This window comes from Mercenaria mercenaria, chromosome 3 (assembly GCF_021730395.1).
Source record: "Mercenaria mercenaria strain notata chromosome 3, MADL_Memer_1, whole genome shotgun sequence".
NCBI classification, from domain to species: domain Eukaryota; kingdom Metazoa; phylum Mollusca; class Bivalvia; order Venerida; family Veneridae; genus Mercenaria; species Mercenaria mercenaria.
In genome coordinates this window covers 67,719,631-67,863,809 of record NC_069363.1, presented here as the reverse complement: position 1 = coordinate 67,863,809, position 144,179 = coordinate 67,719,631, and the positions used below count along the sequence as shown (strand labels likewise).

The 144,179-nt window shown below is 36.5% G+C and overlaps 2 protein-coding genes and 1 long non-coding RNA gene across 3 annotated transcripts in view; 1 reads left to right on the top strand and 2 right to left on the bottom strand.

Moving 5' to 3' along the window:
- Positions 1-62,798, bottom strand: part of LOC123524479 (40S ribosomal protein S7-like) — a 65,066-nt gene extending 2,268 nt beyond the window's left edge. The window contains exons 1-6 of the mRNA XM_045302696.2: positions 62,725-62,798; positions 60,789-60,863; positions 35,521-35,592; positions 35,201-35,341; positions 19,659-19,723; positions 18,094-18,244 (exon numbers count right to left, since the gene is read on the bottom strand). Coding sequence (XP_045158631.1) covers positions 18,094-18,244; positions 19,659-19,723; positions 35,201-35,341; positions 35,521-35,592; positions 60,789-60,863 — 504 coding nt within the window. The 5' untranslated portion in view covers positions 62,725-62,798. The remainder of the gene's footprint in view (positions 1-18,093; positions 18,245-19,658; positions 19,724-35,200; positions 35,342-35,520; positions 35,593-60,788; positions 60,864-62,724) is intronic.
- A 6,498-nt stretch (positions 62,799-69,296) lies between these two features.
- On the top strand, positions 69,297-143,858 carry LOC123524480 (ribonuclease H1-like). The gene is made up of 9 exons (XM_045302697.2): positions 69,297-69,440; positions 96,108-96,226; positions 98,650-98,868; positions 99,246-99,410; positions 121,975-122,089; positions 123,523-123,577; positions 124,006-124,090; positions 129,501-129,625; positions 135,511-143,858. Exons 1-9 carry the CDS (start codon positions 69,322-69,324, stop codon positions 135,598-135,600), a joined length of 1,092 nt encoding a protein of 363 aa, XP_045158632.1. The 5' UTR covers positions 69,297-69,321; the 3' UTR covers positions 135,601-143,858.
- On the bottom strand, positions 100,522-105,170 carry LOC128555699 (uncharacterized). The gene is made up of 5 exons (XR_008370275.1): positions 105,020-105,170; positions 104,262-104,331; positions 103,767-103,867; positions 103,224-103,291; positions 100,522-102,102 (listed from the first exon to the last, which is right to left on the bottom strand). It is a non-coding gene; the product is annotated as an uncharacterized LOC128555699 (long non-coding RNA).
- Positions 143,859-144,179: the final 321 nt, after the last annotated feature.

The following is a 144,179-nucleotide window of genomic DNA, read 5'->3' as shown; positions in this document are numbered from 1 at the left end:
GGTGTTCTATGCAGCCGCGGTCTGTTAACGGCCCATTTTTCATTAAAAGTCCTCATTGGCCTTTAGGTCTTTAAATAATCCTGATAATATTTCCTTTTGTCCCCACGACCGGCCGTTCTAAGCTCTTTCACAACCTTCAATAAACCTCTACTTTCTTGTGCTGTATTTCTATGGGCGCAGCCATTGTTAGTGTCGGAGTAAATGATCCGCCTATTCCGATTGGTCGTAGTATATATCGGTAATTTTGATTGGTCGATTTAAGTGATGTAGTGCATATTAATAAGACAGTCTCGGAAAAACCCAGAATATTGACATTAATAGGTGAATCCAAAGCCATTCGCCAGCTGGGCGACTATTTTGGAAAATTGACTCGACCAGCTTCAAATCTGGTCGCACTGGGCGACTGTTAATTTATATCCCTGAACTTGCATGTAAAACTTTAACCAGAATTTTCTAAGGCTAAAAGGGGGCATAATTTGCCAAAATGGGGTGGGATGGGAAGGTGAAAGACCCAAGGTCCACCTCCATATGCTATTTCACGGCCAGTTTAATGAACGTCGATTTGCCGATATCTTTTCCCCCAATTTCAAAATCACAAGAGAACAAACATGACCCTGTGATCTAATTTCATGTCTTGTGCTAACTACTGAGCTAACAAGAGTAAGCTTTATCAAATCAGCTGCACACATTTGGAGGCAGTCCAGAAAAAAAAAACTGTCCATAAGAAGTGTATGCAACAAAAATAACTCCAAGGAAGATCAGAACATTTTATCAGCACTTTTCATCAGCTATATGCTTGTCTTTTATTGTTCATCATCTCATCATTTTCACTCTATCAAAAATGCTTTGCTCTATACTGTCGGGGATTGTGATTGCCCATTGACCAAAAACAAGGAAATAAGAGGATAACTCCTACACCTTGCAACAGTATTACAATTTTTGCACTTATCTTGCCAAATCTGACAACTTTTCTTCAAACTTTTTTGTTAAAAAAAAAAAGAGGAAATCTGCTGAAAAGTGGAAGAATCACATCCCTGTAATACTTAACATTATTTACACAATATGGGTTGATGCATATATCTCCTCACATTTACAATGATCAGAACAAATCTTCAGCAATGTTCATCAGTCATATGCTTGTCTTTGTATGTTCATCATTTCCAAGTTAAATCATGACTCTATGTGAAAACATGACTAGGTGAAATCATGACTCTAGGTGAATTTTTCTATTTTTAGATATATGCAACACGAATTTTTAAGCATTTTATGAGCATTTTCCACTAAGTGAAGGACCATTACTCTGGCCTAGCTGAGTGAAATTGCAAAGAGAACTCCAGGTGAACAACTTTACATGCTATATAACAATCCTCTACTGTTTTTATGTCTATAGGTCAAGTTCATTTTAAAATACATGGGACACAAACTTTTATTCTTCTACTATGTCAAGGGCCATTACTCTGGTCTTGCAAAATGAAACTAGAACGTGTCTGTAGGACACAGGGTGTGCCCCCACTGGTACATTTTGTCACAAATAAGGGGCAATAATTCAAATGTTTGCAGTCTAAAGGGGGTATACCCTAAACAAACACTTTATATAAATTTATTTTATTTTATTTCATTTGGGTTTTATGCACCAACACAGTAAAGGTTATATGGCGCCAAACAGGACTACAAATTTTGGTTTCAAGGATTCATTATTCTAGGTCATATACTTTTTGAGCTATGAGCATCATAATACAAACTAGATACCCACAAGCAAAATGTCGAGCACGCCAGCTGTCTAAAATGACTTTTGACCCCCAAGTGTGACTTTGACCTTTGAGATATGGACCCAAGGTTTGCACATGACACTCCATCTCATAGAGGTGAACATTTTACGCCAAAGAAAATAAGAGCTGTCCATATGACAGCGCGCTCCACTCTTCGGCAATCTGACAGTAAAATGAATACTGTAAAATCATTTAATTTCATGGGCATGAAATTTCATGGTTGTGGTCAAAACAGCAATTTCGTGGGGATATAAATTCGTAGATTTCAACTTCTGAACATAAAATTAATGGGAATTTTACTTGTTCGTTGGGATTAAATTTCATGGATTGACTAAACCACGAAATCCACGAAAATTAGACCCCCACAAATATTAATGATTTCACAGTATATGTCTCAATAAGAGACCTCTACTTTAAAAGGAAGATACACCAAGGGGCATAATTCTGTCAAGAACACAAATTATAGTTATTGGGATTGTTACCACACATGCAGATGATGATGGTAAAGATATATTTTGAGTTTCAAGTCATTATCTTATACAATACTAAAGTTATGTCCAGAAAACAAAGTTTGTCATAAAATTTAAGTATGAAAGGGGCATAATTTGGTCAAAAATACAAATCTGATTTATGGGGATTGTTACCACACATGCAGATGATGATGATAAAGATACATTTTAAGTTTCAAGTCTCTATATTATATTGTACTAAAGTTATATCCAGAAAGCGAAGATTGCCAAAAAACTAAGTATGAAAGGGGCATAATTCTCAATTTCTGTCAAAAATACAATTAGAGTTATAGGGATTGTAACCACACATGCAGCTGATAATTATAAAGAAACAGTTTCAATTTCAAGTCATTATCTTTTTAAGTACCACCAAAGGTATGTCTATAAACAAAGCTTTCAAAACAAGAGCTTGTCGAACACGAAATGCCCCCCTTGATGCATTCTGTAATTGCACAAGGAACAGAAATTATATGCTCACTGTAAACAAAAGTTCTACCATTCTGGTTAAATCTGACCTTGACCTTTAACCTATTAACCTAACAAGAGATTACAGAGTGATCTTGGCGCCATCCACTGAGCCATTTTTGAATGTTTCAAATTTTAAGACTAGCTCAAGGTCAAAATCAATGTCAAATGTCATTTCAGTACAAAACAATGTGTATGTGGTCCATATTTGAAAGCTGTGGCTTGAGAAATGTGAAAGCAAGTCACTAGCTCAATTTCAAGGTCATTTCGGTAGACAGAACTATGCATGTGCTTCAAATTTGAAGGCTGTAGCTTGAGAAATGTGAAAGTAGGTAATAGGTAAAAATCAATGTCAAATTTCAATTCAGAACACAAAAATATGCATGCGGTCCAAATTTGAAGCCTGTAGCTTGAGAAATGTGAAAGTAGATCACTATGTCAATCTCAAGATCAAAGTTCATTTCGGTACACAAAACTTTGCATGTGGTTCAAATTTGAAGGCTGTAGCTTGAGAAATGTGAAAGTAGGTCACTAGGTCAAGATCAAGGTCAACTCATGTCAAGGTTCATCTTGCCACTCAAAACTATACATGCGGTCCAAATCTGAATGATGTAAGTTATGGACATGAAGGTTCTAAGTTTTTCCCTATATAAGTTTATATGAACCATATGACCCCTGGGGCAGGGCCATATTTGACCCTAGAGGGATAATTTGAAAAAACTTGGTAGAGAACCACTAAATGATGCTACATTACAAAATATCAAAGCCATAGTCTTTGGTGGTTTGGACAAGAAGATTTTCAAAGTTTTTCCCTATATAAGTCTATGTAAACCATGCGACCCCCAGGGCAGAGCCATATTTGACCCTAGGGGAATAATTTTAACAATCTTAGTAGAGGACCACTAGATGATGCCATATACAAAATATCAAAACCCTTGGCCCTGTGGTTTTGGACAAGAGGCTTTTCAAAGTTTTTTCCTATGTAAGTCTATATAAACCATGTGACCCCCAGGGTGGGACCATATTTGACCCCAGGGAAATAATCAGAATAATCTTGGTAGAGGACCACTAGATTTTGCTACATACCAAATATCAAAGCCCTAGGCCCTATGGTTTTGGACAAGAAGATCAGAAACCGTTTTAACTGTTCCTGGCCAATGTGACCTTGACCTTTGACCTAATGACCTCAAAATCAATAGGGGTCATCTGCTGGTCATGGCCAACCTAACTATAAATTTTCCTGACACTAGGCCCAAGCGTTCTAGAGTTATTGCCTGAAAACCATTTTACAGTTCCTGGTCACTGTGACCTTGACCTTTGACCTCAAAATCAATAGGGGTCATCTGCTGGTCATGACCAACCTTCCTATCAACTTTCGTGACTCAAGACCTAAGCGTTCTTGAGTTATCATCCGGAAACCATTTTACTGTTCAGGGACACTGTGACCTTGACCTTTAACATACTGACCTCAAAATCAATAGGGGTCATCTGCTGGTCATTACCAACCTCCCTATCAACTTTCATGATCCTAGGCCCAAGTGTTCTTGAGTTATCATCCGGAAACCGTTTTACTATTCAGGGTCACTGTGGCCTTGACCTTTGACATACAGAACTCAAAATCAATAGGGGTCATCTGCTGGTGATGACCAACCTCCCTATCAAGTTTCATGACCCTAGGCCCAAGCGTTCTTGAGTTATCATCCGGAAACAGATTGGTCTACATTCCGACCGACCGACAGACCTACCGACCGACATCTGCAAAACAATATACCCCTCCTTCTTCGAAGGGGGAGGGGGGACACATAAAAATTTAACATGAAAATAATTCAAAGTATAACAACTTTGTGACCTTGACCTTGGTTATAATGGGCCCAGCCCCTGCACATACTTTGTTTGTATGCTGGACAATGTTTATGTGAACTTTCAGTTAGATATAAGCAATAGTAACAAAGACATGACAGAAAAACAAAGGTTGCCGAAAAACTTTAACCTTAAAAATAACCTAAGTATAACACCTTGGTGACCTTGACCTTGGGTATAATGGGCCCAGCCCCTACACATACTTTGTTTGCATGCTGAACAATGTTAATGTGAAGTTACAGTAAGATATAAGCAATAGCAACAAGAGCCATGTTAGACATGGCCAATCCCCCCGCCGGGCATATTATAATTGAAGGCTAAAGTTCCTGGCAAGTTAGTGTCTGAAAGTATTAATTTTGGGGAAAGCTTTGAAGAACCGTTTAGTTGTGGTCCACATCAGGGGTTTTAACAAGAGGACCATGATGGTCCTGAATCGCTCACCTATCTCCACATGACCCAGTGTTCAACTGAGTATGACATCGTTATTTCTATTATATCACATAGTGACCTAGTTTTTGAGCACATGTGACCTAGATATCATCAAGATAAAAAATTCTGACCAATTTCCATGAAGATCCATTGAAAAACATGGCCTCTAGAGAGGTCACAAGGTTTTTCTATTATTTGACCTAATGACCTAGTTTTTGAAGGCACGTGACCCACTTTTAAACTTGACCTAGATATCATCAAGGTGAACATTCTCACCAATTTTCATGAAGATCTCGTGAAAAATATGGCCTCTAGAGAGGTCACAAGGTTTTTCTATTTTTCGACCTACTGACCTAGTTTTTGACCGCACATGACCCAGTTACGAACCTGACCTAGATATCATCAAGCTGAACATTCTCACCAATTTTCATGAAGATCCATTGAAAAATATGGCCTCTAGAGAGGTCACAAGGTTTTTTCTATTTTTAGACCTACTGACCTAGTTTTTGACCCCACGTGACCCAGTTTTGAATCTGACTTAGATATCATCAAGATGAACATTCTGACCAATATTCATGAAGATCTCATGAAAAATATGGCCTCTAGAGAGGTCACAAGGTTTTTCTATTTTTAGATCTACTGACCTAGTTTTTAACCCCACGTGACCCAGTTTCGAACCTGACCTAGATATCTTCAAGGTAAACATTCTGACCAATTTTCATGAAGATCCATTGAAAAATATCGCCTCTAGAGAGGTCACAAGGTTTTCCTATTTTTAGACGTACTGACCTAGTTTTTGACCGCACATGACCCAGTTTCGAACTTGACCTAGATATCATCAAGGTGAACATTCTGACCAATTTTCATGAAGATCCATTGAGAAATATGGCCACTAGAGAGGTCACAAGGTTTTTCTATTTTTAGATCTACTGACCTAGTTTTTGACCGCACATGACCCAGTTTCGAACTTGACCTAGATATCATCAAGATGAACATTCTGACCAATTTTCATGAAGATGCATTGAGAAATATGGCCTCTAGAGAGGTCACAAGGTTTTTCTATTTTTAGACCTAATGACCTAGTTTTTGACCCTACGTTACCCAGTTTCGAACTTGACCTAGATATCATCAAGATAAACATTTTGACCAATATTCATGAAGATCTCATGAAAAATATGGCCTCTAGAGAGGTCACAAGGTTTTTCTATTTTTAGACCTACTGACCTAGTTTTTGACTCCACGTGACCCAGTTTCGAACTTGACCTAGATATCATCAAGGTGAACATTCTGACCAATTTTCATGAAGATCTTATGAAATATATGGCCTCTAGAGAGGTCACAAGGTTTTTCTATTTTTAGACCTACTGACCTAGTTTTTGATGGCACGTGACCCAGTTTCGAACTTGACCTAGATATCATCAAGATGAACATTCTGACCAACTTTCATAAAGATCCCATGAAAAATGTGACCTCTAGAGTGGTCACAAGCAAAAGTTTACGGACGGACGACGGACACCGCGCCATCACAAAAGCTCACCTTGTCACTTTGTGACAGGTGAGCTAAAAATGTGGAAGAAAGAATAAGTCAGTGGTGAGGTGGTTTACTGCTAAATTTTATTAATTTTCATGAACAGTTTTTCTATATGGCTACTGTAAAAAGAAGGAATGGAAAGCTAACAGGGAACAAGAGTGTCAGAATGTCACAATATACGCCCGTCACTGCAAATTTCTTTACTCTAGCAGCTGTATTTGCAAATGGAATTTTAATTTTGTGGTTGTTTAGTAATCATTGTAAGTCTTTTGTTTTTTATAAGTCCACAAAAAAAAACTCCTTACCAGGTAGAGATATCTTAAAATACGCCTAAAATTGGAAAGTAACATCCATGTTGTACCACAGAAAAGTGGTCTTGTTTTTTCCCTATGGTCAATTATAAAAATGTTACAATATAAGTTATTTATAGTAACAACTAAGGGAAGTTAATTTAAACAAGAGGACCATGATGGTCCTGAATCGCTCACCTCTTCCCACATGACCCAGTTTTGAGTATGACATCGTTTTTTCTATTATTTGACATAGTGACCTAGTTTTTGCGCTCATGTGACCCTGTTTTGAGCTTGACCTAGATATTATCAAGATAATAATTCTGACCAATTTTCATGAAGATCCATTGAAAGATATGGTCTCTAGGTTTTCCTATTATTTCACCTATTGACCTAGTTTTCGAAGGTACGTGACCCTGTTTTGAACTTTACCTAGATATCATCAAGGTGAACATTCTCACTAATTTTCATGAAGATCTCATGAAAAATATGGCCTCCAGAGAGGTTACAAGGTTTTTCTATTTTTATACCTACTGGCCTAGTTTTTGACCGCACATGACCCAGTTTCGAAACTGACCTAGATATCATCAAGGTGAACATTCAGATCAATTTTCATGATGATCCATTGAAAAATATGGCCTCTAGAGAGGTCAAAAGATTTTAATAATTTTAGACCTACTGACCTAGTTTTTGACCGCAGTTGATTCAGTTTCAAACTTGACTTGCTAGATATCATCAAGATGAACATTCAGACCAACTTTCATACAGATCCCATGAAAAGTATGGCCTCTAGAGAGGTCACAAGGTTTTATTATTAATTGACCTACTGACCTAGTTTTTTATGGCACGTGACCCAGTTTCAAACTTGAACTAGATAACATCAAGGTGAACATTCTGACCAATTTTTATGGAGATCCATTCATAAGTATGGCCTCTAGAGAGGTCACAAGGTTTTTCTATTTTTAGACCTACTGACCTAGTTTTTGGCCGCACATGACCCTGTTTCGAACTTGACCTAGATATTATCAAGATGAACATTCAGACAAATTTTCATACAGATCCAATGAAAAATATGGCCTCTAGAGAGGTCACAAGGTTTTTCTATTATCTGACCTACTGACCTAGTTTTTGACAGCACGTGACCCACTTTCGAACTTGATCTAGATATCATCAAGATGAACATTCAGATTAACTTTCATACAGATCCCATGAAAAATATGGCCTCTAGAGTGGTCACATGGTTTTTCTATTATTTGACCTACTGACCTAGTTTTTGACGGCACGTGACCCAATTTCGATCTTGATCTAGATATCATCAAGGTGAACGTTCTGACCAATTTTCATAAAGATGTCATGAAATATATGGCCTCTAGAGAGGTCACAAGGTTTTTCTATTTTTAGACCTACTGACCTACTTTTTGACAGCACGTGACCCAGTTTCGAACTTGACCTAGATATCATCAAGATGAACATTCAGACCAACTTTCATACAGATCCCATGAAAAATATGGCCTTTAGAGAGGTCACAAGGTTTTTCTATTATTTGACCTACTGACCTAGTTTTTGATGGCACATGACCGAGTTTTGAACTTGGTCTAGATATCATCAAGGTGAACGTTCTGACCAATTTTCATGAAGATCTTTTGAAATATATGGCCTCTAGAAAGGTCACAAGGTTTTTCTATTTTTAGACCTACTGACCTAGTTTTTGAAGGCACGTGACCCAGTTTCGAACTTGACCTAGATATCATCAAGATAAACATTCTGATTAACTTTCATAAAGATCCCATGAAAAATGTGACCTCTAGAGTGGTCACAAGGTTTTTCTATTTTTAGACCTACTGACCTAGTTTTTGACCGCACGTGACCCAGTTTCAAACTTGACCTAGATATCATCAAGATGAACATTCTGACCAACTTTCATGAAGATCCCATGAAAAATGTGACCTCAAGAGTGGTCACAAGGTTTTTCTATTTTTAGACCTACTGACCTAGTTTTTGACTGCACGTGACCCAGTTTCGAACTTGACCTAGATATCATCAAGATGAACATTCTGGCCAATTTTCATAAAGATCCCATGAAAAATGTGACCTCTAGAGTGGTCACAAGCAAAAAGTTTACGGACGCACGCACGGACGCACGGACGACGGACACTGCGCGATCACAAAAGCTCACCTTGTCACTTTGTGACAGGTGAGCTAAAAAAAAACAAAAAAAAAACAAGAGCTGTCTCCGTAGGATGACACATGCCCCCGATGGCACTTTGAATGAATAGTTATGGCCAATGTTAGAGTTTAGGACCTTTGACCTACGGAGCTGGGTCTTGCGCGCGACACATCGTCTTACTGTGTCACACATTCATGCATAGTTATTTTAAAATCCATGCATGAATGACAAAGATAAGGACCGGACATGCCCATCAATGCACTATCATGAAAAACGATCTTTAACGTCTAAGTGTGACCTTGACCTTTGAGCTACGGACCTGGGTCTTGCGCACTGCATGTCGTCTGGCTGTGGTACACATTCATGCCAAGTTATTTGAAAATCCATCCATCGATGACAAAGATATGGACCGGACACGCCCATCAATGCACTATCCTTTAACGTCTAAGTGTGACCTTGACCTTTGAGCTACGGACCTGGGTCTTGCGCACTGCATGTCGTCTTACTGTGGTACACATTCATGCCAAGTTATTTGAAAATCCATCCATCGATGACAAAGATATGGACCGGACACGAAAATTGCGGACAGACCGACAGACAGTTCAAAAACTATATGCCTCCCTTCGGGGGCATAAAAAAATTGAAAGTCCACACAGAAATCTTTACCAGGTAGATTGGTCAAAATACACCTCAAAATTGGATGTAGCATGCATGTTGTACTACAGAAAAGTGGTCTTGATTTTTCCCTACGACTAGTAATGAAAAAGTTACAATAAAAGCTATTTAAAGTAACAACAAAGGGAAGTAATTCTAAAGAAGGGAACTGCGCATGACACTTCGTCTCATGATGGTGTATAATTGTGCCAAGTTACATCAAAATCCCTCCATGCATGAAGAAGAAATGCTTGGGACAAAGTCTTTCTTGTATCTGACCTTTGGCCTCTAAGTGTGACCTTGACCTTAGACCTAGGGACCTGGATCTTGCACATGACACTCTGTCTCGTGGTGGTGAACATTTGTGCCAAGTTGTATCAAAATCCCTCTATGCATGAAGAAGAAATGCTCCGGACAAGGTTTTCATTCTTGTATCCTTTGACCTCTAAGTGTGACCTTGACCTTGGATCTAGGGACCTGGTTCTTATGCATGACACTCCGCCTCGTGATGGTGAACACTTGTGCCAAGATATATCAAAATCCCTCCATGCATGAAAAAGATGTGCTCCGGACAAATTTTTTTAAGAAAATATGATAAAGGGGAATAACTCAAAAAATAGGCAAGGTAGGTTTATTGTTCTTGCACACTGCACTTTCTCCCAAAGTGTTCTATCAGTGTATGAAGTTTGAAGAAAATCCCTCCAGTACTTTTGGAGTTATGCTCCAGACAAATTTTTTTAAGAAAATAAGATAAAGGGGAATAACTCAAAAAAATGGCAAGGTAGAGTTCTTGTTCTTGCACACTGCACTTCCTCCCAATGTGTTCTATCAGTGTATGAAGTTTGAAGAAAATCCCTCCAGTACTTTTAAAGTTATGCTCAGGACAAATTTTTTTAAGAAAATAAGATAAAGGGGAATATCTCAAACAAGAGGACCATGATGGTCCTGAATCGCTCACCTCTTCCCACATGACCCAGTTTTGAGTATGACGTCGTTTTTTTCTATTATTTGACATAGTGACCTAGTTTTTGAGCTCGTGTGACCCAGTTTTGAACTTGACCTAGATATTATCAAGATAAAAATTCTGACCATTTTTCATGAAGATCCATTGAAAAATATGGTCTCTTGAGAGGTCACAATGTTTTTCTATTATTTGACCTATTGACCTAGTTTTCGAAGGTACGTGACCCTGTTTTGAACTTAACCTAGATATCATCAAGGTGAACATTCTGACCAATTTTCATGAAGATCTTGTGAAATATATGGCCTCTAGAGAGGTCACAAGGTTTTTCTATTTTTAGACCTACTGACCTAGTTTTTGAAGGCACGTGACCAAGTTTTGAACGTGACCTAGATATCATCAAGGTGAACGTTCTAACCAATTTTCATGAAGATCTCATGAAATATATGGCCTCTAGAGAGGTCACAAGGTTTTTCTATTTTTAGACCTACTGACCTAGTTTTTGACCGCACATAGCCCAGTTTCGAACTTGACCTAGATATCACCAAGAAGAACATTCAGACCAACTTTCATACAGATCCCATGAAAAGTATGGCCTTTAGAGAGGTCACAAGGTTTTTCTATTATTTGACCTACTGACCTAGTTTTTGATGGCACGTAACCCACTTTCTAACTTGACCTAGATATCATCAAGATGAACATTCAGACCAACTTTCATACAGATCCCGTGAAAAATATGGCCTCTAGAGAGGTCACAAGGTTTTTCTATTATTTGACATACTGATTTAGTTTTTGATGGCATGTGACCCACTTTCGAACCTGACCTAGATATCATCAAGGTGAACATTCTGACCAATTTTCATGAAGATCTCATGAAATATATGGCCTCTAGAGAGGTCACAAGGTTTTTCTATTTTTAGACCTACTGACCTAGTTTTTGACAGCACGTGACCCAGTTTCAAACTTGACCTAGATATCATCAAGATGAACATTCAGACCAATTTTCATACAGATCCCATGAAAAATATGGCCTTTAGAGAGGTCACAAGGTTTTTCTATTATTTGACCTACTGACCTAGTTTTTGAAGGCACGTGACCCAGTTTCGAACTTGACCTAGATATCATCAAGATGAATGTTCTGACCAATTTTCATGAAGATCTTGTGAAATATATGGCCTCTAGAGAGGTCACAAGGTTTTTCTATTTTTAGACCTACTGACCTAGTTTTTGAAGGCACTTGACCCAGTTTCAAACTTGACCTAGATATCATCAAGATAAACATTCTGACCAATTTTCATGAAGATCTCATGAAATATATGGCCTCTAGAGAGGTCACAAGGTTTTTCTATTTTTAGACCTACTGACCTAGTTTTTGAAGGCACGTGACCCAGTTTCGAACTTGACCTAGATATCATCAAGGTGAATATTCTGACCAACTTTCATAAAGATCCCATGAAAAATGTGACCTCTAGAGTGGTCACAAGCAAAAGTTTACGGACGCACGCACGCACGGACTGACGACGGACACCGCGCGATCACAAAAGCTCACCTTGTCACTTTGTGACAGGTCAGCTAAAAATAGGCAAGGAAGAGTTATTGTTCTTGCACACTGCACTTCCTCCCAATGTGTTCTATCAGTGTATGAAGTTTGAAGAAAATCCCTCCAGTACTTTTGAGTTATGCTCCGGACAAAGATCGTTGCGGACGGACGGACGCACACATGGACGGAGAGCATTTCTAATATCCCCTTCGCCTTTGGCGGGGGGATAAACAAAGAAAAACAAAGGTTTCCCCTATTCTCCGAATAGTGGAGCTAAAAATACTGCTTATTAAGGTTTCAAGTTTGAAGGTGAAGGTAAAGGTCATTTATATGTAGGTCAGTTTGTAGGTCTTGCCATAGCGATTGTTGCGTATGAATATGAACTAAATCTGGTCCTTAATACTGGCTATAGGCAATCTGGTTCGTACAAACAGAAGGTAAAGGTCATCAATATGTAAGTCAGCCAATGCTTGACTATTTGAGTCGTCCCTGAAGAAGGAATATTACCCTAAATGTTAAATATACAGTTTCTTCCCAGTATCTGCATTAGTTTTGGAGATAATAACTTGCATGCAAAACTTTAACCAGAAGATTTTAAGTTCAAAAGGTGACATTATTTTGCAAAATAGACACGTGGCATGATACCCCACCCAGTCGCATTATACTGACACCGGGCTGACCAGTCCTAGCACTATCCCCTTAATGCTGAGAGCCAAGCGAAGAAGCTGCTAGTACCATTATTTACGTCTTTGGTATGACGCGGCTGGGGATCGGACCCACGACTTCCTGCTCTTGAAGCAGACGCTCTACCACTAGGCTACCGAGGCGGTATCAGAGTTATTGGACTTGATGCTATGACCTAGATAACTTCAAGGAAGATCAGAACATTTTATCAGCAATTTTCATCAGTTATATGCTTGTCTTTTAATGTTCATCATCTCATCATTTTCACTCTTTAATATCAAACTCTCATTATGACTAAATACTTAACATTATTTACACAATATGGGTTGATGCATATATCTCCTCACATTTACAATGATCAGAACAAATCTTCAGCAATGTTCATCAGTCATATGCTTGTCTTTGTATGTTCATCATTTCCAAGTTAAATCATGACTCTATGTGAAAACGTGACTAGGTGAAATCATGACTCTAGGTAAAATTTTGACTTAAGGTGAAATCATGACTAGGTGAAGTTATGACTTTAGGTGAAATCATGACTAGGTGAAGTTATGACTTTAGGTGAAATCATGACTAGGTGAAATCATGACTAGGTGAAGTCATGACTTTAGGTGAAATCATGACTCTAGGTAAAATCTTGACTTTAGGTGAAATCATGACTAGGTGAAGTTATGACTTTAGGTGAAATCATGACTAGGTGAAGTTATGACTTTAGGTGAAATCATGACTCTAGGCAAAATCTTGACTTTAGGTGAAATCATGACTAGGTGAAGTTATGACTTTAGGTGAAATCATGACTAGGTGAAGTTATGACTTTAGGTGAAATCATGACTAGGTGAAATCATGACTAGGTGAAGTTATGACTTTAGGTGAAATCATGACTCTAGGTAAAATCTTGACTTTAGGTGAAATCATGACTAGGTGAAGTTATGACTTTAGGTGAAATCATGACTTTAGGTGAAATCATGACTCTAGGTAAAATCTTGACTTTAGGTGAAATCATGACTAGGTGAAGTTATGACTTTAGGTGAAATCGTGACTCTAGGAGACAATCCTCTATTAATTTATGTCTCTAGGTCAAGTTCACTTTCAAATACATGGGACACAAATCTGGTCTTGCAAAGTAAAATAACAAGAGCTGTCATAAGAGACACCGCTTGACTATTTCCATGCTGGATAGTGAAACTGGGCACATCTGAGGAAGCTGGAGCTGTCATTAGAGAGTTTAATGACTCCAATAAGAAGGAAAATATTGGACAATAGCTAGAGTCTATGTCAAAAGTATCAAGTAATAAGAGAGATAAAGAACATTAAATAAGAATAGTTCTAAGCAAAAAGTGGAATAATTCATGAAATATTGGTGCAAGAGTGATTTTTGCACCTGGTGTCATATGATGTGGGTGACATTGTGGTATAAAAACTTCAAGTTTCAATCAAATCCATTTAGTAATAACTGAAATAGTGAAAATGAATCAAAATTAACCTGAAAGTCTTAGTAAAAGGGGGCATAATTCATGAAATACTGGTACCAGAGCTATGGAACTTGTGCCATATGATGTGTGATAAAGTGGAACAATTATTTTAAGTTTGAATCAAATCCATTTAGTAATAACTGATAAAGAGTGAAAGTGCATCAAAACTTAAACCTGAAATTCTAAGTAACAAGAGGGTCATGAAGGCCCTGTATCGCTCACCTGACCTACTGACCTAAAGATCATCAAGATTAACATTCTGACTAAGTTTCATTAAGATATGGTCATAAATGTGGCCTCTATGGTGTTATAAACTAGCTTTTCCTTTGATTTGACCTGGTGACCTAGTTTTTAACCACACATGACCCAGATTCGAACTTGACCTAAAGATTATCAAGGTTAACATTCTGACCAAGTTTCATGAAGATATAGTCATAAATATGGCCTCTAGAGTGTTAACAAGCTTTTCCTTTGATTTGACCTGGTGACCTAGTTTTTGAACCCACCTGACCCAGATTTAAACTTGACCTTAAGATCATCAACATTAACATTCTGACCAAATTTCATTAAGATATTGTCAAATATGTGGCTTACACAGTGTTAACTAGCTTTTCCTTTGATTTTACCTGGTGACCTAGTTTTTGACCCCAGATGACCCAGATTTTAAGTAGGCCCACAGATCATCAGGATTAACATTCTGACCAAATTTCATTAAGGTCAGTCAAAAATATGGCCTCTAAAGTGCTAACTAACTTTTCCTTTGATTTGACTCGGTGACCTAGTTTTTGACCCCACAAGACACAGATTCAAACTTGACCTAAAGATCATCAAGATTAACAGTCTAAGTTTCATGAAAAAAAGTCATAAATATGGCCTCTAGAATGTTAACAACCTTTTCCTTTGATTTGACCAAGTGACCTAGTTTTTGACCCCACCTGACCCAGATTTGATCTTGACCTAAAGATCATCAAGATTAACATTCTGACCAAGTTTTATTAAGATATGGTCATAAATATGACCTCTGAGTGTTAACTAGCTCTTCCTTTGATTTTACCTGGTGACCTAGTTTTTGACCCTACATGACCCACATTCAAACTGGACCTAAAGATCATCAAGGTTAACATTCTGACCAAGTTTCAAGAAGATATTATCATAAATGTGGCCTCTACAGTGTTAACAAGCTTTTCCTTTGATTTGACCTGGTGACCTAGTTTTTGACCCCAGATGACCCAGTATCGAACTTGTCCAAGATTTTATTGAGGGTAACATTCTTACCAAGTTTCAATAAGATTGGGTCAAAATTGTGACCTCTAGAGTGTTAACAGTCAAATTGTTGACGCCGACGGACCCAGGGCGATCACAAAAGCTCACCTTGAGCACTTCGTGCTCAGGTGAGCTAAAAAGAGGGATAATTCATTCAATATAGGTGCAAGAGTTATGGTCCTTGTGTCATATGATGTGAGTGATGATGCTGAATAACTATTTTAAATTTGAATCAAATCCATTTAGTAATACCTGGGATAGAGTGAAAGTGGATCAAATTCTAAGTAAAAGAGGGGCATAATTCAGGAAATATTGGTACCAGAGTTAGGGACCTTGAATCATATAAGGTGGAACAACTATTTGAAGTCTGAATCAAATCCATTTAGCAATAACTGAGGTAGAGTGAAAGTGCATCAAAACTTCAACCTGAAATTCTACGTAAAAAGGGGGGATAATTCATGAAATATTGGTGCAAGAGTTATGGCCCTTGTGCCATATGATGTGAGTGATGATGTTGAATAACTATTTAAAGTCTGAATCAAATCCATTTAGCAATAACTGAGATAAGATCTTAGTGAAAGTGCATGAAAACTTTAATGTGAAATTCTAAGTAGAAGTGGGGCATAATTCATGAAATATTGGTACCAGAGTTACGGACCTTGTGTCATATGATATGGGTGGTAAGGTGGAACAATTATTTTAAGTTTGAATAAAATCCATTTAGTAATAACTGAGGTAGAGTGAAAGTGCATCAAAACTTTAACCTGAAATTCTAAGTAAAAAGGGAGGATAATTCATGAAATACTGGGTTATGGCCTTTGCAGGCTTTCAAGTGACCTTTGATGAAAAACTAGGAGAAAAGTAGCAGCCTCTGATAGAAAAAAGTAGGAGAAAAGTAGGAAAAAAATAGGAAAAAAGTAGGAATCTGGTGATAAATAGTAGGAACTTACGAGAACAAACTCGCCAGTTTTAGAACAATAGCATCAACGGCGCACCTCACCAGCAAAATGCATAGCGCCAAGAGGGGGTAGGTATGGGAGGGGGGCCTCTGTCCAAGTTGGGGAGGGATGAGTGGGGTCTCTCCCTGAATGTTTTTGATATAATGTCTAAGTTCTGAAGTACTGGAAGGGTACTCCCCTCCTTTTAGTGGTGAGGGTGGGGGTTCAGGGGGCTGTCCCCTGGAAAATATTGAAATACAGGTATGAAATGGTGGGGCTCTGGTGCATTTTTTTGTCTACATTTTGAGGTATGGTAGGATGTTTCTCAGTCATTTTAGGGAGGGGAGGGTCAGGGGGCTGTCCCCTGGAAAATTTCGAAGCACAGGTATGAAATGGTGGGCTCTGGTTGCATCTTTTGGTCTTAATTTTTAGGTATGGGAAGAGGTTTTCCAGTCATTTTAGTGGGGACAGCCATCTGATCATTTTTCCAGTCCAGAGGTTTTCCAGTCATTTTAGTGAGGATCAGATGGCTGTCCCCCTGGAAAATTTTGAAACACAGGTATGAAATGGTGGGCTCTGGTTGCATTTTTTGGTCGTAATTTTTAGGTATGGGAAGAGGTATCCCAGACATTTTAGTGGGGTTAGGGGGCTCTCCCCCTGGAAAATTTTGAAATACAGGTACAAAATGGTGGGCTCTGGTGCATTTTTTTGGTCTAAATTTTGAGGTATTGGAGGAGGTATCCCAGTCATTTAAGGGGGATCAGGGTGCTCTCCCCTTGGAAAATTTTGAAATACAAGTATGAAATGGTGGGCTCTGCTGAATTTTTTGGTCTTAATTTTGAGGTACTGGGAGATTTACTTTCCTCATTTTCGGGGGGGGGGGGGGGGGGGGAGGGGCAGTCTGTTATCCCCCAGGAAAATTTCGAAATATAAGTATGAAATGGAGGCCTCTGGTGCACTTTTGGGTCTAAATTTTGAAAATATTAATCTTTTGCCAAAATATTTGGGTGCAACTTTGATTATAGGTCACTTCTCAGCAAACTGAGGTGGGGGGGGGGGGGGCATGGGCACTCTCTTTCCAGCCCTGGATCTTGTATAACTACTCACAATTACACAGCAGCACAATATATAAGGTTTTTCTATGTTCATGATGCTTTGAGGTCCCCATTGTACATAGCTACCTGCAACCTCTTATGCTCCAATATCAAGGTCAGTATTCAACTCACATAATGAAGAGGTCACCAGCAGCATATCAAAGGTCTCTAGAGCCTCACCAGTACCCTATCAGTCCTTACATTATGTAACAAAATTCATTATACAAATAGACTAACATTTGTTAACATATTTTTTCTCCTTTAGATAAAAAATATAGGAACAGACCTAAAAAAGTAGGAAAAGTAGGAAAAAGTAGGACTACTTGAAAGCCTGAATTTCGGATGAACAGCACCAAAACAATACCCCTCCACCTTCTGTGGGGGGTAACAGTTCTTGCCTCATCTACTCTTTAAACATACACTTCTTTTTAGATTTGCCTGAGAAAACAAGACAATATATTAGTTACCTTGTGCTCAATGTTTGTTTGTTGTGTTTTCTCCAGATGTACCTTGATGAGTCTTGAACCGTCTAACTTTATTCTAATACGTTTACCAACTATCTCGGATGGAAAGCACAAATCATCCAGAATACATTCATGTACAGATGTCAATGTGCGACTAGAAAAGGCAAAAAAAAATGAAATAAATTATTCAGCAACTACAACTTGTGCTTTCATGCTTACAGGTACAACAAGCGCTAAAGCGCTCACCTGTATAAAACGCTTCATGTGTGTTTGTATAGCGTAATGGTAAAAGTACAGAGTTAGGTTTATATAAATATCAAGGCTTTAGGTACTATGGATTCAGAGAAGAAAATATTCCACGTTTCTTTTATATTGTATACATGTCGCATACCCGAGGCAATAATTTGAACAATTGCAGTAAACAGCCAAACCCTGATATCGCACTCTAAATATCAAAGAAAAATATGTACAATTGTTTTAAAAACTGGGCCTGCTGTTTATTACCTGAACCTTTTGAAGTTTTCAATACATACATATATGACACAAGAGGGTCATTGACCCTAACGTGCTCACCTGTGTAAAAGGCTTCAAGCTTTGTATAACGTAGTGGTACAAGTACAGAGTTAGGTTTGTAAAAATATCAAGGCTCTAGCTATTATGGATTCATAGTAGATATTAAAAGTTTCTTTTATAGTAGCCTATATCAAATATATGTCCACACACACATGGGCATGGCCATTTTTGAACCGGAATAATATGAACAACTACGGTAGACAGAAAAACCTTGATGTCACATGCTAAACATCCAAGAAACCTTTTGTGTAAAATTGTTTTAAAATCAGGCAAGCACTTTCATACAAGCAACTTTTTAAAGTTTAAATATATCTATATTTTATGACAAATCAAAATAGCAGTCCATTAAGCAGTTCATGAGAAGAGGTTTAAAGATTTTTCGATTTTTCGCTATGGTGGGCCTTCAACTCAATCAAGCCGAACCATTTGAACAAATCTGAGAGGACCTTAAAGATGCTACAGACCAAGTCTGGAGTAATTCTGACCAGTAGTTTCAGAGGGTAAGATGTTAAAGTAAAAGGTTGCAGTGACAGGCACAGGGTGATCACAATAACTAACCAGAGCACATCGTCTCCTCACCACCTGCCTATATTCCAAGTTTAAAGTTGATACCATTAATATCTTTTAAGTTATGCTCTGGACATAAAATATGATGGGAAGATTTGACCTTGCAGTGACCTTGACCTTTGACCTACCCTGGTTCATGCACTCTGCACAATCGTCTCATAACCACCTTAGCACCTACATCATAAGTGTGAAGTCAATACCTTGAATGGTTAACAAGTTATGCTCCTAAATATGACTGATTAGACCTTTGAGCTAAATTTGTGACCTTGACCTTAAACCTACAAACCCAGATCTTGTGTTCTGCACATATCACATCACTATCTACCTACATCTAAAGTCTCAAATCATACCTTGAATGGTTAAGGAGTTATGCTCCGGACATGAAATATGACAGACAGATTTAACCTTAATTTAATAAAGCATCTCACCTCCTTGGTCTCTTTTGCTTCTGCTTTTTCTTTGTTTTTCTTGTTGGCTTTGGCAAAATACGCCTCTGAAATCATTATTTGATACTGAACATACATGAAGCTTAACTGATCTGGCAAACTTTTCGGCTAACTTTGTTTCCCATCTGCAAAGTTTAATTCTAGAAAGGGTACCAAGACAGAAGAAACTTCCATCAAAGACAGTTTATTGACCCGAGATACTATAAAAAAAATTTTTTTTTGCATCCAAAAATTGTCTAGTTACTACATTTGCATCTTTTTAAGGATTCACAACAAGTCCTCACAAATGGAAGTAATGTTTAAACAATCACTTCCTGTCAAGATCAAAATCTTATGTTCCTTCAGTCTAATTTCATAACATAAAACTTTCTAAAAAAGGGCTGTCACAGGAGACAGCGCACTCAACTATTTCGATGCTGGATAGTAAAACTGGGCACATCTGAGGAAACTGGAGCTGTCACTGGAGTGTTTAATGACTCCAATGTTGGATGAAAATATTGCACAATAGCTTGAGTCTGTGTCAAAAATATTAAGTAATAAGAGAGGCAATGATAAAGTGTATCAAAACACTATATAAGTATAATTCTAAGCAAAAAGGGGGCATAATAATAAAATATTGCTGCATGTGTTATGCACCTTGTGTCATATGATGTGAGTGATGATGTGGAACAACTACTTCAAGTTTTAATCAAATGCATTTCGTAATAACTGAGATTTTGTGAAAATGCATCAAAATTAGCCTCAAATTCGAAGTAAAAGGGGGCATAATTCATGAAAAATTGGCACCAGAGTTATGCACCTTGTGTCATATGATGTGGGTGATAAGGTGGAATAACTATTACAGGGATCATCCTAGGTCAAAATTTTAGGGAGAAGTGACTTCTCCCTCCATAGAATTTAGGGAGAAATCAAGGAATTGAAGGAGAAGATTCCGCATAGTATTCAGTTTCCCTATATATCCACTTTCAATGGGTCTTGCTATAACTTATACCGTATTTTCCCGAATAAACGCCCCCGGGGGCGTTACATTTTCCAAAGAGGGGGCGTTCATTTGAGGTAAAAAAATAAAAAATAAAAACTTTTACAAAACTTAAAAACATCGTTCAAACCAACTGTAAAGTGTTTCTGTGTTGTTTAATCCCCCCAAAACATAATTATTTGGCATCCAATTTAATGCAGCGTGTCTTAAAATTATGCATTTAAATACGGTACCTCATGTATTCCGTGACACGCTCGCGACATTACACATTACGTCATCATACCCAAACAGCTGTGTACTCCGATAATATTTTCCTTAGCACATGCGGGTAGCAATACACAATGTCAGTGGTTTGACACGCTGCTTATGTGCCGGCTTTTAAATAAAAAGTTATTAAAACTGCCGAAGAAAAGGTTAACACTTTGCCGCAAATTTGTTTAAAGTCGACAGGAAGCTTGTGCGCGGGTGGTGTAAAAACAAATCAAAAATGGATTTACCGTTTAATTTTCTATTTGAAGATTGGATACGTACCGTACTTAGTATAAACGTTTTGGATTTACGGTACATGTACTGTTTAAAAGTGTGTTTAATTCTTTATACATTGGATACTTACTGTAAATTACTTATTATGTGGACTTATAAAAATGAAGTAGGTGATTTTTTTTTGTTCTTGTTGACTTTTTTTCCCTCCAAAACGGGTGGGGGGCGTTAATTAGAGGGGGGGCCTTAATTCGGGAAAATACGGTAACACAGTAATTGATTAAGGAAATTGAATATTGCATTATCATTGTCATGAATTTCTAAACAAAGTGCAAACTGAGCTATGAAAAAGTAGACTTTAAATTTTTATCCGAAATTTACAAGTCCGAAACTCGTAAATTTATCAGGTGCACGATCGAAACGCCGTGAAAATTTTCATTCATGTTTCGATTCTCGTGCTTTAATAATGCCCGATTCTTGCATCAACTTGTTCAGATTTATACATTTAACCGATTTATTTATTAATCTTTTCGAAAAGAATACCAAAATAGTAGATATTGGCGATCTTTTTACAATATTTTGTACGGCAGTTCAGATGTCCGCAGAAATCGTTTTTTTATCCACAGCAATTGACCTTATGCCAGATAGCCTGTAGCCACGCCTACCAGTTTTCAGGGGGAACAATTCATGCTAGGCCCGACAAACAAAGGAATCAAACGGCGACGGCAGAAATATTTTGCCGGACATTCTAGTTGATTTCGGCGTACGCTACCTCAATTCACACATATTTCTAAAGTGAAAAGACACAACACAAAACACGTTAATAAGTGGATGTTCTGTAGCGAAACATAAATTCTACAAAAAACAACAATACGTTGTTGTTAAAAGCCGGGAACTGCACCAGAGTATGAGGAAAACTAAACAAGGCAGGGGGCCGAGTGGAAAACAGTAAAAAAGACGGAAATCTCTGAAACCATTAAAGCTGATTTTGTGGATTTATTTTTAATTGTTCGTTTCATTTTCATTATAGAAACGTCAAATTTCGATCTCCCGGAAATCATGTAGGGTATGACTATAAAAGCAGACTAGAACATTGATTTTTATTAATTAAGGTTGAAGTCAGACTGTAGATTCTGAATCCTATTTTAAAATAATTAGATAAATTAAATAAGGTAATTTACATGTAAAAATTGTCACTTGTGTCATTTAAAAAACGTCGGATTTTGAAATACCGGAACTCATTTAAGATGCTCATATCATTGTTCAACATTATTCAGATACATAGCATTTAATGTCTAATACTTAGACATGATGTGTTTTAAGTATAAGTAAAGAAAGTTCTCTTATTAGAATTAAAACGTGTAAATGATAAATAAATAAGATATAGTCCAAGGTGATGATATAGTCCATACTCATATTTCAAGACATATACCGGCGTAGACTGGCTCCCGTCCCTATGTTTGTTCTTATTTACATATATCAGTTTTCTTCATTAAGAGGGAAGTAACTCCAGAAGGTTGTTTCTACATTGAGATTTTTTATTGCCCCTGGCTCTGAACATAGGGACTGGTGAAAGTTGGCTACCAGTGTCTCACAAATTTGTGAGACAAATTCCCATTAATTTCTTTCAGTGACAATCAGCTGCTATTACTGTGACTTGTCACCTAAGGGTTTCATGAGCTAACCATCATTTAATGAGCCGCACCTAATTTACCGATTTATGGCCTGCCTTCAGCTTGTATTGGCTTATCAGACAACAGGAATGTGCTTTTACATATTTATCAGAGGATTTATGATCTTTAGATAAAGAATTAAATATTTTTAAACTTCACTTTTAATGATGAAATGGATGAAGCTATAATTAAAAGTTTTAAAATATGAACAAATAAGACCAAACCAACAGCATGTTGTAAAAGAATATTTAAAAGGAAATTATGTTTTATTCTGTTGACCAACTGGCAACTTAACTTTTGAAATTGCCCCATTTGCATTTGATTTTTGTGCCCCCCGTCCCCACCCCCTATGAGTGGTGGGGGCATATAGATTTGCTCTTGTCCGTCCGTCTGTCCGTCCTTCCTTCCGAGAATGTTGTGTCGCACCTAGCTCCAAAAGTATTTGACGTAGAGTCACAAAACTTTACAGAAATGTTGGTCAGCATGTGTAGTTGTGCACTTGGGGTTTCGCGTCCGGATTCATTCAATCGTGTAGGAGTTATGGCCCCTGACATAGTAAAAAATTGGTCATTTTAATGTTGTGTTGCACGTAGCTCCAAAAGCATTTGACCTAGAGTCACCAAAGTTTACAGGAATGTTGGTCAGCATGTGCAGTTGTGCACTTGGGGTTTCGCGTCCGGATTCATTCAGTCGTGTAGGAGTTATGGCCCCTGACTTAGTAAACAAGAGGACCATGATGGTCCTGAATCGCTCACCTCTTCCCACATGACCCAGTTTTGAGTATGACGTCGTTTTTTCTATTATTTGATATAGTGACCTAGTTATTGAGCTCATGTGACCCAGTTCTGAACTTGACCTAGATATTATCAAGATAAAAATTCTGACCAATTTTCATGAAGATCAATTGAAAAATATGGTCTCTAGGTTTTTCTATTATTTGACCTATTGACCTAGTTTTCGAAGGTTCGTGACCCTGTTTTTAACTTTACCTAGATATCATCAAGGTGAACATTCTCACTTATTTTCATGAAAAATATGGCCTCTAGAGAGGTCACAAGGTTTTTCTATTTTTATACCTACTGGCCTAGTTTTTGACCGCACATGACCCAGTTTCGAGTTTTTTATGGCACGTGACCCAGTTTCAAACTTGACCTAGATATCATCAAGGTGAACATTCTGACCAATTTTTATGGAGATCTATTCACAAGTATGGCCTCTAGAGAGGTCACAAGGTTTTTCTATTTTCAGACCTACTGACCTAGTTTTTGACCGCACATGACCCTGTTTCGAACTTGAACTAGATATCATCAAGATGAACATTCAGACCAATTTTCATACAGATCCAATGAAAAATATGGCCTTTAGAGAGGTCACAAGGTTTTCCTATTATTTGACCTACTGACCTAGTTTTTGAAGGCACGTGACCCACTTTCGAACTTGACCTAGATATCATCAAGATGAACATTCAGATTAACTTTCATACAGATCCCATGAAAAATATGGCCTCTAGAGAGCTCACAAGGTTTTTCTATTATCTGACCTACTGACTTAGTTTTTGATGGCACGTGACCCACTTCCGAACTTGACCTAGATATCATCAAGGTGAACGTTCTGACCAATTTTCATGAAGATGTCATGAAATATATGGCCTCTAGAAAGGTCACAAGGCTTTTCTATTTTTAGACCTACTGACCTAGTTTTTGACAGCAGTTGACCCAGTTTCAAATTTGACCTAGATATCATCAAAATGAACATTCAGACCAACTTTCATACAGATCCCATGAAAAATATGGCCTTTAGAGAGGTCACAAGGTTTTTCTATTATTTGACCTACTGACCTAGTTTTTGATGGCACGTGACCGATTTTCGAACTTGACCTAGATATCATCAAGGTGAACGTTCTGACCAATTTTCATTAAGATCTTGTGAAATATATGGCCTCTAGAGAGGTCACAAGGTTTTTCTATTTTTAGACCTACTGACCTAGTTTTTGATGGCACGTGACCCAGTTTCAAACTTGACCTAGATATCATCAAGATGAACATTCTGACCAACTTTCATAAAGATCCCATGAAAAATGTGACCTCTAGAGTGGTCACAAGGTTTTTCTATTTATAGACCTACTGACCTAGTTTTTGACCGCACGTGACCCAGTTTCGAACTTGACCTAGATATCATCAAGATGAACATTCTGATTAACTTTCATGAAGATCCCATGAAAAATGTGACCTCTAGAGTGTTCACAAGGTTTTTCTATTTTTAGACCTACTGACCTAGTTTTTGACCGCACGTGACCCAGTTTCGAACTTGACCTAGATATCATCAAGATGAACATTCTGATTAACTTTCATGAAGATCCCATGAAAAATGTGACCTCTAGAGTGGTCACAAGGTTTTTCTATTTTTAGACCTACTGACCTAGTTTTTGACCGCACGTGACCCAGTTTCGAACTTGACCTAGATATCATCAAGATGAACATTCTGACCAATTTTCATAAAGATCCCATTAAAAATGTGACCTCTAGAGTGGTCACAAGGTTTTCCTATTTTTAGACCTACTGACCTAGTTTTTGACCGCACGTGACCCAGTTTCGAACTTGACCTAGATATCATCAAGATGAACATTCTGACCAATTTTCATAAAGATCCCATGAAAAATGTGACCTCTAGAGTGGTCACAAGCGAAAGTTTACGGACGCACAGACTGACGGACGGACGGACGACGGACACCACGCGATCACAAAAGCTCACCTTGTCACTTTGTGACAGGTGAGCTAAAAATTGGTCATTTTAATGTTGTGTTGTGCGTAACTCCAAAAGCATTTGACCTAGAGTCAACTTTACAGGAATGTTGGTCAGCATGTGCAGTTGTGCACCTGGGGTTTCACGTCCGGATTCATTCAGTCATGTAGGAGTTATGGCCCCTGATTTATTTTGTTTTTTAAGTTTTTTTCATTTCATAAGACCAGACTTCTTGTCCAGACTTACTCAAAAAAAAAGTTTGTGAAACATGTATGTTAAAATGTACTTGACCTAGAATCATAAAACATTAGAGGACTGTTTTATAGCCTGTGAACTGTCCTCTTTAGGATTTTACTCAGCTATGCCAGTTATGGCTAACTAAGTGAGAAATACACATAAGGTTCTTAAAAGTTCGTGTTGCAAACATCTTATTTATTTATTTATTTTGTTGGGTTTAACGTCGCACCGACACAATTTTAGGTCATATGGCGACTTTCCAGCTTTAATGGTGGAGGAAGACCCCAGGTGCCCCTCCGTGCACTATTTCATCACGAGCGGGCACCTGGGTAGAACCACCGACCTTCCGTAAGCCAGCTGGATGGCTTCCTCACGTGAAGAATTCTACGCCCCAAATGAGGTTTCGAACCCACATCGATGAGGGGCAAATGGTTTGAAGTCAACGACTCTAACCACTCGGCCACGGAGGCCCCTGCAAACATCTTAAAAATTATTTAACCTGAGTCATAAAACCATGTTACAGTGGCAGGAGATGTGTGTGTGTGTTTGGGGTGGGAGGGGGGGTCACCTGTGTGCTATGGACACACACCTACTAGTTTCCATTATGACAGCACACAATGTACCATTATTGTTGAGTCACTTCATGTACCTGAAGTGACGTCCAATCCCTTACCAAAATTGTGTACATTGTCAGTGTAAATCGAGTTTTTTGTCAGTTTTTTTACCATTTTATTCCCAGTTATTTTAAGTTTTTTTCCAGCTAATTTCCAGCTTGTTATTCTGCTATCACCAGTTATCACAGTGTGTATTGAGTTTATTATCAGTGTAGTACCAGACCTGGTAACAGCATAAAATAATCTGGCATTAAACTGACAAGTAACTAAAAACACACTATATGCAAAACACTATTAAATCATGCATGAATGAAATATTTTTAGTTTCAGTACACTTTATTGACGCAATTTAAGACACATATGACAATAGACAGACTGCAAAACTGGCATTTAACTGAAAAAAGTATGGTAATACACTGACAACACAGAACAGCTGATAATAAACGACCAATACACTAGCAATAGCCTATAGGAGGGATTTTCGACAAACCAATATAATGTCATTGTATTTCCAGAGTGATGCCAAGATAATTTGTCAGTTTGTTACCCTGTTTTTGTCAGTTTTATACAAACAAGAGCACCATGATGGCCCTGAATCGCTCACTTCTTCCCACATGACCCAGTTGATAAACATTCAGACCAACTTTCATACAGATCCCATGAAAAATATGGCCTCCAGAGAGGTCACAACGTTTTTTCATTATTTGACCTACTGACCTACTTTTTGAAGGCACGTGACCCACTTTCGAACTTGACCTAGATATCATCAAGATGAACATTCTGACCAATTTTCATGAAGATCCATTCATAAATATGGCCTCTAGAGATGTCACAAGGTTTTTCTATTTTTAGACCTACTGACCTAGTTTTTGACCGCACATGACCCTGTTTCGAACTTGACCTAGTTATCATCAAGATGAACATTCAGACCAACTTTCATACAGATCCCATGAAAAATATGGCCTTTAGAGAGGTCACAAGGTTTTTCTATTATTTGACCTACTGACCTAGTTTTTGATGGCATGTGACCCACTTTCGAACTTGATCTAGATATCATCAAGATGAGCATTCAGACCAACTTTCATACAGATCCCATGAAAAATATAGCCTCTAGAGAGGTCACAAGGTTTTTCTATTATTTGACCTACTGACCTAGTTTTTGAGGGCACGTGACCCACTTTCGAACTTGACCTAGATATCATCAAGGTGAACGTTCTGACCAATTTTTATGAAGATCTCATGAAATATATGGCCTCTAGAGAGGTCACAAGGTTTTTCTATTTTTAGACCTACTGACCTAGTTTTTGACCGCACGTGACCCAGTTTTGAACTTGACCTAGATATCATCAAGGTGAACATTCAGACCAACTTTCATACAGATCCCATGAAAAATATGGCCTTTAGAGAGGTCACAAGGTTTTTCTATTATTTGACCTACTGATCTAGTTTTTGATGGCACGTGACCCAGTTTCGAACTTGACCTATATATCATCAAGGTGAACGTTCTGACCAATTTTCATGAAGATCTTGTGAAATATATGGCCTCTAGAGAGGTCACAAGGTTTTTCTATTTTTAGACCTACTGACCTAGTTTTTGATGGCACGTGACCCAGTTTCGAACTTGACCTAGATATCATCAAGGTGAACATTCTGACCAATTTTCATGAAGATCTTGTGAAATATATGGCCTCTAGAGAGGTCACAAGGTTTTTCTATTTTTAGACCTACTGACCTAGTTTTAGACGGCACGTGACCCAGTTTCGAACTTGACCTAGATATCATCAAGATGAACATTCTGACCAACTTTCATAAAGATCCCACAAAAAATGTGACCTCTAGAGTGGTCACAAGCAAAAGTTTACGGACGGACGCATGGACGAACGCACGGACGACGGACGCTGCGTGATCACAAAAGCTCACCTTGTCACTATGTGACAGGTGAGCTAAAAACTAGATACCAGTTTTTGTCAGGAAAATCTGATATCAATCTTGAAATACACTGACTTGACACTGGTTTGTCTGAATTCCCTCCTATTGCTAGTGTGTTGGTCTTTTATTATCAGCTGTTGTATGTTGCCAGTGTATTGCCATTAGCTCATTAATAACCCAAAAATCGCTCAATTATGTACCAGTACAAGTCTGTTTTTTTCTTGACCATGAAACAAGGTCTTTCTTTTCTGTCTTCTTTCATTTCTCTACATAAAATACACTAAGTCCTGAACTTTTTTTATGTAAGGGTTAATTGTACCACAACAGTAAACACTTTCTATAGTTAGAGTTTTCATATTTAACATTTAATAAAACCTAAAAATTTATAATAAAAAAGATCCTGAGTTAATGTTACCTCCAAATAATTATCCACATACAATATTTCACACTTACATTTACTAGTAAACTGTTGAATGGGCTCAGTATCATACTCTTCTAGAAAATAACAACATCTGATGTTTTCTCAAATGACCCCTATCAAATTGGTAAGGAGAACTTGTCATTACATTTGATAGTTAACTGCCTCACAATTGATAGGGTTCTCAGTAGTTAACAGTTTACAGGGGCAATCTAGGGTTACACTGGCCAACTTTCACCAGGCTGTATGGTTCAGCCGTCAGAAAAAATTGTGCTATTTTAGAGGCGTAAAATTTTCTTACAAAATGTTTCCAGTATTTATATAAAAATAACCATGCAGCCAGGGAGCCAGGCTAATACCGGCGCATCACAGCTTAAAACAATGTTTGAGCCTACCAAATTTCTTTATAAAGTATACAGAATGAATGTATAATTTTTTGTTTAAGAACATATGTTCTTTATACGAAATATGCTATTTTTTCTGGAATTTTAGACGAAGTTTACCCTGTCTATTAAAATGAAATTTAGAACGAAAGCACACACAGAGTGCTAAGTCAAAACTTTGAGCGCCTGGAAAATTGTTGATTAGACTCATTAAAAATAATCTTATATTAATCATAGTTTTTTATCATGTTTATTATTTGTTGTATTATCACCCAGGTATGACTTAACATACACCAGTGGGAGATTGATGTAAACCTTTAACTAGAATGTGTCTGTAGGACACAGGGTGTGCCCCCCACTGGTACATTTGTCATAAATGAGGGCCAATAATTCAAATGTTTGCAGTCTTAATGGGGTATAGCCTCAACAATCATTTTATGAAAAGGATTCATTATTCTAGGCTCTTTACTTTTTGAGCTATGAGCATCACAAAGAAAAAATCCACTATTTTGGTTATTTCACGGGCCATAACTCTGTAAAAAGAGCTAAGATTCTCAAGAGGAATGCCAAGTGTGCAAGTTCACATCACGATAAAGACTCCAGCAAGGTTTCCTGAATTTACATCTGATACTTTTTGAGCTAGGCACATAATTAGGTGAAAAAGTACATTTTTTTTACTATTTCAGAGGCTATAACTTTAAAAATACGGGGTGGAGCCAGCCAAAAAATTAGGTGTGCAAGTTTATATCATGATAAAGACTTATGCAAGTTTTCAACCATATATATTAAATACTTTTTGAGCTAGGTGCATCACAAAGTGAAAATGTGTATTTTTGACTATTTCAGGGGCCATAACTCTAAAAAGAGGGGGCGGACCCAAATGAAAAATAGGAGGTGCGCAAGTTCATATCATGATTAAGACACATGCAAGTTTTTCATGAACTATATCAAATACTTTTTGAGCTAGGCATGTCACAAGGTGAAAATGTGCATTTTTGACTATTTCAGGGGCCATACTCTTAAAACAGGGGGCCGACCCAAATGAAAAATAGGAGGTGCGCAAGTTCATATCATGATTAAGACTCATGCACGGTTTCATGAATCTATATCAAACACTTTTTGAGCTAGGCGTGTCACAAGGTGAAAATGTGCATTTTTTACTATTTCAGGGGCCTAACTCTGAAAATAGGGGGCAAAGCCAGATGAAAAATAAGAGGTGCGCAAGTTCATATCATAATCAAGACTCATGCAAGGTTTCATGTATCTATATCAAATACTTTTTGAGCTAGGCATGTCACAAGGTGAAAATGTGCATTTTTGACTATTTCAGGGGCCATAACTCTGAAAATAGGGGCGGAGCCAGACGAAAAATAGGAGGTGCGCAAGTTCTTATCATGATTAACACTCATGCAAGGTTTCATCAATTTGTATCAAATACTTTTCAAGCTAGGCGTGTCACAAGGTGAAAATGTGCATTTTTGACTATTTCAGGGGCCATAACTCTGAAAATAGGGGGCGGAGCGAGACGAAAAATAAGAGGTGCGCAAGTTTATATCATGAGAAACGCTCGTGCAAGGTTTCATCAATTTGTATCAAATACTTTTTGAGCTAGCCGCGTCACGAACTTCGGACGGATGGACGGACAAGACCAAATCTATATGCCCCCACCATTCATGGGGGGGGGGGGGGGGGGTGGCGGCGGCACAAAAATGCATAAATCATGTTTCCGGTACATTAAGGCATAATATTTACATGTTACCATTCAAATAATGTAGAACATCAAATACTTGTGTCTTATCAGTACATACCAGTTACTCTGGCAACTGATGGAATATTTTTACTATTGAATAAAGAATACTAGGCACTTTTGTTAAATAAGAAAGTTAATTTTCATAGAATTTTACACTGATTTAAATGAAATAATTAAAACGTTATAACACAATGAGTGCTAAGTCGAATTGCTTTGCTTTTAAACATTCTTATAAGATTTTTAAGATCAACTATTCTTGAGGACATCCACAGAGCCTGATACATCGTTGACAATATTCGAGGTCTGAGAGAGGATTTGGAAAAGGGAAGCGCTCTCTTTTCCCTGTGTCTGATGTAAAGGTGTCGTAACGTCATCTTTTTACCATTTTGGACTATTTTTCGGTGGTATTTATATTCTTTGACTGGCGAGTCCAGCACTAAGTTTGACGGACAAAATGGCAGCTAACAACAAGGCTTATCAGTTCTGTTATCTGATTGGTCAGTTGGAACCTGTCAATCAACACTGGCGTAAGGTCAATTTTTATACCCGGGCAATTCATTTACAGAAATTGGCCGTATCTGAAATAAGTTTTGAAGTAATTTTTAATAAAATCAAGAAATAATATACAATTGATGCATAAGATCATGCACTCGTTATGTTTATCGGCTTTATACACGCCAACTGAAAATTTTCAAAATGGAGGCGGCTTACAATATTATTGACTACAGTGGGATATTAACACTACGACTGGCTAAAGTTTGACCGGTGAGAAGGCTGGGTTGACCATGGATTTATTGGTAATTTAATCTAGAATATGCATCAAGTTTTACAACTTTAAGTAAACAGATTACAACACTGAAAAAGTTGGCGATTCTGATTTTGACCAGAGGCGATAATTTGGCAAAGTGGCCGACCTTACAGTGATGATATCACTCAAATCACCTTGTAGGATGATCCCTGACTATTAAAATCCATTTAGTAATAACTGAGATTGAGTGAAAGTGTATCAAAACTTTAACCTGAAATTCTAAGTAAAAAGGGGGGATAATTCATGAAATATTGGTTCAAGAGTTATGGCCTTTGTGTCATATGATGTGAGTGATGATGTTGAACAACTGTTTTAAGTTTGAATGAAATCCATAACTGAAAGAGTGAAAGTGCATCAAATCTTTAACCTAAAATTAAGCCCGCCCGCTTAGCTCAGTAGGTAGAGCGTCGGTCTAAAGATCGCGGGGTCGTGAGTTCGATCCTCGGGCGGGGCGTATGTTCTCCGTGACTATTTGATAAACGACATTGTGTCTGAAATCATGAGTCCTCCACCTCTGATTCATGTGGGGAAGTTGGCAGTTACTTGCGGAGAACAGGTTTGTACTGGTACAGAATCCAGGAACACTGGTTAGGTTAACTGCCCGCCGTTACATGACTGAAATACTGTTGAAAAACGGCGTTAAACCCAAAACAAACAAACAAAATTAACCTAAAATTCTAAGTAAAAGGGGGGATAATTCATTAAATATTGGTACCAGAGTTATGGGCCTTGTGTCATATGATGTAGGAGATGATGTGGAACAACTCTTTCAGTTTGAATCAAATCATTTAGGAACTAGAAAATGCTTTTGTAAAAAAGAGCATGTCTCCCCCAATGCAAAGTCCTATAGGCAAGAAGTCAATAGGGGTCAGGAGCAAAAGTCAAAGAGACACTGATGGTTGGCTGCAATAGGGATCATCTACTTGGCATGTCCAGTCATCCCGCTAAATTTCAACACTCTTGGCCTAGTGGTTCTCAAGTCACTGTTCAGGCTCCTGTGACCTTGACCTTTGATCAAGTGACCTCAAAACAAGAGCTTGTCGAACACGAAATGCCCCCCTTGATGCATTTAGTAATTGCACAAGGAACAGAAATTATATGCTCACTGTAAACAAAAGTTCTACCATTCTGATTTAATCCGACACAAAACTATGCATGTGGTCCAAATTTGAAGCGTGTACCTTCAAAAACGTGAAAGTAGGTCACTAGGTCAATGTCTAGGTCAAAATTTTTTTCGGAGCACAAAACTATGCATGTGGTCCAAATTTGAAGGCTGTAGCTACAGAAATGTGAAAGTAGGTCACTAGATGAAGGTCAAGGTCAACTCATGTCAAGGTTCATCTTGCAACTCAAAACCATACATGTGGTCAAAATTTAAATGTTGTAGGTTATTGACAAGAAGACTTTAAAAACTTTTCCCTATATAAGTCTGTATGAACCATGTGACCCCCAGGGCGGGGCCATATTTGACCCTAGGGGGATAATTTGAACAAACTTGGTAGAGAATTACTAGATGATGCTATATTACAAATATCAAAGCCCTAGTCTTTGTGGTTTGAACAAGAAGATTTTCAAAGTTTATCCCTACATAAGTCTATGTAAACCATGTGACCCCCGGGGCGGGGCCATATTTGACCCTAGGGGGATAATTTGAACAATCTTAGTAGAAGCCCACTAGATGATGTCACAAACAAATATCAAAGCCCTAGGCCCTGTGGTTTTGGACAAGACGTTTTTCAAAGTTTTTCCCTATATAAGTCTATATAAACCATGTGACCCCCGGGGCAGGGCCATATTAGACCCTAGGGCAATAATTTGAATCATCTTGGTAGAGGACTACTAGATGATGCTTCACACTAAATATCAAAGCCCTAGGCTCTGTGGTTTTAGACAAGAAGATCAGAAACCGTTTTAACCTCCCTATCAACTTTCGTGACCCTAGGCCTATGTGTTCTTGAGTTATCATCCGGAAACCGTTTTACTATTCAGGGTCACTGTGACCTTGACCTTTGACATACAGACTTCAAAATCAATAGGGGTCATCTGCTGGTGATGACCAACCTCCCTATCAACTTTCATGATCCTAGGCCCAAGCATTCTTGAGTTATCATCCGGAAACGGATTGGTCTACATTCCGACCGACCGACCGACCGACATCGCAAAACAATATACCCCACTTCTTCGAAGGGGGGCATAATAAATAGGTCATTGTGACCTTGACCTTTAATAGACTGACCCCAAAATCAATAGGGGTCATCTACTCTGCATGTTCAATCATCCTATGAAGTTTCAAAATTCTGGGTCAAGTGGTTCTCAAGTTATTGATCGGAACTGGTTATCAATGTTCAGGTCTCTGTGACCTTGACCTTTAACGGAGTGACCCCAAAAACAATAGGGGTCATTTACTCTGCATGAACAATCATCCTATGAAGTTTCAACATTCTGGGTCGAGAGGTTCTCAAGTTATTGATTGGAAATGGATTTCCATGTTCAGGCCCCTGTGGCCTTGACCTTTAACAGAGTGACCCTAAAATCGTTAGGGGTCATCTACTCTGCATGACCAATCATCCTATTAAGTTTCAACATTCCGGGTCAAGTGGTTCTCAAGTTACTGACCGGAAATGGTTTTCAATGTTCAGGCCCCTGTGACCTTGACCTTTAATGGAGTGACCCCAAAGTCAATAGGGGTCATCTACTCTTCATGACCAATCATCCTATGAAGTTTCAACATTCTGGGTCAAGTGGTTCTCTATTTATTGATCGGAAATGGTTTTCAATGTTCAGGCCCCTGTGACCTTGACCTTTGACGGAGTGACCCTAAAATCAATAGGGGTCATCTACTCTTCATGACCAATCATCCTATGAAGTTTCAACATTCTGGGTCAAGTGGTTCTCTAGTTATTGATCGGAAATGGTTTTCAATGTTCAGGCCCCTGTGACCTTGACCTTTGACGGAGTGACCCCAAAAACAATAGGGGTCGTCTACTCCAGCAGCCCTACAACCCTATGAAGTTTGAAGGTTCTTGGTCAAATGGTTTTCCAGTTATTGCTCGGAAATGAAGTGTGACGTACGGACGGACAGGGCAAAAACAATATGTCTCCTGGGGTAGACATAATAACTGAGATAGAGCAAAAGTGCATCAATACTTTAAACTGAAATTCCAAGTAAAAAGGGGGGGGGAGATAAATCATGAATATTGGTGTGAGAGTTAAGACCCTTGTGCCAGATGATGTGGGTGATGCTGAGGAATAACTATTTTAAGTTTAAAGCAAATCCATCAAGTAATTACAGAGATAAGGAGAATAAAGTGAAAGTGTAAAAAAAATTTTTTAACCAAGGTGGGGATGCGGAAAGACACGGAAGCCAGGATGAGTAGGATAGCTTTCCATATACTTTGTATAGTCGAGTTAAAAAAGACTATTCCTTATTTCACATTACTTGGCTTTTTTCTTACAAGAGAATTTCTATTTCTTACATATATTATAGTTTCAACTTTGACAACATACAAACCTGTGCAATGAAGACTACATGTTTTCCACTGAACTTCTTTTCAAGTTCTCTCACCAGACGTGTCTGGATTTTCTGGTAACTCTTCAACTGAGGAACAGGTACAAAAATAATGATAGCCTTCTTACCAGCTACATCTATCTCCTGAAAAAAATACAAACATGTTTTACCTTATGTATTGGTGGTTCATGAACAAACAGTTCTTTTAATGATCATGTTCTTTTGCATTGGTCAGGCTTTTCAGAACATCATAAAATTTCATCTTGTAAAGGAAGCCAAGCTATCCTAACATTGACAAGTTAATAGTGTTGAAATGCTATCACCTTAGCTGCTGTGATGTAGAGTTCTCTCAACTGAGCCTTTAGGTCACTGTTCATCTCCAGCTCCAAGAGAGCCTGTAACAGAAAATACAAAACTTTTAGCATCATATTTCTAGTGACAACAAACTGGATTCCTTAATTGTGCTACAGTTTTACTTCAGATTGTTTCTTTCTTCAACAAATGTGAAAAGTACAACTGTTACTGACAGTAAATCTGAAAAGTACAACTGTAACTGACAGTAAATTTGAAGTGTTCATGTCAACAAGAGCTGTCCGTAAGACAGCCAGTGCTGGACTATTTGAATCTTTGTCACAGAAGCAGGAAAATTAATCTAATGTTAAAATATCAATAGAGTTTCAACCAAAACTTTAACCAGAAGTTTTCTAAGCCCAAAGGGGGCATAATTTGCCCAAAATACAAGTCACAGTTATGGGACCTGATGCAATCAATATCTTTATAACCCCGAAGACACATATGAAGTTTCAATTTAAAACCTGCATTTGTTTTGCAGCACAAACTTTAACCAGAATTTTCTTAGTCCAAAAGGGGGCATAATTTGCCCAAAACACATGTCAGCAGGGGTTCCATTTGACCCGGGAGATATTCAAAAGAGGCTCAAAGGACCCGGCATGATAATTGCCTTTGCGTCACTCGGGACCTGGAGGCATTTTCCTTTGATAATCCTTCCTCTTATCATTCATTTCCCAAAGTAAAACTATGTCCACAATAAACAGGTGTATTCAAAATAAACACTCGCGGTCATGCCCTCCTGCCTTTGATCTTCTGCTAAATCCCGCCCTTTATCCTGTGGACATGCCTGGCCGATTTTTCTTTATCAGCAAGTTACATCACGGCGAGTGCACATAGTTAATGAGAATCAATGAAGTGTTAAGATTAACTGATAAAGCATATCGATTGTGTACTGTCAACAAGGCGCCAATTATTAAATTATCTGTATTAAAGCGACCAGTTGATTACAGAGCATGTGAAAAGTGCCCTGCAAGATTTCAACATGCAAACTTTAAATTAGACCATTGTTTAGTGATCGTACCTTAATTTCAACAAGAAAATCAACAAATTTTATTAAATTTGGAAAGCAAAAATAAGTTTAGAATGTCCGTTCACGATTCTAAATACACCCGATGACATATGCAATTTTTCAAAAATTCACTAAAAACACTGACTTTCAATGCAATTTTTAATGAAAAGTAGCATCATTATTTGAGGAACTATCTCTGGTTTACCTTAGTGGACCAAGTTAACTGAGCAAAAACAACATTCAGAAGACATTACAAAAGTGTACCAGTATCCGGATAGTAAGTTTTGGATACATTTTTACAGTGTTGTAGCACTTTCCTGCTAAAAAATAAAAATATTGAAGAAAAACCTCATCAAATTCAGGGCTCCAGATCAGATGCGTATTAACGTAAATTACGCTTTGAAATAATGCATATATGCATGTCTGATAATTTTTAAGCGTATGAAAACGTATATGAAATAACAGAAACGCATGCAATGACTTTTTACTGGCGTAAACAAAATCTGAATCGTCTGGATGCTATATGTAACAGAGCACAGTCGGCATTAATTCTCCCACATTGAATGTACACACGCATTGAATGGTACTCTATAAACCTAGATTCAACTATTTTTTACACTCAATGTCTGTGTATATCAAATAGTTGGGAATTAATATTGATGGTACGGTAGTGTATTTTAAAGCGGTGTCGATTTAAAATATCAACTTCCGGTGCGGAATAAACAAAAATGTCTCTTTCTAAGAATGTTTAAGTGAACAAACACTCTACGCATTCTTTAAACCAATAAAACTGATCCCCAAAACATAGCTACAGGTATATTCAATATTCTATTTTATTCGGTAGCGAGTGTGAAGCCAAAGCAAGCCAAGGGAAAAAAAGAAGCAAAAACTTAAATGATGAATTAAAACTAAACTGCAAACAAATGCATGGGTGTTACACCCAATAAATATGTTATAAAACTGATTTCTGGTTTTTTCACATTTATAAATTTTCAGGAGTAAAATTACTTCTAGTCAATTTCAGATTTTACCATTTTACTCATTCACAAAAAATATGTTGAGTAAATACTCATTGGCCAAAAAAAATTATCTGGAGCCCTGCAAATTAACATGAATTTTGATAAATATTAATTTACAATATGAGGTTATATAACCTGAAACACACATTGTTATTATGCTGTAACATGTTCTTGGTTTTATTGTTTTATTAGCTATTTATTACGTAGTATTACTATATAAAAAATATAGTCAACTGTATTGACGTGTTGGGACAGGACTCCTGTATTTTGGAAAAGGACCCTTCAAAATTTGGACCCAAGAGTCCTGGGACTCTTGGGTTTTCAGGTCTAGTGAAACCCCTGGTCAGAGTTATGGGACTTGACCCAGTGAGGTTGGCAATTGATCTAGAAAAATAAAAAAAAAATTCCAATCTATATACCTTTAAGTAATAGCTATATGTACCTGCATGCAAAACTTTAACCAGGATTTTCTAAGTGCAAAAGGGGGCATACATGTAATCTGGCATTGGAATTGATGGGGCATAATTTGGCCAATATTCAAGTCAGAGTTATTGGAATTGATGCTATCAACTAGTTTTATAACCCCGAAGACACATGTGAAGTTTCATTTCAATATCTGCATAAGTTTTAGTGATAGTAACTTGCATGCAAAACTTTAACCAGAATTTTCTAAGTCCAAAAGGTGGCATAGTTTGCCCAAAATACATGTCAGAGTTATAGGACTTGATCCAGTGAGCTTGGTAATTGACATAGAAAAAAATAAAAAAAGTTTCAAAGCTATATGCTTTTAAATGATAGCCATATGTACTTGCACGCAAAACTTTAACCAGGATTTTCTAAGTCCAAAAGGGGACATAAATTGACCAAATTGCATGTCAGAGTTATGGGACTTGATGCTATCACCTAGATTCATAACCCGGAAGACATATGTGAAGTTTCAATTCAATATCTGCATTAGTTTTGGAGATAGGAACTTGCATGCAAAACTTTATTCAGAATTTTCTAAGTCCAAAAGGGGGCATAATTTGCCCAAAATACATGTCAGAGTTATGGGACTTGACCCAGTGAGGTTGATAATTGACATAGAAACCTTTTTACCACACAGAACAGAAGCCAAAGTAACCTCTTTTACATAACACTGATAAGTGATAATCAATAATCAATAATCGGTATATGGCTGATAAGCGTGACTGTCTTATCTGAACAGAGGTGTTGGCATTATTTTGTGATTACACACACTTATGTTAAAAATGTCATTATTTTAATATTTTCTGTAAGTTTGACATTATTTTTGTCAATATAAAGTTTATAGCAATTTAAATTCTCTTTCCGATGATACAAAATTTATTGTACTTTCTCTTTGAGTTTCGAAGATATAAAGTGTTAAAGTAAGGGAACTATATTTTTAGGCATAAAATTCTGTTTTGGATTACTTTCACACTGAAATTCATATACAATTTCATTTTGATGTTTGAAAGTTTGATTTATAGTTAATAGACTCATCTTCCGAATTGGAATCGGTAAGTATTTATATAAAAACAAGAGCTGTCTCCGTAGGATGACACATGCCCCCGATGGCACTTTGAATGAATAGTTATGGCCGATGTTAGAGTTTAGGACCTTTGACCTACGGAGCTGGGTCTTGCCCGCGACACATCGTCTTACTGTGTCACACATTCATGCATAGTTATTTTAAAATCCATGCATGAATGACAAAGATATGGACCGGACATGCCCATCAATGCACTATCATGAAAAATGATCTTTAACGTCTAAGTGTGACCTTGACCTTTGAGCTACAGACCTGGGTCTTGCGCAGTGCATGTCGTCTTACTGTGGTACACATTCATGCCAAGTTATTTGAAAATCCATCCATCGATGACAAAGATATGGTGGACCGGACACGCCCATCAATGCACTATCCTTTAATGTCTAAGTGTGACCTTGACCTTTGAGCTACGGACCTGGGTCTTGCGCACTGCACGTCGTCTTACTGTCGTATACATTCATGCCATGTTATTTGAAAATCCATCCATCGATGACAAAGATATGGACCGGACACGCCCATCAACGCACTATCCTTTAACGTCTAAGTGTGACCTTGACCTTTGAGCTACAGACCTGGGTCTTGCGCACTGCACGTCGTCTTACTGTGGTACACATTCATGCCAAGTTATTTGAAAATCCATCCATCGATGACAAAGATATGGACCGGACACGAAAATTGCGGACAGACCGACAGACAGACAGACGGTTCAAAAACTATATGCCTCCCTTCGAGGGCATAAAAACAACCATCAAACTGAATAACACTACAAAAATAACGGATCGTAAAATTTCTGAAAGTGCAAAAAGATCGTCGAGATCGAGACTCGTAACCGACTACAGTATTCTTGTGCTAAAAATTAAAATATTTTTAGATATTACGTAATATTTTGATGATCAAACTTCCGTACATCATGGGTGACTTCCACTGCAATTAACTCTTGAGGTGTCATAAAATATTTGGAAGCCGCAGTCCTTCTGTTTTGATTAACACTTCCCGTTATGTAAGGCCATAAATTCCAAGCCATCGTATACACAAATTGTTGTTTAGGGGAAATCTGCATGTATCACGCATGACCTTCATGACCTAACACATTTAAAAATACTTAGATGTTAAATGGTTGTTATTTTTAGACTGAGGAAAGTCCCGCGAACTGGCCAGTTGCAAGCAGTTTTCTCAGTAATTTTCCATGACGTAGCATCGTGCACATGTAGGAAAAAACCCCAGTGTCTTTCTTTGCAAAGTACTCGATAAATTTAAATAGTAACCACATGATCTTGTACGTAAATAATGATGATGAAATCCCATATTTTGAGTTAGTAAACATCCGGAATTTGATTCTTTAGGAAAAGAACGAAAATAAAGCGATTGATTATGAGACACGGGATAAAACGATTCTGTTCAAATGGCCGTTAATCGATATTATATGTTTCTATCGGGTAACCGATAGACAAGGGTCAATATGTTTCTGTTTGGTAATCGATAGATACGGTGATAAATGTATCGATGTGGGAAAGGGTTAAAGCTATGTTTAAACAAGAGCACCGCCTTGCGGGTGCTGACGCTCATCTGATTTTTTTTGTGTAATAGAAATATTGTCCTACCCATGATTTTCTAAGTCTAAAAAGGGCCATCATTCTTGCAAAAAGCAGGATAGAGTTATGTTTCTTGATGTTCAGTGTCCACTTATGATGGTGAAAAACTGCTGCAAGTTTTAAAGCAATAGCTTTGATAGTTTATGAGAAAAGTTGACTTAAACATAATACTCAACCAAGAAAATGATTTTCTAAGTCCAAAAGGGGCAATAATTATTGCAAAAAGCAGGATGGAGTTATGTTGCCTGCTGTACAGGGTCAGCTTATGATGGCCAACAAGTGTTGCAAATTTCAAAGCAATAGCTTTGATAGTTTAAAAGAAAAAGTTGACCTAAACATAAAACTTAACCAAGAAATCTGATATTTTCTAAGTCCAAAAGGGGCCATAAATCTTGCAAAAAGCAGGATGGAGTTATGTTTCTTGCTGTACAGGGTCAACTTATGATGGTGAACAAGTGTTGCAAGTTTTAAAGCAATAGCTTTGATAGTTTAGGATAAAAGCTGACCTAAACATAAAACTTAACCAAGAAAACTGATTTTCTAAGTCCAAAAGGGGCAATAAATCTTGCAAAAAGCAAGATGGAGTTATGTTTCTTGATGTACAGGGTCTGCTTATGATGGTGAACAAGTATTCCAAGTTTCAAAGCAATAGCTTTGTTAGTTTAGGAGAGAAGTTGACCTAAACATAAAACTTAACCAAGAAATCTGATATTTTCTAAGTACAAAAGGGGCCATAAATCTTGCAAAAAGCAAGATGGAGTTATGTTTCTTGTTATACGGGGTCAGCTTATGATGGTGAACAAGTATTCCAAGTTTCAAAGCAATAGCTTTGATAGTTTAGGAGAAAAGCTGACCTAAACATAAAACTTAACCAGGCAACGCCGACGCCGACAATCGCTCAAGTGATGACAATAACTCATCATTTTTTTTCAAAAAATCAGATGAGCTAAAAAAATTACATAAGCAGGTCGTATGTATATCCAACCTGCCGGCCGATGCAAAATGTAGGTCACATTTTACTTCTCGGCCGTATTGCCTTCAATTTTGAGCGAAATATATAATCAAAACACTGAGAGTACTGATGGTGTGGTGGATTTCAGCTGTTTTTTGTAACATTCTTAGATCAAAGTCAAATATTGAGATAGGAACCTGTGGTTTGCGCCAGAGACTTCGTCTGACTGAGGATGACATATAAAATAGATTGCATGATAAAATGTGAAACACCAACCCCCATCCCTAGCACCGGCATAAGCAGAACATTCATAGGCGACGTCGGTCAAATTGACTTGTTTATATAGCACAAGAAAGTCGAATTTTTGGTGTTTCGACAAGAAAGGCCAACATGTGATAACAAGAATTTATGTTACATTTGTGACTATCCACATTGAATTTATTACACTATAAATGACGTCGATGTCAAAGCTTTATTACACTAGTGTAGGATTGTTTTTATTTAATGGCTGCATTACACGTCAAATATGTAATAAATAGAGAATATTAGGTTACTGTCATAAATTTAAATTTATTAAGTGAGTCAGAGAAAATATAAACAAGAAGGCCATGAAGGCCCTGTATTGCTCACCTGACCTATTGGCCTAAAGATCATCAAGATTAACATTCTGACCAAGTTTCATTAAGATATGGTCATAAATGTGGCCTCTGAAGTGTTAAATAGCTTTTCCTTTGATCTGACCTGGTGACCCAGTTTTTGACCAGACATTACCCAGGTTCGAACTTGACCTAAAGATCATCAAGATTTACATTCTGGCCAAGTTTCGTGAAGATACAGTCATAAATGTGGCCTGTAGTGTTAACAAGCTCTTCCTTTGATTTGACCTTGTGACCTAGTTTTTCACCCCACCTGACCCAGATTTGAACTTGACCTATAGACCATCAAGATTAATATTCTGACCAAGTTCCATTAAGATATGGTCATAAATGTGGCCTCTACAGTGTAAACAAGCTTTTCCTTTGATTTGACCTGGTGACCTAGGTTTTTACCCTACCTGACCCAGATTCAAATTGGACCTTGAGATCATCAAGATTAACATTCCCACAAAGTTTCATGAAGATATAGTCTAAGATGTGGCCTCTACAGTGTTAACAAGCTTTTCCTTTAATTTGACCTACTGACCTAGTTTTTGACCCAAGATGACCCAATATCAAACTTATCCAAAACTTTATTGAGGGTAACATTCTGGCCAAGTTTCATTAAGATTGGGCCAAAAATTTGACCTCCAGAGAGTTAACAAGCTTTTCCTTTGATTTGACCTGGTGACCTTGTTTTTAACCCCATATGACCCGATATCGAACTTGTCCAAGATGTTATTGAGGTTAATATTCTGACCAAGTTTCATTAAGATTGGGCATAAATTATGATCTAGAGTGTTTACAAGCTTTTCCTTTGATTTGACCTGGTGACCTAGTTCTTGACCCAAGATGACCCAATCTCAAACTCGTCAAAATTTATTGAGGGTAACATTCTGACCAAGTTTTATTGAGATTGGCTCAAAATTGTGACCTCTATAGTGTTGACATGGAACATAACGGATTAGACTGGTAATGTGCAACACACAGTACTTTGCGCTTTTTTCCCGTATAAATCTACCTCCTGTAAAAGGAGGTAATCCCAAAGCAAAAAAGTATGTTTTTTTCCCAAAGTTGAATTCAAAATTCCCAAATGATTACACCTTTTAGGTTTTTTGCTGTTTTAAGATAGTTTTGCTAATTCTTATGTATATTTAGTTACATTATAATACTGTTGAACAATTACTGAAATGCAATTCATTAATATTTCACACAAAAATACATTTATGTAGATTTTGATAATTTGCAAATTGTCCCAATTAAGACAAATTCCAAGAGCATTTTCCCAATTCCACCAGTGTCGGTGGCATTCCCAAATTGATGAAAAAAAGGCCTGTAAGACAAACAAGAGGGCCATGAAGGCCCTGTGTCGCTCACCTGACCTACTGACTTAAAGATCATCAAAATTAACATTCTGACCAAGTTTCATTAAGATATGCTCATAAATATGGCCTCTAAAGTGTTAAATAGCTTTTCCTTTGATTTGACCCGGTGACCTTGTTTTTGACCCTACATGACCCAGATTCAAACTGGACCTAAAGATCATCAAGATTAAGTTCACTAAACATTCTGACTAAGTTTTATGAAGATACAGTCATAAATGTGGCATCTAGAGTGTTAACAAGCTCTTCCTTTGATTTGACCTAGTGACCTAGTTTTTGACCCCGCCTGACACAGATTTGAAACTGACCTATAGATAATCAAGATTAACATACAGACCAAGTTTCATTAAGATATGGTCATAAATGTGGCCTCTACAGTGTAAACTAGCTTTTCCTTTGATTTGACCTGGTGACCTGTTTTTGATCCTACATGACCCAGATTCAAATTGGAACTTGAGATCATTAAGATTAACATTCTGACCAAGTTTCATGAAGATAAAGTCGTAAATGTGGCCTCTAGAGTGTTAACAAGCTTTTCCTTTGATTTGACCTAGTGACCTAGTTTTTGACCCCCACCTGACAGAGATCTGAACCTGACCTATAGATCATCAAGATTAACATTCTGACCAAGTTTCATGAAGATACAGTCATAAATCTGGCCTCTACAGTGTTAACAAGCTTTTCCTTTGATTTGACCTGGTGACCTAGTTTTTGACCCCGGTTGTCAACAACTTGACTGTTAACACTCTAGAGGTCACAATTTTTGCCCAAACTTAATGATGCCATGTTCCATTGGCTGCCGGATATGAAAACCATTGAGAGAAAGGAGCTGTTAAGTGCTGCAAGGAAAGGTGGTCACGAACTGCGTAAAATTCATCGAGACAATGAAAAAGCTGTTCTCAATGATATTCATGAAGAACTTGTTAATATGAAATCAAAGAAAGTAAAAAACGCAGACGATCCAGTGGGATCCAGAGCAAAGAAAAGAGAAAGAACACAGAAAATGACAGTGACACAAATGAACTTGAACCTATACACAAATGCGAAATCGGTGAATATGTGGCTGTTGCCTATCAGGATGACTGGTATCCGGGGGTTGTTGAAAGTGTTGATACTGACTATGCAGTCGTGAAATTTATGAAACCTTGTTGAAAACCTGGATTCTACCAGTGGCCATTGCGTGCAGGGCTCGACACTAACGCTGGTCCGAGACCAGTGCTTTTCAGGGAGGACCACTAACTTCTCGAATCTGTGTGGTCCGACGGACCACTGAAAATTACAAGCAAGTCATTTTTAAAATAAATTAATAAACATTGAAATGTTCACGGTACTGCAGTTTAAAAATAGAATTTGGTTTTCCCCGTGTATTTTTTCTTGAAATTTGGAATGCCCGGATGTAACGCTGGTACTAAAACCCGGGAACGGAACACGGTAACTTATCTATCTGCTTGAACTATTCATTTACGAACTATTGAGGTATCAGTACAGTATCCAGCGTTCGGTAGACCCGAGGTTCCAGATTTTGACCCGCGAAAATCGAGAAAAACTCGTATCTGACTCGCACAGAAAATACCCCATGCGTCGGCGTGACCCGCGGAAATTTTCTTTGATGCGTCTCGAGTTCGAAAGTTCTGCCCCTGTGCCAATCAAAATCCCAGTAAATTTAAATATTGTTTGCCGCCATAAGCGGAAGTATGGCAGTAGGCGGAGCGTCGTATATTAATTAGCTACTGACATATGTCAATTGCGCCACGCGCCGACTAACATGTCATCTCGCGGTTTGTATTTAGTACAATTATAATGCCCGTCATTATCAAAAGTGTTTATTGATCAAAAAGTTCATTAAAATCATTTATTTTATGTGCTTGACACGTTTATATAAGCCGATCGGCCATTACGATCTATAGCATTTTATTTAATTTATTATCATTACCGAGGCTTTGTTTGGGCAAAAACAAATAAAAATGCTTTTAATAAGCAGAAATTATAAGTATTCAATAGGTATAATGAAAAAAAATAAGAAAATTATAACATGTATTTTATCAAGATTTTAATGTACTTTCGTTTTCCAAATTTGTCACCCGTTTTCACGGCCGTGATTTTCGGACATTTTTAACGAGATTTTCTAGTGCAATCTTAATTAAAAGTCAATAAAAGGTCTGCATTTAAGAAAAAATGACAACTGTTGCAAAAAAAGCTCTTATTTTGAAGCTAAACCCCACCCACTTAAAATATGAATTGCTGAAAAAATCTTCTTTATTGACATCTTTATTTTAAATTTGATTTTCAAAATTATTTAATAATTAAATGGCAGATGTTTATCAAAATAATAATATAACAAGGGTGCAGAATGTCACAATATACGCCCGTCACAGCAAATTTGTTTACACTAGCACCTGTATTTGCAAATGGAATTTTAATTTTCTAGTTGTTTACAATGTTGTTTTTTTTAGAAATTATTGTAATTCTTTTATTTTTCTAAGTCCACAAAAAAAATCCTTACCAGGTAGAGATACCTTAAAATACACCCAAAATTTGAAAGTAATATCAATGTTGTACCACAGAAAAGTGGTCTTGGTTTTTCCCTACGGTCAATTATAAAAAAGTTACAACGTAAGTTATTTATAGTAACAACTAAGGGAAGTTAATCTTTAAAGAGAAAAAAAAAAAAAAAAAAAAAAAATCGAAAAAAAAAAATTACAAGTCCACACAAAAATCCTTACCAGGTAGAGATAGCTCAAAATACACCTCAGAATTGGATGTAACATGCATGTTGTACTACAGAAAAGTGGTCTCGATTTTTCCCTACGACTTGTAATGAAAAAGTTACAATATAAGCTATTTATAGTAACAGCAAAGGGAAGTAATTTTAAAGAAGGGACCAGTGCATGACACTCCGTCTCATGATGGGTGTACAATTGTGCCAAGTTGCATCAAAATCCCTACATGCATGAAGAAGAAATGCTCCAGACAAAGTCATTCTTGTATCTGACCTTTGACCTTTAAGTGTGACCTTGACCTTAGACCGAGGGACCTGGTTCTTGCGCATGACACTCCGTCTCATGCTGTGAACATTTGTGCCAAGTTGTATCAAAATCCCTCAATGCATGAAGAAGAAATGCTCCGGACAAAGTTTTCATTCTTGTATCCTTTGACCTCTAAGTGTGACCTTGACCTTACCCCTAGGGACCTGGTTCTTGCGCATGACACTCCGTCTCATGATGGTGAACAATTTTGCCAAGCTACATCAAAGTCCTTTCATGCATGAAGAAGATATGCTCCGGACAAAGTTTTCATTCTTGTATCCTTTGACCTCTAAGTGTGACCTTGACCTTAGACCTAGGAACCTGGTTCTTGCGCATGACACTCCCTCTCATTATGGTGAACAACTGTGCCAAGCTACATCAAAATCATTCCATGCATGAAGAAGATATGCTCCGGACAAAGTCATTCTTGAATTTTTCATTCTTGTATCCTTTGACCTCTAAGTGTGACCTTGACCTTAGACCTAGGGACCTGGTTTTTGCGCATGACACTCCGTCTCATGATGATGAACAATTGTGCCAACTTTCATCAAAATCCCTCCATACATGAAGAAGATATGCTCCGGACAAAGTCATTCTTGAATTTGACCTTTGACCTCTAAGTGTGACCTTGACCTTAGACCTAGGGACCTGGTTCTTGCGCATGACACTCCGTCTCATGATGGTGAACAACTGTGCCAAGTTTCATCAAAATCCCTCCATGCATGTAGAAGATATGCTCCGGACAAGGTCTGTGGACGCCGCCCGCCCGCCCGCCAGGGGCGTTCCCATAATACGTCCCGTTTTTCAAACGGGCGTATAAAAATCACATGTTTTGCAGTGTTTGTAAAAAGTACTCCATGGAAGAAGAGGGGGTCTCATATGTTACTGGTTCCGTTAACTTAAAAAACAAAACAACATCCATCTTGGTAGGACCACCTGAAATTCTCTCGGACCATCAGTTTGCAAAAGCTGCTGGTCCTTCGGACCACCACTGTAAAAAAGTTAGTGTCTAGCCCTGGCGTGATGACATCCAGACAGTTAATAATAAGTTTGTAATTGAGGCTCATTTCGTTCCGGACTGTGTCAGCTCAGGGCGTCAGTGGTTTGTGACTGAACGGAAAAATATCAATGACAAATACAAGAAATTCAAGCATGATTACTTTTGAAGTGTACACTGTATGCTATGAATTCACATTTCTATTCATTAAGCTCAAAGGCAGTTTAAAAGCTAACTATCTATTGAACAATCAATGCGACATTCTAGGAAGCCACTGCATCAACATCGAGGATTTTTATTGAATTCAAATGAGTTAATACATACATTTTAACTTATACTATATTGTTGAATTAAACTGTTTATGTTTAAAACTTGTTTTATAAGCATAATAATATATTCTGTATGTCTTAGATGCTCAGTTTTCAGCCGGAAAGTACTGTTTTGTATTTGTTGATAACTGACATGTTGAAAAAATAAAATTTGAAACCAGCCTTCTTTTCCTCACATTTAAACCATTTTCTGGTAAAGATAGAACAAAATATTGGATTCAGCAAGAAAAATACCATAAGAATGCCAAGTTTTATTAAATTATCTCAACTACTTAAAAAGTTATGAATGTTTATTTGAATTTTCATGATTTTTCGGGTCTGCGAGCTCGCAACTTTTATCTATGAAAATATACTGCGGAAAATTCACGAATTTAAGTCGAAAGTTCAAATTTTGAATATTCATAACTTTTTTACTAATGGCGATATTTTAATAATTTAAACAGATTTGGAAAGCTTGAAATAAGAGCTATCAGATTAGCAACCCCAGCTTATCACTGATAAGCCTCCAGATTAACTGGAAAAATGCAAAAATCTGACACCAGTGTTAAACTTTTTCATGTAAAATCATCAAATGACATTCAATCAAAACAAGATATATATGTTTAACAAGCAAATTCGATGAATTGGAATCCCCCGCCGAAAGGGTCAGAGTTGAGGAACGGCAAAAAAATATATCCAGCAAAAAGTTAAGAATGTTACCAAGAAGCAAATAATTTCATTAGTCAAAATCAAATTAAAAGAAAATGAATGGTTTGTGGGGTGGGGCTGGGGGGGGGGGGGGGGGGGGGGGGGGGTTGGGGGACACAACAGTTTACATGTTGATTATAAACATTGATAGAAAATGAAAAATGAAAAAAAAAAAAAAAAAAAAAAAAAAAAAATGGTGGGGGGGGGGACCAAGGTAAGGTGGTGACCAGGTGTAGGTACACAACATCACATGTTTATAATAAATGTTCATGGAAAAGAATGAAAGAAGTTTAATGAAATTCTTCCAATTGGTTGGTTTGTTATGTACAGATCTGTGGATTTTTAAACAATTAAAGGGCAATAACTATACGGAAAATTGACCAATCGATAAAAAACTTGAAGGGCATCGTCGCAGTATCTTGGTTCATGTCTGTTTCAAGTTTGATGAAATTCTACCTGCTAGTTACTGAGAAATGGCTGCAGACGGACATTTTTCATTACATCAAGGGCAATAACTCTGACGGAAATTGACCTATCAAAAAAAAAACTTGACGGGCATCAGCACAGTATCTTGGTTCATGTCTACTTCAAATTTGATGAAATTCTACCTGTTAGTTACTGAGAAATAGCTGCAGACGGACATTTTTTATTAAATCAAGGGCAATAACTCTGAGGGAAATTGACCAATCAAAAAAAAAACTTGACGGGCATCATCGCAGTATGTTGGTTCATGTTTATTTCAAGTTTCATGAAATTCTACCAAGTAGTTACTGAGAAATGGCTGCGGACGGACGGACGGACGGACTGACGGACGGACAACGCCATTTCAATACCCCCCTCCCGATTTCATCGGCGGGGGATAAAAAGCTAATAAAATTATCTACAATTTGCATATTTTATTTGTTATTTTATTGCCATATTATCTGATTTATGATCTTGAAATCCAACAGATCATGGTAATTTACGCTCAATCTGATATAAACAGTAAACATGCAGCGTCCACGTGACACCATGTGTCTTTGTTTCAATATGCGACTGGTTTAATAGCTATGAATATTAATGACCTTAACTTATCCAATCAGAAAAAAGGTTTATGAATACAATATAACTTGATGCATATTCGTATGACACTTGTACGCAAAGATATAGTCCCCTAAAGATGACCGCTTTTTTTCTCTCACAAAATACGAATTTCTCAGACATGCACCATGTACCAATGCAAAATATACGTTCTGAAGTTTAATTTGGTACCAAAATCATTTTTCGGAAATGCCATTTACTGGGTCACATTTAATTCTGAAAATAGCAATTTTCGGAAAATCCAAAGGTCATGCACGTTTCAGGCCGACCGCCATTTTGAAATTTATGATAACACATTAGTGATATAAAAGATCGTCAAAAATCAATAAATCTGTTCATTTGAAAAACAAGGAAACGATTAAAAATGAAATGATTCATAACATCTGGTAAGTGTTTTAAGTTATTTATTATTTATTCAGAAGAACTTTAGCAAGAAGTTACAAATCTTTAACGGAGATCGAAATCACAGCGCCGGTTTCGCAAAGAAAACAAGTTATATATTATATGTAACAATAATTTCATTTCTCAGTTTGTAAGCGTCAGTTAATTTGCAAAACTGCCCAATTTTTGTCTGAAAGATTTGACTGTTTCGTCCCTCGCAGATTGGTACTTAGAGGATTGCTTTAATGATTTGAAGTTTCAAAAGCAAATGATGGTTTGACAGTAGTTTTTGTATGTAGTTTTGATTAAAAAATGTTTAATTATTCTTGGTATAATGTGTAAAAACTCGTATAAAAAACTGAGTAGTCAAAATTATTAACGTAACAATGTGAGACCAACATTTTGAAATTGTGTGTTTGAGCTATGCATCAAAAATGATTTGATAAACATCTGCTTTGTATGTATTATGCAGTCTTATTTTGTTAAAGCAGTTCTATTAATGGCACTTAATTCCTTTTCAGGTCAGCAATGGCAGATATATACCCAGGCCCATTTCGAGATAGTGAAGCACACAGTATCACAAAGTCACGACTTAGAATAATAAGGGCACATCAAACCATTATAAAACGGCATTATGATTGAAATCAACCATTATGTGAAGACACTGTGGTTCAATTAAAATGATTTGTTTAATGGCTTTGTGCATTGAAATCAGTGTTTGGTAAAACTGACAACTGGTACCCTGGCTATGGAGAAAATTATGTATGATTCTAAAGCGGTTGTCAAGTTCATGACTCACTGTCTTAAGTCGGCCACTGAAGGAAGATAAGCAAGTTGTAAACATTCAGTTCGTGATTGGCCAGAAATTGGTGCTAGACTGTATAAATTCGGAGTAGACGATGGTTTATCAGTGAACATTAGAAGCACTTTAAATACAGTATTCAGCCAGTTCAGCAGTGACTTTTTCCATTAACTGTTAACCACACTACCGGTAAATCATGTAAATGTTGAATTCAAAACTGACATTTTTCATTGCATTGTTAATTAGTTCAATGACACTGTTGTAAAGTTGTATCCTAGTTTTTATGATCAACATGAAGTGAAGAAATGCAGGTGGAAATAATTCTTAATCAAAAGTAAAACTATTTAAGTTTTAACTGGTTGACAATTTTACTTTTTAGCAAGTCATAGCAATCTAATTGTGAAAAAGTATTTCACAGAAAAATATGAAATCAGTATTACTTGAAAATATTATATTTTATTTATAAACTTGTTTTATGTATGATAAATGTATCTACACTTGTTCTGTAATAATATTTAAATGAATCTGTTACAATGATCAGCATGCCCACTCATTTTTAAAGTTAAGGGTACATGTACCCCCTGCTTATGCGAAATAGGGGTACACTTCAAAATCTGGGGGTACACTTCATGGTAGATCTGATTTTTTTCTATTTAACTACTGAAATTTGTATATACATGTTTTTTTTTCATGCAGAACTCACGTGGGTGGGGTATAACAGATGAGATAATTTTAGAAAATTTAAAATGTTTTTCCAAAGTTAAGATAGGAAATTTTGAATCATAGGACCCCTCCCAATATTATACTAAATATAAATAAGTTTTCAGCACGGTTCATGTATTCCGGATTTCGTGGACGGAACATGATTCGTCCGAAATAACATACAGTCAACTGAAGACTGATAAAAATCGCCAATCAATAATAAATGCCCAAACTATTACAGATATGCAATGTGTATCAAAATTGCAGTTAAATATCCAAAAATAAAATACTGTTAACCTTTTGTTGAGTTTATAAAAGCTAAAATGCCTTTTTGCATTTTGTATCAATACTTTTTTTGCACACGACCCATGTGACGTCTGACTAAAACACTTACGAAACCCCTCTATGCAGCTGACAATTACGCCGAGAATTCGGTGATGGAAACGAGATTATCACGTCCCTGGACCGGATCTGCGTTTAAGACTGTACCAAACAATTGGCAAGTGCATGATGAAATAAACAGCGATTTGCCAGCTGAACAGGAGTTCCAAGTCTCTGCGTGCATGTACCCCCAACAAGTGATTTTTATGCGTGCATTTGATATTTTGCGCGTGATTCACGTACTGCAGTGCGTGAATGGGCATGCTGAAAGATTATGAAAATGTATGTGTATGTGACAACTGTAATTATTTTAAAATAATATAAAAACTGGAAAAATAAATCGCATCAACCTGTCTAACTTATTCATGATTTAGTTCAACTTATAGTAGTGTTTTAAATAGTTCATTATCATGTCCATAAAGAGAATAGACTGATCTGACACTATTCCAGATTTCATGAAGATATCTCAAATAATAAATCAAAGGCCTGAATGGCCTGAGTCGGCTAATGATTGATGTACTGACAGTATAGTCTACCAGTTTCAGTTTGTTTTTAGTTTTTTTCTTAAAATTTCATAACACAGCTCGATATTTACCCAAAATATTATATCCGGATACGATTACACTTTTCTCCAGTTTGAACAATATATTTTACAAATTGTGATGATACGAAGACATTTAGCAGCAATTGGCAGTATCTGACATTGAAGTTTACGGTTAAGTTACCTCTTATTTAAATCTTTTCATAAAAAAGTTGTTTCGTTTCGCCAAACATAGACGATCTACTTTCGATTTCAAAAACTACAAGAAAATATAATTTAATGTTTCGCCGATTTGTTTATTTCTCGAAAAATAAGAATTAAAACCATTTTTAATATCAGTAGTAACTAAACAAACCAGTAAGAGCTTCTTCTTCCGATAATTTATCCGTTTACTGACTGCAAAATTCAACCCACGCAAAGTTTATAGAAGTTCATACGATGCGTGTTTACGTTCAATGTGGGAGAATTAAGGCTGATCGGCTATGTTACCTAACTCATCCAGACGATTCAGATTTGGTTTTTAAAAAAGCATTGTGTGCGTTTCTGTAATTTTATATACGTTTTTATACGCTTAGAAATTATTAGACATGCGTATTTGCATTATTTCTATACGTAATTTACGCTAATACGCATCTTATCTGGAGCCCTGCTGGAACTATTTTTTGTCTTTCGCTGGATGTTACCCAAGCTTTGTAAGCCTGCGCAATTCTTAAAATGCACATTTATGCTTAATGAGTTACATTCGAGAATTGCACAATTACAAGTCATAAATATGACAGATTACATCGTATATTGGTCATAGCAAAAGGAATTGACACAACTTAACTTCATTCATGCAGTGAACTGTTTGAAATTTGAGAAATCTAATGGAACTACATCCCTTCACATGTTATTCGGTCCATTTAGAGAATCGTTGGATAGCAAGGACTCGTCAAATGGCTTTCAGCCTTTAGCCGACTCAAAAAGTTATGGCAATCAGGGCCCTCTCTACATTTTGGGGGATTGGGGCCGGGGCCCTTGGAGGGGGAAATTTCGCGTCGTTTTCAAGGGAGGGGGGAATTCATTCTGGAGATATGACATCTGATCATAACCCCTTAAATTAAGGTCAATTGAGTATTACAGATATCAAACTAATGTGAATATATCTGAAGTATTGTACAGAACATAATCTACTGAAAACAGGCAACTTTTATTTTCTTTTATTAAATCAGTTATGTGACATCCAATTGAGGTTCACATGTCGTCATTATCTGTAGCACTAGCAGTATCCATGGACATTGTCTCAGCAGCAGCCGGAGCAGGGCTTCCCTTCATCGTATCTACCTGATGGTGCATGTCTGGCCCTGATGAAACAGCGGTGTCCGTGACAGTAGTTTTTTTTTTTTTGAGAGCATGCTGCTTAAAAAGCAAATCTATTTTTGTGCATTTCGCCCCTGTTGCATCCGTGATCTTTTTACGGTATAAAGTAATACTAGGTAATTAATAGCTACTACAACCAAGAACATGTTACAGCATAATAACAATTTCTGTTTCAGGTCATATAATCTCATATTGTAAATAAATTTTTATCAAAATTCATTTTAATTTGATGAGGTTTTTCTTCAATATTTTTGTTTGTTAGCAGAAAAGTGCTAAAACACTGTAAAAATGTATCCAAAACGTACTATCCGGATACTGGTACACTTTTGGAATGCCGTCTGAAATGTTGTTTTTTGCCAGTTAACTTGGTCCACTAAGGTAAACCAGAGATAGTTCCTCAAATAATGATGCTACTTTTCATTAAAAATTGCATTGAAAGTCAAGTTTTTGTAGTGAATTTTGGAAAAATTGCATTATGTCATCGGGTGTAATTAGAATCGTGAACAGACATTCTAAACTTTTTTTTACTTTCCAAATTCATTTAAATTTGTGGACTTTGTCGTTGATATTAAGATACAATCATTAAACAATGATCTAATTTAAAGTTTGCATGAAGAAATTATTTAATCATGCAGGACAATTTTCACATGCTCGGTAATCAGCTGGTCGCTTAATTACGATAATAATTGGCGCCTTTTTTGACAGTATGCAGGCTCGTTGTGTAGTTTTATTTATACTCGCTGCCGGGAGTCCCATATGAGCGAGAATATTCGCGCCTTCACTGTCCATCCTAGAGCGTCAGCGGGCGTCTTGTCATGCTGTCCCTCGTAGTCCTTGCGGAGTACCAATCTCAGCGTTCAGCGTGGAAGATGACAATACAAAGAGGTGGTAAAACAATCCTTCTTAGGGCCACTGCGCTCGCCCTTTGTTGTGACTCTACCGGCTGTCCTCAATATAGTTATGACCACTTCCGGTAGAGCCGCATGCCTGCTCCGCGACGTGCACGCGGCGAGAGCTCAGGAGCAGCAATATGCAGGTTCAATACGGGTAACGCTTTATCAATTAATGTTAACACTTCATGTATTCTCATTACCTATGTTCACTCGCCGTGACGTAACTTGCTGATAAAGAAAAATCAGCGTGGCATGTCCACAGGATAAAGGGCGGGAATTTAGCAGAAGATCAAAGGCAGGAGGGCATGACCGCGAGTGTTTATTTTGAATACACGTGTTTATCGTGGACATAGTTTTACTGTAGGAAATGACTGATAAGAGGAAGGATTATCAAAGGAAAATGTCTCCGGGTCCTGAGTGACGCACAGGCAATTATCGTGCCGGGTCCTTTGAGCGTATTTTGAAAACCTCCCGGACCTGGGTTCCCGGGTCAAATGGAACCCCTGAGTAAAACTTTATCAGGCCCATTAAGTTACGAGACGCTCCTAAGACTATCGGGTATTGATTTTTTTCTTGATTTTTTTTTTCTTTCGAGGGGGAATTTTTCTACACTTGGGGGGAAAAAAACATACTATTTCGAGGGGGGAACGGGGCCGAATTTCGGCCCCAAAAATCGGCAAACAAGGGCCCTGGCAATATTACTTCAACTTGTCGATTGAAAATCATTTCTCAGTTCAGTCGACTTGACGCGTTTCCACAGTCATTATATAGCAAAAAATTTCAAGATTTCAGTCGATTTTTCCGAACTTTAAAATGTCATAACTTTTTTAATTTTTGAGATATTAAAAAAAGGAAAACATTTCTAGAAATCTTTAAAAGAGATCTTTAAAATGGTGTAAAGAAATATGCAATATTTGTAACTTTGAAAATTAGCTGGGGTTACTAATCAGATTAAAACAAAATGACAGCAAAAGCAGTGGACTGAAAAATCAGCCAGGGTTCAGCGTTCGACACTAACGGTGTCCCAAGATCCCGAGGACACCAAAAATCCGCAAGGGATCCTAAAGTTCACAATTTCGGTGTTCCGTCGGGACTCTTGATTTTCAGATAAAATATGATTCTAAAAAAATGAAATTCCCCGGTCTTGTTCGCTCAAACATCGGTCTTTTGCTAAGCCAGGGCGTTCAGTTGACCCGAGGTCCCGGGTTTTGACCCGCGAAAATCGAGAAAAACTCGTATTTTACCCGCATAAATTACGGCACGTGCGTCGGCTTGACTCGCGGAAATTTACTTAGATGCGTTCCAAGTTCGATAGTTCTGCCCCCTGTCAATCAAAATCCCAGTGAATTTCAATATTGTTCGCCGGCACAAGCGGAAATATGGCAGTAGGCGGAGCGTCGTATGTTAATTAGCTACCGACAGATGTCAGTCACGCCACGTGCCAAATGACACGTGCTTATCTCGCGGTTTGTATTTAGTACAATATGCCATGTCATTATCAAAGGTGTTTATTGATCAATGTTTACAAGTTAATTGATAAACAATGCAGCCTTAGATTATCGTGTTTGTACCATTATTTTGTGTGCTCGATACGATTACATGAGCCGGTCGGCTGTTACGGTCTATAACAAATTTATTATCATTGGCCGAGGCTTTGTTTGGGCAAAACAAATTAAATAAGCAGAAATTATACGTGGTATGATGAGAAAATAAAGTTAAAACAGTTATCTTTTCTAGAACTTTAACTGTTACTTTTGTTTTTCGTATTTGTCACTCGCTTTCTAGACCGACATTTTCGAACATTTTTATCATTTCTTACAAGATTTTTCTAGTACAAACTAAAATAAAAAGCCAATAAAACGTCTGCATTTACCAAAAATATGATCACTGTTGCCAAAGCAGCTCTTGTTTAGAAGAATTTGCTGATAATAAAAGCATGCAAACACTAAACCCCACCCACTTTTAGGCAATGTGCAAAATAAAACAACTAAAATATGAAATGTTTAAGAAAATCTGTTATGACCAATGTACTAGTTTTAGATAAAGTCTGTGGGAGTTGCATTAATAAGGCCTAAAAAATCTTTGTATCTGGTAACATGCTCAAAAAATTAGGGTAGGTAGGTCGGAACAATTTTTTTTTTGAATTTTTTTTATTTAAGGGAGACTTTTCGGAATTTTTTTTTATGTCAAAAAAATGATTACAAATAAGGGGGTTATAAGGGGGAATGAACTAGGCGGCATACATTTAGACGAACTACAACAAATGGCAGAGGAGTGCGATAGTAGTGAAGATGAGGGGGAAGAGGACTTGGACAGAAATGGCATTATTCTTTTACAGCAAAAGTCATACTAGCTACTGTTGTCATTGATGTAAAATGGAAATAAAGTGGAAATAAAATACATTTAGTACTGTAAACAGTTGTGTTTGTTAGATTTTAGTTTTTTTCATGTTCTTACCACATTTTGTTATCAGGGACTCCTAATTTTCAGCAGGGATTCCTAAATTTCCCAGCAGGTATTCCTTCGGGATACCTGGCAAAAAAGTTAGTGTCGAACGCTGGGGTTGCTATTACCAGTGTTTACCAAGGGTTTTTACATTACTATATATTTTTGTCAAAGTATTCAAGTATTTTTGCTTAAAAAATGTCACCAAGGATGTTAAGTTATTCATATAAATACGAAATTGTGGAGGGCCTTCATGTTTGAAACCGAGATCATGTTACAACATAATAAAAAGGTCTGCTTCAAGTCACATTGTACACTAATATTTATCAAAGTTCATGTTATATTGATTAGTTCTTTCATCAATATTTCATTAACAGGAACATGTTAAAGCAGTCTGTAAACAAGAGCTGTCACTAATGGTGACAAATGCCCCCGCAGCACCTTGACCTTTGACCTGGTGACCCCAAAGTCATTAGGGGTGGTGTACTCAATAAGTACTATCAGCATGTGAAGTTTGAAGGTCCTGAATGAAGTGGTTTGCATGTAAAGTACCTTCATGCAAAAAGTTAACGTTAGCCCCTGTGACCTTGACCTTTGACCTGGTGACCCCAAAGTCAGCAGGGTCGGTGTACTCATAAAGTACTATCAGCATGTAAAGTTTGAAGGTCCTGGGTGAAGTGGTTCGCAAGAAAAGTGCCTTCATGCAAAAAGTTAACGTTGGCCCGTGACCCTGACCTTTGACCTGGTGACCCCAAAGTTAGTAGGAGTGGTGTACTCAATAAGTACTATCAGCATGTGAAGTTTGAAGGTCCTGGGTGTAGTGGTTCGCGAGTAAAATGCCTTCATGCAAAAAGTTAACGTTAGCCCCTGTGACCTTGACATTTGACCTGGTGAACCCCCAGTCAGTAGGGGTGGTGTACTCAATAAGTACTATCAGCATGTGAACTTTGAAGGTCCTAGGTGCAGTGGTTCGCAAGTAAAGTGCCTTCATGCAAAAAGTTAACATTGGCCCCTGTGACCTTGACCTTTGACCTGGTGACCCCAAAGTCAGTAGGGGTGGTGTACTCAATAAGTACTATCAGCATGTGAAGTTTGAAGGTCCTGGGTGCAGTGGTTCGCGAGTAAAGTGCCTTCATGCAAAAAGTTAACGTTGGCTCCTGTGACCTTGACCTTTGACCTGGTGACCCCAAGGTCAGTCGGGTTGGTGTACTCAATAAGTACTATCAGCATGTGAAGTTTGAAGGTCCTGGGTGCAGTGGTTCGTGAGTAAAGTGCCTTCATGCAAAAAGTTAACACTGACCCCTGTGACCTTGACCTGGTGACCCCAAAGTCAGTAGGGTTGGTGTACTCAATAAGTGCTATCAGCATGTGAAGTTCGAAGGTCCTGGGTGCAGTGGTTCGCGAGTAAAGTGCCTTCATGCAAAAAGTTAACGTTGGCCCCTGTGATCTTGACCTTTGACCTGGTGACCCCAAAGTCGGTAGGGGTGGTGTACTCAATAAGTACTATCAGCTTGTAAAGTTTGAAGGTCCTGGATGCAGTGGTTCGCAAGTAAAGTGCCTTCATGCAAGAAGTTAACGTTGTGACTAACGAACTAACTAATGGACGGACAGTTGAAAACTAATATGCCTCCCTTCTGGGGCATAAAAAATATATCCAAAATATACTATCCGGGCACTGGTATACTTTTGGAATTTTGTGTTAAAGTGGTTTTTGCTCAAATTACTTTACTCACTACGGTTAACCAAAGATAGTTCCTCAAATTTTGATGTTAATAACCATAAAAAATTACACTGATAGCTTTTTTAAAGGAATTAATATGGAATTAATATGGTCGTTTCGTTTCGTCAAAGCCTTCTAATGGCCGTGCTGTCTCTCTGGTATATACCGTACACGTTGTACGTTTTCTTCTCTAGTATGTACTCGTATAAACTCATGGTATAATATTTTGCGAAATTCGGTTGTTTTCATTTTATAAAAAGGCTTAAACAAATCTTTTGGATGCTTCAATGAAGTCATCAATTATAGCTGACAAGTTTTCCCTGTGTTCTTTGTAGGGATCCTCTGCTGTATTTACAAGAGAAAGTTCAGCACTGAAGTCCCTGATACCCATGTTAAGGAATAACACCTGCTTTAACCTTTCTCTATGGACTTCATGGGACACTCGTCTATAAAGTGTATCACAGTCTCTGGTTCTCCACATCTGCAGAATGGCGTGTCTTTATTTCCTATTTTATTTTGGTATTCGTTAAGGCAATACCCAATAAGTACTATCAGCATACAACAACGGGTGTTATTAGAATCGTGGGCGGACATTCTAAACTCATCTTTGCTTTCGAAATTCATTAAAAATTGTGGATTTTCTAGATGAAATTACGGTAAGACCAAATTCATTTAAAATTGTGGATTTTCTAGATGAAATTATGGTAAGACCAGACTGCTTAGTTATATATATATCGAGTAAACGACTGGATGTGGATTTTGTAAATCAACAATGACCGGGCTACTGATGCTTTAGCTTTATGGTTGCCCGGCGGGCATACTTCCGGAATTTTTTGGTAGCCCGACGAAAATTTCTGGTAGCCCACGGGCTCCGGGCAATTGATTTGTTGGACACTGGCCTAGACGCTATGTTTGATATCCAATAATTACTTTTGTATAAAGCGACAAGCTCCTACAAGCAGTCACGTGATTATTGGTAAATTAACTGCCCCAAAGGAGCTTTTAAAGGGAAAAGGACAGTTTGAGCTAATTCCTGAATTTCGAACATGATCGAGAAAATATTCGAGTGCCATGATTTTCTACTCGCATTTCTTTATTCTTACTCCAGCGATTTTTTTCCTTCATTATAAAGTACCCGAAAAAGGACCTTTTCCCAATTCAAAAAATGGAAAAAAATTCCCAATTCCCATAAAAAAATTCCCAAAAGGACAAAGAAAAACGGTCAAATTGTTTAGCAACAAATAAGTGGTTTGATATTTTATTGATTTGTATGCAAAACAGATCTTGATTTTGCAAAAAATAATGATTCCTTGCAATTTTATGACCAGTACAGACCTGCTTGGTGCATTTATTACTATTGATTACAAAAACCAAACAACAAAAATTCCCAAATTGAGAGAAAATGCTGTGATTTTTCCCAATTCTGTCGGTACCGGACCTTTTCCCCAAGTGACCAAAAAAATCGCTGTACTCGAATTTTGCAAGTTAGCGACTGCTGAATTCGATCCCTGATCAATATGTCTCCCACCACAGTGGTGTGTGGGAGACACAAATATGCAGATTAAGTTTGGACGTGGCGGAGACAGCGACAGTCAAAGTTATCACGCTGTCCCGAAACGTCCTATTATTTGGACTAATTTCACCCTAAATCCTCTATTTACCCCCAACTTTTTTCATTTTATCTAATTTACACCCCCACTTTCAAAACAGCAGGTTATCACACCCAGGGTCAAAAAATTATCTGGAGCACTGTCTTTACCTGTGATATGGATGACTCAAACTCGTCAGGTTTCTCACCCGGAGGTTTAACGATCTTAGCTCTCGCCGAGTACATCTGAAAATGTCAGTACACAATATTGTAATTGCATGTTGTTTCTGCAAAGGAATGATGCTAAGGCAGCAACATGGTATTTATAATTTATAAAAAACACAACCAAGTTTAGCGGATTGTGGGTTGTTCTCCAAATCAACATTTTAACCAGGTCGGAGCCACAGGTCTGGAATGAGACACAGACACTTGGGGTCTGGAACCCCACTCCTCCACCCGTGCCAACTATTAGCCAATATTTTTAGCGTAACAACATCAGGTCCCAGAAAAGTCACAAATTAGCTATATAGCTAAATCTAGCTATATATAGCTAGAAGTAGCTATAAAACCAATACCAATAATGCAAAATATGTGAAAACAAGATGCAAAATGGTCATAATTACGTCCAAAAGGTTTATAAGATGAAAAACAATAACACAAATCCAAGATCTTTGTAGTCACATTTTCAGTAACTGTGCCAGTATTTTGCGATAAATCATCACTGAATTTTTCACTTGTGATAATCATCGTAGTATAAGACAAATTTATAAATGACTAATCGCAGAAATTCGCAACATGTATTGAAACTGAAACTGCATAGATCTCCATTCTTTGTGACTGTCTTCTGTCTCATAAACCATTTGAATGGGATAATAATTATTTTACATTTAATATACACATATGTTAAACAATTGTTATTGGTTTTATAGCTATTTCTAGCTATATATAGCTAGATTTAGCTATATAGCTAATTTGTGACTTTTCTGGGACCTGAACATAAAACTAGCATAATTATGTGGTAAGTCATAAAAACGCATTCAGTTACAATTTTAACATGTTTTAAAAACAGTTTTTACTTGTATGGAACACTTCCCTGCAAATTGATCCCTGCTTTGCACTGCGCTTATCGGCATCGGGTGCCAAAAGTGGATATAGCCGTAAGCATATTAATTTTGGTACCCGGTTCTAGTCCTGGCTTCCAAAACTCTAAATGCCGCTTTTTTATATTTTATTTTTTTCATAGTTGCGGCTTTATAGTTTTGGACCAGGCCTACTTTGAAACCATACCAAAATAAAAAGTTGTCCAACTTTTCGTCGCAAACGTAGTCAACTGAAATTTTGAACAAAAATGTATGGATATCTTGATAAAGTAATCACTTTTACATCAGTTAACACCATTTATCAAATTCTGGAAGCAAATCTTATATAAACCGAGAGAGCTGAAGATCTTAAGCTAACCCGGTTCATGACACGCATGTTACAAGGCAGAGACTCCAGTGCAAGCAAGTGTACCCAGTGCCAGCTTCATGGTTTCATGTTCCCAGTGTCAGTTTCACAGTTGCATATCTTTCCTCTACAGAGTATGGAAGTGACTGTATTTTTAAAACATGCTGAAAATGTAACTAAACACATGTTTATGACAGTCACCTATGCTAGTTGGTGTTGTTACGCTTAAATATTAGCTAATAGTTGGCAGTGGCAGAGAATGGTGGGGGGAAGGGGGTTTCCAGTGCCCAAGTGTCTGTGGTTTTGAGAGACATTCTGTTGATCAAAGGTATGTCGCTCGATCAGTCATTTAGCAACACTAAAATGACGGATTTCAAATACACCTGAACGAAACGAGATAAACAAAGCTACAGAAAGTCAAAATCGCAATGACGACGATAGGCAGGCCTTTACCTACTTATAAATTCCTAATTTTATTTAATACAATCAACATGCAACATATTCCGAGGGTTTCGAGCCTAAACCGCGGTCGTCGAAATAAAATTGTAAGACTCATAAGACAATCGTTCATTAAGACGACTTCACATATATTTTTTTAAAGAAAAGGAAAACCGGTTAAGTGTTTCAAGTGGATTTAAATCAAGGCATTTATTGTCCGTACCTTCTGTATTTGGCGATAACCGGAAAAGGAAGTGGATTTGACTAAAAAGACTGGTATACAGTGGGTAGGGATAGAGTGCGAAATGGACTCCATTTCGCAAAATGGACTTTACGTCTACGAAATGGACTTTTATTTTCTTAACTGTGACTTTAATGAAAAAGTTATATGTATTTTCTTCCATAGACATGATAGATAATAGGTAAAACTAAATATTGATCACCTTTGAATCATTTTTCTGATTTATAACCAAAATATTGCAATTTATCAAGACCGCGTCCTCCGCAAATTCTACAAAATGGACTTTTATTTTCTTAATTATGGGTTTAATTTTGATGAAATATATATTTTTATAACACGATATGATAGATTAGAGGTAATACTAAATGTTGGTCACTTTTGATAATATATTTTTCTAATTTTTAACCAAAATATTACAATTTATTAAGACCACGTAGTCCGAAATGGACATTTTCGTGCCAAAATTCAACGAAATGGACTTTTATTTTCTTAATTGTGGGTTTAATTTTTAAGATTTTTGTATTTTCATAAGAAGATATGATAGGTTAAAGGTAAAACTAAATATTGGTCACCTTTGATAAATTATTTTCCTAACTTATAACCAAAATATTACAAGTTATTAAGGCCGCGTCCTCCGAAATGGACATTTTTGCGCCAAACTTCTACGAAATGGACTTTTATTTTTTTAATTGTGGGTTTAATTTCTATGATTTTTATATTTTCATAAAAGGATAAGATAGGTAGAAGGTAATACTAAATATTGGTCACTTTTGATAAATTATTTTTCTGATTTATAACCAAAATATTACAAGTTATTAAGACCGCGTCCTCCGAAATGGACATTTTCGCGCCAAACTTCTACTTTTATTTTCTTAATTGTGACGTAAATATCAATGTTATCAGTATTTCCATAAGAAGATATGACAGGTAAGATTAAATGTTGGTCACTTTTGATAAAATATTTTTCTGATTTATAACCAAAATATTATACTTAATTAAGACCGCGCTAAAGTTCTGTGAAAGAAATTACGAAATGGACAATTATTTTCTTAACTCTGGTTTTAATTTCAATGATATTTAAGTTTTACTTGCCATTGGATAAAAAAAAAATTCGAGGGAGTGGTCATTTTAATTTGTTAGTGGGCGGGATTGAATAAAGCCTTGAAAATTAATCCGTCATATCTTTTAATAATAAACGTGTTAGGAGAATTGAATGGTACTGCATGTGAATATCGAATATTTCTTGTATAGATTTTTTTTTCACAACTCGGAGGAATCTTATAAGTAAAATTATATTCCATACATCTACAAATTGATAACGTGTAATATTTAAGGAGGATATATTTTGTAAACACATATCTCGAACGACAGTGCTAAATTACATATAATATTAACGTAACTAATAGGTAAAAAGGAACATTGTCTGTACTATTTGAATGTGTGTTCTTACTTTTTTTTCTCAACTATATATTGAGGAAATATATGATGTCGGTTACTAGGGTGATCAGTATAAGCTTCCGTGATACGGGGAGTACTTGAGGGCTTTAATAAAAATAAAATTTGTAGGGAAAATTAACCATTTTTCGCGTGAATACCCCTGGATTTAATGTGCCATGTCTTACAGCTCAAAGGATTGTCATTCAAAGACTAGATTAATGAATAAGTCCGTCCGCTTTGCTCAGTAGGGAGAGCGTTTGTCTAAACCCAAACAAACAAAGAATAATGAATAACACTTGTTGACAAATACGAAATAAGAATACACTTCTAAAAACAATAAATTAATCAACATGATAATTTTAATGGAAGCGATCAGATTATTTTTTTTTTCTCTTTTATATGTACAACAAAATAAAGAAATATATCATAGATGTTCACTTGTTTGTTATTAATGGCACGTATAACAGGCAGACTATTTTTACTAATTCTTACCAATGAAAATTGAAAAGTGTTTGTAACTGGACGAAGACTATTTTGATTATAAATTCTATATATTTAACATACTAAACTCAATGTCTTCCGTGGCAGCGGGAAAGTTTTTTACGGCTAGCATTTTTATGATTGTTCATCTTCTGTTATGATTTTTTTTTAATTGGCATTTCTCAATTTTATAATTGTTGTTATTAAACTTACCTTTGACTGTTTTGATGTCGGAGTGAACAGACATCCATGCCGCTCTAATCAACGATAATTAGTAAGGTGACAATAGTAAAGATACACATGTGGTCATGCAAGAGGCACTAATAATATACACGTGCATGCACTGATTAGTAAGGTGTGATAATCCAATCATCAGGCAATTAACGCGAGAAAGGAAAAAGAAAAAGAAATAACTGCAGCAATTCAAATTAATAGTAGTTTTTATAATTACAATTAAATAAACTCTTTATGACTTGGAAAAACACCGTCGATAAATTTTGAAAGTATTTCTTTGTAACTTATAAGGGACATATCTATATCATAAAAAATAAAGTCATCATTTAAACTATCTAAACTGTTCCGTATAAAATACGAATATCATTGAAATTAAAACCACAAGAACACTATAATTCGTACAATATTTTGTAAAATAATTGTCCGTTTCATATGGTGTTATTGATATATGTGGGCTTTACAATATGAGAAGATAATCTGTGTTTTATTAAGGTAAAGCCGATATATACTTGAAATTAAAACCAAACTTTACATTAAAAATATATTTTTGGCACACATTGCGTGATTAAAAATAATCAACGTATAGGTTTATCTTTTATGTTTCATATCTTTTTCATGAATTACCAATATAATTGCAATTTAAGACACAATGAAGAATATATAAGTCCATTTCGTAGAAGTGTGGCAGGAAATGTCCATTTCGCGAGGAGTGGTCGCAATAAATAGTAATATTCCATTGAAAAATTAGATCGACATATTATTAACAGAGTCAAACATGTACCTTAAACTCCAATCTATCATATCTGTTAAAGATAATACCGATATCATCAACATTAAAGTAACAGTAAAGAAAATACAAGTCCATTTCGTACAAGTTTGGCACGAAAATGTCCATTTCGTAAGACACGGTCTTACTTAATTGTATTATTTTGGTTATAAATAAGATAAATATATCATTTAAAATGACCAATGTGAAGGTCTATCTATTATTTGAAAAATATCTTCAAGAAATTTCATATATCCTTGAAATTAATGCCGCAATTAAAAAAAATAAAAGTCCATTTTGTATAAGATTTTGCATGAAAATGTCCATTTCGTAGGACGCGGTCTTGATAAAACGTAAATTTTCTTTTATTAACCTGACCAATATATCATCAAAAATAAACATCACGTAGGTTTAACTCCCCTCTATCATATTCATTTAAGAAAATACAGATATATTTGAAACTAAAGCCGTAATTTAGATAATAAAACTCCATTTCGTAGACGTAAAGTCCATTTCGCGAAATGGAGTCCATTTCGTACTCTATCCCTACCGGTATACAGTTATACAGTGGGATAAATAAAATCTGAAAAGTAGATCCCTCGGAAGACGGGTAAAACGAAAATAAGAAATAAATACGAAAAGACGCTACACGTCTAATGTTACAAAATGTATGTATGTATGTATGTGTATGTATGTATACTGCTTGACGCCCCTTTCGGGTATAACTAGCAGGCGCGCGTCTGTGCCAGAATAAAGTTAAAAGAATGACAGTAAGATGTCAAAAGGAAGATAGTGCAAGATAGAACTGTATTAACAAGAGTAAAATCAGGATAAAACAGGGTGTAGTCACTTAATAGTAGTGGGATGCGTTAACAGCATGTCTGCCAACTGGTTAGGCACTGCTATTGTTTTTTTCCCATAGACTTCCATTATTAGAAAGGACTCTGTCACATACCCCAAAATTTAGAGATGACAATTGAAATGTGCTTCTTTTAATAAAGTAACATGTCAGACACCACAAAATAGTAACTTTATATAGGCTTAACCGATCCAATTTTTAGTGACAATTGAAAAGTCAGGCATTCAGTTTCATTCAGTCCACGTTTCAATAACATCATCTGACCAAATGTAGATATTATATGTAAACGTTCCTCATTGTTGTTAATATAACACACAAAATCTTATAACTTTTAGACCATGTCAGCAAAGTGGAATTCCTGTTTATGAAATTGACTTTTATACTGTATTATCCTGACGTCATGTATTCTCGAGCTATTTTGAAAATCGCAAGGATTGTTAAATTTCGCATGTACATGTATCTCTTGACCTGGAGAGAAGTGATCATTATCACATGTTACAAGCTAAATTTAAGGTGACCCAAAAAGGACATCGTAGTTTTAGAAAGATTAAAATTTACGGTATCAAAACATTACACCTCCAGGACGATACACCCAGGGACTTTACTCCTCCAGGTCTTTACATCCTGGGTCTTTACTCCTCCCTTACATTACACACACATGCACCCATGCATGCACGCATGCACACACTCACACACACATTTTATATGTGATAAGTTCAGAATCCCAAAACTGGAAGTTTGCTATTTTTCAGCTGGAGTTGGGGTCTCAAAACTGGAGGTTTTTTATTGACATAAATTAAGCGTGCAAACGCACAACTTAGAGACAAAATCCAAAATTTTATGTTATTTTCTATTCTAATTGTAAATATTTACTTAAAAGACCTAAAAGGATATAATATTGCATCTAAACAGTATTTTAACAACTTTTAACAAGTAGCACATTAATTTTCAAGTTTTACTGGTAGACATTCAAATGAATTACAAATTTAAGGTATCCCCTAATGAAATTATGTTTTACTTTTCAGAATTGTTTTTCTAAGTGGCTGATTCTTAATAGTCCTTACAAAAAAAAATTACTTTTAATTTTGTCATATCTAAAATTCTGTTTACACTTACCTAAACCGTTTTCACCACAATCACAACTATATTGTCCAAAATAGAGAGTGTGTGTTCGGGTGAAAAAAATCGGTCGCGAAAATATGTGACATTTGATTTTAACGGTATAAGAACTATCTGTCAATAAGGTTTTGGTACTTTATTCAATAAATGTTGATGTATTTATGTGTTTTGAGATGTTTTTACATAAAAAAACATACGATTTTCTGGCAGAATCATACATTTAATTTTTACCGAGGTGCAGACGACAGTCATGTACTAAAAATATTAACGGGTTGGTTTTTCCAACAAGACAGTGGCTTCGATTCCGATTCTCTAGCCACTGCCTTCCAACAATTATTTGTGTGATTTCATTACTGAACAAAACTTTTCTTTAAAATATTAAAAATTCATTTCAGCTGGTGAATTATTTCTTACAACTGGGAATTTTTTGCTTCAAATTGGTATAAAACATGTTTGACAGTCCTTGGTAATTATCAACCCAATCATAATGATAGTGCTGCGAAGAAAGTCGAAAAATTGATTTTTTTTAAAGCGGGAGAATTATGGTTTTGGTCGGGAGACAGGAGGCAAGGTGAAAAAATCGGGATTTTGACCCTCCTGTGTATTGATACACTAGCGCGTAATTCCGTGAAAAGCGGTGTAAGGTCCCCAGTAAAATTAAAGGGTTTGTCCTAAACGAAAAAAAAACAACAATGGACAGAACTAAACACACTTGAATTTAGAAAGGGGATCTGAGGTTATGGAGCCTGCATATCACAGGAACTGCCAGAAGACAAAAAACAGGCACCATATCCAAGGGGTGGTTATACAATACTTAAGGATGACTATTCGTAATAGGCCTCAATTTCAACAAAAGCATATAACTAGATAATGTAAGCTGTGAAAATATCAAACGATAGAAATAAGGTGCATATTGACAAGTTATATAGTGACAGAAGTTCTCAAAAATTTCCTTTAGATTACCTCCCCTGATAAATTTGGTTTTTCATGAGTTATCTCCCCGGAAAACTAGAAAAAAAATTCTCCTTTTCCCTAAGGGGAATTTTAGATTTCTTTTTGACGTTACAATGCAGCTTTCTCCCACAAAATTTTCTCGAAACTCAAGCTCAGATTCTCATAATCAAAGAAATTATATATTTCCCATAGGCATCAATGTTAACTTCAATACCGATTATCTCCCAAAAAAATGATAAAATTCGAAAAATCTCTCGGTGAAACGTTTTTAATTTTGAATGTTTTTAAAGTGACCAAATTTCATTTAAATATTACCATCCAGTTACAAGATATTAAATATGGCTATTACACCATGTTATCCTTAAAGCTATGAAAGCGGGAATATTGGAATTACCCAGGCCGAAATGTTTAACCTTAGAAGCAATCAGTACAAACAACACAACGTAAAAGTCGTGCTGAACGATCTGAGAAGATCGAAATATAACAGCCCTGATTGAATTTACAAGGAGACTTTTTACAACCGCCACACAGCACAAACAACGCTGCTGTGATAATAAAATAGAAAAAGTGGAAACTCCACAGGTCGCTGAACATGACAAAAACGAAAATGTTGCAGGCTAGGTTTGATTAAACCGTCCACGCCCTAGTTTTTTTTTTATTTTCGCGGTAACAACCTTACTTTCGCACTTTAAAATAGGCCTACTTTGCTCATTAGAGAACCAGGCTGGAAATGTTTACTGCCCGACAAAGTTCGAGATTCGTTCAGTATTTTAAGTCTTTTCTTGTCACAAGCAGTATGCCGTTTTATGCTGTACGGACAGGAAGAATTCCAGGTGTATATAAAACTTGGTACGTCCTGACATATTTTTAATGTCTTGATATGTTTTCTATATTTCGTCTCCAAACTGTAGTCACTATCGGATAACAAAATTTTCGGTTGTTCCATAATCATGATACTGGTTGCCGACCCAGATTCGGACAATTTCACAACCTTTTCATCTGTCATATTTTAATTTTTAATTCAAGATTCATGAAATGATACCTGAATCAAGTTCAGTTCTTCGGTGTCGCTAAACACATTTGTTTGTATATAAAAATAAACTGAACACGTCACTGAGGTCCGAAATAGGGTATCGTCGCACCACGTAATTTTACGCACACCTATTTCGACGCCATTTTTGTTTTGACCTCGTTCTCGATGAACTTGGGGTTTCCGATGACGTAATTACTCGGTGTAACGACAGAAAACATCATGGTTACTTTTACCGATAAAAAAGTTGGAAAGTTCAGGAATTGAAGATATTTATCAACTTACATTTACCCTATACATGATTTTTAATGTTTCTACTAATGCAAATTTTCATCCATTTTAAAAACGTGCCAGTGGAAGCTTAGATTAAAAAAGTTTCTGGAAATTTTGTTTTACGTCTGCAGCCGACTTTAGTGCTATCAAGGTCACATCACTGCCATGTGACATATGTAGTCGCACTATTTTATGCACTGTTTTGGAAGGTGTACGCATTATATATCAATGCCATCATTACTACACACTTCATTTTTTTCTCTTGTCAAGTAGACTGTGAACACTGGGTTCATCTAAAGTTTTGTATAAAACAAAATGTGCCAAATTCCTCTGTAAACACTGCAGTCCAGAAAAATGAAAGAAAAAACATCAGACAGTGTGTATAAAAAAGCAGAGTGATTATTTATGTTCATAGCCTCTTATGTTCATGAATGTTAAAATGTTTTCAGATTTATTTAAATCATTTGGCCTTAATATTGATTATCTACTTGCACCAGCTTTTGTGTCAAGTTTTATTGCTGCATCCATGACAGTTATGGTGTAGCACATTACTTATAGTGATTGCACAAATATTTAAGCCAATCAAAAGCTTCGTTACAAGTATCACGTAAGATGCGTCAAAATAGGTGTGTTAGAAAAAAGTATGGCCGACCACACTAGTTGTTGTTTACCTTTTGATTTCTGGCAGTCAGTTGTTTAGAATAAGATGTTATTGGTATGATTCAATGCATAAAAGGTTAGTGCTCATGCAACATCTAATGGAGTCACGTATGTTACTGAATGAAAAAGCGCGGCCAGGTTGCTTGTTATGTGCGTCGAAACTGGTGAGTCTGGGATACATAAATTTAACGTTTTCAGCGTGTTGCAGGACCCAGAAATCGGACAGTAGGAAAAAACTAATTATCATCACTTCTGTTTGGCAGAATCACGTTTAGGTTGGTTTTAATGATAAAAAGACATTTTAAGTATTATTAACCATTTTTACATTCAACTGTAAATGTTTGATGCTGCTGAGAGTTTGAAAAATCCAGCTGGCCTATATACGACACAAAATTTTAGGTAAAACAATTTGGTTTAAACGCATTTAACTCGTGGTTTTAATGGGAAAACATTGATACTTGTTTAATAACACGCAATTTTCTTGTCGGCATTTAGCAGATTGTAGATGAGTTCCCCTTGAATTATGTTGGGGCATCAAAACATGTATGCGAATGCGCACTGAAAGCACATGCAGCTTCCCCCCTGTGAGAGCTGTCACAACATTTCGTGAACAAATGTAAATATTCCATTTTTGAAAGTTTAACTTACTGATTTGCAATTATTGCAGATGATGTTGCACATAATGCAAGAGTCAGTGTACTTGTCAAGAAATGATAAAAAATTACGCCAAAATAAGCGTTTACGTGACTGTTCGATTTTCTGGGTCGTCCGAAATTCTGGGTCACCAACCAGTAGAGTCTAATCATAAATAAATTGCTAATAATAACTGATAATTTCATATTTATTAATATGAAATTAGGCGCTGCCTATCTGACGGGAAAACCTAGTCATACAGATTCTTTCTTCTTTCTGCATATTTCTGGTATTTTCAGTTTTGTCAGTAAGCCTATTATGATGGTATCAAGTCAAAACGTCCCCTAGTCAAAATGCCCCCTAGTCAAAACACCCCCCATTTAGTTCAAAACGTCCCCCATTCAGTTTAGAATTTGGTTAAAACACCCCCCTAATATTTTTTTTGTATTATTCTTAATTAATTTTAATTAATTCATATATTTTATAAATTATCTTTTTAATTTGAAACTTCTGGATTGTGTACTGATAATACACAAAATTGATTTATTAGCTCCTAAAATAATGCAATCAACACCTATCAACTGTTCATGGTTGTGCATTAATTGAGCTGTGGGCTTAATATTAGTATGTGCCATAAACCCATTAATCACCAGTAATAAGGTGTGAACATTTGTGAAGGGAAAATCTTTTCTTCTATACAATCAAAATGTGTATAGAATGAACAAAATGCTGATTAGAGTTATAACTTTATTTATAAAACATTAATAAAACATCAGAACAGTCACTACTGCATATTTACTAAGTAAAAATAACATCGCACTATTCATTCACTGTTTTTCACCAAGAAGTCAAATTCACAATATCATATATTATTTTATTATTATTATTATACCAGATTTGTTGAACGCCCTTTTCATATGAAATATACGGTCGAGGGCGCTTTACAGTTAAACATGTGACATATCACAGATATGTAGGAAAATCACAAAACATGACGTATGCAATCATAAAACTGAAACTGAATAATTTGCTGTTCCAGTGTTCGTAGGTAACTCCAGTCTTAGTGAACCATTCTGGGATCGTAAGTCTATTTTTGGTTGGTATACATTCAACATTCTCTTGATATATACTGGACCTTTGTTATGTAATGTTTTATAGGTAAGTGTTAGGTTTCTGAATTTGATTCTGTACTCTACAGGTAGCCAGTGGAGATCTTTCAGGATAGGAGTAACACGGTCATAGCGGGACGATTTTGTGAAGTGGCGGGCTGCTGTGTTTTGAACGAGCTGTAGTCTTTTAAGATTTGTTTTCGGTATTACATGCAGCAGCACATTAATATAGTCCATCCGTGATGTTACTAGGGAGTTTAATTACTAGACATTTTGTTGCGTCAGTTGTTAGATATTTTCTTATGTGACCAATTTGTCTGATCTGACCAGAGCACGATCTGGATACCGAGTTTATGTGCTGTTCCATGCCTAATCTCGTGTCAAGAACATACATGTCAAGTTCCCAGGACAATTTTCCAGGAGATATCAGTTGAAAATCCAGGAGATTTGATGAAAATCCAGGAGTTTTATCGACCGGCATTTTTTGGGAAATTTTAGGTCGAACATAAAACTGTAAAACAGATTAGAACTAAACCATATCCTTTCTGACTTGATTAATTGATTTGGGCAATGATTTCAGGGGTTGTAATTTGCATTTTATCCTTATCATGCTGGACACTATTAATTCTGCCGTTGTGACCAGTGCAGATCATGATCAGCCTGCACATACCTGAAGTCTGATCATGATCTGCACTGTATGCCATTCAGTCAGTCACCTCTTTTAACAGTTAACGGTACTGTCCAAATTGAAAGATGGGCAAGTTCATTATAGAAATTTAGCCCGGTAAGGGTTTAAACATGTTTTTCAAAAAAGTTTTTATTCAAATTTATTCAATTATTATCTTTTAATAAGCAGAGGAGAATAGTATCCAGTGAATAATCTGCAGGTCTTTTTGACATTCCTAGAATTTTAGCCCACAAGCAGTAGCTAAAATAGATTGAAAATGAATCTATTTCACCATTTTGACTTTATATAGTTTTAAAAAATTAGAGTTAGTGTTTTTTTTACTCAATAAAAATGATATAAAAATACAAAATCATAGCTGTTAAAAAATGTTTAAACCTATTTCAAGTTGTTGACACTTCTGCCATCGGTGGTAATGATTCCCATCACTCCAATTTATCTACTCAATTTCAAATGTATTCAAATCTTTTCCCATCTAAAATTTCCATATCATGACATTATGTAAACTCGCCAATTAACACAATCTAAAAATAGCCCATACATACACCTGTCTACTGATGTCATCAGAGCGTGACCTTGTTAAACTTTTATCGATAGAGTGATAAATTACGTCAGCCACAGTGTGTATATTTGATGCTTGGAATTTTGGCCACTGGAATGTAAAAACTGTCTGGCTAAGGCTGGCATCTGTCCAAAATCACACTAAAGGTATGTTTATTATGGAAAAATGATTTTCCGGGAGATATTTAAACTTTCCGTACGTCCGGGAAATTGGGTCTGAATCCGGGAAACTCCCGGACTATCCGGGAAACTTGACATGTATGCAAGAATATCACAATATTAATTCAAAGTGTTCCAGCTACACAATATCAAGAAGTCCAGTTCATGTTTATGCTACTTAATGTTTTTATCACAATTATTCCTCATCCTGAACTGTTGTGGTGAGCCTTGGTTTGTAAATGGTGCTCATCTTTTTTAGCAAGGAACTTGCAGGCCTGTGTGGTAGCTGTAAAAGACATAAGAAACGTTTATAGGAGATAGAAATCACAAATTGTGCATAAGTAACTGAAAAAAAATATAGTAAGAAAATGAAATGACTGAAAAGAATGTTAATATCTTTTTACACAAACTATAAATAATAAAACCTTTTTACACAAAATGCCTTCGGTGACTTACTAGCATTGTAATTCTTGAAATAGTGAAGATAATTACTTCAAGTTTTAAGATTTGAAAGATAAAAGAAAGTTATTAATGAATATTTTGCTATCTTAATTTTGATTTTTGTCACTAATACAGGTTTCCTCATGGAAAGGCCCATATTTCTTCATTATATCATGATTTCTTTTTAATTCTGGTACTTGTAAATAAATATTTATCATTTATTTCACATATGTTTTTACTAATCAATTCAATATACAGAATCTGTTGATTGAATTAACACCTATTGTAATCTGTTCCTGTTATAACACATTATCTACTCTGATTGGATTAACTTGACAGTGCATTGATTACTTGTATATTTGAATTTGTTTGCTTTTCATAATGCGATTATGATCTCATACATGTGATAAGTTCAGAATCCCAAAACTGGAGGTTTGCCATTTTTCAGCTGGAGTTGGGGTCTCAAAACTGGAGGTTTTTTATCGACATATATTACGCGCACGGACACAAAATTTAGAGACAAAATCCAACATTTTAGGCCACACAATAACGCATAACCCTACACCAGAAGAAACAATCCTCAAAACTCCTGATTTGAAGTTTTATATAATGTCCAGTATCTCTGTTACATTCAAAGCTATTGACTATTATGCCCCTTAAATACTGGCAAAGCTTTAATTGCCCCTTTTACTGTCATAGCTTTAATTCAGAGTCAATCACTGAGAAAAGTCGAGCATGCCGTCTTACAGAAGCTCCCTCTTGTTCTGACTAAGTAACTTTCTTGACAGGTTAAATTTGTAGAAACAAAGTCTCAATTTAGGGGTGAAATGGTGGTGAACATGCATTAACATTATTCTAATCGAGGACTGAAAAAAAAACGAAGCTCTAAATTGGTCTGAACACAACTCCTAAATTAATTCCTTACCCCACCCACTTTCGTATAAAAATGCTGATCATTAATGATTTTGACATGAAAAACAGAAAACAGAAATGCATCAACATGTCTTTACCCTTACCAAAATAATGTAGATTGATATCAAATCAGTGAGTGCGTGTTTTCATCCATTTTCAATGAAATAAGTCCGACTTTATTAGCAAATTAATTTTGTAAACATTGGAAGAAAATGGCGTAACTGCATAAGGGGAAATAACATTCATTTTCTAAAAATAGTAATGGGTTGGTTTTTCCAACAATTATTTATGTGATTTTATTATTGAATAATCAAAAAATCATTTCAGCTGGGAATTATTTCTTATAACTGGGAGTTTGTTTTTTTTTGCTTCAAATTGGTAAAAAATGGAGCCTAAATGGCTTTGAGAATAGACCGATATTCGGCTCCGTGAGACAGGTGGAAAAGGCCCAGCTTGTCTAATCCCTTATCAAAACAATCATGTTACCAAAATTCACCTGTGAAAAACAACTCTTTCCTCCAGCTACATGTGTGTCAAACATGTATAATACACAACAGTCCGTGACACTTTGATTTACTGATTTTTTTTTTTTTTGAAAAGCGGGAGAATTATGGTTTTGGTCGGGAGACGGGAGGCAAGGTGAAAAAATCGGGATTTTGACCCTCCCGCGCGGGAGATCACATGTATGATGATCTGTATATTGTTTTTGTTTTTTCTTTCTGACCAGATTTTCAATATTTTATAAAATAAAATAAAGATATTATTAAATGGTAAAAGGTAGTTAATCAGATTTTGGCAGAAAATTACGTATTTGCCGAAAAAGTAGTTAGACCATTTGGAATATGATAAGTATTCCACAAAAGACATTTACTGAAGTCTAGTAATTCAAGAAATCAGTAATAACAATAACATGAATATAACTTACCTGTGTCACAGGTTCTGTGTTGCCCGTTGCCACATGAGTCGCAGACAATGGCATTTTGACCTGGTTTGACTTTGTTCCTACACTTAAGGTTCAAGTAAAGTGTTTGGAGACCACCCCTTAGGTGAATTTTGATTTTGGAAATTTATTCTTCGAAGACCATTTCTATTTATTATAAATATACTGAATTGTTGAGAGGAAGGAGGGAATACATTATACAAAGGTAAGCTTCTTTGAGAATAAGTATTTTGTCTAAAATTACACGTACTTCGACCATCATGGTTCTATTTTGTAGAAAATATCAAACTCGCAGGATGGCGAGCGGGTGGGCGGGCGGCGTCCACAGACTTTGTCTGGAGCATATCTTCTAAATGCATGGAGGGATTTTGATGAAACTTGGCACAGTTGTTCACCATCATGAGACTGAGTGTCATGCGCAAGAACCAGATCCCTAGGTCTAAGGTCAAGGTCACACTTCGAGGTCAAAGGTCAAATTCAAGAATGACTTTGTCCGGAGCATATCTTCTTCATGCATGGAAGGATTTTGATGAAAGTTGGCACAGTTGTTCATCATCATGAGACGGAGTGTCATGCGCAAGAACCAGGTCCCTAGGTCTAAGGTCAAGGTCACACTTAGAGGTCAAAGGACACAAGAAAGAAAACTTTGTCCGGAGCATGTCTTCTTCATGCATAGAGGGATTTTGATATAATTTGGCACAAATGTTCACCACCACGAGGCGGAGTGTCATGCGCAAGAACCAGGTCCCTAGGTCTAAGGTCAAGGTCACACTTAGAGGTCAAAGGATACAAGAATGAAAACCTTGTCCGGAGCATTTCTTCTTCATGCATAGAGGGATTTTGATATAACTTGGCACAAATGTTCACCACCACGAGACGGAGTGTCATGCGCAAGAACCAGGTCCCTAGGTCTAAGGTCAAGGTCACACTTAGAGGCCAAAGGTCAGATACAAGAATGACTTTGTCCGAAGCATTTCTCTTCATGCATGGAGGGATTTTGATGTAACTTGGCACAATTATACACCATCATGAGACGAAGTGTCATGCGCAGTTCCCTTTTTAGAATTACTTCCCTTTGTTGTTACTATAAATAGCTTATATTGTAACTTTTTCATTACTAGTCGTAGGGAAAAATCGAGACCACTTTTCTGTAGTACAACATGCATGCTACATCCAATTATGAGGTGCATTTTGACCAATCTCTACCTGGTAAAGATTTTTGTGTGGACTTACAATTTTTTTGGATTTTTTTTTTTTTTTTTTTTTTTTTTTTTTTTTTTTTTAAGATTACCTTCCCTTAGTTGTTACTATAAATAACTTATATTGTAACTTTTTTATAATTGACCGTAGGGAAAAAACAAGACCACTTTTCTGTGGTACAACATAGATGTTACTTTCAAATTTTAGGTGTATTTTAAGGTATCTCTACCTGGTAAGGAGTTTTTTTGTGGACTTAGAAAAACAAAAGACTTACAATGATTACTAAACAACGACAAAATTAAAATTCCATTTGCAAATACAGGTGCTAGAGTAAAGAATTTTGCTGTGACGGGCGTATATTGTGACATTCTGGCACTCTTGTTAATAGTTATAACTTTTTTCACATTATTTAATTGTTGTATAGCGGGTATATGTTTATCCTTTAGTATAATAATGATAGCCCCATTGGGCCTAAATTAAAATTAAGTTTTTTTGCCCTTTACTGACAGACCCGAGATTTGGACGCCGACTCAAAATATTTTATTACAAAAATCGAATCAATATTTTTTTTATTGTTTAGTGTCAGCGCAGTACCGCAATCTGTTATCTTTTCTTGATTTAATCTTTGCGCTACTTTTGTCCTTTGCGCTAATTATCAAGTGGACGCTGGACAAGCGTTTGTCAGGAACTCATAAATGGATGAAAAAACATTGACAAATTCGGGCGTTACATTCGCCGTTTCTGTGCAAACACCTGACAAAAGTATTAAAAATTATCTCAGAAAAGTAAGTCTATACGAAAGGTGGTACGATGTGTTTGAAATGTGTACTGAAACTCTCAATTTCCCGGATAGTTACTACAGTGACTTTTGCGAAACTTGTGGCAATCGATGTTTCGTCCTCAAGTACGACGATCGAAGTCTTTCATCCAGATCCGTATGATGTTATATCAACTTTAACTGATTTTGATATGAGTTTGAAATTTGTCACATTTAAATTTGAATCGGATAGTTTGAAAGAAGAAACCACTAGCACTGCCCCAAATTGGGGGTGAAAAGTCTTGGGAGGAACAGTCTTGGGAGGAACAGTCTAGGGGGTGAAACGTCTGACACCCAAATGCACCTATAGGTCACCAGTTACAGAAGTACTAATATTTAAAACTGTTCAGTATACACCCTTCAGTACATACCTACACTCGGCGCTATGCGCCTCAACGATCATGCCTTTGCTGTCAATTTGTTTCTCTAATACAAATTTCTGAATCCGGGAATGCACAGTTTATTTTCAGTTATTTGTTACAAATAGTTTTTAAAAAGACCAAAAGAAAAACACAACAATTTACACATTAAGCCTGCGTAACATCATGCTCAACCTCATGGTCTTCTAATATTCTTTTGTAGTATAGCTACCGGAACTTACATAATCCTGTTATCCTAAACACTGACTATTGCAATTCTTTTAAATGCCATTATTGTCAAACGACACTCTTTTAGCACAAATTTTGGCCCACTAATACAGCTATGGTAAACCTCTTGTATGTGAGAATGACAAACAACCATTTACATGTAAAATTCTTATTTCAAATTCATTCTAAAAAGTTCTTGACCAGAATTTTATCCATAACACAAACACTCTTGGTCGAAATTCAAGAAATTCAATTTAGTTTACCTAACTCCTAACAGTCTGGGGCCTTTTTATGCCCCCAAAGGGAGGCATACTAGTTTTCAACTGTCCATCCGTTCGTTCGTTAGTTCGTCACAACGTTAACTTTTTGCATGAAGGCACTTTACTCGCGAACCACCCAGGACCTTCAGACATCACATGCTGATAGTACTTATTGGGTACACCACCCCTACTGACTTTGGGGTCACCAGGTCGAAGTTCAAGGTCACAGTGGCCAACGTTAACTTTTTGCATGAAGGCACTTTACTCGCGAATCACTTAACCCAGGACCTTCAAACTGCACATGCTGATAGTACTTATTGAGTACACCACCCCTACTGACTTTGGGGTCACCAGGTCAAAGGTCAAGGACACAGGGGCCAATGTTAACTTTTTGCATGAAGGCACTTTACTCGCGAACCACTTCACCCAGGACCTTCAAACTTCACATGCTGATAGTACTTATTGAGTACACCACCCTACTGACTTTGGGATCACCAGGTCAAAGGTCAAGGTCACAGGGGTCAACATTAACTTTTTGCATGAAGGCACTTTACTCGAGAACCACTGCACCCAGGACCTTCAAACTTCACATGCTGATAGTTCTTAATGAGTACACCACCCCTGCTGACTTTGGGGTCACCAGGTCAAAGGTCAAGGTCACAGGGGCCAACGTAAACTTTTTGCATGAAGGCACTTTACTTGCGAACCACTTAACCCAGGACCTTCAAACTTCACATGCTGATAGTACTTATTGAGTACACCACCCCTACTGACTTTGGGGTCACCAGGTCAAAGGTCAAGGTCACCAAGTCAAAGGTCAAGGTGCTGCAGGGGCATTTGTCACCATTAGTGACAGCTCTTGTTTTGAATATGATTAAGGTTACTTTCTTACCTGGATAGGGATCGTAGTTAGGGCCTCTCAAGTTTATAGCCAACATTTTTTTACAAATGTAAAACTCTAGTCAGTTGGTTGATTTTTTGAGAAAGTAACTGCAACATTGGTTAACAATATACATTATTGATTTCTGTTCTAATATTTGCAAAAATTGTGATAAATATCATTAAAAAAAATAAAATTTGGCCTAAAAAAAGAAAGAAAGAAAAAGAAAAAATGCTTCTCACAAGGTTTGAACTCTGGACCTCGCGCATGTGAAGCATGTACACTAACCACTGGACCACGAGGAACTATGATGTTGTTGGTGATAAAATTATATATATGAATAAATTTTGTTACGGCAGCGTGTCTTAATTCGTATTACTTTGACATTTTTGAAATTATTGGCTTTTCTACATTAAAAAAATTAATTGGCGATGATTTTGTTATTCCAACACTGCTGTAATGTACATTATTATTCAATATTGGAAACAGAAAGCGGGCCGCTTGAATCATCCATAAACTCGTTACATGAAGAAACCCGAATAACACCGATTTGATTAATACTGCGAATTTTCAACTCGTTAGAATACGATAGTATCAGAATAATCTGTTTTCTTTTTCACATATCTGTAATGGTAATGTGGTGCCCGATCGTTCATAAGCAATTTTATTTTATCAAATGTTGTCCTGATAATTATGTACTGCGTGAACTGCGCGGCAGCAGTTCCGGGAATTATGGATAGAAACAACAACAACAAAAAACGGTGAAGGTATAGAACATATTCCAAAGTTGAACGGTATATAGGTTTACTTTGACATATACACGTACACAACACGTCTGATGTCATGTTCGTTTACCGCATCTGTTTCCCACGCTGAGATTAAAATTTGTTGCAAAGTGCATATCTCAACGTAATTAAGCATAAAATAAAAAGAAAATTTGTTTGTGTTCTTTTATGTTGGCTTCAGTTTATTGGTCAATTCAGACTTGTTCCCCTTAGATTTTCTTGGTTAGGTACCATCTCTATCTATAATAGTTGCAAACAAATAGCAGTTTTAAGGTATTTGCCAGTTAAAATTAAAATTAATATTTTGTGAGCTTTTGTGATCGCCCTGTGTCCGTCATCGTCCGTCCGTCGTCAACAGTTTGACTGTTAACACTCTAGAGGTCACAATTTTGGCCCAAACTTAATGAAACTTGGTCAGAATGTTACCCTCAATAAAATATTGGATGATTTAGATATTGGGTCATCTGGGGTCAAAAACTAGGTCACCAGGTCAAGTAAAAAGAAAAGCTTGTTAACCCTCTAGAGGTCACATTTTTGGCCCAATCTTAATGAAACTTGGTCAGAATGTTACCCTCAATAACATCTTGGACGAATTCGATATTGGGTCATCTGGGTTCAAAAACCAGGCCACCAGGTCAAATCAAAAGAAAAGCTTGTTAACACTCAAGAGGTCACAATTTGGGCCCAATCTTAATGAAACTTGGTCAGAATGTTACCCTTAACAAAGTCTTGGAGGAGTTTGATATTGGGTCATCCAGGTTCAAAAACTAGGTCACCAGGTCAAATCAAAGGAAAAGCTTGTTAACACTGTAGGGGCCAGATTTATGACTGTATCTTCATGAAACTTGGTCAGAATGTTAATCTCGATGATCTCAAGGTTCAATTTGAATCTGGGTCATGTCGGGTCAAAAACTAGGTCACTAGGTCAAATCAAAGGAAAAGCTTGTTAACACTCTAGAGGCCACATTTATGACTGTATCTTCATGAAACTTAGTCAGAATGGTAATCTTGGTGATCTTAGGTCAAGTTCAAATCTAGGTCATGTCGGGTCAAAAACTAGGTCACCGGGTCAAATCAAAGGAAAAGCTATTTAACACTTTAGAGGCCACATTTATGAGCATATCTTAATGAAACCTGGTCAGAATGTTAATCTTGATGATCTTTAGGTGAATAGGACAGGGGAGCGGTACAGGGCCTTCATGGCCCTCTTGTTTTTATATTAAAAACAATTCATAGCGCAAATTAGGGCCACCCGGATACGCACGAGAGAAAGTTAAGCTGGGTATGAGAAAGGATAAGAGATTCAACCTTTTTCAGGGCTCACACTGGCCTCCAAAAAATAATAGCCAACTTTTTAACCTATGAAAAATTAATAGCCAAAATTGATGCGGATCTTTGCGTGCAATTTTTATAAAAATAAAAATGATAAATTTCAACATATATACCTTCTTAATTACTTTAAAAAGTAGCAGGCCCCAACAGGGGGTGTGGGAATCGGGGATTCAGGGAAATTACCTCCTAATATTGGTGGTGGGGTCCCACTATAACAGTTTAAAATGCTATATTCTGATGGATTTTGATGGCATTTACAGGACACATAGTTTGTGTAAGGCAGCTGAAATTGTTTATATTGACATTATGGACTGGGCAATGGCTCAATTAGCCCCATTCATGCACACACAATAAGGACACAGTTGCACACAATGGAAAGTTTACCAAGTCTTTGAGTATCATTCATGTTTATACTTTTTCTTTATACAAAAGTGTTTTCATGATTCTTTTGACCATAACTGCACTTAAATTGCTCGAAAAGTAAAAAACAATCAAGTCGCGAAAATACGTGATATTTGGCATCTATGCACACTATTGAATTGCAGCTTTTTGTCAAGAAGTTTTTGATGCTTTATTCAATAAATATACTAATTTTAAGTGTTTTAGAATGTTTTTACTTACGCTAATTACAGTATGCAAGCACATTTATTTGTTGATTTTTTTAGTTTGCCTGTATCGGCCATGTTTCTAAAAATAGAAACAGGATTGGGTTTTCCGATATTTTTTTAATTAATGTGCAAAACAAAAAACATTTATTATGCCAGAATTGTCTTGGTAAAAAAAAATAGACTATTAAAAGTATATGGCCTGTAATATTTCAACAAATTCGCGTTCTTTACAAATTCTGAAAATTCGAAAAAAAATATTTTTTTCGCTTCGAACAATTTCATTTTAGATTAAAAACAGATACAGATCTAACCTAGATCCTGATTAAAGACATTTTGAAACCGTCGACAGTTAGGTCAGTTTATAATATGTTTTTAAAGATAATTAAATTAGCGGTAACTATAGATGGCAATTTAATTTTTCATCTGGAAACTGCCCGTACATATTGGTTTAATTGTCGTTTGCCGAATATAGAGTTGAAGAAAATTTGCGCTGGCATTTTAAAATGTTCCAAAAAAGTAGCCTGCCAGTTCAATCTGATTGATAGCTAAATAAGTAAGATTAACTTCCGGTTATAATCGGTTTAATTGTCGTCTGCATCATACCGCCTTGGGCAATGTTATCGGCATAGTTGACACGTGTTTGGAATACACGAGGTAATAAACAGTCCGCTCTATTGATTTTCGCGGGTTACTGTCTCACTTGGCATAATTATTTATGTAGCTATTAAATAAAATAATCGCCAGTTCCTGTCGCCAAAATAAAAAAATATTCGCCATTTAAATAAAATAATCGCAAATGGCGATAATGGCGACTGACAGCGTGAGCCCTGCTTTTTCCATTGTACGGGAAACATTAGTCTTCAAATCACCCAAATTTAGGGAAGCTTAAAAACATTAACTTACGCTTAATACTCAAACATCAAAAATTATGTTTTAATTACTTTGTTTATAGCACTGGAAGTTAATGTGCCAATTGTTTTCCTGATCATCTTTTAACATTTTTTGAATTAACAATGAAACTTTTTTTTCTAAAAATACCACTAGATTCTACTACTGTGAACTTGGCCCTAGTATTTATTTTTAGCTCACCTGCTCAGGTGAGTTATTGTGATCGCTCGAAGACTGTCGTCTGTCTGTCTGTCTGTCTGTCTGTCTGTCAGCATTTAGTTGTGTATGCAATAGAGGCTGTATTTTTCAGTTGATCTTCATGAAATTTTGTTAGAATGATTGCCTTGATAAAATCTAGGTCAAGTTCGAATATGGGTCATCTGGGGTCAAAAACTAGGTCACTAGGTCAGATCAAAGAAAAACCTTGTGTATGCGATAGAGATGTATTTTTATGCCTCCCTTCAAAGAAGGAGGGGTATATTGTTTTGCAGATGTCGGTCGGTCGGTCTGTCAGTATGTAGACCAATCTGTTTCCGGATGATAACTCAAGAACGCTTGGTCCTAGGATCATGAAAGTTGAGAGGGAGGTTGGTCATAACCAGCAGATGACCCCTATTGATTTTGAGATTAGTAGGTCAAAGGTCAAGGTCACAGTGACCTTAAACAGTTAAATGGTTTCCGGATGATAATTCAATCTTGAATGCTTTGACCTAGGATCATGAAAGTTGATGGGGAGGTTGGTCATGACCAGCAGATGACCCCTATTGATTTTGAGATCAGTAGGTCAAAGGTCAAGGTCACAGTGACCCAAAACAGGTAAACGGTTTCCGGATGATAGAACACTTTGGTCTAGGATCATGAAAGTTGATAGGGAGGTTGGTCATGACCAGCAAATGACCCTTATTGATTTTGAGGTCAGTAGATCTAAAGGTCAAGGTCACATTGACCCAGAACAGTTAAACGGTTTCCGGATGATCTTAAGAACGCTTGGGCCTAGGATCATGAAAGTTGATAGGGAGGTTAATCATGACCAGCAGATGATCCCTATTGATTTTGAGATCAGTAGGTCAAAAGTCAAGGTCACAGTGACCTGGAACAGTTAATCCATTTCGGTTGATCTCTTGTTTTTGAAGTTACAAGGTCAAAAAGTAAAGTTCCTTCTCAGATGAGCGATTTAGCCCAATTTTGGCCACTTGTTTTTACACCAAGCATCCCTAACAAAGTACTTTTACCCCCCTCCCCCATTTCTCCCTCTACCCTCTAAACTAATTTTTTTATGCCCCACACATTTAGGGGCATATAGTGTTGCTGCTATCTATATGTGCATTCGTCTGTACGTACATCCAGAAATCTTGTGTGTCCAACTCCTCCCACACTATTACCCTGATTTGCTTCAAACTTTCATAGATGAACAAGTTCCTTAAAGGAAGATTTTTTTTTGTGACTATTTTTACCACAGTTACGGCCCTTTGATAGTTTTTATGCCCCCGAAGGGAGGCATATAGTTTTTGAACCATCTGTCTGTCTGTCGGTCTGTCCGCAATTTTCGTGTCCGGTCCATATCTTTGTCATCCATGGATGGATTTTCAAATAACTTGGCATGAATGTGTACCACAGTAAGACGACGTGCAGTGCGCAAGACCCAGGTCCGTAGCTCAAAGGTCAAGGTCACACTTAGACGTTAAAGGATAGTGCATTGATGGGCGTGTCCGGTCCATATCTTTGTCATCGATGGATGGATTATCAAATAACTTGGCATGAATGTGTACCACAGTAAGACGACGTGCATTGCGCAAGACCCAGGTCCGTAGCTCAAAGGTCAAGGTCACACTTAGACGTTAAAGGATAGTGCATTGATGGGCGTGTCCGGTCCATATCTTTGTCATCGATGGATGGATTTTCAAATAACTTGGCATGAATGTGTACCACAGTAAGACGACGTGCAGTGCGCAAGACCCAGGTTCGTAGCTCAAAGGTCAAGGTCACACTTAGACGTTAAAGGATAGTGCATTGATGGGCGTGTCCGGTCCATATCTTTGTCATCGATGGATGGATTTTCAAATAACTTGGCATGAATGTGTACCACAGTAAGACGACGTGTCATGCGCAAGACCCAGGTTCGTAGCTCAAAGGTCAAGGTCACACTTAGATGTTAAAGGATAGTGCATTGATGGGCGTGTCCGGTCCACCATATCTTTGTCATCGATGGATGGATTTTCAAATAACTTGGCATGAATGTGTACCACAGTAAGACGACGTGTCACACGCAAGACCCAGGTCCGTAGCTCAAAGGTCAAGGTCACACTTAGACGTTAAAGATCATTTTTCATGATAGTGCATTGATGGGCATGTCCGGTCCATATCTTTGTCATTCATGCATGGATTTTAAAATAACTATGCATGAATGTGTGACACAGTAAGACGATGTGTCGAGCGCAAGACCCAGCTCCGTAGGTCAAAGGTCCTAAACTCTAACATCGGCCATAACTATTCATTCAAAGTGCCATCGGGGGCATGTGTCATCCTACGGAGACAGCTCTTGTTTCTATTATCCTTTCCACCGCCATAACATAATAAAACACATAAGTGTCAGTAGCATCAACATTTATTACACGAAATTCATTTTTAAAATATTTCTGAAATGTCTAGGTCTGTAGCTCTCAAATACGGAAATATCTGACAGCCTAGGCATATACTGACACTTAAGAACAAATCAAAAAGGACCTTTTGAACGATTTGACGAAGTTCCAAAAATCTCCATATACAGTCGACATTGTATAAAGAGACCGCCCGAGGGACTGCTAAAAAGTGGTCTCTTAATGGAGTGGTCTCTTAATGAATTTCAGTCAGGTGAAGAGAAAAGATATTTTTAACTGTTAATATAACTGTATATATCATGGGCATACATATATGTATATAAAATGTATATACATTTTACAAACTGAAAATTATAACTTGATTGTTCGTCAGTTCGACTGTTACAAAGGTTAATTGCATCCAGGCAGGTGCAAAATGTACTCGCTAATTACACAGGTGAAGAAATACCCGGTAGGAATTTAGTACCAGGTTGCTTAATAGATACTTTTGTTAAATATTTTTCCTGTCGGGGCTCCATTAAAGTGGTCGCTAGTCGTTTAATAAAAAAGGCGTTTAATGGAATAAATTTATGTACTGAAAACGTTTGGGAGGGATTTTGACCGGTCGTTTAATACAAAAATAGCTTAATAGAGGTGGTCACAAGTACGATGTCGACTGTACTCCTGCTCCATTACGGACCCATGTGGGATTTGTGTTTATTCTGAGTACAAATATTTGTTCGTGCTGAAGCCCAGGTATTTAAAAATTGTTAGAAAGGGCTGAAAATTGACTCCTCATTAGCAAAAAAAAAGTAGTCCATGTGCATACATTTAGACTGGGTGGCCCCAGTGCGTGAACCCTGGCTATTGACCAGTGCAAATGTGGCTTTGGTTTTCAAGTTAAGCCTGTGTACTTTCATTTTCTTTACTTTCGGAAAAAGCTGAAGGTAATTTTCTTTGTCGAAAACATATGTTTACCAGGCGAGATTGTTAGCCCACCATCATCAGATGGTGGGCTATTAAAATCACTCTCGTACGTCGCATGCTATTTTACACATAGGCGATTTCGAGATACATGTTGATGTGCATGCAGCTATTTAAATTATGAGTAACTGACGTCCATGTATGTTTTTACTACAGTGATTAAAAGATTTAAATTACATTTTTCCCCGTTTAATTTTTAGAGAATTTATAATCGTAAAATACATAAAATATCGAATTATCATCAACAAAAATGACGAAAAATGTAACGTTACGCGTAACAAGATGTTAGTACGGCAGTCGGTTTTTTGACGATAAATCTGTCAATTTTAAAGATATCTGGACAAAATAACCAGCAGATGACACTGAATTTTGCCGCGCATCATTCAATGCGTTTATTTTACGTCATTTCCGTATTTACTCGCTTTAACAAAACCTTGACGGCTTTTTCTACAAGCGTTACGCTCGTCATCCTGGTGCGTATTTATTCTATTATACTGTAATAATTTATCGGAAAAAATACCAAAACTTATACTATCATAAAATGCATACATTAACAATTATGTACATGTTTAAATCAATAATCATTAACAAGTATTAAACGACTACGGTATATTTTAAAAAATTACATACTGAAAATGTTACATCAAAAAGTCCATTTCAAAAGTGAGTTTCCCCATTTTATGCGAGTTATTATTGAAAGTTGGCATTGATCTTTATAGATGGCTAAAAGTGCATTGTATGAACTTTCTAAAGATATCTGACTTATCTTGTTAGTATAAAACTTTCATGAACCATCATTCTGTGAAAATATTACATCGTTTACAGTAAAGCTGCAAATATTAGATTGCATAACGTTACGTCGTATAATTTCACTTTGCTGTACATAAAAACGCAACGTCTTTGATGATTTTATTAGCTCGATTTCCATTAAATAACTTTAAAGTATTTGGTTCATTTTACAAATTTGTGACGCATATTATAGATCTTTATTATCTTTCTTCTATATTTTCAGTATCTTCGAAATAATTTATTCTGAACATTGTGCCTAGAAGTAAACTTAAAGTATGAACGTCTCATCTATGATAATTTGAACAAATCACTTTTACATTTAAATCTAAGGTCCAGTCCAAAAAAATAATGTTCTGTAAGAAAATTGTACTGGACCTATAAAGAAAGAGAAAATTGAATGGCAAGCGTCATTTTATTTGATGTGCCACGAAAATGGAAGTATTTTTAAATTACTTTCTCAACGAATTTATATTACATATTCCTACAGACCTACCATCTATGAACTAATCAAATGTTCTGTTTCCCGTTTAGTTTTTCATAAAAACCAGTGTTTTAAGTGGTAATTTACAGGTCTATATGAATGCATTACATTCGAGGCATTGTAATTCCGTGATAAGATTAAGGCGATCAGTTAGCCTACGAAGTTGAAATAAATAAAAGTAATACTTTTTATCTACACTTAAGTTAGGACAATTTCATTTTGCATTTTCGCTCGGAGTCGATTTTACATGATTTTATCATATCATATACGCATATGCATGTATGTATCATAATTATACAGCTTTCAAAAGTAGAACAGTCACTCTTGGATACTTTTCTAATATAATAAATCAAAGAGGGGAAAATTATACTTTTATGTTCTAATGAGCACACAAAAAGAATAAAAATCATTAGGCACAGTCATGGTGTCTTAATTGATAAATTTCAAATGAAAAGAAGTCTGCTTCGTCCGCAGTCCTTCACTCACATGGTCACACAATAACTGCTCCCTCGCTCCCTCACGTAGGTCATTTTGCTGGTTTTTGATGTTATACAGCAGTAATTCGGTCAAAAATATGCTTCCGCAGTGTAGCGTAGTCGTTAAGATCCCTAATAAATGGAGTTTTTTTTTTCATTTTAGCGCATTTGTGCATAATTCCGGGAAAAAAAGATACCTTTCATTATTGTTTTTTTTTCTTTTTAACTTTTTATTACTCTAAAAACGAAAGTACGGTGTTTATTCTGCGGATCGCTTTCTGGAATGCGGCAATATGAGGGTACTTATCTTCAGTTGACTTGTATTCAACTGCAAACTTATAAACACCCTTTTTTCTTTTTCGTTTTCTTAAAGCATATTCATGAATGTCTTTTTGGAAATAGGTCTATAACGGAGTGAAAAACTAGAAACTGTATCAAAAAGGACCTGAAGCAGCTGAATTGTATATTAAATTTCTTTCATAAGTATATAACCTAGATTAATGTATGCTTTGACATACTTATCTTTATATATCATTCCATTGTTGTATATTTCGTTTGCTAATATAAAATTCGAAAAAGTTCGTACAAAGCTTAGTGTCCGAATTTTAACTATAGCCGTCCAATTTTTAGTGTTTCGTTTATTTTCGCTCTATTTTTTACGAATAAATATGCAAGTTGTGTATTATTTACTGCGGTAATAATAATAGGTATAAATGAATATACATAACAAATAATGAAACGCAACATTCAATCGACCATTCAATCCATCCGCGTGTCTTTTTGCAGTCGAATAGCTGATGAGTATGCAAGAATTCATGACCAGTTGGTAATTATTTACTCGATCATTCATTTAGTCAGCCTGAAAGATTTGTTTCTTCAGTATGTCCGTTTATCTGTCTGTCTGTCTTACTAGAGATTATGTCGGTCAGTATCTATACGTAGTTGATATACAAACGTTATGAATTTTGTCAATGATTACTCTATCTTATTGATATTTACACAAATGAAGTGTGATACCCCCTCCCCACATCCCCCACCCCACCCTTGTCTGAGCATTGCGGAGAGGCGAGAGTGGTACCGCCAAAAGAAAAAAAAAGCACAGAAACAAACGGCCACTTGAACAGAAACGTGAATGCTAGATGCAGAACTGTGACTTGTATCGGATGTGAAGTTTCAAGGCTTTCCGCACAAATATAAAATATAAAAAGCTGATTTGACATTTTGATGCTTTACATGTATTTTGAATAGATATAAAGAAATCATCAATCTTTGATACCGAACTATGTTTTTTTCCTGCTTATAATACGCGGTCTTTAATAAAGACAATAAACAAAATTTAATCGATAACGCCGTTATTTATTAATTTATTATGATAGTGCACACAATGTCTATAGATCTAGGTAAGTTTGTCCAAAGCACTGAGATTATTAAACTTTTTTTTAACATTTTATTTCATTTTGAGCACGAAACATTTTTCATTTGTAGTGTCACACATGATGTGAATAAAAAAGGTGTTATTTAAACAGTACTTAAGCTGGTTGAGAACTGGTTATAGGGCCTAAATAATTTCTTTATGAAATAATAACTTCCCAATCGTTGTTTAACGTAGGATAACACGTCTTTTGATTTCGTATGCATAAGAATATATGAGCCGCGCCACGAGAAAAACAAACATAGTGCGGTTGCAACCAGCATGGATCCAGACCAGCCTGCGCATCAGGATCCATTCTGTTCGCTAACAGTTTCTCTAATTTCAATAGGCCTTGAAAGCGAAGCGTATGGATCCCGACCAGACTGAGCGGAGGTGCAGGCTGGTCTGGATCCATGCTGGTCGCAAACGCACTATGCTGGTTTTCTCATGGCACAGTTCATACTGATTGATATATTGTTTCGCATAAGAAAGAAAAATTAGGGTTATTCTATGATAAATCACACTTGGAATTTGTTATTTCGATTCTAATCAGACATACTAGTATTAACAGTGTTAGAAAAAAATGGTAACTACGTTTTACGACCGTGCTACGCACCAGGATTACAATTAAAGAATATGCAGATTTATCTCAACGCATTTTTGTTATTTATTTTCTCAATTAGTAATTTGTACGTCGAACTGATGTCAAAATGACGTTACGCATTTGTGCAAAATAGCGTGCGATGTACGTCTGCGTCCGTGGTCCATCCGTCCGTCATTCCGCCCGTCCGTCCGTCCGTTAACAATTTCTCGTTATCGCATCTCCTCAGAAACTACTGGGGGGATTTTGACCAAACTTTGTCAGAATGATGTATTGGTACCCTAGTTGTGTCCCCCTGAAAATCAGACTGGTTCAACAATTCTTGAATGAGTTATGGCCCTGTGTTTATTTCTATAATTTATATAGATTTATATAGGGAAAAACTTTGAAAACCTTCTTGTCCAAAACCACAGAGCCTAGGGCTTTGATATTTGATATGAAGCATCATCTAGTGATCCTCTACCAAGATGATTCAAATTATTTCTCTGGGGTCAAATATGGCCCCGCCCTGGGGGGTCACATGGTTTATATAGACTTATATAGGGAAAAACTTTGAATAACCTCTTGTCCAAAACCACAGGGCCTAGGGCTTTGATATTTTGTATGTGACATCATCTAGTGGTCTTCAACTAAGTTTGTGCAAATTATACCCCTAGGGTCAAATATGGCCCCGCCCTGGGGGTCATATGGTTTACATAGACTTATATAGGGAAAAACTTTGAAAATCTTCTTGACCAAACCACAAAGCCTAGGGCTTTGATACTTGTAATGTAGCATCATCTAGTGGTTCTCTACCAATTTTGTTCAAATTATCCTCCTAGGGTTAAATATGGCCCTGCCCTGGGGGTCACATGGTTCATATAGACTTATATAAGGAAAAGCTTTTAAAATGTTCTTGTCAGTAACTACAACATTCAAACTTGGACCACATGTATATTTTTGAGTGGCAAGATGAACCTTGACATGAGTTGACCTTGATTTTGACCTAGTGACCTACTTTCACATTTCTGTAGCTACAGCCTTCAAATTTGGACCACATGCATAATTTTGTACACTGAAAAAAACTTTGACCTTTATTTTGACCTACTTTCACATTTTTTAAGGTACAGGCATCAAATTAGACCATATGCATACTTTCGTGTTTCAAAATGAAATTTGACATTGATTTTGACCTAGTGACCTACTTTCACATTTCTCAAGCTACAGCCTTCAAATTTGGACTACATGCATAGTTTTGTGTACCGAAAAAAACTTTGACCTTGACATTGACCTAGTGACCTACTTTCACATTTTTGAAGGTACAGGCTTCAAATTTGGACCACATGCATTGTTTTGTATTCTGAAATAAAATTTGACCTTGATTTTGACCTAGTGACCTACTTTTACATTTCTCAAGCTACAGCCTTCAAATTTGGACCACTTGCATAGTTTTGTGTACTGAAATGACCTTTGACCTTTACATTGACCTAGTGACCTACTTTCACATTTTTAAGGTACAGGCTTCAAATTTGGACCACATGCATAGTTGTGTATTCCGAAATAAAATTTGACCTTGATTTTGACCTAGTGACCTACTTTTACATTTCTCAAGCTACAGCCTTCAAATTTGGACCACATGCATAGTTTTATGTACCGAAACAAACTTTGACCTTTACATTGACCTAGTGACCTACTTTCACATTTTTGAAGGTACAGGCTTCAAATTTGAACCACATGCATAGTTTTGTATTCCGAAGTAAAATATGACCTGGATTTTGACCTAGTGACCTACTTTTACATTTCTCAAGCTACAGCCTTCAAATTTGGACCACTTGCCTAGTTTTGTGTACTGAAATGAACTTTGACCTTAAGATTGACCTAGTGACCTACTTTCACATTTCTGTAGCTACAGGCTTCAAATTTAGGACCACATGCATAGTTTTGTGTACCGAAATAAACTTTGACTTTGACATTGACCTAGTGACCTACTTTCACATTTTTGAAGGTACAGGCTTCAAATTTGGACCACATGCATAGATTTGTGTTGTGGACAGAAATGAAATTTGACCTTGAGCTAGTCAATAAGTCTTGAAATTTGGAACACTCAAAAATGGCACATTGGTGGGCGCCAAGATCACTCTGTGATCTCTTGTTTTAAATTGTGCCAGTCATCCTAAGGATATGGAATATAGAGAAAAGCCTTGTGTGTCCAACTCCTCCCACACTATTAGCCAGATTTGCTTCAGACTTTCACAGATCAACAGGCTTGATGTGCAGGTGACCATAAAGGAAGGATTTTTTTCTGTGGATAATTTTACTGAGGTTATGGACCTTGGATAGTTTTTAGCCCACCATCATCAGATGGTGAGCTATTCAAATCACTCTGCGTCTGTCGTCCGTCTGTCAGTCCGTCGGTTAACAATTTCTCGTTATCGCATCTCCTCAGAAACTTCCAGGGGGATTTTGACCAAACTTTGTCAGAATGATGTATTGGTACCCTAGTTGTGTCCCCCTGAAAATCAGACTGGTTCAACAATTTTTGAATGAGTTATGGCCCTTTGTTTATTTCTATAATTTACATAGATTTACATAGGGAAAATCTTTGAAAATCTTCTTGTCCAAAACCACAGAGCCTAGGGCTTTGATATTTTGTATGAAGCATCATCTAGTGGTCCTCTACCAAGATAATTCAAATTATTTCCTTGGGGTCTAATATGGCCCCGCCCCGGGGGTCACATGGTTTATATAGATTTATATAGGGAAAAACTTTGAAAAACCTCTTGTTCAAAACCACAGGGCCTAGGGCTTTGATATTTTGTATATGACATCATATAGTGGTCTTCTACTAAGATTGTTCAAATTATCCCCCTAGGGTCAAATATGGCCCCGCCCCGGGGGTCACATGGTTTACATAGACTTATATAGGGAAAAACTTTGAAATCTTCTTGTCCAAACCACAAAGCCTAGGGCTTTGGCATTTGTAATGTAGCATCATCTAGTGGTTCTCTACCAAGTTTGTTCAAATTATCCCCCTAGGGTCAAATATGGCCCCGCCTTTGGGGGTCACATGGTTCATATAGACTTATATAGGGAAAAGATTTTAAAATCTTCTTGCCAATAACCTACAACATTCAAATTTGGACCACATGTATGGTTTTGAGTGGCAAGATGAACCTTGACATGATTTGACCTTGATTTTGACCTAGTGACCTACTTTCACATTTCTGTAGGTACAGCCTTCAAATTTGGACCACATGCATAGTTTTGTGCACTGTAAAACACTTTGACCTTGACATTGACCTAGTGACCTACTTTCACATTTTTGAAGGTACAGGCTTCAAATTTGGACCACATGCATAGTTTCGTGTTCCGAAATGGAATTTGACCTTGATTTTGACCTATTGACCTACTTTCACATTTCTCAAGCTACAGCCTTCAAATTTGGACCACATTCATAGTTTTGTGTACCGAAACAAACTGACCTTGACATTGACCTAGTGACCTACTTTCACATTTTTGAAGGTACAGGCTTCAAATTTGGAACAGATGCATAGTTCAGTGTTCCGAAATAAAATTTGACCTTGATTTTGACCTAGTGACCTACTTTCACATTTCTCGAGCTACAACCTTCAAATTTGGACCACTTGCCTAGTTTTGTGTACCGAAATGAACTTTGACTTTAAGATTGACCTAGTGGCCTACTTTCACATTTCTGTAGCTACAGGCTTCAAATTTAGACCACATGCATAGGATTGTGGACCGAAACAAACTGACCTTGACAATGACTAAGTGACCTACTTTCACATTTTTGAAGGTACAGGCTTTAAATTTGGACCACATGCATAAATTTGTGTTCTGAAGTGTTATTTAACCTAGATTTTGACCTAGTGACCTACTTTCACATTTCGTCCTTGAAATTGATCTAGTGACCTACTTTCACATTTCTCAAGCTACAGCTTTCGAATTTGGACCACATGCACAGTGTTGTGTACGGAAATGAAATTTGACCTTGAGCTAGTCAGTAAGTCTTGAAATTTGGAACACTCAAAAATGGCACATTGGTGGGCGCCAAGATCACTCTGTGATCTCTTGTTACTGTATAGAGGTTTGCACAGTACATGTATGTGGGGGCATCCATGTCCTATGGACACAGTTTTAGTTTACATTTCTCACGTACATTTGGAACAAATTTTATTTAAAGCATAAAGTAGTATATACCTATATGTCACAGTGTGTGTAAAACCGTTAAACTTTTTTAGCTCACCTGAACCAAAGGCAAATGGTGAGCTTTTGTGACCGCTCAATGTCCGTCTTGCGACGTGTGTCGTCCGTCCGTCAACATTTTCTAAAAAGATCTTCTTCTTCTGGGCAGAATTACACTAACCTTCACAGAAATGATCCTTATGTGGCCCCCTTTCAAAATTGTTCAAATAATTGAATTCCATGCAGAGTTCTGGTTGCCATGGCAACCGAAAGGAAAAACTTTAAAAATCTTCTTGTCCAAAACCGCAAGGCATAGAGCCTTGATTTTTGGCATGTGACATCATCTAATGGTCCTCTATGAAGATTGTTCAAATTGTGCCCCTGGGGTGAAATGAGGCCCCGCCCCGGAGGTCACAAGTTTTACATAGACTTATATAGGAAAAAACTTTAAAAATCTTTTTGTTTAAAACGACAAGACCTAGGCCTTTGATATTTGGTATGTAGCATTGCCTTGTGGTCCTCTACCAAAGTTGTTCAAATTATAACCCTGGGGTGAAAAGAGGCCCCGCCCCGGTGGGATCTCAAGTTTTACATAGACTTATATAGGAAAAAACTTTAAAAACCTTCTTGTCTAAAACCACAAGATTAGGCCTTTGATATTTGGTATGTAGCATTGCCTTGTGGTCCTCTACTAAAATCGTTCAAATTATAACCCAGGGTTGAAGAGAGGCCCTGCCCCGGGGGGTCCCAGTTTTATATATACTTGTATAGGAAAAAACTTTAAAAATCTTCTTGTCTGAAACTGCAAGGCCTAGGCTTTTGATATTTGGTATGTAGCATTGCCTTGTGGTCTTCTACCAAAATGGTTCAAATTATAACCCTGGGGTGAAAAGAGGCCCAGCCCTGGGGGTTACTTGTTATAGGAGTTATATAGGAATAAATACTTCAAATATTATCAGATCATATTTCCTAGACTGCTTAATTATAATTACCTGATAACCCCAAGTTATTAGGGGTCACGTGACTGTGACCTTGACCTACTGACCTACTTTCTTGTTTTTTGAGATACAGCCTTGAAATTTGGATGACATGTACAGGTTTGCATACTGATCTTAAATCTGACTTTCAGTGACCATGAATGTGACCTACTGACCTACTTTCTAATATTTTAGCATCAGTTAGCCATTTTAAACATGTGGCTCTTATTACTCAGGTGAGCGATTCAGGGTCATCATGATCCTCTTGTATAATTTTAGGGATGAGTGTAAACAGCAAGTAGATAAGTTTGTGAAGGCACGGTACAAGAAGTTCAACACAGAACAAGAGGCACAAGCTTTTGTAAAGGGATTTTATAACCCAACACATAATGGACAAGGTTATACATTTTACATTGATCTAGTTACATGTACTTGATAACTAGTAATAAAGGAAATATAAATAAAAGAAAAGTAAAGGACTCAGCTAGTAGATCAGTTCCTGGTCGGGGCAGAATCAGTACTGGATGATTTTCTTAAAATGGTACTGTTTCCAGCAGCAGCATCATTGAATGCATGCAGGGGACGTAAATATGACACCTGCAGGAGGCTCAGTTCCATCAAGTCAAGGCAGAGAGACCTTTGATAACTACCCATATTAACAAGAAACATTTACCGGTACCTTATTTCAACTACCTATACTTAACAAGAAACATTTACCAGTACCTTATTTCAATGCTAATATTTTGAGATCATCTTTGTATTTACTGCTGGAAATTCATTAAAATATTCAGTATTTGTTTCTAGTACTTATTAGATTAACAGAGGTGCCACCAAATTTGGGAGGTGAAGGAAACACATTTTTAGCTTGACTATACAAAGGATACGGAGAGCTATCCAACTTGACCTGACATTAGCGTCAGTTCCACATCCACACCTTGGTAATATTTTTGATGCTGTTTGTCTTTTTATCTCTGTAGTTACCTGATGGATTTGCTTCAAACTTAAAATAATTATTCCTCATCATCACCCTTATCATCATAATGGCACAAGGGCCATAACTCTTGCACCTATATTTCAATTTTTATGACCCCTTTTTACTTAGAATTTCTTGTTAAAGTTGTGATGCACTTTTGCTTTATATCATTTATTTCGAATGGTAACTCCTCATAATTATTAGCAGCATGTATTGATAGTTGGTGCATTACTCTTACAGAAATATTCCACGAATTATGTCTCTTTTCTACATAGTTAGTGTTTTGATACTCTATTATTCTACCTCTGTTATTTAAGAAATAAGAATTCCCAAGTGTGGTTTATCATAGAATAACCCGTGTTTTTCGTTCTTATGCGTAAGAATATATCACAAAAGCTGTAGGCCCGAGTGATATATTGTTTCGCATAAGAACGAAAAACTCTACGATAAATCACACTTGGGAACTTGTTATTTCGATTCTAACACGACATACTAGTATCAACAGTGTTAGAAAAAATGGTAACTACCTTTTACGACCGCGCTACGCATGACGTCATTGCACGCGCATGGGTTATTGCAGAATAACCCGAGATAGATTTTGCTCTGCATGTATGTAGGTTATTCGCTGGTTGTGTTAAAATTCTAAATATATTTGATACAAACTTTAACTATTGTCCAGTATCATCATTAAACACGATAATGATAGCTTCAGCTTCCTCAGATCTGCCCTATTTCACTATCCAGCATCAAAATAGTTGAGCATGCTGTCTCCAGTGACAGCTCTTGTTATTCAAGGTAAGTGAATTGTCACAGAATTTTGAAAATTATTTAGTGAAAATGAAATTTCCAAAGGATCGGGGAAATGTCAGGGAAAAATGATTTTATTGAACAAAATCAAAGACATATAAAATACACAGAATGGCAACTGGCTGTAATCTTGCGTCCGAGTGTGATTCGGCATTATCTTGCATGGAGTTGCAATTTGTACCTTTAAAACTACATATAAAATACATGTTAGCTTCTAAAACAACATTTGTTTTACTTTGATATGAAATAGCCTTAAGCACAAAATACATGTTTCTTACTTTCAAAAAAGCATGGTCATACGGTGATAGTTAATAATTGACAGTGTCGTATCTTTTGCATACAAAATGGCGCATGGAGAACTTCCTGTAATGAGATCTCGTTTGCAGCCGCGGGATGTTGGCAAGATTTGTTCTATCTGCCTTCCAAGTTGCCAATCTATTTATTTTTATAACTCTTTGACAAAATTTAGAATTTAAAGTGAGAGTATCACATCAAAATGTTTTGCTGGCTTCACTGGCAGTTGTTAGGCATACTAGTATTCCTTAATATACTTTATGAAATTTCTGAACCGCCCACTGTATATATTTAAAAATGTTGCAATAAGAGTATTATATCCTCTGGCTTGTACAGTATTTGTACTTTTTTAGACTGTTTGTTAATTTCCAACATATTTGGAATTGGAAAAAAGGATAAAAGTAAATGGAGGGATTGGTTTGGCTGTCCAGAGTAGGAGGCTGACAAAGTACGGTGTATTGGCAATTGGAAATCATGATTTGTCAGTAAAGTAAGGGAAGTTTATTGTCCTGGACTATCGGATGTACCTTTAAATAACTGTCAAAATGGTTTTTACACGCCCGTTTTGGAAAAACAGGATGTATAATGTGATGGTGTGTGTGTCTGTCCGTCTGTCCATCCGTCATAATTCATGTTAGGAACATAACTTTATAACCATTAAAGGTACTTTAAACTTGATATATAGGTAGAGGGTAATGAGACAGTGTGTAGAGCACTTGAATGTAATAGACATTGATATGATTATAGGGGTCAGCAGCAGCACATTCAAGTCCTCACCAACAAAAAATTTCAGCAGTGGTTATCATAATGGCGGAAACCATTTAAGCAACAAGAGTTTATCTACAGACATTCAGCTGAACATTGCAGAGAAGGAGATAGAATATCTGAAGGAGAAACTAAAACAGAAAGAGAGTGAGAAGAAATTACTGCAAACAAAAGCAGAGATTGATCAGTTGAAAAGTCAATGTATGTAATGTTTCTGTGGTGATTCCATACCCCTGCTAGTTCTTATGTATGATATTGATGGTTTTCTTACATAAACCTATAATTAATCAAACACTTGGTACTGTAAGCATGATGACTTTGCTAAATTGCATCAAACAGAAAAAGATGTGAATCTTAGGTTACAATCCTTTTCTAGTAATAAACTGAATTTTCCCATTGTTTAGAATGTTTCACCATTTTACCATCATTGGTCAAAATTCATCTTAGCATATATCTTAGTGTGTATCTGACATATCTGGGTAATACTGTAGTATGTGGTGATGTGTTTTAAATACCAGATCCTGTATATGCATAAAATATGATCAAGGCATAAAATACAGCATTATTTATCTCTGCAGTGCAGCATAAAGGCAAATCTCCACATGTGAAACACGTACTACACAAGAGCAAACCATACCAACATAAAACTGCAGTCAACAGTTCAAACTGGAAACAGAACAGAACAACACAACTTATAGACCTTGACGAGGCTCGACAAATACACACAGCTACATGCTCTTATGGTACTTGCTTTTTAGCTCAGCAGAGCACAGCATGCTCAAATGAGCTATTGTCTTCCCGTACTAATTGTCTGTCATCTGTCCATCTGACCAACAGTGTCAATATTTCCTTCAAACGACATCTCCTCTAAGACCATTTTTGTGCACCCCCCCCCCCCCCACCACCATCAGTGGTGGTGGCATATAGATTTGCTCTTGTCTGTCCGTCCGTCCGTCTGTCTGAAGTTTGTGACACGCCTAGCTCAAAAAGTATTTGATATAAATTGATGAAACCTTACACGAGTCTTTATCATGATATGAACTTGCGCACCTCCTATTTTTCGTCTGGCTCCGCCCCCTATTTTTAGAGTTATGGCCCCGGAAATAGTCAAAATGCACATTTTCACCTTGTGACACGCCTAGCTCAAAAAGTATGTGATATAGATTCATGAAACCTTGCATGTGTCTTAATCATGATATGAACTTGCGCACCTCCTATTTTTCATCTGGGTCTGCCCCTTATTTCCAGAGTTATGGTCCCAGAAATAGTCAAAAATGCACATTTTCACCTGGTGACGTGCCTAGCTCAAAAAGTATTTAATACAAATTTATTAAACATTGCATGAGTCTTTATCATGATATGAACTTGCGCACCTCTTAGGTTACAATCCTTTTCTAGTAATAAACTGAATTTTCCCATTGTTCAGAATGTTTCGCCATTTTACCATCATTGGTCAAAATTCATCTTAGCATATATCTTAGTGTGTATCTGACATATCTGGGTAATACTGTAGTACGTGGTGATGTGTTTTAAATACCAGATCCTGTATATGCATAAAGTATGATCAAGACATAAAATACAGCATGAGTCTTTATCATGATATGAACTTGCGCACGTCCTATTTTTCATCTGGGTCCGCCCTCTATATCCAGAGTTATGGCCCCTGAAATAGTCAAAAATGCACATTTTGTAGACATTGTAACTAAAAAATAAAAACCGGAATTTTTAACATTTTGACTCCAAATATATATTGCTAAGTGCATCAGATAATATATATACAATATTAAAATGCTGTGTGTTATTTTTTAAAAGAGATATTTACTCCAAAACATTTAGTCCCCATAGCATTTTTTGGAAATAGGATAGACAACTCCTGAATGACTATCTCATCAAATTTGCTGATATAAAAATAAACTTAGGTATTTTCCCGGGATACCCTCATTAAAGTCTGTTTCTTCATTTCATTCAGACATGGAATGTAAACAAATACAGGAACAACTTAACAGTACAAGGACATCAAACAACCTTTTTTATTTTCCTTCAGGACAGGTACACATGTTAGGTCATACTTGTAGTTAATAAACCAAAATGTAAAACAATTAATTAGCTCATCAAAGAAATGAAGACTAATAACTTCACAATATTTTATTACCTCCCTTCATTACATTTATCATCTACATTCTACATATATTTTTATGGAATTACCTCCCTTTATCTCAAATAAGTTTTCTTATATTGCAATTTAATCAGTCAGTATTTTTACCTTAATTTTCAGACAAATAAATATATATTTTTTTAATCCATGGTAAGATGAAAAGCATAAATTATATTAAAGAATACCATAAAAGCATTTATCACACATGAATGCAAGGTATACACAACAAATAATTTTGAGCCTTGTTGCCAATGACAATGTTGAAAATATTAAAGCTCAGATGGCATAACAGTGAGATAAAATCTTTTTAAGTTAAGTTAAGTTAATAATTCCCATATTAACTTATGACTACAAAAAATTAAAGTATGTTGTTATTCCCATTTCAGTCCAACATATCTAAAGAAGTAAATACTACAAAGACTGTATATCAAATTTTTGAAAATAAAATTCCACCAACATATGTTGTTCTTATTTCTTTTATTTTGATTATGTAGTGTACTTATCTGGAATGATGAGATATTTTGAAATGTATATTTCTTTATTCTCCTGGATGGAAAAAAAATATATAAACAAAACAACCATTTATACCAACCAAATTGTAAAATACTTAAGATTCTTTGATGTTAGTAATTATATGTTGAGACATGAAAACAACATAAAATATCAACATAAAATATAACTAAAAATTGTGGTACATCATATGTAGATTAGATTAGACTGTATTATACAAATATTTATATGAAAATATATGACAACTCTGGTTAAATAGAATATTAGTTAACTTATGGTAAAATGTTGAACTGCTTTAACATTAATCTACAAGACTTTAGTGATGAATGAGTTCGTCTTACCATAACTTTGACATTTAATGTATTATTAAGAAAACTATAACATACAAGAAATGACACACAGACTGTATAAGTTGCTGAGTGACTGGGTCAATCCCCACCAAAAATACTACGAAACTTAAAAAGTCCAATTAAATGTGTTTCTTTAAATTAGATTGATCACATTTTAACACTTCTATGACTGCAATTGTTAAATGCTTGCTTCTTACATGCATGCAATAATGGAAATAAAAAATGATTTAACAATACATGTATACAGTCTTGTCATGAACACATTCTGTACAGATGATAATACATAGGAAAGTCAACATATTTATTATATGGGTCCATCTCAGTTTACAGCTGGTGCATGGCTGTCTTGCACTTGAATATACATCATGCAGCACAGTTGGGGTAAATTCCATTTCACATGACAACACACTTGTAGCACTTCTGGAAATACAAATGTAAAACTTTATTACATAAAGAGAATAAAACATGATAGTTTTTAAAACAATTATAACATCATTTTAGACATTTGCAGATATTCTAATCTTAGAAATACATTATCAAGCAGCAAGTCAGGTAACTCTACAAATTGACATTTTGTCTAATTTCAACTTGTCTAAGGAATTACCTGTTTTAAGCAGCAAGATTGTGTTGCTACTTGGCTTGCTGCTTTATTTAAATTTTACATATACTTAGATCCACTAAATGACAAGTTATTTAATAGGACTGTCTGAAAAGATTGCATATTTTATAACATTCAATGTACATATTCAATAAAATGGTGAAAAAAATAAACAGATAAATCTGATGATGTTCACCTATGATCTCACCTAAAAGCTCCAACAACAACCTACAACCACTGATTAGTATATGATGTAATAATGATAAACTACCTAAAGTGCTTTTATATAGCATGCAAAAACAATGAACTTGAGAACTGCCAAAACTTCACCTTATGAGTAATATATGTTCACTTTTCCCCTTGTTGAAAGTGTTGTTTTTCTTCAAGCATTTGAAATCACAGATATTATAAGTAAAATGCAACCTCTGTAGAGCAATACCCTGTGGGATATACAAATATTTTAGTTATTTTGAGGTTGTTGTTCTGGAGAAGTAAATTTGATAGTTATATTTCAGCTTAGGGAAATTCTCATGATGTTGTTAAAGAGAGGTTTTTGCTTCAGAGTGAGCTACTCTGGAGAGGTTGTACTGTGAAAATTGCTTCAAACTTCATCTCCTTCAACTGAGCTAAATGAAGAAAAACAACAAAGGATTTTCCAAATTTAGAATTTCCTTGTTTACAATTTGACATTTAATGTTAGGCAACTATGCAGACATATTTTTATGTGACACAATGCCGCCTTTAATTATCTTATTCCAATGAACAAATTGTCAGTCTTGACAAAATCATGTAAAAAAATGATCACAGTAAAAAAATAATCCTAATCATTTTATATATATTGCAAAATCAGCTTTACAGAACTCTTAAGTGAGAAAAAATTAAATTCAAATATTGCCTTTGTGATGTGCAGCACTGGCCATGTCTTTTTATCACAATAGTTTACCTTATTTATATCTGTTACTTTTATCATAACTTTTATGTCCCTTCTGCACTAACCATTGTCTTCAAGTTCTGAAATATTGTAAAACATTAATTCACACACATTCTAGGAATTCAACATAAAATCAGTGTCAAAGCATTTGAATATAATTGTTTTAATTATCTTAATACAAAGATACAAATGTACTTCATGTTTTTGCTGACTGATACAATAAACTGAAATTTGTATTTCAATATTTATTATCAAAGTACATGTTCATTCTACTTTTGAAATGTTGACATTACAAAGCTATCACACATTTATTACTAAACCATATCTACTGTCATTATTTTGAATGGAGATATGTACTTAGTAAATTGAGGGATACACAAAGCTACAGGAAAGAAATGTTTATGCCAGGCTGACATAAAGTCCAGAAGGTTCACATCTTGCCAGGAATGTCAGTTTTATAGCTGTCTTGTACAGTTATCTCAGGAGCAAGAATGTAGCCATACAGCATATTATAAATGCTTTGAGACCTTTGTTTAACATACAAAAGCATAATACCTCCTGCATTTTTCATAATGGTAACATCTGCTTGGACTGCCACAGGGTAAGACAGGTCAAACAACTGTACATGTACATACTCAAACTTTTCCCTACCAAAACTGAAAATGAAAATTATACAACATTTTTTTCCTTTATTTTTGTACAAAAGATGACCTATGCATTTAATACAGACTTTTTACATATATTAATATAAATATATTAAAATTAATAAAATATCTCATAACTCATTGTATGATTAAAATTATAATCATTAATAAACTATATCAAACATGAACCTGAAGTGTTCTAATTTATAAAGCTGCAATTAATATTGAAAAAAAATGCAACTATTGTATACAATGTATATTAAAAAATATCATGAACCTGATTATAAAACAGTCTCAGTTCAAATGTAATAACACATGACTGTCAGAAAATCAATGTATGTTATACTTTAATGATATCATCATGACATGAATGCCATCAATAAACTTCATATATAACAAACTATACCACTATGTCAGTCCCTTTCTTGTTATTTCTACAGCTTCCAAAGACAGACTGCAACTACATGTATCAGACACTGAAAGTAAAATATACAAATAATCATAACACAAGAAAATTTTTCATGTTAAATAAAGGGAGTTAATTAAATGCAATCTGAGAATTTTTGCTAAACATAAAGGGAAGTAATTATCAATAAAATGAATGAAGAAAAATGCATATATAAGGGAGGTAATTTAGAAAAAAACAACAACTTCAAATGTCAGTAATGATAGTTGACATTGACAATGACCTATATCAAGTATGCACAACATAAGAAACAGCAAGCACTTGAAAAATGCATTATATTTCCTTGCAATATCAAGAATATTTGACTGTATGTAAGGGTTCTCTACATGCTGTTATACTGAAAAAATCTTTCGTCTAAATATAGCTTAGATCTATTTATATCTTCAAAAAAAGGAAGTCCCAAATTTCCACAGCTATTCACAGGCTGAAAAGTTTAGGTACTAATATCAGCAAAGAGGTTGATATCTATACTTTTTAATAACTATCGTCAAAGGTAGGGAAAAACTTACTGGAAAGGCATAAACTTCTGATCTAGTCATTTCAATACATTTTCAGCTCATTTGCATATAAGAAGAAATTTACAGAATTCCCCCTGTTTTTCTTCATTTTCAAAAAAATCTGTAAGATGGATATAAACCAAAACATTCTCCTATGTGTCAGCTATCAGATATATATTTCAACAAAAATTGTCAACTTACCTTGTTTTTAGAAGAAGACAAAATTCCATGGCAACTTTCGCTTCCCCACAAAACTGTACCGGTGCACACATAAAAAAATCTCAACTGTGATTTTCAAAATAATACAGTCAGACCACAATCATTTCCCTTGAAAATAAAATGCTCTAGTTAAATGCCTACATTTTCACCTTGTGACGTGCCTTACTCAAAAAGTATTACATATAAATTGATTAAACCTTGCATGAGTCTTTATCATGATATGAACTTGCGCACCTCCTTATTTTTATCTGCCTCTGCCCCCTATTTTCAGAGTTAGGCCCCTGAAATAGTCAAAAATGCACATTTTCACCTTGTGGCGCACCTAGCTCAAAAAGCATATGATATAAATGTATGAAAACTTACATGAGTCTGTATCGTGATATGAACTTGCAAACCTCTTATTTATTTGCTGGCTCCTCCCCCTATTTTTAAAGTTATGGCCCCTGAAATAGTAAAACAAGAGGACCATGATAGTCCTGAATCGCTCACCTGTCCCCACATGACCCAGTTTTAAACCGAGTATGATGTCGTTTTTTTCTGTTATTTGACGTTGTGACCTAGTTTTTGAGCTCATGTGACCCAGTGTTGAATCTGATCTAGATATCATCAAGATAAAAATTCTAACCAATTTTCATGAAGATCCACTGAAAAATATGGCCTCTAGAGAGGTCACAAGATTTTTTATTATTTGACCTACTGACCTAGTTATTGAAGGCACGTGACCCAGTTTCGAAACTGACCTAGATATCATCAAGGTGAACATTCTGACCAATTTTCATGAAGATCCATTCAAAAGTATGGCCTTTAGAGAGGTCACAAGGTTTTTCTATTTTTAGACCTACTGACCTAGTTTTTGACCGCAGTTGACCCTGTTTCAAACCTGACCTAGATATCATCAAGATGATCATTCAGACCAATTTTCATATAGTTCCCATGAAAATGGGTCAGAATGTTCATCTTGGTAAATTCTAGGTCAAGTTCGGAACTGGGTCACGTGCCATTAAAAACTTGGTCAGTAGGCCTAAAGATAGAAAAACCTTGTGACCTCTGTAGAGGCCATAATTTTCAATGGATCTTCATGAAAAGATCAGAATGTTCACCTTGATGATATCTAGGTCAAGTTTGAAACTGGGTCACATGCCATCAAAAACTAGGTCAGAAGGTCAAATAATAGAAAAACCTTGTGACCTCCCTAAAGGCCATATTTTTCATGGGATCTGTATGAAAGTTAGTGTGAATGTTCATCTTGATGATATCTAGGTCAAGTTCGAAACTGGGTCACGTGCGGTCAAAAACTAGGTCAGTAGGTCTAAAAATAGAAAAACTTGTGACCTTTCTAGAGGCCATATATTTCACAAGATCTTAATGAAAATTGGTCAGAACGTTCACCTTGATGATATCTAGATCAAGTTCGAAACTGGGTCACGTGCCATCAAAAACTAGGTCAGTAGGTCAAATAATAGAAAAACCTTGTGACCTCTCTAAAGGCCATATTTTTCATGGGATCTGTATGAAAGTTTGTCAGAATGTTCATCTTGATGATATCTAGGTCGAATTCGAAACTGGGTCACCTGCGGTCAAAAACTAGGTCAGTAGGTCTAAAAATAGAGGCCATATATTTCATGAAATCTTCATGAAAATCGGTCAAAATGTTCACCTTGATGATATCTAAGTCAAGTTCGAAAGTGGGTCACGTGCCGTCAAAAACTAGGTCAGTAGGTCAAATAATAGAAAAACCTTGTGACCTCTCTAAAGGACATATTTTTCATTGGATCTGTATGAATATTGGTCTGAATGTTCATCTTGATGATATCTAGGTCAAGTTCGAAAGTGGGTCATGTGCCGTCAAAAACTAAGTCAGTAGGTCAAATAATAGAAAAACCTTGTGACCTCTCTAGAGGCCATATTTTTCATGGGATCTGTGTGAAAGTTGATCTGAATGTTCATCTTGATGATATCTAGGTCAAATATGAAACAGGGCCATGTGCAGTCAAAAACTAGGTCAGTAGGTCAAATAATAGAAAAACTTTGTGACCTCTCTAGAGGCCATATTTTCCATTGGATCTGTATGAAAGTTGGTCTGAATGTTCATCTTGATGATATCTAGGTCAAGTTCGAAAGTAGGTCACATGCCCTCAAAAACTAGGTCAGTAGGTCAAATAATAGAAACACCTTGTGACCTCTCTAAAGGCCATATTTTTCAATGGATCTTCATGAAAGTTGGTCTGAATGTTCATCTTGATAATATCTAGGTCAAGTTCAAAACAGGGTCATGTGCAGTCAAAAACTAGGTCAGTAGGTCTAAAAATTGAAAAACCTTGTGACCTCTCTAGAGGCCATACTTGTGAATGGATCTCCATAATTAGTCAGAATGTTCATCTTGATGATATCTAGATCAAGTTCGAAAGTGGGTCACATGCCATCAAAAAGTAGGTCAGTAGGTCAAATAATGAAAAAACGTTGTGACCTCTCTAGAGGCCATATTTTTCATGGGATCAGTATGATAGTTGGTCTGAATGTTTTTGATGATATCTAGGTCAAGTTTGAAACTGGGTCAACTGCGATCAAAAACTAGGTCAGTAGGTCTTGAAATAGAAAAACCTTGTGACCTCTCTAGAGGCCATACCCTTGAATGGATCTTCATGAAAATTGGTCAGAATGTTCACCTTGATGATATCTAGGTCAAGTTTGAAACTGGGTCATGTGCCTTAAAAAACTAGGTCAATAGGTCAAATAATAGAAAAACCTTGTGACCTCTCTAGAGACCATATTTTTCAATGGATCTTCATGAAAATTGGTCAGAATTTTTATCTTGATAATATCTAGGTCAAGTTCAAAACTGGGTCACATAGCTCAAAAACTAGGTCACTATGTCAAATAATAGAAAAAACGACGTCATACTCAAAACTGGATCATGTGGGAAGAGGTGAGCGATTCAGGACCATCATGGTCTTGTTGTTTAAATTACTTCCTTTTACATATTTTTAGTAACTTTTTTAGCTCATCTGTCACGAAGTGACAAGGTGAGCTTCTGTGATCATGCAGCGTCCCTCGTCCGTGTGTGTGTAAACTTTTCCTTGTGACATCTCTAGAGGTCACAGTTTTCATGGGATCTTAATGAAAATGGGTCAGAATGTTCATCTTGGTAAATTCTAGGTCAAGTTCGAAACTGGGTCACGTGCGGCCAAAAAGTAGGTCAGTAGGTCTAAAAATAGAAAAACCTTGCGACCACTCTAGAGGCCATAATTTTCAATGGATCTTCATGAAAATTGGTCAGAATGTTCACCTTGATGATTTCTAGGTCAAGTTTGAAACTGGGTCCATGCGGCTAATAACTAGGTCAGTAGGTCTAAAAATAGAAAAACCTTGTGACCACTCTAGAGGCCATAATTTTCAATGGATCTTCATGAAAATTGGTCAGAATGTTCACCTTGATGATTTCTAGGTCAAGTTTGAAACTGGGTCACGTGCGGCCAAAAAGTAGGTCAGTAGGTCTAAAAATAGAAAAACCTTGTGACCACTCTAGAGGCCATAATTTTCAATGGATCTTCATGAAAATTGGTCAGAATGTTCACCTTGATGATTTCTAGGTCAAGTTTGAAACTGGGTCCATGCGGCTAATAACTAGGTCAGTAGGTCTAAAAATAGAAAAACCTTGTGACCACTGTAGAGGCCATAATTTTCAATGGATCTTCATGAAAGTTGGTCAGAACATTCACCTTGATGATATCTAGGTCAAGTTTGAAACTGGGTCACGTGCCATCAAAAACTAGGTCAGTAGGTCAAATAATATAAAAACCTTGTGACCTCTCTAGAGGCCATATTTTTCATGGGATCTGTATGAAAGTTGGTCTGAATGTTCATCTTGATGATCTTAAGGTCAAGTTCGAAACTGGGTCACGTGCGGTCAAAAACTAGGTCAGTAGGTCTAAAAATAGAAAAACCTTGTGACCTCTCTAGAGGCCATATATTTCATGAGATTTTCATGAAAATTGGTCAGAATGTTCACCTTGATGATATCTAGGTCATTTTCGAAAGTGGATCACGTGCCATCAAAAACTAGGTCAGTATGTCAAATAATAGAAAAACCTTGTGACCTCTCTAAAGGACATATTTTTCATTGGATCTGTATGAATGTTGGTCTGAATGTTCATCTTGATGATATCTAGGTCAAATATGAAACAGGGCCATGTGCAGTCAAAAACTAGGTCAGTAGGTCTAAAAATAGAAAAACCTTGTGACCTCTCTAGAGGCCATACTTGTGAATTGATCTCCATAAAAATTGGTCAGAATGTTCATCTTGATGATATCTAGGTCAAGTTCGAAAGTGGGTCACGTGCCGTCAAAAAGTAGGTCAGTAGGTCAAATAATGAAAAAACGTGACCCCTGTAGAGGCCATATTTTTCATGGGATCTGTATGAAAGTTGGTCTGAATGTTTATCTTAATGATATATAGGTCAGTTTTGAAACTGGGTCAACTGCGATCAAAAACAAGGTCAGTAGGTCTTGAAATAGAAAAACCTTGTGACCTCTCTAGAGGCCATACCCTTGAATGGATCTTCATGAAAATTGGTCAGAATGTTCACCTTGATGATATCTAGGTCATTTTCGAAAATGGATCACGTGCCATCAAAAACTAGGTCAGTATGTCAAATAATAGAAAAACCTTGTGACCTCTCTAAAGGACATATTTTTCATTGGATCTGTATGAATGTTGGTCTGAATGTTCATCTTGATGATATCTAGGTCAAATATGAAACAGGGCCATGTGCAGTCAAAAACTAGGTCAGTAGGTCTAAAAATAGAAAAACCTTGTGACCTCTCTAGAGGCCATACTTGTGAATTGATCTCCATAAAAATTGGTCAGAATGTTCATCTTGATGATATCTAGGTCAAGTTCGAAAGTGGGTCACGTGCCATCAAAAAGTAGGTCAGTAGGTCAAATAATGAAAAAACGTGACCCCTGTAGAGGCCATATTTTTCATGGGATCTGTATGAAAGTTGGTCTGAATGTTTATCTTAATGATATATAGGTCAGTTTTGAAACTGGGTCAACTGCGATCAAAAACAAGGTCAGTAGGTCTTGAAATAGAAAAACCTTGTGACCTCTCTAGAGGCCATACCCTTGAATGGATCTTCATGAAAATTGGTCAGAATGTTCACCTTGATGATATCTAGTTCAAGTTTGAAACTGGGTCACGTGCCTTGAAAAACTAGGTCAGTAGGTCAAATAATAAAAAAACCTTGTGACTTCTCTAGAGGCCATACTTTTCATGGGATCTGTATGAAAGTTGGTCTGAATGTTCATCTTGATGATATCTAGATCAAGTTTGAAACTGGGTCAACTGCGGTCAAAAACTAGGTCAGTAGGTCTAAAATTATTAAAATCTTTTGACCTCTCTAGAGGCCATATTTTTCAATGGATCTTCATGAAAATTAATCTGAATGATCATCTTGATGATATCTAGGTCAGTTTCGAAACTTGGTCACGTGCGGTCAAAAACTAGACCATTAGGCATATAAATAGAAAAACCTTGTGACCTCTCTAGAGGCCATATTTTTCATGAGATCTTCATGAAAATTAGTGAGAATGTTCACCTTCATGATACGTGTATCTAGGTAAAGTTCAAAACAGGGTCACATACCTTCGAAAAGTAGGTCAATAGGTCAAATAATAGAAAAACCTTGTGACCTCTCTAGAGGCCATATTTTTCAATGGATCTTCATGAAAATTGGTCAGAATTTTTATCTTGATAATATCTGGGTCAAGTTCAAAACTGGGTCACATGAGCTCAAAAACTAGGTTACTATGTCATATAACAGAAAAAATGACGTCATACTCAAAACTGGGTCATGTGGGAAGAGGTGAGCGATTCAGGACCATCATGGTCCTCTTGTTATTAATGGCCGTAGGGAAAAACTGAGACCACTTTTCTGTGGTACAACATGGATGGTACCTCCAATTTTTAGGTGTATTTTGACATATCTGTAAGAATTTTTTTTCCATTTGGTTAAATTTCTTCCCTTTGTTGTTACTCTCCTTTGGACTTAGATATTTTTTCTGAGGACCTTCTGGTCCTCAAGTGCAATGATAACAGGTGAGCGATATAGGGCCATCATGGCCCTCTTGTTTAAGATAGAGGCTTGAAATTTGGATGACATGTACAGTTTTGCACACCGATCTTAAAACTGACTTTTAGTGACCATGAATATGACCTACTGACGTACTTTCTTGTTTTTGAAGCTTTAGCTAAGAAATTTGACTACACAGCTTTTACTAAAAGGCATATAGATTTGAAACTTATTTTTTCGTTTTTAGCTCATCTGATTTTTTGGAAAAAAATGATGAGTTATTGTCATCACTTGATCGGTGTTTGTGCCGGCGTTGCCTGGTTAAGTTTTATGTTTAGGTCAGATTTTTTCCTAAACTATCAAAGGTATTGCTTTGAAACTTGGGACACTTGTTCACCATCAATAGCTGACCCTGTACAGCAAGAAACATAACTCCATCCTGCTTTTTGCAAGAATTATGGCCCCTTTTGGACTTAGAAAATATCAGATTTCTTGGTTAAGTTTTATGTTTAGGTCAACTTTTCTCCTAAACTATCAAAGCTATTGCTTTGAAACTTGCAACAGTTGTTCACCATCATAAGCTGACCCTGTACATCAAGAAACGTAACTCCATCCTGTTTTTTTCAAGAATTATTGCCCCTTTTGGACTTAGAAAATCAGATTTCTTGGTTAAGTTTTATGTTTAGGTCAGCTTTTCTCATAAACTATCAAAGCTATTTCTTTAAAACTTGCAACACTTGTTCACCATCATAAGCTGACCATGTACAACAAGAAACATAACTCTGTCTTGCTTTTTGCAAGAATTATGGCCCCTTTTGGACTTAGAAAATATCAGATTTATTGGTTAAGTTTTATGTTTATGTCAGCTTTTCTCCTAAACTGTTCAAGCTATTGCTTTGAAACTTGCAACAGTTGTTCACCATCATAAGCTGACTCTGTACATGAAGAAGTATAACTCCATCCTGCTTTTTGCAAGAATTATGGACCTTTTTGGACTTGGAAAATCATGGGTAGGACAATTTTTCTATTATACAAAAAAAATCAGATGAGCGTCGGCATCGGCAAGGCGGTGCTCTTGTCTAGATCAATTACCAACCTCACTGGATCAAGTTTCGTAACTCTGACATGTATTTTGGGCAAATTATGCCCCCTTTTGGACTTAGAAAATTCTGGTTAAGTTTTGCGTGCAAGTTTCTGTCTGCAGAACAAATGCAGATATTAAGTTGAAACTTCACATGTGCCTTCGGGGTTATAAAACTAGTTGATAGCATCAAGTCCCATAACTCTGACATGCATTTTGGTCAAATTATGTCCCCTTTTGAACTTAAAACTCTTTCGATATTTTAACATTTTGGGTAATATTTTGCTGCTTCTGGGACAATATTTCGAATAGTTGAGCATTGGCTGTCTTATGGACAGCACTCGTTTTTACAGATTTTAAAAGAAATCTTTACCTTGACCCACTCTCTTAATTGTCTTTTTTTTAAAGCTTTAGCTAAGAAATTTGTTCAAGCAAGCAACTCTGCTCAGGTGAGCGATATAGGGTCATCACGGCCCTCTAGTTTTAAAATCATTACTGTTATTCTAGAAAAGAGAGAGAAAAAACACAACACCTGTATATGTGCCTTCATTTCAAAGGCGTATTCGTTAACAGTGCAGAGACCTTTGAGTGGAGGAGGGGTGGTTTGATCTCCGGCCCCGTCATACCAAAGACGTGAAAAATATTACCAGTAGCTCTCTTGCTTGGATGCTTGTCATTAAAAGGGAAACTGGTTTCTCTGCTCCTACCCTGATGATGGATCCATCAGGAATGAAATGTCGAAATTGATTTATATAAGTTGTAGAACTTGCTTTACGAGCTCAATAAGGAGACCCCAGATTTACGGATCGCAGGATCGTGAGTGCGATCTCCAGGTGAGGCTTTCTTCTCCATGACGATTTGATAAAGGATGTTGTTACTAAAATCATTTGTCCTCCATCTCAGAATCATGTGGGGAAGTTGACAATTACTTGTGGAGAACAGGTTTTTACTGGTACGGAATCCAGGAACTCTGGCTAAGTTAACTGTCCGTTACTGTTTAAAAACGGCGTTAAAACACAAAACAAAACAAATTACAATCGACCTACAATAAATTATTACAAACAAATGTCGATAATAAGATGACGCGTCTTTCGATATTTTAGATATTCTTTAAACACAAATATAGCTTAGCTATTGTCTTTTTAAAATGGTTATACAGGGATTTTATCTTTTATTCATAAAATAAAATATTTCACACCGGAAATGACATGTCAGTGTCATTAATTGACTCAACATACGCTTATTTATGAAACTTCTTACGGCGATGAAAATTGATGAGAAAATTCAGAGTTGTTGACTTACTATTTTTCATACGTCAAAAAAAAAAAAAATGGTATAATAACGCAGTCATGTTTATAACTTTATCACAGACATAGATCTACAATAAAAGAATAATTTACTAATTTTAGAAATAACGCGGTTAAATGGTTTAAAATATTTGAACTGGTGGCTAAAAATATAAAATCTGAAATATGGTTTGCAACTCACTATCAAAGATGTTTATGATCAAAATAGTACTTTCTGTCTTTATTGACAGAAAAAAAAGTTTTACGGGATTTGTTGGGAATCGATCTCGCATAGGACTGACACCAGGCATAAAATTTCATTTTAGCCGGCGTGCATACCAATTGCGTCACAGAGACTTATACAAACTTCATCATAATTTTTACATAAAAGAACTATCTGTATGTGTCTACTAGTTGCGGTGCACATGAGTTATCTTTCTTGTCTCTATAACATTTACGTAAACAATAACAATTAACTTTTTAAACACCTTTAATTACACTTTATTCTTTCTTTAAAATTGCCGCTTAAACAAAATCAACTTGAATAGAATCCCGAAATACAGTTCATGTAAAACATGTAACTGATCATCAAAATGTCTAGATCTACTTTCAGTTTCTCTTTTGCATTAAACTCTTTCTTATAAAAACAACTTTCGGATTAGAACAAAACTTCCGCGTCTGTTTGATGCTCGGTTGCTTAGAGATGAGCACGTTACCCTGTTTCCTTCAAAGAAAAGTGAGGCTAAAAATTGCGAAAAAGGTGGAAATTAAATATGAGCCAGACCAGGTGTCAAGCTGATTTTTTCTGAAAATGTATATTTTAGAAACCTTTTCTAAGCAAAACTTCAGCTTGACACCAGGTCCGGCTCACAATGAAAATCGAGCATGTAGTGTGTAAATTGCATGTAAAAACGGTAAAAGTCATGGACCTCGAATATTTTAAAGGTCTGAGTCATACAAATAACTTGGTTTTGAAGTTTTTTTTAAGTCATTGCTTTAACAATTATGGTCTTCTTTTTAGCTCACCTTAGCAATGCTCAGGTGAGTTATTGTGATTGCTCCATGTCCGGCGTCCATCGTCTGGCGTCTGTCGTCCATCAACATTAAGCTTGTGTATGCGATAGAGGCTGTATTTTTCAACTGATCTTCATGAAATTTTGTCAGAATGATAACCTTGATGAAAACTAGACCAAGTTTGAAAATGGGTCATCTGGGGTCAAAAACTAGGCCACTAGGTCAAATCAAAGTAAAACCTTGTGTATGCGATAGAGGCTGTATTTTTATTAGCTCACCTGAGCAATGCTGAATTTTTGTGATCGCTTGATGTCCGACGTCTGTCATCTGTTTATCTGTCTGTCAACATTTAGCTTGTGTATGCGATACAGGCTGTATTTCTCAATTGATCTTTATGAAATTTTGTCAGAATGATAACCCTGATGAAGTCTAGGCCAAGTTTGAAAATAGGTATTCTGGGGTCAAAAACTAGACCACTAGGTCAAATCAAAGAAAAACCTTGTGTATGCGATAGAGGCTGTATTTTTAAATTGATCTTCATGAACTTTGATCAGATTGATAACCTTGATGAAATCTAGGCCAAATTCGAAAATGGGTCATCTGGGGTCAAAAACTAGGTCACTAGGTCAAATCAAAGAAAAACCTTGTGTATATGATAAAGGCTGTATTTTTTGACTGATCTTCATGAAATTTTGTCAGAATGATTGCCTTGATGAAATCTAGGCCAAGTTCGAAAATGGATCATGTTGGTTCAAAAACTAGGTCACTAGGTCAAATTAAAGAAAAACCTTGTGTATGCTGTATTTTTCAATTGATCTTCATGAATTTTGGTCAGAATGATTGCCTTGATAAATTCTAGGTCAAGTTTGAATATAGGTCATCTAGGGTCAAAAACTAGGTCACCCGGTCAAATTAAAGAAAAACCTTGTGAATGCAATAGGGGCTGCATTTTACACTGGATATTCATAAGATTTAGTCAGAATGATTGCCTTGATGAAATCTAGGTCACGTTAGAATATGGGTCATGTGGGGTCAAAAGCTTAGTCACTAGGTCAGATCGAAGAAAAACCTTGTGTATGCAATAGAGACTGTATTTTTCAATTGATCTTCATGAAATTTGAATACCTGCCCGCTTAGCTCAGTAGGTAGAGCGTCTGTCTACGGATCGCGGGGTCGCGAGTTCAATCCTCGGGCGGGGCGTATGTTCTCCGTGACTATTTGATAAACGAAATTGTGTCTGAAATCATTAGTCCTCCACCTCTGATTCATGTGGGGAAGTTGGCGGTTACTTGCGGAGAACAGGTTTGTACTGGTACAGAATCCAGGAACACTGGTTAGGTTAACTGCCTGCCGTTTCATGACTGAAATACTGTTGAAAAATGACGTTAAACCCAAAACAAAGAAAAACAATCATGAAATTTGGTCAGAATGATTGCCTTGGTAAAATTAAGGTCAAGTTTGAATATGGGTCATCTGGGGTCAGAAACTAGGTTGCTAGGACAAATCAAAGAAAAACATTTTTTATGTGATAGAGGCTGTATTTTTCAATTGAGGTTGATGAAATATGGTCAGAATGATTGCCTTGATCAAATCTAGGTCCAGTTCGAATGTAGGTCATCTTAGCTCGAAAACTAGGTCTCTAGGTTTGATTGAAGAAAATACTTGTATACACTTAAGAGACCACATTTTTAGTCCAATCTTAATGAAAATTAGTCAGAATATTTGTTTCCATTAAAGCACTAGGTCAAACATGTTTACACTGTTATGGTGTGTTTCTCAGGTGAGCGACCTTGTGCCATCTTGGCCCTCTTGTTCAATTGATCTTCATGACTTTTGGTCAGAATGATTACCTTGATGAAATCTAGGCCAAGTTTGGAAATGGGTCATCTGGGATCAAAAACTAGGTCACTAGGTCAAATCAAAGAAAAACCTTGTGTATGCGATAGAGGCTGTATTTTTCAATTGCTCTTCATGAAATTTTGTCAGAATGATTACCTTGATGAAATCTAGGCCAAGTGTGAAAATGGGTCATCTTGGGTCAAAATCTAGGTCACTAGGTCAAATCAAAGAAAATCCTTGTATATGCTATAGAGGCTGTATTTTTCAATAGATCTTCATGAATTTTGGTCAGAATGATTGCCTTGATGAAATCTAGGTCAAGTGTGAAAATGGGTCATCTGGGGTCAAAAACTAGGACACTAGGTCAAATTAAAGAAAAACCTTGTATATGCAATAGGGGCTGCATTTTACACTAGATCTTCATAAAATTTGATCAGAATGTTTGTCTGGATGAAATTTAGGTCGAGTTTGAAAATGAGTCATCTGGGGTCAAAAACTAGGTCACCCGGTCAAATTAAAAAAAATCGCAATAGGGGCTGCTTTTTACACTGGATATTCATAGAGTTTAGTCAGAATGATTGCCTTGATGAAATCTAGGTCAACTTCGAATGTGGGTCATCTGTGGTCAAAAACTAGGTCACCAGGTCAAATCAAAGAAAAACCTTGTGTATGCAATAGGGGCTGCATTTTGCACTGGATCTTCATGAAATTTTATCAGAATGTTTGTCTGGATAAAATCTAGGTCAAGTTTGAAAATGGTTTATCTAGGGTCAAAAACTAGGTCACCCGGTCAAATTAAAGAAAAACCTTGTGTACGCAATAAGGGCTGCTTTTTCCACTGGATATTCAGGCCATCCTTAAACTCAGGCCAGACTTCAACGACTGCCTTTTGCAAATACAGTAAAATTCCTACTTACGACCACGCCGAAATTACAACCGCACCGCTAATACGACCGATTTTGCAAAGAACGGAATATTTCCTTTTTAAAGCCAATGGTCGTTTGTCCGAAAATGCGACCAGACCGCTAATCCACTAATGCGACCACCAATTTCAGAACTGTTTAATTTTTTCACACTTAATTAATCACCGGAATTACGACCACTCAAATTTTTCTGTATGTTACTGCAAATCGCCGCAAGAATTAACACGTGCGACTTCATGTTAACACGTTAAGCGTGTACATTGTGTATTTATCCGTTAATTGCTAACAAGTCTTTTAAACGGTATCAAAACAACATATCAAACTGTTTGATTGTCTGAAATTGTTATTTAAAGATGTTTGATGTTTTAAATCGCTATTTTAACATAAGAAATTATTGAAATAATTAATTTGTTTCTAATTAAACGAATGCCCGTTGATCGAATTGACTGGATTAAAACGGATTGTTTGTTTGTTATCATTAATGTAAATACGTTTGAGATTTCAGCGGAGAATGAAGTTTGAAAAGGTTTGATATTGTTGTAATTGTCTTTAATTGAACAAAATTCAAATTATTATCAGTGAAGTGCGTCCTTAATTAATACACAGTTTGATCCGTAATTCTTTGATTAACACAGTGATCAAGTATTTAAGGCTAATGAAATGCTTATCTTTATCAGTCTTCTTTCGTATCTGATACTAACATAGCTATGGAAAAACGAAAATTGGTCTAATTAACCATAGTAATGGTCGAAGTCAAGACCTTCCCCGTATAGCCTTGTCCACTAATCAGACCAGACCACTAATAAGACCAGTTTTACAAAGAACCATGGGTGGTCTTAATAGCGGTATTCTACTGTACCGCGGCCGTTTTCGACAGTCTTTTTTTTTCGACCATGCCTATTTAACGGCTAATATACTTTTTCAGGAATAACGTAGAACCCGGAAACTTCACACAGGTGTTCCGAAAGGACACATCTGTTCAACCAGATGATAAAATTTTTCACAGGTTGTTCATAAACAAAACAATTTGCGCAAAACTTTGGATTTTTGCTCGATTTTTCAAAGTGAAGAAATTGTTAGCGAATATCTCAAAACATAACGATCGTTTTTGGCCCAGAAATTGTAAATGTAAGCAATGGTCATTCCTTGATAAAACTGTCAAGTTGATTTGCAAGAATTGACTTCGTTTTAATAGAAATAAATGAAAAACTTTACCTACCTATTTACAGCTGCGTTACATTTCCAGCTGAGTTACATTTCCAGCGGGCGTCAAGATAGCCGGTTATCCAGTGTGCAGTGCTAATGCACTCAAAGTCAAAACACAAAAACCCATAAAAGCATTTCACAGTCACTTCTTGAATTAAATACATGTCAATAGCAGTGACATCACTATGACATCACACAGAATACAGGTCTTCTTAGATCTGCTAGTGTCTTCTTTGATCTGCTACTGTCGGCACACATTAAAAGAAACAGTTGTCAAACAGGTTAAACCCAGTTTCTGATGGCAGGTGTCAAACATTTGCATGAATTTCAGTTACATAATATTTAAGTCACAGAAAGTTTCAGTAATAATAAGTATAGGTTATAGATCATTTATTGAACTTCTAATGCAATTAAGTTTGCCGAAACGGAGCGTAGCGTAGTGAAGGCAAAACTTAATGCATTTAGAAGTTCAATAAGTGATCTATAACCAGCTTATAGTTTAACGCCCCATTTCAGGTCAAAACTGCAAAAAGCTCTCTCTGAAGTAAACTAACCACGCCTTCTGTTAATTCATTGGCTAGTCTTATCTTCACCCATGGTGGAGAAGTACATGTTTACTACAACTTTATACAAGGTCATTTTAGTGCCAACCTTTAGCAAAACAGCGGTTGATCCAGTGCTGATTTTAATTTAGTTTATATCATAAATACATCAGTCTTATCGAGTACTTTGTGGAACACGATCTTATATTCTTATTCAATGGAAATATAATATGCAGGTTTAACTCGTAATGATGTAACAGTACAAGACAAAGTAGAATTTAAGTGCACCCTGGTTATTTTTAGACCAGTAGAGGTAGTGAAAGATACAGAAAGGTCAAACTTGATCTATGAAAGTACAGCTTGCATCAAAATATTTGAGCCGCGCCAGACGTCTGGTCAGGATCTATGCTGTTCGCTTTCAAAGCCTATTGTAATTAGAGAAACTGTTAATAAGCGAACAGCATGGATCCTGACCACACTGTGCGGATGCGCAGGCTGGTCTGGATCCATGCTGGTCGCAAACCCACTATGTTGGTTTTCACATGGCACAGCTCATTTATCTACTTGGTCCGTTTATTAGATCTACATAGACACATTGCTTGTATGCAGTCTGCTCCGCCTCCTAGAATGTGGGAAATCCATAATAGGCGGAACAATGAATACTCATTAATTTTGAACTACTTCATAATTAAGTGGATCAGATTCTTCAGTTATGAAACAATATGAAAATAAGTTGGTTACTTTTTTGAAAATCCCTCGCTTGTCATTGGATAAAAACGATGGTTGAACTATAACTGTTTCTAAAGTCTGAGTTTTGAAAAATAGAAAAAAGTGGACCCGTGGAAATTTAATTTCACTCAAATAGGAAAATCTAGAAATGTAAACATTATGGATTTCTTTCGCTGGTTTTAGTCATTGCATTGAAAGGGTGTTTAACTTTTATAAATATATTTTCAGGTAAGAAAATTTTGTTTGTCTAATATTTTTGACGTTTATTGTGCTCTTTCCAAGTGACTTGTGCAGTGTCACTGCAGTTTTATCCTCGGGGCAGATTAAAAAGATTATGCAACGACAAAAGATCGAAACTAAAATTATTATTTGTTTGCAATATTGTTAGAGAAATTATGACAGAATGATATCCAAGAATTTATCTATCCCAGATGTTTTACGTATGAGAAAAATCATTATTTTACAAATCTAAAACTCGGTTAAATACGTCTACAGTATTGCACAGAAAAACACTATGTACCAAAATTTGTCATGTGGAATTTTCTAAACAACTTTTTGCATGAATTTTTTGTAGTATATCAGGAAATCGGCTGGGCGTTCGGACTGACACATGGGCTTCTCGCGGTTTGTATTTGGTACAATAATGTCCGTCATTGCCAAAGGTATTTATTGATCAATGTGTAAAAGTTAATTGATAAACAATGCATAGAAGAGCAGCCTATTATCGTATTTGTGTCACTTGTTAATTAGCGGTATACAGAAAGCGTAACATTCACATATTTTGTTTCTTATCGGTCATATCGATCATTCATGTAGTTGAACCTCAACGAACACTGTCTAGGAAAACTTTGCGATACAAATAGTACCCAAAAGAAATAACAAAACAGGAAAGAATAAAAACACGGCACTGACAAAAAAAAAATCCGAGTTTTGGGTTAAAAAATTGTTTGAGTTGCGGCGATTTTCGTGAGCCGGTCGCGTTACTGCAAACAAGCAATTTTTCAAGGATGGCCTCATAAAATTTAGTCAGATTGCCTTGATGAAATCTAGGTCAAGTTCAAATATGGGTCATCTGTGGTCAGAAACTAGGCCACTAGGTCAAATCAAAGAAAAACCTCGTGTATGCGATAGAGACTGTATTTTTCAATTGATCTTCATGAAATTTGGTCAGAATGATAGCGTTGATTATGGGTCATCTGGGGTCGAAAACTAGGTTGCTAGGACAAATCAAGGAAAAATGTTTTGTATGCGATAGACGCTGTATTTTTTCAATTGAGGTTCATGAAGTTTAAGCAGAATAATTACCTTTATGAAATCTAGGTCAATTTCGAATATTGGTCATCTGGGGTCAAAAACTAGGTCACTAGGTCAAATCAATTAAAAACTTTGTGTATGCATTTTACACCTGATTATCATAAAATTTGATCAGAATGTTTGTCTAGATGAAATCTAGGTCAAGTTTGAATATGGGTCATCTGTGGTCAAAAACTAGGTCACCTGGTCAAATCAAAGAAAAACCTTTTGTATGCGATAGGGGCTGCATTTTACACTGGATATTCATAAAATTTAGTCAGAATGGCTGCCTTGATGAAATCTAGGTCATGTGTGGCCAAAAAACTAGGTCATTAGGTCAAATGAAAGAAAATACTTGTTTGAGACCACATTTTTGGTCCAGTCTTAATGAAAATTGGTCAGAATATTCGTTTTCATGAAATCACTAGGTCAAACATGTTTACACTGATATGGTGTGTTTCTCAGGTGAGCTTCCTAGGGTCATCTTGGCCCTCTTTGTTTGTTTTAGACAGTTAAAATTTCAATTATGGAGTTTTCATATTCCAATAATTTAGGGGGCCATTTTGCATAACTTATCATATCTCGTCCTTTATCTATTTAAATGGTTATTTGCTAAAAGAAAATAATTCAGGAGTGTGTAAATGATGTCATATACACACTAAAATGGCTGCCTCCATTTTTCTGCCATTTTCTTAAATTTCAATCTACGATATCTTTTTCAAATCTTGTCCAATTTTAAATATTCTTTCAGTGTTATGAAAGGCTTGAGGATGGCTTTCATATAAAATTAACTTACTGTCAGGCTTTCCTTGCCCGTTGGAGAATTTAGTGATGTCACTTCACATGTATGGCTTGAAAGTTATCACATTAGCTGTTTGAATCTACAATGTATATAATGTATCATCCTACTACAAGAATAGCTAATGGTTTTTATTCTTTTATCATAATGTAGGTATGGGACCAAATGAAGAAGCACCTGTTGTTTACACTGATGGAGCCTGTACAAATAATGGTTATGGTGAAGCAAAAGCTGGAATAGGAGTCTACTGGGGACCAGGCCATCCTCTGTGAGTACATATAGCAGTTTCAGACCAGTGACCCTACTAGTGTTCCTGCAGTTCAGATCATAACTTACACAGTTAATGAAGAGTTCCCTGATAAATGGGAGTATGAATGACCCCAGATAAATTGTTGTTTGTCAGGTTATCATCATATATATAACTTGACATAATCATGACAGAAAATAATTACTAGGCACAACAATACTGCTGTTGAGCTGAATGTTTTAGTTATGGTGTTTTGATATTGTTAGTTAAAAGTTTGTAATGGATAACTGCTTTTCTACCACTGGTTAGATTCCAAGAAAAGCTTGGTAGATAAGGTGAATATTGTTGTTCTATATTTGCAGTTACTTTCAGGTTATTATTTTTTTATCTAACTATTTCAGTATCTATCACCTACACCAAAGATCCGTGGTTCTGTGTGGAATTGACAGTTCCAAGCCTTTTGTGTATGATATTGTCTTGTGCAGAACTTTGGAGATTTCCATAGTCCTGTCTATCTTGAAAATATCAGTAATACACCAGTTTAGGAATGTATTTCATATAAAAGGTGTTGTTTATTTTTATGCCCCCCGAAGGGAGGCATATTAGTTTTCAACTGTCCGTCCGTTAGTTCGTTCGTTAGTTCGTTAGTCACAACGTTAACTTTTTGCATGAAGGCACTTTACTCATGAACCACTGCACCCAGGACCTTCAAACTTCACATGCTGATAGTACTTATTAAGTACACCACCCCTACTGACTTTGGGGTCACCAGGTCAAAGGTCAAGGTCACAGGGGCCAATGTTAACTTTTTGCATGAAGGCACTTTACTTGCGAACCACTGCACCCAGGACCTTCACACTTCACATGCTGATAGTACTTATTGAGTACACCACCCCTACTGACTTTGGGGTCACCAGGTCAAAGGTCAAGGTCACAGGGGCCAACGTTAACTTTTTGCATGAAGGCACTTTACTCGGGAACCACTGCACCCAGGACCACTTGCTGATAGTACTTATTGAGTACACCACTCCTACTAAATTTGGGGTCACCAGGTCAAAGGTCAAGGTCACAGGGGCCAACGTTAAATTTTTGCATGAAGGCACTTTACTCGCGAACCACTGCACCCTGGACCTTCAAACTTTACATGCTGATAGTACTTTATGAGTACACCAACCCTACTGACTTTGGGGTCACCAGGTCAAAGGTCAAGGTCACAGGGGCCAACGTTAACTTTTTGCATGAAGGCACTTTACATGCCAACCACTTCATTCAGGACCTTCAAACTTCACATGCTGATAGTACTTATTGAGTACACCACCCCTACTGACTTTGGGGTCACCAGGTCAAAGGTCAAGGTGCTGCGGGGGCATTAGTCACCATTAGTGACAGCTCTTGTTTCATAAAGAGATCATTATTTTAAATCAGGTAGTTGAAACATGTCAATCTGTTTTCAGGAACACAAGTGAAAGACTTCCTGGAAGACAAACAAACAACAGGGCAGAGATCCATGTAAGCTTTACTGGTAAACTGGCATCTAATATAAATAAAGTAGGACCTAACCTTGTTACAGATGCAGTAGTATATCATCTAACCTGTAGGCATAAGAAGTATTCATTAGTGGTCTTTTCCAATGTTATTTCCATTTCTGTCTGTATGTAGTACTATCTGTTTTTTAATTCAGAAACATAATTCACAATACTTTAATCTGTTTTTATTTTCTGCAGGTAATGGTTATTCACCTTTAACCAATTATGTTAAAACTGATTATTAACTCCATCAATTAATGTCTTCTTGTATGGTAGGAATGCACATTTATGTATCATGTGATATGTTCTGCAGAAAACATTAAGATCAGTTAGAGAATGAAATCCTTATCACGAATACAGTTTAATTTGATCATGTGATTTTTACAGGTAAACAATACTTGTGTTTTATAGGCTGTAGTTAAAGCTGTACAACAAGCCAAAGAGAGTGGATTTAATGAGCTAACTGTGAAAACTGACAGCATGTTTCTAATTAACTGTAAGTGAAACATAAGTAACCTCAAACATTTTAATGATAAAATAATATAATCATTTTTCGCTCACCTGAGCAATGGGAGCATTGTGATCGCTGGATATCCGGCGTCTTTCTGTCTGTCGTCTTTGTCTGTCGTCTGTCAACATTTAGCTTGTGTATGTGATAGAGGCTGTATTTTTCAACTGATTTTCATGACATTTGGTCAGAATGATTACCTTGATGAAATCTAGACCAAGTTTGAAAATGGGTCATCTGGGGTCAAAAACTAGGTCACTAGGTCCAATCAAAGAAAAACCTTGTGTATGCGATACAGGCTGTATTTTTTTAATTGATCTTCATGAATTTTGTTCAGAATGAATACCTTGATGAATCTAGGCCAAGTTCGAAAATTGGTCATCTGGGGTCAAAAACTAGGTCACTAGATCAAATCAAAGAGAAACCTTGTGTATGCGATAGAGGCTGTATTTTTCAATTGATCTTCATGAAATTTGGTCAGAATGATTGCCTTGATGTAATCTAGGTCAAGTTCGAATATGGGTTATCTGGGTCATAAAGTAGGTCACTAGGTTAAATCAAAGGAAAACCTTGTGTATGCGATAGAAGCTAATTTTTTTTCAACTGATCTTCATGAAATTTTGGTCAGAGTGATTGCTTTGATAAAATCTAGGTCAAGTTCGAATATGGGTCATCTGGGGTCAAAAACTAGACCACTAGGTCAAATCACAGAAAGACCTTGTGTATGAGATAGAGGCTGTATTTTTCAACTGATCTTCATGAAATTTGTCAGAATGATTGCCTTGATGTAGTCTAGGCCAAGTTTGAAAATGGGTTGTCTGGGGTCAAAAACTAGGTCACTAGGTCAAATAGAAAAAACACTTGTTTATGCGATACAGACTGTATTTTTCAATTGATTTTTATGAATTTTGGTCAGAATGATTGCTTTGATAAAATCTAAGTCGAGGTTGAATATGGGTCATCTGGGGTCAAAAACTAGGTCACTAGGTCAAATCAAAGAAAAACCTTGTGTATGCAATAGGGGCTGCATTTTATTTTGAATCTTCATGAAATTTGATCAGAATGTTTGTCTTGATGAAGTCTAGGTTGAGTTTGAATATGGGTCATCTAGGATCAAAAAACTAGGTCATCAGGTCAAATTAAAGAACAACCTTGTGTATGCAGTAAGGGCTGCATTTTACACTGGATATTCATAAAATTTAGTCAGAATGATTGCCTTGATGAAATCTAGGTCAGGTTAGAATATGTCTTATCTGTGGTCAAAAACTAGGACACTAGGTCAAATAGAAGAAAAATCTTGTGTATGCAGTAGAGACTGTATTTTTCGATTGATTTTCTTGAAATTTGGTCAGAATGATAGCCTTGATGAAATTATGGTCAAGTTTGAATATGGGTCATAGTGGCTGCATTTTATACCAGATCTTCATGAAATTTGGTCAGAATGATTGCCTTGATCAAATCTAGGTCAAGTTCGAATGTAGGTCATCTTGGCTCAAAAACTAGGTCACTAGGTCAAATGGAAGAAAAATACTTGTTTACACATTTTTGGTCCAATCTTAATGAAAATTGGTTAGAAAATTTATTTCCATGAAATCACTAGGTCAAACATGTTTACACTGTTATGGTGTGTTTCTCACGTGAGCGTCCTAGGGCCATCTTGGCCCTCTTGTTTTATTTCAGTCTCTTCTATGTGCAATACAGTATTCAAACTCAGAAATCAGTACATAGGCATTACAACTACAGAATTACAAGAGACCTATTACATAATACAAGTTAAGGGGAAATGGGAAAGTTGTGTGGGGTTTTTATATAGGCAAAGAAGAAAAATTTTAACTAGCAGAGAGAATTTAAACTTTGCATGATCATAGAGCATCATATTAGAAACAAATTGGAAAAAAAACTGGGGGTCCCGGTGCTACTTTTTGAGTTATCTTCCCCTGAATGCTAGTTTTTTGCTCTTTTAGGTCATTTTCAAGGGCAGATAACACAAGGTAATGGTTAGTTACACTTTATTTGATTTCAGATTAGTGTTTGTTACTTTATTTCCTGCAACTGTACAAAATTTGCAGGAATTCTATGAGACAGATTTTATTCTATAGTCGCTTATGCAAACAAATAGAAGATTTCTTCCAGTTATGCCCCTTTTTCAAGAAAAATGCAGTATGTTTACTCATTGAAACACAGCAAAAATTCTGTTCGATAGAATGGTTTAAAACTTTGCATAATGACTGGAAATGGAATAACAAAAAATAATTTGAAGTCAAATAAGGTATCCGTATGCTAGATTTTGAGTTATTTGCCCTTGAAAATGACCTAAAAGAGCAAAAATCTCGCATTCAGGTGCAGATAACTCAGTAAGTAGCACCAGGACCCCAGTTTTTTTTTTGCATAAATTTTGTTTCTAATATGATGCTCTATGATCATGCAAAGTTTAAGAAAATTCTCTCCACTAGTTAAAATTTTCCTTCTTTGCCTATATAAAAAACCCACACAACTGTGGCATTTCCCCTTAAATATAGAATCCTAGTCATTACACAAATATATCGAACATAACTGAACAGAAGAAATATTTTGATAACATATAAAGTACATGTAAAAGTAATTATATTCATAACTCTATCATGACTTTGGGATCTTTAACTGACCAATCAGAGAGCTGCATTTTCAAGTATTTGCCAGTTTCCGCTTGGGTAAAACGAAGTATTTTTACAATGAACATATAAGTGACTTTAGAAATAAATATTACATTATTTCAGACATCAATTAATAATTTTGAGTGCACATGCCACAGATAATGCTACAACCTACAAAGTTTTAAAGTTTCATTGAAATATTATATGGATTTAATACTTTGACCTTAGTTTAAAGTTTGAAATTTTACACAGGGAGTCTAAGATAAAGTCTGAGTAAAATATAATCAATCCCCAAGTGAAATCAGAATCATTCCGCAATGTTTCGGACATGTTAAAATTATGAATATGTAAAACCTGTGAAAAAATTCTTTTAAGTACCAGTAGAAAATGAACAAGTAATTTTAAACATTTGGGTGTTATAAGAACATTACAAGGATAATCATATTATAAACGATATCAGTGGTATGTTAATGAGACATACATCAATAAATTGATGAATTACTCTTAATACTTAATTTGTTTCTTTTTGTGCCCCCAAAATTTTTGGGTTGAAGTGGGTAGGTAGAGGAGCACTATGAGTTGCCCTTATCCGTCCAGCCGAAATTGTGTTGTGCATATCTCAAAAAGTATTTGACTTAGAGTCAATAAACCTCACAGTATTGTCATTCAGCATGTAAAGTTGTGCACCTGGTGTTTTAATTTGGTTTTCACACAGCCAGACCAGTTATGGCCCTTGACTTAGTCAAATATATGTCTTAAAAAGGGCCTAAAAGTTTGTGTCACATGACTTTATCTCAAGAAGTATTTGACCTAGGATTATGAACATTATAGAAATGTTATTCAGCATATGAAGTTGTGCACCTTGGATTTTTTTTTTAGATTTCATTCAGTCAGACCAGAGTTACGGCCCTTGGCTTATTTAAAAACTATAGCATGTACCTTAAAATCTGTTTGACCTGGGGTCATGAGACATAATAGGAATAATATTCAGCATGTGTAGTTGTGCACCTTGAATTCTGTTTTGATTTCTAGCGATTAGGTCAGAGTAATCACCCTTGATTAAGTCAGAACTATGCATAAAGGGCATAAAAGTTTGTATCACATGTATCTCAAAAACTATTTGATTAAAGAGTCACAAGACATTAGAGGATTGTGAAATTGTGCAGCTGGTGTTCTGTTTGAAATTTCACTCAGCCAGACCAGAGTTATGGTCCTTGACTTAGTGAAAAATACTCATAAAGTGCTATATATATATATCTTAAAAATAGTTCACCTTGAGTCATGAAACCATGTACAGTGACAGGAAGATTGGGGCAAAAGTGTCCTATGGACACATCTAGTTCAACAAGAGCTGTCCGTAAGACAGCGCACTTCACAATTCGGCGATTTGACAGTAAAATGAATATATGTCTCAATAAGAAACCTCTACTTTAAAAGGAAGATACACCAAGGGGCATAATTCTGTCAAGAACACAAATTAGAGTTATTGGGATTGTTACCACACATGCAGATGATGATGATAAAGATATATTTTAAGTTTCAAGTCTTTATCTTATATTGTACTAAAGTTATATCCAGAAAGCGAAGATTGCCAAAAAATTTTTAAGTATGAAAGGGGCATAATTCTGTCAAAAATACAATAAGAGTTATGGGGATTGTAACCACTCATGCAGATGATTATAAAGAATATTTTTAATTTCAAGTCATTATCTTTTAAAGTACCAAAGATATGTCTTAGATCATAATAAATGAATCTGTCGAAAAAATTTAACATGAAAATAATTCCAAGTGTAACAACTTTGTGACCTTGACCTTCCATATAATGGGCCCAGCCCTTGCACATACTTCGTTTGTATGCTTTGTTTTTGTGAACTTACAGTAAGATATAAGCAATAGTAACAAACATATGACAGAAAAACAAAGGTTGCCGAAAAACTTTAACCTTAAAAATAACCTAAGTATAACACCTTGGTGAGCTTGACCTTGAGTATAATGGGCACAGCCCCTGCACATACTTTGTTTGAATGCTGACATTGTTTGTATGCTGGACAATGTTTATGTGAACTTACAGTAAGATATAAGCAATAGTAACAAACATATGACAGAAAAACAAAGGTTGCCGAAAAACTTTAACCTTAAAAATAACCTAAGTATAACACCTTGGTGACCTTGACCTTACGTATAATGGGCCCAGCCCCTGCATACTTTTTGTATTGGACATTTTATGTACTTAGTGATATAAGCATAGAAAAGTAGACAGAAAAAGGTTCCAAGTTAACCTTAAATAACCTAAGTTACACTTGTGACTGACCTTTGTATTGGCCAGCCTGCACATACTTTGTTGTATCTGGAATGTTATGTGAAGTTACAGTAAGATTAGCAATAGTAACAAAGATATGACAGAAAAAACAAAGGTTGCCGAAAAACTTTAACCAAGAAAGCTCACGCCAACACCGGGGCAAGTAGAATAGCCCCCCAATTCTCCAAATAATGGAGCTAAAAATGATTTCTACAGCATTCCTTTATTTTGAAGTTGAATATCTAGAAGGCTACAAAAAGGAATTCATTTTTTAAGTGCACAAAACTGAAGAATATACAAAAACTACTAACTCCCCTGCCTGATGGTAATCGTAATCCTGGCATTTTAGAAACTTACAAATATTGTCATTGACTGAAAGTCTGTAGATTCACTTTTGTCTGTTCCTTTTATTATTATTCTAGTTATTTGTAAGTTTCTGTAGGCATTGTATGAATGTATATTTTAGCAATGACAAAGTGGTTACATGGTTGGCAGAAGAAGGATTGGAAAACTGCTGCAGGAAATCCAGTTATTAATCGTGAAGATTTTGAATGTCTCCTTGAAGCAATGGATGGAGTTAAAATAAACTGGGTTTGTTTCTTGTTTTGAAAATATTTATGAATCACACTTTGGAGTCATATTGTTTGAGAATGTCTAAATTTTATATTGAACAAGGAAGAATGTCTGCAATGAAAGTGGTCATTTTTTTGCTGCAACAAGTTTCACACCAGTGAATTTAATTGCAGTTTAATGTGTATGATATCAGATCTTTTCATGTATTAAAGTTAATCCTAATACTGATTTTTAAATCAACCTGAACTTTATTCGGGATGAGCTGTTAGTATAGGTTGATGATCCTTCACCCATTGTCCATTGCTCATTTTCTCTCATTGGTTGTCCTGTGTCAACTTTTTAGCTCACCAGAGCACGAAGTGCTAAAGGTGAGCTTTTGTGATCGCCCTGTGTCGGTCGTCATCAACAGTTTGACTGTTAACACTGTAGAGGTCACAATTTTGGCCAAATCTTAATGAAACTTGGTCAGAATGTTACCCTCAATAAAATCTTGGACAAGTTCGATATTGGGTCATCTTGATGATTTTTAGGCCAAGTTCGAAACTGGGTCATGTGGGGTCAAAACTAGGTCACCCGGTCAAATCAAATGAAAAGCTTGTTAACACTCTAGGGGCCACATTTTTTATTCAATCTTCATAAAACTTGGTCAGAATGTTTGATATCATGAAGTCTTGTATGATTTCGACTCTGGGTCATGTAGGGTCAGAAACTAGGTCACTTGGTAAAATCAAAGGAAAAGCTTGTTAGTCCCTTACTGGTTGAAAACCAGTTTCGGCGACTATAGGAATGCGCTTTTCCGTCCGTCCGTCCCCAATTTCGTGTCCGGTCCATAACACTGTCATCCATGAAGGGATTTTAATATTACTTGGCACAAATGTTCCCCATGATGAGACGACATGCCAGGCGCAAAACCTGGACCCCTGACTTAAAGGTCAAGGTCACAATTTGAGGTCAAAGGTCAACAGGGATTTTTTCCTGTCCGGTCCATAACTCTGCCATCCATGAAGGAATTTTAATATTACTTGGCACAAATGTACCTCATAATAAGACGATGTGTCATGCTCAACTTTCAGACCCCTACCTCAAAGGTCAAGGTCACACTTGGCAGTCAAATGTTAACATGGCATGAACAGGATCTGTTTCTTGGCTGGTCCATAACTCTGTCATCCATTAAGGGATTTTAATATTACTTGGCACAGATGTTCCCCATGATGAGAATACATGTCATGTGCAAAACCCGGACCCCTAACTGAAAGGTCAAGGTCACAATTTGAGGTCAAAGGTCAACAGAGCTTTTTTCCTGTCCGGTCCATAACTATGTCATCCATGAAAGAAATTTTAATATTACTTGGCACAAATGTACCTCATATTAAGACGATGTGTCACGCACAACTTTCAGAACCCTAGCTGAAAGGTCAAGGTCACACTTGGCAGTCAAATGTTAACATGGCATGAACAGGGTCTGTTTCGTGTCCGGTCCATAACTCTGCCATCCATGAAGGTATTTTAATATTACTTGGCACATATGTTCCCCATGATGAGATGACATGGCGTGTGCAAAACCCTGACCCCTAGCTCAAAGGTCAAGGTCATAATTGGAGGTCAAAGGTCAATAGGGTTTTTTTCCTGTCCAGTCCAGAACTTTGACATCCATTAAGGTATTTTAATATTACTTGGCATAAATGTTCCCCATGGTGAAACTCCGTGTCATGCGCAACATCCAGAACCCTAGCTTAAAGGTCAAGGTCACACTTAGAGATCAAAGGTTAATGGGACATTTTTCCTGTCCGGTGTATAATTTTGTCATGCAAAACAGGATTTGAATATTACTTTGCACAAATGTTCACCACTGTGAGAGGGTGTGTCATGCACAAGAACCTAGTCCCTAGGTCAAAGGTCAAGGTCACACACAGATGCCAAAGGTCAGATACAAGAATGACTTTGTCTGGAACACTTCTTCTATATACATGGAGGGATTTTGATGTAACTTGGCATAAATGTTCACTATCATGAAACAGATTGTTGTGCACAAGAACCAGGTCCCTAGGTCTAAGGTCAAGGTCACACTTAGAGGTCAAATGCTAAATTCAAGAATGACTTTGTCCGGAGCATTTCTTCTTTATGTATGGAGGGATTTTGATGTAACTTGGCACAAATGTTCACCACCATGAGGCACTCCTGTTTTTTAGAGTTATTTCCCTTTGTTTTACTATAAATAGCTTATATTGTAACTTACTTATTACAGGCCGTAGGGAAAAATCGAGACCAGTTTTCTGTGGTACAACATGAATGTTACATCCAATTTTTAGGTGTATTTTGACCTATCTCTACCTGGTTAAGAGTTTTCTGTGGACTTATATGGATTTTTTTTTTTTTTTTTTTTTACTATAAATAATGTTACCTTATGATATCGGCCAAACATATGAAAACAAAAGGGTTTATATACAATTTTAATCCAAGTCCCTTTGTTTATAGCATCTGTATAAAATACATATTGTTATACATCATTGACAGATATCAGTTCATAGATCTGCGTAAGAATAGGTGCCTTCCGTACGGACTTTGATTCATGGCAATACTTCATTCGTTGTTTACTATTCTAGAGGCACTTTTTTGTCCCTCTTCCGAAACTTGTCAGAATGTTTCTCATGAAATCATGGGCAAGTTTTAATTGGGTCATGTGGGTCAAAAACTAGGTAATAGGTCAAATAAAGAAAATGATTGTTTACACCAAGAGGTCACATTTTTGCCCAATCTTAATGAAATTGGTCAGAATTTTTTCCCTGAAATTTCGGACAGGTTAAAATTCGTCCGGTTATAAAAACTAGGTTACAGGCCAAATCGAAGTAAAAAACACTTAGAGGCCACATTTTTGTTCAATCTTCATGAAACTTGGTCAGAATTTATGTCCTTGAAAATCTAGGATCGAGTTTGAAACTGGGTCATGTGGTGTCAAAAACTGGGTCATTCAGGTCAAACAATTGTATGGTGTGTTACCTGTTGAGGCTAGGGCCATCATGCCCTCATGTTTGCTAACATTTCTCTCATGAAACAGCTGGTCAAATTACATTGATGGATCTTTCCAACTTCGTCCGTAAGCTCCTTTAATTGTTCTTTCTCAGTTGTTTAGTAGTATTAACTTTAGCCTGCTAAATTCTAAAGAAACGGCATCATTGTTTGGGCAGTACCACACATTAATCAAAGGGGTTTCACTGAAAATTTATGACCTGATCAAAACTGGCAGACAAATCAGCTGCCAGTCGCTAAGGTCAGAATTGCCTCAGAGGCTAAAGGTAACAATTTTTCTCGGTCAACCACTGGTAGATTATCAAAAACTTCAAATGGATCTGAGAACACTTTAAGGGCCACAAAAGCTAAAATAGAACAGCCTTACAATTTCATAAACCTTTGATGGAACTTTTGGTCGTTTAGCATCCTTGGGTATGTTCGGTCACATTTGCAAGTTATGGCCCTTGAGTAGACAAATAATATGCATCAAAAGCGTTTGACCTAGATTATGAAACAACAGTAATATTTGGCATGTGAAGTTGGCACTTGGATTTTGTTATAGGCATCACTCAGCAAGACCAGTTAGACCTTGACAGTCAAAATACCATAAGGCATAAAGTTGTGTGCACATATCAAAAATATTTGACTAGGGTCATGAAACGTCATAGGGCATATTCAGCATGTGAATTGCACCCGAGGTTGTTCCAGATTTTCAGTAGACCAGTTATGCCCATTGTCAAAAATATGTATAAAGGCAAGTTTGTGTCATATGTATCCCAAAACTATTTGACTTAGACTCATAAAATTGGTTTTCTCTTTGGCATTTCGCTCAGACTTAGGCTCATAAATTGGTGTTCTCTTTGGGAATTGCTCACTAGACAAGTTATGTTCTCACTTTATGAAAATCCTAAGTGCTAAAAAGTTTGTTGCATATATCTGAAAAAATCTTCACTAGGTCATGAAACTAAGTACATAGACAGAGTGGGGGCACCTGTGTCCTATCCTTTCACAAAGCTTCAAAAGAAAATTCTTCAGACAATTTCTAATGGACCTCTTCAATGATGTTCTCCAAGTCAGACACATCCTCTAAGTCAAGGTGAGCGTCTTTAGGACCTTAAAGGCCTTTTTTTAGCTCACCTGTCACAAAGTGACAAGGTGAGCTTTTGTGATTTGGCGGTGTCGCGTCCGTCGTACGTCGTCCCTCGTCCCTGCTGGTCGTCCGTAAACTTTGCTTGTGACCACTCTAAGGTCTTTTTCATGGTTTTTCGAAACGTTGGTCAGAATGTTTCTTGATGATATCTAGGGTCAAGTTCGAAACTGGGTCACGTGCCGTCAAAATCTAGGTCATAGGTCTAAAAAAGAAAAACTTGTGACCTCCTAGAGGCCATATTTTTGCTAAGATCTTCATGAAAATTGGTTAGAATGTTACCTGAATTACAGGTCAATTCGAACGGTCCGTGGGTCAAAAACTAGGTCTAGGTCTAAAAAGTAAAAACCTTGACCTCTCTAGAGGCCACATTTTTCTCAATGATCTTCATGAAAATTGGTCAGAATGTTCATCTTGATGATATCTAGGTCAAGTTTGAAACTGGGTCACGTGGGGTTAAAAACTAGGTCAGTAGATCTAAAAATAGAAAAACCTTGTGACCTCTCTAGAGGCCATATTTTTCATGAGATCTTCATGAATATTGGTCAGAATGTTTATCTTGATGATATCTAGGTCAAGTTTGAAACTGGGTCACGTAGGGTCAAAAACTAGGTCATTAGGTCTAAAAATAGAAAAACCTTGTGACCTCTCTAGAGGCCATATTTCTCAATGGATCTTCATGAAAATTGGTGAGAATGTTCATCTTGATGATATCTAGGTCAAGTTCGAAACTGGGTCACATGGGGTTAAAAACTAGGTCAGTAGATCTAAAAATAGAAAAACCTTGTGACCTCTCTAGAGGCCATATTTCTCAATGGATCTTCATGAAAATTGGTCAGAATGTTCACCTTGATGATATCTAGGTCAAGTTCGAAACTGGGTCACGTGCAGTCAAAAACTAGGTCAGTAGGTCTAAAAATAGGAAAACCTTGTGACCTCTCTAGAGGCGATATTTTTCAATGGATCTTCATGAAAATTGGTCAGTATGTTTACCTTGATGATATCTAGGTCAAGTTCGAAACTGGGTCACGTGGGGTTAAAAACTAGGTCAGTAGATCTAAAAATAGAAAAACCTTGTGACCTCTCTAGAGGCCAAATTTTTCATGAGATCTTCATGAATATTGGTCAGAATATTCATCTTGATGATATCTAAGTCAAATTCGAAACTGGGTCACGTGGGGTCAAAAACTAGGTCAGTAGGTCTAAAAATAGAAAAAACCTTGTGACCTCTCTAGAGGCCATATTTCTCAATGGATCTTCATGAAAATTGGTGAGAATGTTCAACTTGATGATATCTAGGTCAGGTTCTTAACTGGGTCATGTGCATTCAAAAACTAGGTCAGTAGGTCGAAAAATAGAAAAACCTTGTGACCTCTCTAGAGGCCATATTTTTCACGAGATCTTCATGAAAATTGGTGAGAATGTTCACCTTGATGATATCTAGGTCAAGTTTAAAACTAGGTCATTAGGTCAAATAATAGAAAAACCTTGTGACCTCTCTAGAGGCCATATTTTTCAATGGATCTTCATGAAAATTGGTCAGAATTTTTTATCTTGATGATATCTAGGTCACATGTGCTCAAAAACTAGGTCACTATGTCAAATAATAGAAATAACGACATCATACTCAGTTGAACACTGGGTCATGTGGGGATAGGTGAGCGATTCAGGACCATCATGGTCCTCTTGTATATGTTTTCTTATCTGTTCAACAGATTTTTCAATGCATACCATTTGTTTTGTGCAGGTACATGTACGAGGTCACCGAGGGATTGCTGGCAATGAGCAGGCTGATCGTCTTGCTGTTCAAGGTGCTAGTAAACCTCTAATGTTCTGAGCCAGTCAGTACAACTTTTCAGACTTGTTCAGACTGAAGATCATGGAAACTAGTCAGCATATTGTATATGTAAATGTGTGGGTAATAATGGCAACATTTCATTGCAATAATGGTGCTGGGAGAAAAGTGACCATTGGTGCCTAGAGAAAGGTTACAGTAGTTTGTAGCATCAATGTTGACTGTGGAAGATAATGATGAGAGTGAGAATTCTGGATGCTTTATGACGGTCAGTAGCCGTCTTTTGAGTTCCATGCTGTGAATGGTATAATGTTCCTTTCAGCAGTCAGTGGCCATTTAAGGCATACTAAACTGTGTTACTTTTGTAGACAAGATACCCTGGGTGCAACGTTTATAGACTACATGTAATTATGTCTTGGAATAACATACAACATTTCTGGTTTGAGATGATCATATTGAGTGAGGTGGATTTCTGTACTGTGATATATTGTATGATATTCATAATTGTTTAATTTTAGCTTACATTTCAGTCACTGTTAAAAATGTCTGCAATAATAATTTGCGGGTCGAGCGCAAAACTGCTGTAACTCCTTTATTTAATAGGAGTTACAGCAGTATCGCTCAACCCTTGAAATTTAATTATTATTTACATGATTGTAGTAGGATGAATACTATGAAGCTGACTATTAAAACATTTTGTCACAAGTTTGACGTCGTGGGAGTGTAATAAAACCATTGCATAAAAATGATAATATACTAGTGTAATAAACCTTTGACGTCAACATCTTTTAATGTATGATAGGAGACGTTGTTCAAATTGACGTGTTTATAATAGTTAAAGAAAGTAGAATATTTGATGTTTCGATAAGGAAAAGCTAACATGTGATAAAAAGAATATTACATTTGTGACTTTCCACATTGAATTTATTGTACCCCCCGACAACAAAGTTGTAAGGGAGGGTATATTGGTTTCAGGTTGTCCGTCCATCCGTCTGTCTGTCCGTCCGTAGACACAATCTTGTGCGCACCAACTCCCCTCATCCCCTTGACACAATTTAATGAAACTTCACAAAAATGATCATTAACAACAATAGTTGTGCATGATGCATGTAAGGTTCTTTCAGAAATATTTTTTTCAGAGTTACGGGACTTTGTTTTTTGTTACTACAGTCGAACTTCGATGGCTCGAACTCGAGGGTCCCCTGGAAATTAGTTCGAGTTTTCCGTTGTTCCAGCCATCTAAATGGCGGCCATATTGAATCTGGGAATTCGAGGGCATTTAAGCGTAACTCTCTTTGATCGACCCTGACTTTTCTTATACAGCCAGAGAACGTGTTTTTTTGGAACATCAAACATTTTAGCAATTTCTGTTTTTGATTTCAGACCTTTTTCACATTCGATGATGGCGTTATATTTTATTTCTATAGTTTTATTTTATCAAATTTTCGTTTTGTTCCTTGCTTTCCAGTAGCCGACTTAGCTATTCTTCCGTTTCCGCATCCTTTACTAAGTTGTTCAGCCATGCTTAAGCAGTATAAAAATTGACATCGGACCTCCCGTTTCTATGCAGAAAAAATAATGACAAACATTGCTCAATTATTTTAAATAAATTTATGCGTAATAGTCAAAACCTATTAAAGCATTGCAGTGAATGAAAGTCACTTTGTTTTATTTGTTTGTCATATACCAACGCTAATTACATAACCGTGTGAAAATTACGCAAGCGCCGGTGAAAGGGGAAGGCTTGGCAAATGGGTTTGGCAAATGTCAGGCAGAAGTGTGAAAAACTTGGTAAACACAAGTCCTTCCGGCGACAAATTTTCTGTTTCGACTGAATAGGTGTAATTATCACTGTAATTGAGCCGAGGGGACGGCCAAATGAGTTCGAGAGCTCGAATTTTCGAAGTTCGAGCGATCCGAGGTAGAACTATATAGAATAAAGAAGGAATAAATTCGGGACCAGGCGAAGAGTTTGAGCGATCCCGGGTGTTCGAAAGATCCGAGTTCGAGCCATTGAAGTTCAACTGTATACTATATACATAGACACAATCTTGTGTGCACCAACTCTGCATCTGCTTGACATAATTTAATGAAACTTCACACAAGTGATCAGTAACAACAGTAATTGTGCATGGTGCATGTCAAAAATTTGCATAGTTACAGGACTTTGATTTTTTTAACTATACTATATACATACAGTCTACATATGGAATCTTGTGCGCACATAATCTTCTCAACCCATGCACACAATTTAATGAAACTTAACACAAGTGATCAGTAGTAACCCTAGTTGTGCATGGTGCATGTTAGGTTCTTTCAGAAAAAAAATTCTGCACAGTTATGGGACATTGTTTTTTGTTAGTATACTATATACATACAGTCTGCATATGCAATATTGTGCGCGCCTAATCTCCTGAACCCTTGCACACAATTTCTTGAAACTTCACACAAGTAATCAGTACCAACCCTACTTGTGCATGGTGAATGTTAAGTTCTTTTAGATAAATATTCTGCAGAGTTATGGCACTTTGTTTTTGTTACTATACTATATACATAGAGTCTTTATACATACAGTCCACATAATTATGCAGTCTTATGTGCATCAAATTGCAATGTACGGTGTCAGTGTGTGTGGGTGGGGGGTGGGGGGGGGGGGTACATTCATCATCACCTTCAGTGATAGCTCTAGTTAAACTTGTTTAATAAAATTGATAAAAAGCTCGGCAGAGCATCGCATTTTTATATTTTATTCAACTTGTTTATTAAATTCAATATGAAAAGACACTCATGTAATATCCTCTATGTATAGATGGAGGAACATAAACAAGCAAAATGGTTCAGTTTGTTATTTTCAAAGTAAGAGTTAGTATTTTATTGTAATAGTATGAAACTGACTATAAAACATTTTGGAGGTGTAGGAGTCATTTCTTAAAACAAAAACAAGCAAAAAGGCTGTCCGTCATAATTCGTGTCCGGAGCATACCTTTATAACCATTAAAGGTATTGACTTTAAATTTGGTATATGGGTAGCTTGGAATTAGACGATCCTTGAACCGGCTCTGTAGGTCAAAGGTCAAGGTCACAAATTGAGCTAAAAGGTCAAAATTGTCCATATTTTTTGTCTGGAACATAACTAAATAACCATGCAAGGTACTGACCTAAAACTTAATATGTAGGTAGGTGGCAGTTAGACAATGTGTAGAGCACATGAACCGGATAATATGTTGGTCAAAGGTCAAGGCCACAAATTAAGCGAAAAGATCAAAATTGTCCATTTTATTTTGTGTCTAGAGCATAAATTATTGCCCATTCAAAGTGTTGATTTCAAACTTTGGATGGAGGTGAATGGTGATGAGGCGATGTGCATAGTGCATTAACTAGGCTGTAAGGTCAGTGGTCAAGGTCAAAGCAAGGTAAATTCTGCCCATCATATTTCATGTCCAGAGCATAACTATTAAGGGTATTGACTTGAAAATTGGAATACAGTTAGGTGCTGCATTTTTTTCTTGTACTTTCTTGTCCTTTAGTACCCTGTTATCACCACCGCCCACAAACACCCTGACTGTCCGTCCGTCCGTGTTTGCATCCGGTAAATTCTTGTCCGGACTGTAACTCTTCCATTCATAAAGGAATTTTGAAATAAATTGGCATAAATGTTCCCCATAATGAGACAACAAATCATGCGCAAGACCCAGATCCCTAGCTCCAAGGTCAAGGTCACACTTAGACGTCAAAGGTTAACATGGTGTTTCGTGTCCGGTTCATAACTCTGCTATCCATGAAGGGATTTTGAAACAACTTGGCATAAATGTTTACCATAATGAGACGACATGTCATGAGCAAGACCCAGACCCCTTGCTCCAAGGTCAAGGTCACACTTAGAAGTTAAAGGTTAACTGGGTATGTTTCGTGTCTGGTCCATAACTCTGCAATTCATTAAAGGATTTTGAAATTACATGGAATAAATGTTCCTCATGATCAGACGAGGTGTCCTGAGCTAGACCCAGACCCCTAGCTTCAAGGTCAAGGTCACACTTAGAGGTCAAAGGTTAACATGGTCTGTTTCTTGTCCGGTCCATAACTCTACCATCGATGAAGGGATTTTGAAATTACTTGGCATAAATGTTCCCTATAATAAGATGAGGTGTCATTCACAAGACCAAGACCCCTAGCTCCAAGGTCAAGGTCACACTTAGAAGCCAAAGGTGTTTCTTGTCTGGTCCATAACTCTGCCATTTATCAAGGGATTTGAAAATAATTTGACACAAATGTTAACCATATTGAGAAGATGTGTCACGCTTATGACCCAGGCCTCTTAGGTCAAGGTCAAGGTCACAAAATGATATGTGATTTTTTTGCGCATACAACTGTGGCATTCTTGGGCCTGCTTCAGGGGCATTTGTCACCAATAGTGACAGCTCTTGTTAAATTTAAAATTTAATATCATATTATAATATGATGAGAATAAGTTTGAGAAGCTAAGTACTTTCTAAATAAATGAATAAGAGACTAGAGACTGTTTTTAGTAAAAGCACATGTTTCCCAATACCACTTTATTAGTCCCCTACTGGTTGAAAACCAGTTTCGGGGACTATAGGAATGCGCTTTTCCGTCATTCCATCCGTCTGTCCGTCCGTCCGCAATTTCGTGTACGGTCCATAACTCTGTCATCCATGAAGGGATTTTAATATTACTTGTTACAAATGTTCCCCACGATGAGACGACATGTTGTTCGCAAAACCCGGACCCCTGGCTCAAAGGTCAAGGTCACAATTGGAGGTCAAAGGTCAACAGGGCTTTTTTCCTGTCCGGTCCACAACTCTCCCATCCTTGAAGGGATTTTAGTATTACTTGGCACAAGTGTTCCCCATGATGAGTTGACGTGTCGTGCGCAAATCCCTGACCCCTAGCTCAAAGGTCAAGGTCACAGTTGGAGGTCAAAGGTCAACAGGGCTTTTTTCCTGTCCGGTCCATAACTCTCCCATCCATGAAGGGATTTTAATATTACTTGGCACAAATGTTCCCCAGGAGGAGACAACTTGTCATGCGCAAAAGCTGGACCCCAAGCTTAAAAGGTCAAGGTCACAATTGGAGGTCAAAGATCAACAAGGCTTTTTTCCTGTCCGGTCCATAACTCTCCCATCCATGAAGGGATTTTAATATTACTTGGCACAAATGTACCGCATAATAAGACGATGTGTCATGCACAACTTTCAGACCCCTAGCTCAAAGGTCAAAGTCACACTTGGCAGTCAAATGTTAACATAGCATGAACAGGGTCTGTTTCGTGTCCAGTCCATAACTCTGACATTCATTAAGGGATTTTAATATCACCTAGCACAAGTGTTTCCCATGATGAGACGACGTGTCATGAGCAAATCCCGTACCCCTAGCTCAAAGGTCAAAGTCAAAATTAGGGGTCAAAGGTCAACAGAGTTTTTTTCCTGTCCCGTCCATAACTCTGCCATCTATGAAGGGATTTTAATATTACTTGGCACAAATGTTCCCCATGACGAGACAACATGTCATGCGCAAAGCCCAGACCCTTAGCTCAAAGGTCAAGGTCACAATTGGAGGTCAAAGGTCAATAAGGTTTTTTTCCTGTCCGATCAAGAACTCTGTCATCCATCAGGGATTTTAATATTACTTGGCATAAATGTTCCCCATGATGAGACGATGTGTCGTGCGCAACACCTAGTACCCTAGCTTAAAGGTCAAGGTCACACTTTGAGATCAAAGGTCAAGAGGATTTTTTCCCTGTCCGGTCTATAACTTTGTCATGAAAAGCAGGATTTAGATATCTGTTGGCACAAATATTCCCCTGGATGAGACAACATGTCATGCGCAAGAACCAGTCCCTAGGTCTAAGGTCAAGGTCATATTTAGAGGTCAAAGGTCAGATTCAAGAATGACTTTGTATGGAACATTTCTTCTTCATGCATGGATGGATTTTGATGTAACTTGGACCAAATGTTCACCACTATGAGGCACCCTTGTTTTTAGAATTACATCCCTTTGTTTTACTATAAATAGATTTTATTGTAACTTTTTTATTACTGGCGGTAGAAAAAAATCGAGACCACTTTTCTGTGGTACAGCATGCATGTTGCATCCAATTTTTAGGTGTATTTTGACCTATCTCTACCTGGTAAAGAGTTTCTTGTGGACTTAAATTATACAGATTTTTTTTTTTTTTTTTTTTTTTTTTTTTTTTTTTTTTTTTTTAAGATTAATTTCCCTTTGTTCTTACTATAAATAACTTATATGATAACATTTTTATAATCATCCAAAAAAAAATCAATATGAAAACAACTGTAGGTTTTTATATATGCACATTTTAATCCAAGTGTGTTGTTATAACATATTGTATATATAGTACAATATACAATATATCATTGACAGATATCAGTTCATTATGTTACACTGCAGTAGAGAAAATTAGATGCCTTCCAGTAGGGGACTTTGTATTGCATGGCAATACTTCATTCACTTGTTTTAACAGAAAAGTGATTTGATATGACTTTTTTTTGCAATATCAATCCATATCATGTTGTTGTCTAGCTATTCTACTCACCCTGGCATCGGCGTCACACCTTGGTTAAAGTTTTGCATGCAAGTACATATGGCAAGTACATATGGTTATCATTTAAAGGCATATAGCTTTGAAACTTATTTATTCTTTTCTAGGTCAATTACCAACCTCACTAGGTCAAGTCCCATAACTCTGACAGAAACTTTAACCAGGATTTCCTAAGTCCAAAAGGGGTCATATACATCTACATATATCTCCAAAACTAATGCAGATATTGAATTGAAACTTCATATTTGCCTTCAGGGTTATAAAACTAGGTGATAGCATTAAATTCCATAATTCTGCATATCAAAGGCAATAAAATGCCTTTAGTGTGTACTAGCTTGACAGAATCTGTATTGGCACAAGGGCAAAGCCTATGTGTGTATTAGTTTGACAGAATCTGTATTGACACAAGGGCAAAGCCTATGTGTGTACTAGCTTGACAGAATCTGTATTGGCACAAGGGCAAAGCCTATGTGTGTACTAGCTTGACAGAATCTGTATTGGCACAAGGGCAAAGCCTATGTGTGTACTAGTTTGACAGAATCTGTATTGGCACAAGGGCAAAGCCTATGATTGTGCTAAGGTAGTTTTAGTCATTGCCATCTATATGGAGTTATTATACATGTATATGTAAACTTAACTTCCAGTTACTGTGAAATCATTTAAATACACGGCCATAAAATTTTGTTGTTTTGGCAAAAAACGGTTGTTTCATGGGATATGAATTGGTGTAATAACTTGCATTTAACTACACATGTATATTATATTATATTTATTGAAATGTTAGTGAATGCTGAAAGAACCTTATAGCGACTGTATGAGAGGCTGGTATGTGTGAAAATTGGAGGAAAATGAAGATGCACCTGTTTGTAATTATTACAATGTTTCTGCATTTATTATGCCCCCTTTGAAGACGTAGGGTATATTGCTTTGCACCTGTCAGTTGGTTGGTCCATCAGTCGGTAGAGCAAACAGTTTCTGCCCAATACCTTGAGGACCACTTGACCCAGAACCATCAAACTTGTTAGCATGATCAGGCTTATAAAGGAGATGACCGCTACAGTTTTTAGGGTCAGTATGTCAAAGATAGAAGACCCCTGTTGTTTTTAGGGTCAGTTAGTCAAAGGTCAAGGTCAGAGGGTCCTAAACCTTGAAAACCGTTCCACTCAATAACTTGAGAACAACTTGACTCAGTTTCTTCAAACTTTATAGCATGATTGAGCTTATGAAATTGATGACCCCTATTGTTTTGGGGTATAGTAGGTCAAAGGTCAAGATGAAAGTGATCATAGAACTGAAATAGGACAACCCATCATGGGGGGGACATACGTGTTTTACAAACAGCTCGTTTGTTTTTTGAAATGGTGAACTTAGATGTGTATAGCCTGTGATAAAACAATATTACCTTTATTATTGAAACACATTGTCTATGCTAAGAATGTGTCGTAGAGGTGAAGCAGTAGTGCTGTAGAATCCATACATAAAGGTGCCATGTTTGAGTTCTCTATGGAGGTGAATTTTCCTTGCTGTCCATTTTACTAGATATGAATGCTAGTAAAAAATCATGGCAGCATGTTATCATGTAAAATGTACCTATATGAGAAGTAATAGTATATTTGTATCAACTTTCATCTTGTTCAAGTCAAGTGATTTTTGTCAGCATTATTCTGGTAAAAATGTTACAATATGTAAAAAGGTTTAAAAATAAAAACTGTAAATTGTTTATCAGTTGATCATTTTTAATCTCCTTGTTAAGTGTTTCAAGTGTACTTGCCAAACATTCCCCACCTCCCCTCCCCTCCCTACCCCTCTACCTCAACAACCTGATAGAGCAAAATCCTTGGTACAGTCAACCTTTCCTCAGGATCGGAGTCTGTCAGAAAAGTTCTTCATGTAAGCATGTTTCTTAACAACTACAAGGCCAAATGCTTCCCCATCATTAGTTGGCCTCTCAGGACGTTACATAACTCTTTTTTGGCAGAAGTGGAGGGGGAGGTGGCACTTGTCGGCTATTCCTATATGTGTCATGCATATCTGAAAAAGT

Bases quoted from the DNA above. Each gene is read 5' to 3' on its own strand.
- LOC123524480 (XM_045302697.2), top strand. From the start codon at position 69,322: ATGTTTACTGCCCGACAAAGTTCGAGATTCGTTCAGTATTTTAAGTCT. The intron at 123,578-124,005 runs GTAAGCTTTACT...TGTGTTTTATAG, and splicing joins ACAACAGGGCAGAGATCCAT to GCTGTAGTTAAAGCTGTACA. The intron at 124,091-129,500 runs GTAAGTGAAACA...TGTATATTTTAG, and splicing joins CAGCATGTTTCTAATTAACT to CAATGACAAAGTGGTTACAT.